At 44.3% G+C, this 144,179-nt stretch overlaps 1 protein-coding gene across 1 annotated transcript; it reads left to right on the top strand.

The window, feature by feature from the left end:
- The first annotated feature begins 37,965 nt into the window (after positions 1-37,965).
- On the top strand, positions 37,966-117,923 carry Foxo1 (forkhead box O1). The gene is made up of 3 exons (XM_052180536.1): positions 37,966-38,998; positions 112,944-114,295; positions 114,825-117,923. Exons 1-2 carry the CDS (start codon positions 38,387-38,389, stop codon positions 114,279-114,281), a joined length of 1,950 nt encoding a protein of 649 aa, XP_052036496.1. The 5' UTR covers positions 37,966-38,386; the 3' UTR covers positions 114,282-114,295; positions 114,825-117,923.
- The last annotated feature ends 26,256 nt before the right edge of the window (positions 117,924-144,179 follow it).

Genomic DNA, 144,179 nt, shown 5'->3' with positions numbered 1-144,179 from the left:
GCACAAAGCTGCTACCATCTTTGAATCAAGTAGCTTCTGCATTCGGGTGTTTCCTGAGTCTGTGCACCTGGCTTAGTATCCCCACACAATCATGTAGTGGGGTCTCCAAATCCGGGTCTGGTAACAGAGAGGCTGGGTTCAGGGCAGCACTTGTAGAAAATGGATACATGGGGTGGGGTGGGGGTAGCAGCAGGCTTTGGTAGTGAGACATGCATGCATTGCTCATCCATCGATCTGGGATTAGAGACCCCTTCAATGCCATGGAGAGTGGTAATGTAAAGTTCTTGCCCAGAGTCAATTTGTTCACATCCTTGACTAGCAAGGCTGTGCAGGTGATAGTTTTCAAGCAAGGAAGCCATCTAGAAGGCACAGGGTCTAATTTCTTTGATCGGTATGCCATTGGGAGATTCCAGGGGCCTAACCTTTGAGTGACCTATACCTTTACCTTTATCTTTACCTTTATCTATATATAGCTGGAAGGGCTTGGTGATGTCAGGTAGCCCCAGTGCAGGAGCCCTTAATCAGGTCTGTTTGAGTCCATTGAAAGTGCTTTTCTGGACATCCATCCATTGGGAGGACTCCTTTTCTTTAGTGGCCTCATAGAGGGGCTTTGCCAGTTCTGCAAAATCGGGGATCCATAGATGGTAGAACCCTGCTGGCCCCAAGAATTCTCTGACCTCCCATCTTGTGATGAATGTGGAGATCTTCAAAATGATCTCTTTTGGGGCTTCCGATAGACACGGTTGGCTCCCTTTTAGGATGTACCCCAAGTATGTTACCTCTTGTTGGCAGATTTGTGCCTTCTTAGCTGATGTCCCATAGCTTATTTCCCCAGTGCCCTCAGTTCTCTGTTGACATTCTTCCATGGTCTCTGCTGCCACCAAGAGGTCAACCACATATTACAAGAGGATGACGTTGGGGTGTTTCTGTCTGTACTAACTTCATGTATAGTCTCCTCAAAGATGGTTAGATTCTTGTGGAAGTCTGGTCCATGTTACTTGTCCATTGAATCTTTTCTCTGGGTCATGCCATTCAAAGGCAAACAGAGGTTGGCTCTAGGGGGCTAAGGGCAGGCTAAAGAAAACAACTTTGAGGTCCAATATTGTATACCAACTCTTGGAAGGTTATGACAAATTCAGGAGGGTATATGGGTTTGGTACTGTGGGGTATATGTTCATAACTCTCCTGCTTACCACTCTGAGGTCCTGGACTAGTCTATAGTCACTGGAGTTGGGTATCTTGATGGGGAGGAGGGGCATATTTCATGGGGACTGGCAATGTACTAGTATGTCCAAGTCCCTGAGCCTTCTGATATGATACCTGCTTTGGCTTCTTGGGGGCATCGGATATTGTCTCATTCAGGCAGGAGTAGTCCCTGGTTTCAGTTCAATCCAAATGGCAGCCCTATGGGCTGCCAACCCCATTCCTCCTTCTACTCAAGGATTTGTTTGACCAAATTGAGATCTCATTTGGGAGAGAGCTTGGTCTTTGGTGCAATCTATATTTATCTTCTAGAGACAGGGTGGATATGTGTATGAGGAGCCCTCTGGGATCTGTGACAGAGGTCCTCTTTTGCTCAAAGGAGATCTGAGCTCCTATCTTGGTTAGCAAATCTTTCCCCAGGAAGGGGTAGAGGTAGTCTGGTATGATTATGGAGTGGTATATTGACCCGTTCTGAGATGCACTGTTCTTCGAGTAGTCCATACCATTGATGCCAGTAGCCCCATGTACCCATGACTTCTTTGAGGACAATTTGTGATGGGATTGGCTTAGGACTGAATGTTGTGCCTATGTCTATTAAGAAATTAATGGCTTTCCCCTCCACTTTAAGGGTTACTCTGGGTTCAAATAGGGGTTTGAACCCCGTCCTCTCAAGTCACTAAGTTCTTCCAACTAGAGAACCTACAAGGGCTCCCAGCCTTGGTCCCTCTTTGGAGATTTCTTGGGGGCAGTCCTTGACCCAGTGTCCCATCTGCTTACAGTTCTTTCGGAGCTTTGGCTTCCCCTCTTGTTGGAGCTGCTTGCCTTTTCTAGCCGGGAGATGGTGCAGTTGGCAGTGTTTCTCATCGTAGGGGGAACTGGCTGACATGACCAGAAGGGTTTTGGCCAAGTTTTGAGTGTGTTGCTCGCTGGCGGTGGTCACGGCTTGTAACTGTTTCTTCTCAAGTGTTTCTCTGTCACTGAATACTTTCTGACAACAATTCCTGCAAACTCTTATCCCCTGGCCTTTCTATTCTTTGCAATTTGCACCTGATATCAAGGGAGCCTGACTTACAAATGACTGCTGACATATTCTCGGATGCCTCTGGATTTAGGGGTGTGTAGGTGTGATCGACCTCTGTAATCCTTTTTAGGAAGGCTTCAGGTGATTCTGTCTTTTCCTGCTGCACATTATGTACCTTAGCCAAATTTGTGGGTCAGTGTGCCACCACCCTGATACTCCCGTTAGAGCCTGGTGGTTGATCCGAAGCCTCTCCTTACCTTCTGCAGGGTTAAAATTCCAGTCTAGTCTGGTCAAGGGACAGCCTACATCAAGCAGAGCTTGATTAGTAGTAGGAGTCCCATTTGCTCCCAGAAACGATTTCCAGGCCTGATTTAAAATCCTCTCTTGCTCCTCAGTAGTGAAGACGATCAGTAAGAGCAGTTGACAATCATCCCAGGTGGGCTGGGGGGTTAAAATGTCAGAATCTAATAGGTCAGCTAATATCTCTGAGCTGGCATCTCTGAGAACCTAGGGTTCTGGAGTTTCCAGTTGTATAGATCACTAGTGGCAAAGGACCAATGCTGTATTAGTTGGTTACCCTCATCGTCTTGGGGGCCTCAAGGTGAGAATGGTGGACTCGGCCTTGGGCAGTGGAGACAGCTGTCTTTGGGCTCTCCCTTGGGTATGAGGTGGGCTCACCAAGGAGGGTCCTTGAGCCCTTCCTGGGGCCTCAGGTTGAGGCCCTCAGTGATCCCTTAGTGCGGGTCAGTAAGGTGGGGGTGAGGAGAGGAAGGCCTCCTCAGTGCCATCCTTTAAGACAGGATAAAGATGGGCCATAGTGTTAGTTTCTGTTTTTCATTTCTCTCCATTTCAGCAGCAGCGGTTTGAGCCATTCTGGTGGGTCCTGGACCAGATCCTGCCAGGTGGTGATGTAGTCTAGATGTCCCAGTCATAGAAAGATGATGACCTTGATCCTAAAAAATCGTGGGCAGATGCCAAGTCCCCTCTAGGCGCCAGCCAACTGTTGAAGGTTGGCCATTCATTCCTGCCGTTAGCTTGTCCTGCTTAATATCTAAGCCTCGACTCTAGCCCTATATTAGAGTCCCTGAAATGGTCAAAGAACAAAGTTAAAGGTGTGGTCTTCTGGATCTGCCCCGTGGCATCAGTCACAAAAAAATAAGTTAGACAGAGAGCAAAAAGAAGGACAAAAGACAATAAGGCACTTAATCCTCCTGGGGATTGGAGGTAAAAACAAAGCGAGAAGAGGGCATGCTTTGGGGATGATCAGCTTCGTCTCTTCAAGTCTGGGGGGGGGGGGCGGAGGATCCAATTCCCTACATGCAGGTCTGGAATGTCTCCCAAGTCCTGTGGCGCAGGGTTGTCCAGTGTGCCTGCCTGAAGTGATCACAGCTTGTATTAAGGGTAGAGTGCTGAGACACTAAGACAGAGGATAAACATTCAGACATGTACTAGCTGGGTTTTCACTCAACAGTTCAGGGGTTCTAGGGTCAGGGCTTGGGGATCCTGGACAAGCCCCCGAATTTTATGTCCAGATCTGAGGGTCCCCAAAGACCACCGGAAGTCAAATCTGTAAGCTCGAGTTTGGACCCTCAGGCCTCTCTGACACAGCTAGGTAGCACAGAAGACCCCCAGCACCTAAGGTTCAGCCTTTTTATTGTGGTTAAAGCAGGGTGAGGGACTTATCAACTTGGCAGAACATGATTGGCTAACAGTGATTTCAGTTGACTTAAGCAATCTATTTATATCTATCTATAGCCTCTGGAACTTTAGAGAGTTTCCTGCTGGTGGCCTGTCTGGGGTAGTTCCTTCCTGGAACAGTATGTGGGTTTTCCAGTAATTTAAGAGTTTAACCTGTCGACATGGCCTAGTATATAAAATAGTGGCCTGTTTACAAGATGGAGTCTGTCTTGTCAAGTTGGGTCCCTTCAGTATGTGTTAACTGGCTGTGTCCCATGTTCTAGGGGGCCAGCCCACATGGTGTGCTGGCTAGAGTCCAGCTGTGGTTCTCCATCCTCTCAGGGTGTCCAGATGCTGCTGCACACTGAGTGGTCTGGAAAGATAAAGCAATGTCTGGAATGGGCAGGGTTCTGCGCAATCCCTGTCCGGCTGATGGGAGTGGGGGTGGGAAGCCTTCTTCGAATATCTTAGTATTATAGCTCTTTTAAGAGAAGGCCTTCTCTGATGGTCTTCTATGCAACAGCTCTCTTACACAGTCAACTTGTATGTATACCTTTATGAGGGGTGAGCTTCTATACACACACTCTATTCCAGGTGAACCAGGGGTGTATATAGACTTTGGAGAGTGGGAGGGAGTTTTCAGGGTAAATGAAAATCATTGGCTAGAGATTTAAAGTTCTGTGAATGCCTCATTTGTGTGGATTCCAGGAATCCCAGGTACTTGCTCTGTGGTTCTTATCTAGAAAAGAGGAAGGGGAAAAGAGGAAGAGGAAAAGAGGAAGTTGAACTTGTAGGTCTGTGGAGAACTACTTGACCTTTCCCAGGTAGAGAGTGTGGGGAGCCAGGATCCCCTGACAAGGTCAGAGAAGGGTGCAGCCTGCTGGTCATCTGAGTCCTCCTTTGGTGCCAAGCTCAGAGGATCTATCTGGTCATGGCAGTCTTTGACCTTAACTAGCAGTTTTCCCCCACAATAGCTCAGTGGTTAAGAACACTTGCTGTTCTTCCAGAGATTCTAAATTCAATTCCCAGTAAAACCACATGAGGACTCCCAAACATCTGTAATGGGATCTGATGCCCTCTTCTATCTGATACCCATTTCTGTCATGCAGACATATAATGCAAACAGAATACTCATATATGTAAATAAATCTTTAGGAAGAAGTACATTGGGGTTTGCAGAGGAGCATGCAGAGCGGCGAGCGTGGAGAGCTGCCACACCGACTAGCATGTAAACTAGTAAAAAATGGGGGGGAAATGCAATCTAAACCCTCCAGGAGCCTGGGAATTCCATAAGGAGAAATTCAGTGCTGGTCCTGCCATCCATAGTTATTCCATTTATTCCTGAGGAAGGAGGAGAGTAGATTATAGGGGTCAAATTCAACTCCCGGAAGCAATTTAGTGTGTGATAATTAAATAAGATTGTGCATATGGGAATGTAGAATCCTAATCAAATTCCAAGGATGCAACACATCTTGATAAATCCATTCAGTTATTTGAGGAGGATGCAAGAGATATACACAAAAGGAAAATAATAGGACTCAATAAAAATGTATGAAATAATCAAGAAAAATATATGTCATTAACCAGAGAGTGCAGAAAGGGACTCATCATTTGGCGAAAATTCTTAGAATTAGTTCCACCTATTGAATATGCACATTTCTTTATTTTGCTGCATATTGCTCATTCATAAGCCAAACTATAGCATGGCAAATGCTTTGTTACAGTTCAAAAGTTCAGTCACAACACACTAGAGTTGGTGTTAGTGGCACACAAGTATGCTTTATTTCCTAACTGTTCAGTGACATTGTCGGCACCTTTCATGGGAATGTTGAAACACTTACCACAAGATACCAATATGAGCCTAGCATCTCACTGTAGGAGTAGTTACAGAATTTAAAACTTAAGTGGAGAATATAGCTGAATTCCAGGTAGATTCTGGTGTGATTCAACAGTAGCAGAGGGGACAAGACAGTATGACGGGGGCTGTAGCAGAAAGACAAATGATCTTGCTTTGTATTGTTAGAAGAAACTCGTAGAGAGCAGATGTAAGCTACATTCAAAAAAACACATAACCAAGTTAGTTTTAGACTTACACTTAAAAAAACAAAAAAAATTATTTATTTTATGTATTTGAGAACACTTGCTCTCTTCAGATACACTAGAAGAGGGCATCAGATCCCATTACAGATGGTTGTGAGCCACCATGTGGTTGCTGGGAATTGAACTCAGAACCTCTGGAAGAACAGTCAGTGCTCTTAACCACTGAGCCACCTCTCCAGCCCTAAAGTTGCATTTTAAAAGAAAATCATCTAGTAAAAAGCAGTGGGATGCATTGATCCAGTGTGACGATGTTCAGATATGGTGAGCTGGAAACAGGTGCTCAAGTCAGGGGGGCTCGATTTGGTTCGTGATGTGCTACAGGGGGGCTAAATAAGATTGAGTGTGTAGTCAGGACACCCGGTATGTGAGGGACCCTCCCTATAACTCTTAGAATCTTTCACACATTGTATTGTTTTGGTTTTATTTTGTTTAGTCCTGCAAATGGTATCTGAGTTTAGTTCCCACTGGAAGTGTGGGTAAGCCAAACTCTAGACTATGCTTTATCTCATCAGTTAATAGAGCAACAATTTATGTACAAGAAACAGGACCTGTTTAAGGTATAAAGTCATAGGAGTTTGGAAAGCTCTATGTGCATATAAAACTCCCGCTACAAACAGCACACACGTGCTTCTTCATGCATATCTTCCTTCGTCCCTTTCTACTCCAGGCAGCCACGATGTGCCCACTTTTCTAGAGTGGCACTATTTACCGAGAATAAATCAGTAAAAGAACTAAGGAGGTGAAAACTGGTGTCTTCACACTGGAAATCTTGACTCCCAGTGGCCGCAGCTCCCTTGTACTGATCATCTGTGTCCTCGCTTGTACCCTGAGACAGATGCAAATAAAAGGGAGAGAAATGCTTGCCATGACAAAGAATAGCCTTAACTCTGGGCACTCATGTTCAGTCTGCCTCACCAAGTCACAACTGTCGAAACAGTGTTTGATCAGATGTAAAGAATACTGTAGTGACATTAATTATAGCATCTGTGAAACCCTTAATGAGAGGCCTAGCATGCAGTTGAGAAAAGGCATCAGAACTTCATAATTTATTATGAATCTTTTCACAGTTCAATTAATACAAACACTTTAATTCATTCACAGAACGTTCCTTTTATTAATATACACACCCCACAAACTTTTACTGCTGGAAAACTAGCCTACAAGTAAGGATGTATATTCCAATTTGTCCACACTGGTATCAGTAGCCACTGCTTACTGTCAGGCTCCATACCTGAAACTCCACAAGGGCAATCTATTGAGAATAAATAACATGTTTATGGTTGTCTTTCCCAAATGTACTGCACATAGACTGGTTTCTGTTGACCTGCATCATCAAACAGTTCTGAATGTTCAAATTTCAAAGTCTTGATCTTTTGTCTGAGAAGCCTATTTATCTTTTTATATAGCAGATATTATATATAACCTATAGAATCTATCTGTAGGTCTATCTGTTTGTCTATCTATTTACCTATAACACAAACACACACACACACACACACACACACACACACACACACACACACTAGAATGACTTTCATGCTATGGTCCAGCTAATCCAACAATGGCTACCTACATACAGAAGGTCCAGGAATCCAGCCAAATGATCTGTCTGTGGGGTTGGATATCTCAGCTGTCTTCAGTGTATGCCAGGATCTTGAAGAAGTAGGTTCTAATGCCAGTGACATGCTAGCAAGTCAGGAACAAGCAGGCAAAGAATAAAAGCTTCCTTCTTTTATGTTTTTATAGGCTCCCAGCAGAAGATGTGGGCCAGATTAGAAGTGGGTCTTCCTACCTCAAAAGACCTGGATTAAAGGTGTGTCTTCCCACTTCAGAGATATGAATTAGAAGTGGATTTTTCCATTTAAAATTAAGCAAAAATCCCTCAGAGGCGTAGCCTTCATTCTTGAGATCTAGTTAATTCCAGGTGTAGTCAAGTTGACAACCAAGGATAGCCATCACAATGACCTCAGCTCTTAGGGTGTGATCGGGAAGACCCTGCCACTCTCCGATTCAGAAATTCAAGGAGCAGCATGCCTAGATTTTACCTTTTTATGATTTTGTTTATAGTCTTTGCAAAGCAAGGATTAATAGCTGAGGTCCAGTAAGAGGAGTTTTTCACAATCCTGAGGTCTTTAGGGGTTAAGGTTCCTATCGTTTACAATACATTTCTTGAGAGAAAGAAGCAATTAATCCCAGTGGATAGAAAAGAAGAGAAATACCTTTTTGTGATGCAAGGCAGAAGAACAGAAACTAATCGAATGGTATAACATTCCTCATACCTAGAAGGTAAATTAGAGAAACGACTTGTGATGGCAGTGAAAGGAAATATAGTTAATGTTATGGTCTAACCCTCCCCAGAATAGCTGTAGCCATTTTGTTCCGTGCCTGCCAGCTTTTCCATATTGTTGCTGTAATATGCCTGCCAGTCACGGACACAGACAAGTCTCTAATTTAACTGTCCATCTCCTTAGATGTAGCTCCTTACCCTGGTGAACAGAGAAGACACAGCTGCCTCTGATGTGAAGTGTTGAGTAAATATTTTCTCATGTCAGGCATGGTGGTGCTGGCCTTTGATCCCATCACTTGGGAAGCAGGGGCAGGAGGATCTCTTTGAGTTTGAGACCAGCCGGATCTATATAGCAAGCTCCAGGCTAGCCAGGACTACATAAAGACCCTGCCTCAAATACATACTACATACATATATAAATATATATATTGTCTTAGTCAGGGTTTCTATTCCTGCACAAACATCATGACCAAGAAGCAAGTTGGGGAGGAAAGGGTTTATTCAGCTTATACTTCCACATTGCTGTTGATCACCAAAGGAGGTCAGCACTGGAATTAAAGCAGGTCAGGAAGCAGGAGCTGATGCAGAGGCCATGGAGGGATGTTCCTTACTGGCTTGCTCAGCCTGTTCTCTTATAGAACCAAGACTACCAGCCCAGGGATGGCACCACCCACAATGGGCCCTCCCACTTGATCACTAATTGAGAAAATACCTTACAGCTGGATCTCATGGAGGCATTTTCTCAACTGAAACTCCTTTCTCTGTGATAACTCCAGCCTGTGTCAAGTTAACACACAAAACCAGCCACACACACATACATATATATACACATATATGTACACACACAAATATATAATATATGCATACCAAGTATATTCTCATGTAAAATTAATTTTATTTTTATTAGTGTGTAAAGTCAGTTTTGTACTAGGAATTCTAATTCTGTTTTGACAGTCAACATTATGTTTTCTACTTGGTAGTTTGGTGTTATCTAATAAAATACTTGAAAAATATAAATTATAAATCTTGCTATAGCAAGATATAAGTTTTATGGATTCCTTGCTTTCCTTGTTTGATTTAGTTTCTGCCTCTTTTTCTTTCTTCCATAGGAGAATTATAGATTTGGATATTCCAACCCCTGGCTCCTATATCAGCTCAGTCAAACTCCATGTGTAGAAATATCTTTTCTGAGGGATGCAAACTGGTTATCTGAGATAAGAAAACATGGTTGCCAAAATAAGAATTACAGAAACCTTTCAAATATAAAAATTCACAAAAATAAAAGAATATCAAAGAGATTAAACATAATGAAATCTTTACCTAGATGCTATAAAGAAAAATTCAACCCCTTATTGAATTCTTTACCTAGATGCTACATAGAAAAATTTAACCTTTTGTTACTCTCTAAATTCTCATCTTGCCTTTGACTTTTGAGAATTGTTCTTGAGTTCACCCAGCTGTGTCCCTGTGTCCTACAATTCCCAGGGACTCCTTTACCTAACTTTGTATTTTTTTCTTTTTGTTCATCAAACTTAGCAACTTCAAATAGCCTTTCTGAGTCGACTGCTCCCCCCCCACCCCCTTTTTGAGTCTGCACTTGAAGAGCTATGTGAAAGTTTTCGTTCCAGTCACTGTGAGGTTTTGCTTTAGGGTTGAAAATGAACAATTCAAATTGAAATTCTTCCAGCACTCTTCATTTCATGACTTCTTAACTCCCTGCCATTCCTAGATACTATCAAATTGTTTTTTTTTTTTCTTGCTATTTTTCTGCACACAAGTGGTTCCCAGTACATCACTTTGCTTCTGTTCTGAGACAGGGCCTCCTGTAGCCCTTGAGGCTGATGGGAGACTTTTTGAGAAAGGCACCAACCAGGAATACCATACATGCTGTGGTGGCTTGAATATGCTTAGCCCAGGGAGTAACACTATAAGGGGGTGTGGCCTCATTGGAGTGGGTGTGGCCTTGCTAGAGGAAGTATGAGACCCTACTCCTAACCACATGGGATCTATTCAATCTCCTGTCTGCCTTTGGATCAAGATGTAGGACTTTGGCTCCTCCAGTCCACATCTGCCTGGCTGCTGCCATGCTCCTGCCTTGGACTGCACCTCTGAACCTGTAAGCCTCAATTAAATGTTGTCCTTTATAAAAGTTGCCTTGGTCATGGAATCTCTTCAAAGCAATGAAACCCTAACTAAGACACATGGTATCCTTAAAACACAGAGAAAAGCACATTATAAGATTAAACTAACTAGGGACTAGAGAGATGGCTCAGGGGTAAAGAAGACTTACTGCTCATTCAAGGGCACTCTGATTTGATTCCCAGCAACCACATGGTGACTTAATCTACAATTCCAGTCCCTAGGGATCTGATGTTGTCTTCTGGCCTCAGTGGGCACCAGGCGAACAGATGGTACACAGGCATACAACCCTGGCAAAACACTCATACACATGAATTTTAAAAAATTCTTTAAATTGACTAGACCAAAAGTATATATTTCTGTAGACCAGGCTATCCTTGAATTTACAGAGATCTACCTGCCTCTGCCTCCTGAATCCTGGAATTAAAGGCATGCACCACCATCACCTGGCTTTTTTTTTTTTTTTTTTTTTGGTTTTTTGGTTTTTTGGTTTTTTGGTTTTGGTTTTTTTGAGACAGGGTTTCTCTGTGTAGCCCTGGCTGTCCTGGAGCTCACTCTGTAGACCAGGCTGGCCTCGAACTCAGAAATCCACCTGCCTCTGCCTCCCAGAGTGCTGGGATTACAGGCGTGTGCTACCACTGCCCGGCCATCACCTGGCTTTTAAGTCTATATATCTTTATTTTTTAAGATTTTTTTTACTTATTATATGTAAGAACACTGTAGCTGTCTTCAGACACCCCAGCATCAGATCTCATTATGGATGGCTGTGAGCCACCATGTGGTTGCTGGGATTTGAGCTCAGGACCTTTGGAAGAGCAGTCAGTGCTCTAAACCACTGAGCCATTTCTCTAACCTATTTTTTTTTTTTAATTTTTAATTTTTGGTTTTTCAAGACAGGGTTTCTCATTTTAATTTTGTTGTTGTTGTTGTTGTTTGTTGTTTGTTTTGGTTTAGGTCTATATGTCTTAACAAACATCTGTACATTTGGAATAATTCTTCTTTTTGTTTAAGAGTCCTCTAATTATTTTGAGTCTGTTGACATAGCAAGTTGGAAATTGCTTATATCTATTTTTCTATCCACCAACTTTAGGGACTTCAGTTAAAGGATCAATGCATTTATTTTTGCTATAAGGAGTATGTAACAATATGAATAATAAATTTGTGCTCGTTATATACTCTAAATTCCAATTTTGAAAAACAAAATCATGACCCATTGCTTTTTAAAAGAAATTATACTAAAGACAAGTTTTGATACCTCATTGCAGTACAGGTTCTTGGGCTTTCATAATCATTACTGTTCTCTTCCAAGAATGGGGGGTACACACACATACATACACACTCACACACACATACACATGCACACATATACTCACACATACACGCTCACACATACACACACACACTCACATATACATGCATACATATACTCACACATACACACTTACAACATACAACACACATACATACACACACACACTCATACATCACAAGTCTACACAAATTTATAATTACTATATGGGATGTGTTTTGTGGTTTTTTTTTTAAATATTGTAACTTATTTTTTAAAGAGTGATTGATTGATTGATTGATTGATGTGTGGGTATTTTGCCTGAATATATGTATGTGTATTTCCTGTATGCCTGGTGACTGAGGAGGCCAGAAGAGTGTCAAATCTCCTGGAAATAGAGTTATGAATGGTTATGAGACCCCATGTGGATGCTGCGAATCGAACTTTAGTCCCCTGGAAGAATGACAAGTGCTCTTAAACACTGAGTCATATCTTTTTTTTTTAAGATTTTTTTAAATTTTACTTATATGAGTACACTGTCACTGTCTTCAGACACATCAGAAAAGGGCATCAGATCCCATTACAGATGGTTGTGAGCCACCCTATGGTTGCTGGGAATTGAACTCAGGACCTCTGGAAGAGCAGTCAGTGCTTTTAAACACTGAGCCATATCTTTAGTATTCTAAGCCTCTAAAGATGTATTCTAAGTGTTTAAAAAAAAAACTTGGATGCACTGGCTGGATTTGTATGTCAACTTGACACAGGCTGGAGTTATCACAGAGAAAGGAGCTTCAGTTGGGGAAGTGCCTCCATGAGATCCAGCTGTAAGGCATTTTCTCAATTAGTGATCAAGGAGGGTGGGCCCCTTGTGGGTGGTGCCATCTCTGGGCTGGTAGTTCTGGCTTCTGTAAGAAAGCAAGCTGAGCAAGCCAGGGGAAGCAAGCCAGTCAGTAACATCCCTCCATGGCCTCTGCATCAGCTCCTGCTTCCTGACCTGATTGAGTTCCAGTCCTGACTTCCTTTAGTGATGAACTGCAATGTGGAAATGTAAGCTCAATAAACCCTTTCCTCCCCAACTTGCTTCTTGGTCATGGTGTTTGTGCCGGGCTAGAAACCCCGACTGAGACACTCAGACTTACGGCGACCTTGCTCGTCTCACGCACAGCCCTCTCCTGATTTGCTAACATGAGCTGGGATCACGCCGACCTTAAACAAGCAGCTTTCTTTATTTCTCATGCCACGATCATCATAAAGAGATTTCATAGTAGTGTTTGAAAAGAACCGTGGGAAAGTTCCGGCCCTGGTTGTCACATGAGTTGACAGTGACAAGAGACTTCTTTTTGAAGTCTCCAGAAGCTGGTAAAGACACTCAGCATCAAGATACCTCAAAACAGAAGCAGGGACAGTTTCCCTCCAGTGTCCAAGGTCTTTCTTTGATCGCTCTAGCCATAGGTTCCAACCGGCTCCTAGCGCTATTCCACTTTTGAAGCGCTCATTCTTTGTAAAGTATTAGGTTTCTCAGATATTTTCTTACCGTACCCAAGAGCAAATGAAGACATCATCTTCCATGTCTGCCACAGTCTTTATGTAATTATATCAGAAACAAAGACTCACCCAAACTTCCAGAAGAGAAAAGGAAAGAACAGGTCCAGCTGCACTGCGCCTCCATTAGAGGTAGTTCTAGAAGCATATGTAAGCATTTCATAATCTGCTGCGCTCGCCTCCTCCACTACCAGCATCGTGTCCCGTTTTAAACTTGGGATGAGCTTGACCTAATTAGTGGTAGCAAGTCCCTGCTGGACACTTCGTACCTGTTGGGCAGACATATCCAGGATAGGTGTGGTGGGTGGTTGTTTTGAGTTTGGTCAGGCAGTGTCTGACTTTGCAGCCCAGGCTGTGTCTAATAGTCACTGTGTATCCCAGGCTTGCCTCATTTATAGCAACAGTCCTCCTCCTCCCTCTGTCCCACAAGGCCACTGAGATTAAAGGCGTGTGCCACCACAGCCAGCAAATAGGATGGTTTGTACAGTGCTGGGGATTGAACCCAGGGCCTCATGAATGGAAGACAAGCATTGTAACAATAAAGCTCTATCCTCAGGCCCAGGTTAGTATTTCAGAATCCAGACCATGATGCCCTGTCATTCTCCGGTGTTCTTTGGGCTTAAATCCATAAGTTATGGCCCCAGATTCTAACCAGCAAGCCTTGAATTGTGATGCTCTTTGACCTATCCAGTACCATAAAGATAGGGACAAAAAGGCAGGTGTGGTGGCACATGCCTGTGATCCCAGGAGCCAGATGCTGGAGGACCACAGAAACTTCCAGACCAGTCTGGCAGACATAATTAATCCAGGCCAGCTGTTCTGGGTTTCAATTGCTGTAAAGACACACCACGATGCTAACAGCTTTTATAGAGGAAAGCAGTTAATTGGGGCTGGCTAACAGTTCAGGGGTTTAGTCATGGTAGGAAGCATGGTGACATGCACCCAGACTTGCACTAAGAGTTCTGCTATAGACAAAATATAGTTCTATCTATAGACAGAGGCCTTGTCTTAGGAAAACAAAATAAATTGATGAGAAATCAAACCAAAGATAGATAGATAGATATCAATAATAAATAGATGATAGGTAAATAGATTATAAGCAGATGATGGATGGATAGATAGGTCAATAGATTGATCAACAATAAATACATGATAGGCAAGCAGATAAAGGAATGATAGATAAGAGGTGAGAGATGGGTAGGTAAATGGTTAAGTAGACAGATAGATGATAGACAGATCTGTGCCTCAATCTCTATAATGAATGAAGCGAGAGCAAGTGTCACACAGGAGGATCAGGAGACCCTGTCTTCAGTGTCACATCCTGCCTGGCCTGATTCCTTCTGTGTGGGATTCCAACTGGCTGGGCTCAATCACCTTACCGAAGCTGGTCCTTGCTTCATAGCTGCCTATGTGCACTGATCCAGACAAAGGCTGCACATGTGCATAGCCAGACAAAGGCTACAGAATGTGTCTTCACTGCTGGATTTCTGCCCTCCATCGTGCTTCTTCTGGAGTTCTGTGTCGTATTGAATGACTCTCTAGAAAGTCCAGGCCAGTCCTCTTCCTTAGCTGTTTTGAGTGGGATTTGGATTTTTTTTTTTTTTTTGGTAATGTTTTTTTTTTTAATTCGATATAATTTATTTACATTTCAAATGATTTCCCCTTTTCTAGCCCCCCCCCCACTCCCCGAAAGCCCCCTTCTCTTCCCCTGTCCTCCCTCCCACCCTTTCCCAGTTCCCCGTTCTGGTTTTGCCAAATACTGTTTCGCTGAGTCTTTCCAGAACTAGGGACCATGATTTGGATTTTATATGTGATGCCGATTCATTTTTCTTTTAGCATTGTGTGTGAGTGTGTGTGTGTCTGCACATGCATGTGTGTGTGAAATTGCCCTTGGTTGGGGATTGAACCTGAGGACTCCTACTTCATTACTATGATTTGCACTTTAAGGACCTTGGTTATAACAAATATTTATAGTGGTAAGTTCCAGGCCAACCAGGACTACATAGTAAGATGCCCTCTGTCACACAAACCCCCAAACACATATATATACACACTAAATGCCTAAGATTTTTTTAAATGAATCAGAAATAAATGACTAATTGAAGCCCCCCCCCCCAAAAAAAAAACCAAATTGAAGTTAGAACAGCTAAAATTAAGATTTAACAGAACACGCTGGCACAGGCCACAGTTTGGGCCTTTCAAGTATGTGTCTTACTTTAATAATCACTTCTCATTTAACAGATTTTTAAAGCAAAGGAATGGATTGTAGCCACCCGCGGCTACATTTGAACTGGCTACCAGGTTCCCGGGAAGGAAAGCTGGGGATAGAAACGGGGTAACTGGAGAAACTTGGAGCCAAGACGAATTTCCTGTTCAAGGCTCAAAGTTTAATGGAGGTCTCCAAATATATAGGCGGGGAAGACCTTCCCCCTCAAAGGCTGGAAACAGGTCTGCAGAACTGGTTCTGCTTGCTCCGTAGGAGGCTGGCGGCAGGTGGCGGCTAGTGTCTCTCAGAAAGCAGCAGGTCCTTGAAGATCAATGGGCTTCACCTTGGTCTGAGCGCTCCACCCTAGGTGGAGGGGATTATGGCTAGCACAGGATAGCACAGAATTTCTGATCGAAGACTGGGGGTGGGGGTGGGGGACTTCTCGTTGGTCACCGTCAAGTTCCTGCCAGGTGGCATAGCACCCCGATACAGCTCTCTACAAAGGATGACAGTGATTAAATTTTATCATAAATGGACTTCAAACACCTCTCAATGGATTTGAAAAGTAAAATCGGGTGAAGGGGAAAGGGGTGCGTGGAAGACTAACCCCGGAGTGGAAGCCAGCTTTGAAAGTCCTTGAGGAGCAGACAGAGGAGCACCAGAGGCCAAGTGACTGCCCTGGGCAGCTGCGCGGAGAGGAGGCTGGGCATACCTCGTGTGAGCAGATCTCAGCCCTCAAATCTGCAAAGGCTCCAAGGGAGCCGATTTCAACCAGCACGTTTCTTCAAAAGTTTATTTCATTTTTAATTATGCAGATGTGTGTGGGCCTAGGTGTACAGCTTGTGAACCTGTGACTACAGATGCCCTTAAGGGCACAGAAGAGGTTCTTGGACCCCAGAGAACCATTGTTTCAGGTAGTTGTGAGTCCCCTGACAAAGCTACAGGGGCCAGAAGTCCGCGAGTGTTCTTAACTACTGAGTTATTTCCCTCTCTCCCACTTGGCACATTTTTATTTTTTTACACAAATCCAGATGTTTAGTTTCCTCTACTTTTTGGTACTAAAACAGGCATACCAGTCTGTGACTGAACTGTAAGCTACTGAGCCCCTGGGTTTCCTGAGGTTCTGGGCCCTGTGATCTCTCTTTTCAGACATGCTGTCCTCGGCTGCAGAATGTTGCTTCCAAGTTTGCTTACCTTTTTTCCCTTTCCCTGGCTGAGACTAGACAAAGCACTCTAGACTGTACAGACTAGCTGTCGCGACTAGCTGTGCATTTTGCCCAAATATTATAGAAAAAAAGTTGTTGCTTTGTGAAAATTGATGTTGCCCCCCTATTTCGCCAGCTCAAGTGGAACTTACTTTATTAGGGACAAAGTGCCCCACCCCCACGCCAGGATTCAACCTAGGGCCTAGTTTGGTCTAGGCAAGCAGGTAACACGACGCTGGGTCTATTGCCTGTAATTCATCTCTTACACCCCTGCCCATCACTTGCACCTTTACCTGCGTTTCTACTCTCCTCAGACACCCTTCCAACCACCAGCCTCGTGGCTACCTGTATTTGTCCGCTCTCTTTATAAGAAATTGGGACTATACTCTGATTCTTGTTCACCAATCAACAGTATTACAGTGGCCTTGGAAACTGAAGGCAGGGCTTTTGTTAAAACATGGGTTCATGAGATGGCTCAATGAAGGTCCTGAGTTCAAATCCCAGCAACCACATGATGGCTCACAACCATCCATAATGGGATCTGATGCCCTCTTCTGGTGTGTCTGAAGACAGCGACAGTGTACTTACATATAAAAATAAAGAAATCGCCAGGCGGTGGTGGCGCACGCCTGTAATCCCAGTACTCTGGGAGGCAGAGGCAGGCAGATTTCTGAGTTCAAGGACAGCCTGGTCTACAGAGTGAGTTCCAGGACAGCCAGGGCTACACAGAGAAACCCTGTCTCAAAAAAACCAAATCCAAAAAAATAAACAAACAAACAAAACAAAAATAAAGAAATCTTTGGACAGGAGCGAAGGGGGCTGGATTGAGCAGAGGTCCTGAGTTCAAGTCCCAGCAACCACATGATGGCTCACAACCATTTGTACAGCTACAGTGTCCTCATATACATAAAATAAGTCTAAAAAAAAAAAAGAAAAAAGAAAGAAAAAAACCCATGGATTCCACTGAACATGGTATCGATCCACATCCTCAGCACATGCGCAGTGCATTCTGGGTCACTTGAGAGTCTGTCTCAGAAGCAAACAAACAAACAAACAAAAACTCTAGGCAAGACTGGGTGCTAAGGTTAAAATGTCCCTTGATAATGAGGAAGTGTACTGTGCCCAAGCGTCTGTTGCTCTTCAAAGAGTATGCAATGTAATTAGTTTTTTTTTTTTACCAACTAGTTAATCAATTAATTAATTTAATTTCTGTTTTTTTAAGACTGGGTCTCACTCTGCATCCCTGGTTGGCCCTGTGTCCAACAAGATGGTCTTCAGTTTACAGGGGTTGCCTATCTGTGATTCCCAAGTTATAAATGTGCCCCACTATGCCTGATTTAAAATAAAGCAGACAGCCGGGCAGTGGTGGCGCACGCCTTTAATGCCAGCACTTGGGAGGCAGAGGCAGGTGAAGGTCTGATTCAAGGCCAGCCTGGTCTACAGAGTGAGTTCTAGGACGGGACTACAGAGAAAAAGAGAAATCAGTAGGAGGAGAAGGAGGAGGAGAAGAAATGAAACAGATCTTTTTAATTTTAAAAACATTGTTCTATAAAATGTATAAGCTCTTTAAAAGATACTATCTCAGTGCCAGTAGAGGATGATAAAACACTTCTTTTCAATGTTACAAAAAATTTAAGCAAAATTTCTTTCTCTTTCTTCTCTTTCTCTCTCCTTCCCTCTGTCTGTCCTTTTTCTTTTTGCCAAATAGGGCACTGAGAGGGAAAGAAATAAAACTAACAACAGTGCCAGGGGGTACACAACTTTAGTGCCAGGATTTGGTAGGCAGAGGCAGGTAGATGGATCTCTGAATTTGTAGCCCAGGCTACATAGTGTACGTAGTGAGTTCCAGGCCAGCCCAGGCTACATAGTGAGACTCTATCTCCAAACAAGCAACCCACAAAGCAAAACAAACAAACAAACAAACAAACAAAACCGTCCACAGAGTCCAGGTGGTCTTCCAAGTTCAAACAAAGGACAAGCTATTTATCACTGGCTACACATTTTGAAATCCGTAAGAAATCTGGGTTAAGCCAGGCAGTGGTGGCGCACATCTGTAATCCCAGCACTCTGGGAGGCAGAGGCAGGCGGATTTCTGAGTTCTGAGTTCGAAGCCAGCCTGGTCTACAAAGTGAGTTCCAGGACAGCCAGGGCTATACAGAGAAACCCTGTCTCAAAAAAACCAAATCCAAAAAAAGAAAACCCCAAAAAAAGAAAGAAAGAAAGAAAAATAAATAAATAAACAAACAAATAAATAAATCTGGGTTGAAATAGATCCCAGAGAGGTTGGGGCTTGGGAGAGAAGCGCTTAGTAGGTCCACTTGTGGTGTGGGCATGAGTCAGATGTGGACAGACCGAAAATAGAGACTCTGCTCATTAACTGCAGGTCCGACCAACCCCATGAGGTAGTGGACATTTGCTCCTTCAAAAGATGACTATTTGGAGCTTAGACTGAGAACTTGCTTGGTAAAGTGCTACATAAACATGAGGACCTGAATTGGGGTCCCCAGTACCTTGTAAAAAAACTATCAAAATCATAGGTCTCCTAGAACCAGTTAAGTCCCAGGTCACACTGGCCAGGCGGGCCAAGCTGTGAGAGGCAGGCTCAGTGAGGAGACTCACTCAAAACACAAGGCAATGAGAAATACAAGAAGATCCTTGACACACACAGGCAATGCAACCCACACACTGATGCACAGACACTACACACACACACACACACAAATATTGCAGGATAGTGTCTGAGCGCTTGCTAGTAATCATGAAGTCCTGGATTCAGTCCTTACCTACCGCTGCTGCTGCAGCTCCCGCGGTAAAATAAATAAATAAATAAATGAATGAATGAATGAATGAATGAAAAAAACTTGCATACTTAACATGCAGGAGAGTCTAAGTCACATCCCCAGTACCACAAACAAACCAACAAAAAGGTAAAACAAAACCAAAAACAGCAACAACAACAACAAAAACAAAACAAAAAACAATTAAAAAAAAAAAAAAAACCCTCTTTGTTTACAGGCCAAAGGACAAGAAATCGCAAATAAGCTTTGGAAACCACTAGATGGCAGCCAAGCCCATCTGAGCTGCCTGGTCTGGCATCGTAGTGTCTTACTACTAACGTCGAGGTGGTGGTGGTGGGGTCTGACTCGTCAGGTGTGGCTTTGGGGTGCCGTACTGCAAACGTCGCGGAGGGAGGTCGGAGACTGCAGTGTGGGGGACTGAATGTGGGGAGCAGAGTCTGGGGTTTGGAGGGCCTGCAGTTTACTTGCTGTGGTGGGTTGGATCTGTTTGTTCAGAGGGATCCCCCTCCCGTGTAGGGCGGCTGCTTCTCAAAGGGCAGGACGGTTTCCCCCGGGACAGAGGTGCTGCAAGGACTGGGAAGGCTGTGGGAGGGAGCGGGGCTGCAGGAGGGCCGCGCCTTGAGGTACTGCAACTTAAGGGTGAGGCCTAAGAATTGCCTCTCCGGAGAACTTTTCTATCATTTAAATGAACTTCAGACTTAAGATAAAAGACCAGTAAGCAGGCTTGCTAAATCTGGGGCTAATCCTCTTGGCAAGCTTCTGTTACCCCATTATCTGTGATGATCCCTGCTGCACGTACCTATTATCTTGGTAGTTACTCTCTAAGTGAACTTCCAGGTGGGCGGGGGGGGGGGGGGGGGAGGAGAATTTGATGGTGAATTTAAGCCTCTTGGCTGCAGGTCTAGAACGTTGCTGAACTGCCAAGTGTCTGGCGGGCGTGTGAGCGGTCTAAGAATTAGGAGGTGTCCTGGATTGGTAGCTGTAAGCAAAGATGCCACGGTGTTTGGAGTCCAGCTCTGAGTTGTGAACATGGCCTTGTTGATAGGTTGTTTCTCTACCGGTTAAATGAGCCAAAATCAGGCCAGATTCAAATATATTAAAGGCCGGTTTATTGGGAAGCTGCGCTTGGGTGAGTTTATTGGCCCCAAGGACGGAGGGAAGGTGCCATGGGGGTGGGGGGGTGGGGTGGAGGATGGGGGGTGGGGTGGGGAGGCACCGGAGCAGAGAGCGAAGGAGAAGGAGGGAGAGACCAAAATGTCAGGATTATATATGTTAGAGCCTCTGGGGGAAGGGCAGCCCAACCCTGGGGCTGTAAAGTTCAGGGTTAGGAGCAGGATATGCCAGATAGGGACTGAGGGATGCTGGGAAAACCTTGACAATGGTCTACTCTCAAGTAAAATATGCACCTCAGCCCCTTGTCCCTGTCCAAAGCCAAATACCTGTGAGAAGTTACACAATCTATGTGTTCATAATTCTCTTTCTGTCTCTCTGTCTCTGTTCTGTCTCTGTCTTTCTCTCAAATAATTTTAATTGTTTAGTCTCTCCCTGAGCCTAGAGCTGAACAGTTGGCTAGCCTGTGTAGTGAGCAAATCCCCGGGACCTTCTGTCTCTGGCATATGCGGCCATGACCAGTTTTTACATGGGACTGGGGATTTGAACTCAGGTCTTCATGCATAGTGAGCACTTTACCATTGAGCTATCTCTCTGTCTGTCTATCTTTTAAAATTTATCTTGCTTTGCATTGCGGCTCACACATTTAATTCCAATAATCAGCAGGCTTAGGCAGTATGTTTGAAGACAACATGAGCTACAAAGGAGACCCTGTCTTAAAATCAAACCCAACCAAACTCCTTAGCTTTATTTTATGTGTTTTTTATTTATTTTGTGAATCTGGGGGTTTTATGTGGCCCTATGCATCCTGGCCAAGGGCTCTCTACCACTCAGTGACAGCTTCAACCCCTTACATTTTTTCCCAGTAAAATAGCCCCTGCACTTAAGAAGCATACCGAGTTTCATGAAGATACGATGTGTTTGTATAGGAAACAGTTCTGATACATCGTAAGTGCTGGATAAAAACGTTCCTCTATGACAGGGACCCTGATACTGAATAGCCTAGGTCTTAGGACAAAGACTTAGAAACTTTGACAAATGAACACTTTATTTGCTTAGCTGCCTCTCGAGATTAGGATCCTTTAGTCCTTAAACCAAATGTGAAAAGTCCATCCAAACCTTCTAAAAAGTAGCAGGCGATTTAATGGCCGCTGTATTATTAGCTCTGCTACAATAACAACTTGTCACAGATTAGGTGGTTTAAACAAACAAAATGAACTTTCTCATAGTGTTTGGGCGCAGACCTAAAGTGAACTTGCCCGAGGTTTGGTTTCTCAGGGGGGTGGAGGGGGCCCTGCCCCTCACCTGGACTTGAGGTGGGCCCTGCGTCCACCCTGACCTTTCATCTTTGCAAATGTAATCTATGTTTACACTTCCTCTTGTAGAGACGAGTTGCACTTGGGGCCACCCAAATGATCTCATTTTGACTTACCTCCTTCAGGTCCTCTCGTTTCCATCACCGAGGTATTTGTGGCGGGTGGAGGTGGGAAGCAGGCCTTCAGCGAGGACGCCTGAGAGGGAACAACTGATTCTTCAGACAGTCAGGTTCCCCAAGCCGACAAAGCAACCGATAAAGACAAATCAAAGCAAACACTCAAAACAACCTGCATAGGTTGCATCAGCCGAAGGATGGAAGGGGCTTCTGTTTCCTTCTTCCTGCAGAGCTGGGGATGGGAGCACGGACCTTGGGGAAGCTCTAGGGGAACTGCGGTCCTCGAGCTGGCATGGATACCATGTGATGGGAGAAGCACCGGAGCACTGCTGGACATTAGTGCACTGTCCTGACATCACAAGAACCTGCGCAGACCACGGTCCACCTGGCTTTAAATTCAATGCATCATGATCTATTATTATTGTTGTTGTTTATTATTATTATTATTTTACAATTTCTTTAGCTTCTCTTTCATGCGTCTTTCCCCAGATTCTGAGGGTCAAAAGGAGCTTTCTGTGCCACTTGAATGATTTCTGTGTCACGATGTGTGTATGTGTGTGTGTGTGTGTGTATGTGTGATTTCTTGTGTGCAGTAGCACTTCTGCATGTGGTGATCGAGGCTGAAAGGTTGAAATCAGTTGTCTTTCAGCTGCTGTTCTTTTTGTTTCTGGGCACGGTGGTGCCCACCGTTAGTCCCTGCACTCAGGAGGCAGAGGAAGGTGGAGCTCTGTAAGTTTGAGACCAGCCTGGTCTACACTAGGAGAGTGTAATGGTTTGTATATGCTTGGCCCAGGGGGTGGCACTATTTGGTGTGGCCTTGTTGGAGTAGGTGTGTCACTGTGGGTGTGGACTTTAAGACCCTCATCCTGCCTGGGAGCCAGTATTCTGCTAGCAGCCTTCAGATGAAGATGTAGAACTCTCAGCTCTTCCTGCACCGTGCCTGCCTGGATGCTGCCATGCTCCCACCTTGATGGTAATGGACTGAACCTCTGAACCTGTGAGCCAGCCCCAGTTAAATGTTGTCCTTATAAGAGTTGCCTTGGTCATGGCGTCTGTTCCCAGCGGTAAAGCCTAACCAAGCCAGAGAGCGAGGACTTTCTAGAGAGGCCCTAACTCCAAATATAAAAGTAAATATATTTTATTGTTGTTATTGTTGCAGGGGCTGGGTGTGAGAAGAGGGCAGAGGACAACTCTCTGTGCTGAGTTCTGAGGACTGAACTTGGGTCTTCTTGGTTTGGGAATACAATTTCATACGAGAAACTCTTCCCAGTCCTGCATACAAATTTGGGATGCCAATATTGGGGGTCCCTGCATTCTCGTTCTGCCTTTCATGAGAGATAGGGGTTTGCTTGAATAAATGGCCCGCCAAGCATGTAAATGATTAAATGTGTGATGGACAAGTTTGTCCTAGAGTGTTGTTTATTTGATTGATTGATTGATTGATTGATTGGTTGGTTGGTTGGTGTTTTTGTTTTGTCTGGTCCTCCACAAAAGGACTCCTATTGACTGATCGAAATTCTGCTGGGTTTTCCGGATGCTGCCAGTAGGTGGCACCCTCTGCACGACATTGCTAACTTTTTTTTTTTTCTTGCTAGCTTGACAAGTGGGCTTCGCTCCGGGCTCCGCAGCGGGGAGTCCACCCCAGACGAAGCTCAAGGTCCCTAGGATCTGCGCTTGCCTTGGGCTACCCCCATCCTGCCAGCGGAGTCCAGTCAGAGGAAACACCACACCCTCTGGGTGGGGGAGGTGGGCAGCGATTTAGAGAAAGGACATCGCCCTTTCCTGATCTCTGTTCCGCTTTCTACTTCAGATCTGTGTAAGTGGAAGATCCAGACCACCATCCCTCCCCTTTTCGACCCTGATAAGTCCCTCCTTAAATCTGTCTCTCACACCCATTGCTCTACAGGGGATGTTGGCCAGCAGTTCTGACTCTGCTTACTTTGGCGGATAGGGGATTTAGTAGAACAGAGGCAAGGAAGGGTTTTTGGCCTCAGCCACCAGTACGGTACGGATGCTGGACGCTACTGTCTTTTGAAGCAGCTCTCCTGTCCAAACACCCCAACTGGGACCCCAGCGTGCACACAGGTTCTCGGGCTCTGGACACTTCTCACCTGGACCTTTTAACTGGAATTCGGGTTGCAGCTCAAAAACCCATTGATTTGTGTACGACTTCTGAGGTTTTAGGGCCCGGAAGAGTCTCCTAGAGCGGCTCTAAAGCGATTACAAAAAAAAAAAAAAAAAAAAAAAAAGGCCTTAAAATTTTATACCTCATGCCGGCCAGCGGTAGCACACACCTTTAATCCTAGCACTTGGGAGGCAGAGACAGGCGGATTTCTGAGTTCGAGGCCAGCCTGGTCTACAGAATAAGTTCCAGGACAGCCAGGGCTACACAGAGAAACCTTGTCTTGAAAAACCAAAATAAATAAATAAATAAATAAATAAATAAATAAATAAATAAAAATAATAAAAATAAAAAATAAAAACAACAATAATAATAATTGTATACCTCTTTTGATCCCCTCTGGCTTCAGGAAATACTAGGATATTAAATTCGACTTTGTCACTCAATCACCTCCAGACATCTACAAAAACAAACAAACAAAAAAGTTAGAAGGATTTACAGGAGCGCTTACCTCTCCAGGTACAATGGCCAAGACACTTAAAAGGCAAAGCCACGAGTATGCTGGCTGCTGTCCAGTCAGCTCACTCTGAGCTCCCATCCAAGTGAGAGATCCTAAAAACAAAGAAATCAATCCAGTTACCAAAAAAAAAATTAATTAGTTAATTAATTAATTAATTTAAAAAAGATGCCAGTACAAGGAGCCACAGGCTCAGTTACAGACCATAACCTCACAGCTAAAAGAAGAGTTTACCTGAGCCACAGATATGTGACTGACCCAGTCAGGCGCCACCACTGCCTTGACTCCTCAAAACACTAAAATTTCCTTTGCACCTGCTACCAACTCAGCTTAACGCCCCCCCCCCCCCCGTCTGAGGTACATTTTCTAGCTCTCCCAGACACCACACCCAAACAAATCCAGATCCAGGGGTCCTGCCCCAGGACCTGCACCCACAGTTTCCGAAGGTATGGATTGAGACAAATCCAACAGGCTGGCCAGAGTACTACCCACCAGCTGTGGTGTGTGTCTTGGCTACAGCCGTGCCCAGAAGGGTTCAGCAATATCCCATAAGGCAAAGGACTAAAAATTGCCCCTCATAGCCAGAGGCTGTTAGAAGCTGACTTCCTCACCCCATGCCAGTTGGCTTGGATTATGCCTTCGCATAGTTCAAATCTGTACGCTTTGCTTAGTCTCCTCCTGACAGACACCCAGAGCTGTACAGACTGACAGACAACCTGGATGCTCTCTTGAGTATGCTCTCTTCCCCATCCCCCTGGCACCAGTGAGGCACCAGTGAGGCCGGTCATATTTGCCTTTGAATAGGCTGATCCAGTGTCCAATGACACTAGACAGCCAGCTAACCTGGACATGACTTAACACCCCCAAGACTCTTTAGGAAGACATTATAAAAAAGACTTAGCAGGACTCAGGGTGTCACATCCTGGCTCCTTTCTACTCTGGCATCACCGCCGCTGGTGCTGCTACCACCGCCGCCGCCACCTATTTGAAGCACACAGAGGGCTTGCTCTAGCTGCTCCCATTGGGATCTTGTCTCCATGAAGAAGGCTCAGCTCTGCCAAATGGAGGTCTCTGCTAGGATATCGGCTATCTGGTAGGATACTGGTTCACACATGGGAGGAAACTCTCAATGGTACCCAAAAGGAAGCCGTCCTCAGGATCCCCATTCCCAAGTAGCAGGTAGAAAATTTTCTGGGCTTGTGGAACATTGTAAGCTCTGGACTCCTGGGTCTGTCACAATAGCCCAGCCCCATTATTCTGTCATGTAAGGGCAGGAGACGACAGAAACGGGAACAAGCTTTCCAGAAACTGAAGTAGACTCCAACCAGAGCCTCAGTTTTGGCCTTACCAGATGCCATGTCCGCCATGGTTTATAAGAAGAGAGGCCTATTGACTACAGAGACAAACACTGAGATGTGGGGCATGGTTTTGTGTACTGTGTCTGCAGATGCTGACCAAGCATTGGCCCTGAGCAGATTTGCTGGGGATTCCCCAGGGAGGGTTCCCTCGGGAGAATGGATAGAGCCGGAACAGCCAGGACCAAGACTAAGATGGCAGGTCACAGGGGGCACATGGCCAGGTAGCAGGCAGCAGAGTTGGGTTAGAATAGACGTGAATCCCAAGATAGTACAAGAAGACTTTTTAATAAATATAAGGTCTCTATGCCTTTATTTGGAAGCTAGAACAGGTGTAGAAAAGCCAGAATTACGTTTACACTAAAACTAAAACAAAACTGTTAGCCAGGCATGCTAATCTCAGCACTCAGGAAGCAGGGGCAGACAGATATCTGAGTTCAAGGCTGGCCTGGTCTACACTGGGAGTAAGTCTCCGCTCACGTCTGTGGATACCTTCTCAAGATGGATGAGAGACTTCACTTTCATGTGCAGGGGCACCGTTCTGGCAGTGATCAAAGCTCCTGTCCACGAGGTTATTCCCAGACTGGGCTGCTCCATCAACTGATGGTCAGGTAACGAACTTGTCTTCAATTCATCTGTAGCTCAAATGGCCAGCAAGGCCTTAGGTGTAACCTGGAAGCGCCACTGAGTCCCCTAACCTCAGAGTCCCAGACAGCTCACACAAAAACTAGACTATTAAGTCCATCCTCTCTAAATGAATTCTTAAACCCAGTAAAAATAGGCCTAGTCCTTTACCGGTGGCCCTTCCTAGAACGAGATAAACCTCTTGAGACAGGATACACCCCTGTGAGATCATGTTTGAAAGGCTGCCCACCCCGGTTGCTTTGTTTAAGAGAACCTATTGGTGATGAGCTTAATAACCAATTCTTTTAAAGTTTCCCCAGCCTCTCCAAAAGGCCCAGACTGCAGGCCATTTTAGGGCTCAGGAGCCCGTCTGTGTCCTTCCTCAGTTCCCTGTAGTTTATTCTAACCCGGGACCAAGTGCTCATCAGAAAGATTGATTGACACATGTCAGGAAACGACCTCACCCTGTCCTCCTGGAGACGCCAAGTGTAATGGAGGTTGATGGAAGATCCTGGATTCATCCTCCCATGCCAAGGCTGTTCCAGACCGTCTCACTTGAACCAGACTCAGGCTGAGACTCTCTCAAACAGGACTCCTGTTTGACCTTATACATAGGTATATATATGTATATGTATATGTATATGTATATGTATATGTATATGTATATATATACATATATATGTGTATATGTATATATATGTATATGCATATGTATACGTATATACACACGCACATATACACATACACATACATTACATATACACATACATATATATACACATATATACATACACACATACATACATATATATACTACATACACAGACATATATATGTACACATACACACACATACACACACACATATATATATATCACCTATCACCTCCGATCTGCCTCTTGGGATCTTAGTCTCATTGTTACTCATAACTCAGAAACTTATGTCGCTCACACAGGAACCTGGTTTGCCTGTACCGCTGGGCCAACCGGCTGTATGACCTCACATGTCTATAATAATCAGGGGAGAAAGAACTGCAGGTGTCCACCATCTGCATCTGCCTGCTAACTTGCCTGTTGTGGGCCCATTTCTCCTCTGATTAGGGCGGGAGAACCCAAGGCAGTAGTCCTTGTCACCTCCATTCCTACCATCACTGGGATGAGGAAGGGGCGGCCCTCCTGTACCCCCAGTGGAGCAGCCAAAGGGGAGGTAAGAGGTGGCCCCCTGTGGTCCCGAATGAACATACACTCGGGGAGCACAACCATACATAAAACTGGCTTATTATATGCTTATTATTGTTATTGCTGTTAATATTGTTGTCATCATTATTATTTATTATTATTACTATTATTATTATTATCATTATCAGCTTCTGCTCTCACATGACACTAATGAAAGACAACCACATCATCCCTGAAGGTTGTTTAATGAAATCTATGACCATAAATTTCTAATCCCACTCCATTGCCAAGGTGAGGTTTTTGTTTTTTTTAAACATACTTTAAAGTTACACCTGATATTTATGCTCGCTGGGCATAGAGGGAGGACCCACTCTGGTTTCCTTTGTGGCCACATTTGAAACAGAGAGGAACGACAAGAATTTTGTTTTGTTTTCCTGTGAATCTTTTTTTTTTAATATTTTTATTTTCTATATTCTTTGTTTACATTCCAAATGATTTCCCCTTTCCCGGATCCCCCCTCCCCATATGTCCCATAAACCTTCTTCTCTCCATCCCTTCTCCAATCACCTCCCTCCTTTTTCTCTGTCCTTATATTCCCTTCCCATGCTAGATCAATCCTTTCCAGGATCAGTACCTTCTCCATACTTCTTCATGGGAGTCATTTGTTATGCAATTTGTGCCTTGGGTATTCAGGGCTTCTGGGCTAATTAATATCCACTTATCAGAGATTGCATTCCATGTGCATTCTTTTGTGATTGGGTTACCTCACTTAGGATGATATTTTCCAGATCAAACCATTTGCCTAAAAATTTTGTGAATTCATTGTTTCTAATTGCTGAGTAGTATTCCATTGTGTAAATATACCACATTCTCTGTATCCATTCTTCCTTTGAGGGGCATCTGGGTTCTTTCCAGTTTCTGGCTATTATAAATAAGGCTGCTGAACATAATGGAGCATGTGTCTTTATTGCATGTCGGGGAATCCTTCGGGTATATGCCCAGGAGAGGTATAGCAGGGTCCTCAGGAAGTGTCATGTCCAGTTTTCTGAGGAACCTCCAGACTGATTTCCACAGTGGTTGTACCATCTTACAGCCCCACCAGCAGTGGAGGAGTGTTTCTCTTTCTCCACATCCTCGCTGTCTCCTGAGTTTTTGACCTTAGCCATTCTGACTGGTGTAAGGTGAAATCTTAGGGTTGTTTTGATCTGCATTTCCCTAATGACTAATGATGTTGAGCACTTCTTAAGGTGCCTCTCGGCCATCCGAATTTCTTCAGGTAAAAATTCTTTGTTAAGATCTGTACCCCATTGTTTTATAGGGCTATTTGGTTCCCTGGGGTCTAACTTCTTGAGTTCTTCGTATATATTGGATATTAGCCCTCTATCAGATGTGGGGTTGGTGAATATCCTTTCCCAATTTGATGGTTGCCGTTTTGTCCTTTTAACAGTGTCCTTTGCCTTACAGAAACTTTGTAATTTTATGAGGTCCCATTTGTCAATTCTTGATCTTAAAGCATCCGTTCATGCTAAAAGTATTGGAAAGAACAGGAATTCAAGGCCCATACCTAAACATCGTTAAAGCAATATACAGCAAACCGGTAGCCAACATCAAACTAAATGGAGAGAAACTTGAAGCAATCCCACTAAAATCAGGGACTAGACAAGGCTGTCCTCTCTCTCCATATCTTTTCAACATAGTACTTGAAGTTCTAGCTAGAGCAATTAGACAACATAAGGAGGTCAAGGGGATACAAATTGGAAAGGAAGAAGTCAAATTATCACTATTTGCAGATGACATGATAGTCTACCTAAATGACCCGAAAACCCCCACCAGAGAACTCCTACAGCTGATAAACAACTTCAGCAAAGTGGCTGGTTATAAAATCAACTCAAGCAAATCAGTTGCCTTCCTATACTCAAAGGATAAGCAGGCTGAGAAAGAAGTTGGGGAAATGACACCCTTCAAAATAGCCACAAACAATATAAAGTATCTTGGTGTGACTCTAACCAAACAAGTGAAAGATCTATATGACAAGAACTTCAGGTCTCTGAAGAAGGAAATCGAAGAAGACCTCAGAAAATGGAAAAATCTGCCATGCTCCTGGATTGGCAGGATTAATATAGTTAAAATGGCCATCTTGCCAAAAGCGATCTACAGATTCAATGCAATCCTCATCAAAATCCCAACTCAGTTCTTCACAGAGTTAGAAAAAGCAATTCTCAAATTCATCTGGAATAACAAGAAACCCAGGATAGCTAAAACTATTCTCAACAACAAAAGAAATTCTGGGGGAATCAGTATCCCTGACTTCAAGCAATACTACAGAGCAATAGTGTTAAAAACTGCATGGTATTGGCACAGTGACAGACAAGTGGACCAATGGAATAGAATCGAAGATCCAGAAATGAATCCACAACCTATGGTCACTTGATCTTCGACAAAGGAGCCAAAAACATCCAGTGGAAAAAAGATAGCCTTTTCAACAAATGGTGCTGGATCAATTGGAGGTCAGCATGCAGAAGAATGCGAATTGATCCATTCTTATCTCCATGTACTAAACTTCACTCCAAGTGGATCAAGGACCTCCATGTAAAACCACACACACTGAAACTAATAGAAAAGAAACTGGGGAAGACCCTTGAGGACATGGGCACAGGGGAAAAGTTCCTGAACAGATCACCAATAGCTTATGCTTTAAGATCAAGAATTGACAAATGGGACCTCATAAAAGTTTTCCTGTGAATCTTGTCGGGTGCCTCAAGATGGCGGACCTGGCTTTGACCCCATCAGCGTGTCGGCAGGGTTAGAGTCAATAGAGTAAGACCCGGTAGGATAAACTTTCATGGGTCCTAACTTCTAGAACTCAGGAGAAAGGAGGTGTTTTCTATTAAAAAAAATGCAGTAATGGTCACTCTCTAGTGCTTATGAAACTCAATGTGATTCAGGATTTTACAAAAAGCCAGGAAGGACCTCAGACAAGCCCGCCAGTCCCAATTGCTGACTACTGAAGCCACCTGAATAGCCAAGTACTGATGACTGGGCAGGCTCTACTCCATTTATGCATACAAATGCAAAAATAATCATTATTGTTGCTAATTGCATCGTGTCTAGGTATCCTCAACGTAAACTGAACTAGTTTTTTTTAAATTATTTTAGCATACGGTATTGTTGCTTGCATGAATGTGTGGACCATATACATGCAGTGCTCTCAATGACCAGAAGGTGGCAGTGGATCCCCTGGAACTGGAGTTGCCCGTGGCCGATTATCGTGTACTTATTTTATTTTATTTATTTATTTATTTATTTATTTATTTATGGCAGGGGTACTGGGTTTGATCAGTAAAAGAACATAAATTTATAATACCATCCCATCCCCAAAGTAAGTTTTTCTTTCAAAATTCCTATGATGTTTCTGCTCACTAGACAGTAGAGGTGGGACTCCGCTATACTTAGGCAGATATGGGATCTGAACCCAGGTCTCCTGGAAGAACAGAGCAGCAAGTGCTGTTAACGACCGAGCCATCTTTCCATCTCTCCAGCTGCTGAACTGGTTTGTAAGCAGAGCAGATGGCCAATAGTGACCCAAAAGGAAAAAGTTACAAACGTAGAAAGTGAACTTTGAGCTTGGATTCCAGCCAGGTTTGAAGACAGTTAGACCAGCTTTTAAGATAACCCTGCAAGTAAATCTGTACCTGAGCTTTCTTGTCTGTAAAGATAAGGTGTGTTAGCCCTCACTTTACCGGGTAATTTGGATGATTGATTAAAAATAGAGCTGTAAGCTAAGTGTAGTGGTGCACACCTTTAGTCCCAGCACTCCAGAGGAAGGGGCAGACAGATCTCTATGAATTCTAGGCCAGCCGAGGCTGCTAGTGAGACCCTTTCTCAAAACAAAAACCACAAAAGATAGCTGTAAAATGTCTGTGAGGTGTGTAGCTACTGTTTAAAGTATAGTCTTTATTGAAACAGATTCAAATATGGTTTTTAGATGTATATAGATACTTTCCCCCCTTTGTTGTTTGTGTGTGTGTGTGTGTGTATAACACCAGTGTGCTAAGCTTCATATCTAGATGACAGTTTAAGATTTAAAATTTGGAGCTAGAAGATTTAGAAACAAGACATGCATGCATACATACACATACACTCTTTATTTAGTCTTTGGAGAAGTGCTATTGATCTGAATCCAGGCCCTTCTGAGTGGCGTCCTCAGCCACATCATGTGATAGCTTTTCTTGTTTCCAGTGATGCACAAATCAGAAAAACAGAAAGAAGACATCTATATTGATTGGTTTTGAATCAACTGGAAACAAGCTACAATTGTCAGAGAGGAAGGAGCCCCCATGAGATCCAGCTGTGGGGCATTTTCTCAACTAGTGCTCAAAGGGGGCAGGGCCAACCCTTGGCTGGCGGTCCAGGGTTCTGTAAGAGAGCAGGCTGAGCAAGCCAGTAAGCAGCGCCCTCCATGGCCTCGGCATCAGTCCCGCCTCCAGGCTTCTGTCCTGTGTGAGTTCCCTTCCTGTCCTGCCTCCCTTTGATGATGAATAGTGTATGGAAGTGTAAGCCCCAGAAACCCTCTCCTCCCCAGCTTGCTTTTTCGGTCTTGGTGTTTTCAGCCCAGCAATAGAAACCCTAATGAAGTCAGCCTCAGTGGAACTTCGGTTTTGTATTACAAAGTTTTTCCAAGTTTGAATCTTGTAGTGCTCAAATGTGCGACATAACTCAAATATCCTATTTTGAGTTTGTTGTTGAAACACAAGATTATTTAAAGTACATATGGCATCCTTTTTTTTTTTTTTTGGAGACAAATTAGTTTCTTTCCAGGTACTCTTTCTGTCATCTGCTAATTAGAAATTTCATTTTTAAATGTTAAACCTAAGTGCAGAGTGAATCCTGTATTCCCTGCATCCTCAGGAGGTGGAGGTGGAGAAGGACCAAGAGTTCAAGGCCATCCTCAGCTACTCCAACAGTTAGAGGCCAGCCTGGACTACATGACCCTGCCTCAAAAACCAAAAATAGAACATGTTAAGCCTTAGAAGATAGAACATTCCCATGTTTTTTAAAGGCTGTATTTACTGCAAAACAGAAACATGATATCCTGAAAGGGGTGTGTGTGTGTGTGTGTGTGTGTGTGTGTGTCTGTCTGTCTGTCTGCCTGCCTGCCTGTTTATTGAGTCAGTCAGATATGTAATAATCTCTTCCTCTCTCTAAAAGTATTTAAATGTACATGGGTGTTGCCTGTGGCACATTCGTGCCTAGTCCCTGCAGGGGCCAGAAGGGGGCGTCCAATCCCCTGAAACTAGACTTTCGCATAGTCAAGGGCCACCGTGAGGTCCAGTGCCAGAGCGCTCAGTTCTCTTAACCTCTGAACCATTCCTCTGGCCCATGAAACTTGATAATCTCTTGTCTCCTGTTTTCACATCATCTCTGACACTGGTAATCTGTACATTATAGAAAAACGCATGCACTCTTAACCACACAGCCGTTACCTCCATTCATTCATTCATTCATTCATTCATTGAATTCAACAAACCACAAGCAGTATGGTTAGTTACCAGAAAATGCGAGCAGGAGGCTCAGTAGTAACATGCCTAGTGAGTTAAGGTTCCTGCCACAACCCTGGGGAACTGACCGTGATCTCCAGGGTCCACAAGCTGGAATGAGACAATGGAATCAAGAAAGCTATCCTCTGACCGCCACACACTTCCTAGCGCATGCGTGTGGATGGACAGACAGATGCGCGTATGTGTCTGTACACACACACACACACACACAAACACGCACGCGCGTAAAAAAGCTAGTAGCCTCTTCTTTCTTTGTTACTATCCTGGACTCAGCCATTTGTTAGTCATCACGTTTGAACCCCTTGCCTGGATTGAATGCTATAGAAACAGGATGCTTAGATTAGAAAAACAAGAAAACGACCTGATATCATAAAACAGCAGTTGATTCCTTACTTTGTAACTTGAACGTTCACAAACACTAGCTCTCCAACTAAAATGCCTCGTTAAAACTTCCTCTCTGCCAAAAATGTACGGCCATCTGTGTTCTACATGGTGGCATTCTCTTATTTAATACACATGTCCTGCTTTTGGGAGAAGCATGGGAAAAGCTTTAATATGACAAGAAACAGAAATAAAATAGTGAAAACACATTGTGTTTCAAAATGAATGCAAGGTTGAGACTTACGACACTTCATTCTTTATTAATTTTATGGCCATACCGAGTCCTTGATGACAAACACACACACACACACACACACACACACACACACACACACACACACACAATTGAAATGCTAATGTCCATGAAGTTTGGAGCTCAGAATTGGCTTATTTTAAAAAAATAATCGAAGGACCTGTTATTTAAAACAGGTTAAGTTTCATCAGATGGTCTCAAAACCTCTAGGCACTAAAAGTGGTAACCCCCAGTAGCAGAATGGAAAGCAACGTTTTGGCCTGAACAAGGGAAAATCTTTTTGTACGCAGCCCTACTAACTTCACAAAACTTAAGCCAAGCATTTTATTTCTCAGTGTCCCTATCTCTAAACCGATAGTAAGCACCCTCAGGTGACCGGAGAGCTTTCTCAAATGTTCCTTGTCTTATCACCAGCATTGTGGGATATCCCTTCCAAGTTTTTTATTTCATTGCAGTGCTAGGGATTAAAGCCAAGGTGTCATGCAGGAGTCACTAAGCACACACCACTGAGCTATAATCACAGCTCAGTAATTGCATGTTATCTATCCACTTCTTTTTTTAAAGATTTATTTATTATATGTAAGTACACTGTAGCTGTCTTCAGACACTCCAGAAGAGGGCATCAGATCTTGTTAGGATGGTTGTGAGCCACCATGGTTGCTGGGACTTGAACTTGGGACCTTCGGAAGAGTAGTCAGTGCTCTTAATCACTGAGCCATCTCAGCAGTCCGTCTATCCACTTCTTATTTCCACGTTTCCCCTCACAGTACTAAGGATTAAACCTCAGGCCTCAGATGGCAACCTCTACCTTGAGGCTACACTCCAGCCCTCCTTTTATTTTGAGACAGTGTCTTAAGTCTTATTCCAACTGGACTTAAACTCATTCTATCGCCCAGGAAACCTAAAAGTTGAGATTCTCCTGGTTCAGTTCCATGAATTTCTGGAACTTCAGGCTTCGAGTTCCAGCTATAACGTGTTTGTTTTTGAGACAAGGTCTCACTAAACAGCCTTAGTTGGAACTCACTGTGTTAAACAGTCTGGCCTGGAACTCACAGAGCTCTGCTTGCCTCTGCCTCCCTGAGGGCTGGGTTTAATGGCTGTGCCACCACTACACCTGTCCTGTTTACACTTTCCGCTAAAACACCTTTTATTGTAATAGTATCTCTCTAACTTTCTCTAACTTTTCCCCCCACTCTGCTTTCTTAATCCTCTCTCTCTCTCTCTCTCTCTCTCTCTCTTTAGGAGGGGGGGTAAGGTCTCAGGTAGCCCAGGTTAGTTTGGGATGTACCCTAAACTCCTGATCTTCCTGCCTCCACATCTGAAGTGCCGGGGTTACTGGTGTGTGCTGTCTTACGTGTTTCTGCTCCAAGCCTGGGCACCATGCGTGCTTAGCAGGCCCGCTACCATCTGGCTAAGTCACTAGCCCTGCTTCCTTAACCTCGTAAGTGAGGACGTCACTCATCTTGGTGGAATTTACGTGACTAGAATTACCATGATGGACGGTTATCAGGAAGAACACACACACACACTGCTATGACGACAATGAACAATGTGCTGGTATTAGAGGATGTTCATACTTTTTGGGGGGGGGCAGGTGCATTGATAATATTGATGGGAAGCTGAAGCCCTCACCCTGGCACTGCTCTCTGAAGTGTGACGTTTTATTATTCATCAATTAAAGGAGGCCAAAGATAACCTCCAAACTTACTTTCAACTGTAAGGTTTTTATAAGGCTACTAGAAAAGAAAGTTTAACTTGACATAACTTTTTTTATCGAAGGCAGTTTCTTTCAAAACCCCCAAAGCACATCATGCCTGCTTTCCCAGGGACCCCTACCTTTGCACACTCCTCCGTCCTTGTTAAGGATGTGAAATGACAGCTACAACGCAAGGTTATTCTTCACAGAATAGTTTGTACCAGGCAAAGACAGGAAACCAGTGTGGTGCATAGCAATGCCCTGTGCTTCAGCAAACTGACTTCTCCACACAGCCATGAACCATCGCCAATATCAACCTTTTAAGAGGCAGTTTTTATAAACCCCTTTGTATCAGGGACATTGATGTGTGTGTGTGTGTGTGTGTGTGTGTGTGTGTGTGTCTGGCTCTTTTCTTTTTTGGTCTTGGCTTTGAGTTTAGGGCCCCACACCTGTTAAACCTTTGCTGTACCACTAGCCTATACTATGACATTTAAAGAAACAATTGGGAACAGTGGCCTTAGAGAATTTGAAAATTTGGGGAAAGCTTTAGGAAAATTCCTTTAACCAAATGCTCTCATCAGAACAGTCCCTGAGAAACCGGAATAGAAAGGAGGCGAAGGCCAAATTCACAGCTGGATTTCATCGCCAAGAATGGTCCACCAGTGCCCCGCCCATCTGCAGGGTGCGGCTGTCTGACTGACTGTGGGCCCACCTAGGGCAGAGGGTTGTTCTTTGTGGTCCCCTTTAAGCTGACCTAGTTACTCAAGTCCCCCAATGGCTGTCAGAGAAGACCTCACCAGCCAAAATTTGTAGTCAAGGTGAAGAGACAGTCAACCAAAATGTCCTCAGCACCTCTGGTTCAGGATCTCCACTCAACTCTTTTATCACTAGGCAGCCTTTTGGGAAAAGGGATCATGAATAGGGAAATAGGGGCCTGGAGTACAGAAGACGCTGGAGGCAGTGTGGAAGGAGTAAGAAGACTGATTTTTCTTTTGGAGCTTCATTTTACATAGAAAAACTCCACGTAAGAAAGAAGAGTGACATACAACAGCAACAAAAAATTTGGAGCTGTCTCTTTTTGGACCTATTTAAAACCCTAATATGCATCTTCAATTCTAAGGCGTCCTAGTCATTAAAAGAAAATGCCACCCATATTTCTTTTTAAAAGAGAAAGCAAATCAGAAAATCAAGCGAGGAAACATTTTCTTCTACTCTGTAAGGCAAAAAGGATCATTGTCGTTCCACCTCTGGCTCTGCTTAATTTATATTAGATACCCGGGTCGGGGAGCCCACACTGGGAGCTTAAAGAACTGAGGGGAGGAGCTGCGACCCAACACTTGGGGCTTATCTCCTCTGGCGACTTCAACACCTCTTCGCTTAAATAAAAAAGAAATAAGCAGGCCGTTAAACCTAATTAGGGGTAATAAAGTGACAAAGATGTCTCTAAACACTTTCCTCTGATCCTTTTGCCACCATTCCGGTCCTCAGGAAAAAGTGAGATTCTCGTGGCAGGAAAGCGGTTCCCATAGAAGATTTCGAATCTGAGGCGCTACTGGATCTAGGTGCTTGTGCAACAGTCTTGTCTTCTCCCCGCACCGCACCTCTTTTGGATTCAGGATGACCGGAGGCGGGGGGCTCGGTCGAGCCGCGGAGGCTCAGCTTGCAGGTGTGCACAGGTTGGGAGGAAAGGCGGGGATCGGGAGTCGCAGAAGCGACCGATCTTCACCACAGGATCTTCGCTCCAGGGGCGGCAGGGGCAGATGCCAGCTTAAGAAAACATTCCTTCAAAACAAACCCCACCGACTTCCCGAGAGCTCCGCGAAGACGCGTGGGCGGAGCGGGCTGAGTGGAATCCACGAGGCGCCCCACCGCCCACGTCGTGTCCGGGAGCGCGCAGCGGCCCCGCGCCATCCCCGGAGTCCGGGTCTGGGCTCTGCCTGGAGTACTCGATTGCACTCCGTAGTAAACAAAAGTATGGTCGCCGCCTCCACGCGGGTTTGCCTCCTAGCAATCCGAACACTGAGACGCCAGAGACTCAGAAGCACTTGAGAATTACAGAAAATAATAACGGAGATTGAAAAAAAACAGTGTGTGAGAAAGAAAAACACCCCACTGCCCCCCACCAACCTACTGCCGCCTCCCGGGGGAAAGCAGTTCCCGCCCAGGCACGCGTTCATTGGCTGCCTAGGCGGAGACTTAGCGCGTCCATTGGTCGCACAGCCTGTCAATCAGGGGCGGGGCGGCGCGCGCGCCGCCGCGGGCGGGGAGCTGCTGCAGATCCCGTAAGACGGGAGGCTGCGGAGTCGCTGCAGTCCCCGCCGCCGCCACATTCAACAGGCAGCAGCGCCGCTGTCGCGCGGCCGCGGGGAGCTAGAGCGGCCCGCGGCGTCCTCCCGTCTGCTTTAGCGTCCGCGGCCCTGTCAGCAAAGCAGGAACGTGGTGCCCGAGCTGCCGGGCTCCGCGGCCTGGTCCGTGCACCGTCCAAGGCACGAACTCGGAGGATCCTAGCCACCGGTGACCCAGCGAAGTTAAGTTCTGGGCGCGTCCGTCCGCTGCGCCGCGCCTGGTTCCCGGCGTGCGTCCGCCGTCTCCGCGGCCCCCAATCTCGTAGCGACAGTCGGGTCGCCCGCTCCGCGCCCCCGGTGGCCGCGTCTCCCGGTACTCTCTGCTGGTGGGGGAGGGGCAGGGGGCACCATGGCCGAAGCGCCCCAGGTGGTGGAGACCGACCCGGACTTCGAGCCGCTGCCGCGGCAGCGCTCCTGCACCTGGCCGCTGCCCAGGCCGGAGTTTAACCAGTCCAACTCGACCACCTCCAGCCCGGCGCCGTCGGGCGGCACGGCCGCCAACCCCGACGCCACGGCGAGCCTGGCCTCGGCGTCCGCTGTCAGTACTGACTTTATGAGCAACCTGAGCCTGCTGGAGGAGAGTGAGGACTTCGCACGGGCGCCGGGCTGCGTGGCCGTGGCGGCCGCAGCTGCCGCCGGCAGGGGCCTGTGCGGGGACTTCCAGGGCCCCGAGGCGGGCTGCGTGCACCCTGCGCCGCCGCAGCCCCCACCGACCGGGCCGCTGTCGCAGCCCCCACCGGTGCCTCCCGCCGCCGCGGGGCCACTCGCGGGACAGCCGCGCAAGACCAGTTCGTCGCGCCGCAACGCGTGGGGCAACCTGTCGTACGCCGACCTCATCACCAAGGCCATCGAGAGCTCTGCCGAGAAGAGGCTCACCCTGTCGCAGATCTACGAGTGGATGGTGAAGAGCGTGCCCTACTTCAAGGATAAGGGCGACAGCAACAGCTCGGCGGGCTGGAAGGTGAACGGCCTCCGGGCGGCCCTGGGTTGGGGTGCTGGGGGGAATGTGTTGGGGCTTGCGGAGGGTCGGCGGTGTGGGTGTTCGGGGCCCGGAAATGATGGGCGCACGGAGAGAGCGGGCGAGAAATGGCAGGTGTGGCGGGGGCTTCCCCGGGACCTGGAGCCAAATTTGGACCAGGTGCAGGCGAGGGAGTTCTAGAGGGACCCGGGGAGCGCTTGTTTGGGAACTTGAGTGACATGCCAGAGCGGGCGTGAAAGTTAGCTAGTTGTTGGAGCGAGGGGTTCCCTTCGAAGGGCTCTCCACTTGACACTCCGGACCTGCGAGGGGGTCGGGCGACTCCTCCGCCACACGGGCACCCACTCTCCCGACCCTTGGTCGCCAAGGTCTCCTCGGACCCCACAGCAGAGGTGACGGAGAGCACTGGAGACATCCCCCCTCCCACGCACACGCACGCGCGGGGCTCCCGCAGCTGGTGGGATAGTTAAACGCGCAGCTGGCTGAGCGTTGTGCCGGCCAGCAGTTGCCGAAGGTTGCCGAGGCCGGGGCAGATATGGTTTTATCCAAAGTGGCCTGAGCAGGTGGTCGAGCGTCCCCACTCACTGGGTACAGTCTCTATCGCGCGCAAGTGGGTGGCCAAGGCTTTTAGGCTCTGGGCAATCTAAAGTTCAAGTGTGACCCTTGGCCGGGGCGGGAGCAGGCGAGGAGGGAGGGACCCGGCGTACAGGAAGCTAGAACCTTTAAAGGGCCAGTGCCTCCAGGCTGGGAGGCCACACTTTTGCACCCAGAGAAAGGCTTCCGCCGTTGGGCTGGCGTGGGGAGGTCTGCTTTTAATTGAAAACCAAGAAGGTGCTAAGTGTGGCCAGATTATGCATGAGCGTTGGGGAGTGATTTCTCTTACCGTAAAGCATGGAGCTGTCTACCAGGGCTAGGCTGGGAGCCCTGAAGGGAGTATTTGGTGGAAGTCTTACGTGCTCACTTGGGGAATTACCAAAGACCTTTTGCCTCCAACAAGGAGGATTGGAGACTTAGGTGTCTTAAGGTACTTGTTTACCTTTCCGCAGGGAGAGACAGGTGACTCAGTGTGGACTGTGGCATCCCTACCACTGGAGGTTGGGGTGGTATAAGGGCTATGGCTTTTTGGGAGGAGAGAATCTTACCTAGAAGCCCCTCCAGCTGTGGACACCCTGGCTGCCAGTATCTCAGAGTCACAGGTGGAACATATATATCTTAAGATTATCCAGATTTTTCCCCTCCTGGTTTTTGGTTGTACAGCAGAACAGAGATTAGCCTTTACTGCATGATTGTCATAGCAGGGCGGTTTCACATACTCTGTCATCCCTGTGGTTAAAGTATCTAAAAGGTCAACTTACTCACCTCATACGAAAGTTCTTGTAGAGGGAGCCAGGGGTTGTTTTATTTTTCCCACAGTGTGTTTTAAAGATATATACAAGATATATATAAAGATATATTACCCTTACGTGCAATATTACCAAGTGTTCCAAAAGCAAAATACCTATTTTTCATATTCTAATTCACAAAATAGTTACTGTCTTTAAAATCCAATTTTACCTAACATTTGACGTTTCCGTACTTGACTGCGTGGCTTGTTCAAGGAGCTTCAACTGTTACATAAAGCATTTGCCGTTGAAAAAGAACCAAAAAACCAAAAAACTCTCAACCCTTGGGCACCCACAGTACAGTGTGTACTTAACACTCTCGTGTTCTTGGAAAGGGACACGGCCTATCTGAGTTTATGGGAGTGCCTTGCTTTAAGGATAAAGGATGCTTTGGGGGTATTTTTGGTTTTGTCTTTGAGACGGCATTGTGAAGATGACTTTTAAAATTAGTTCTTAGAAAAATAGGTTATGTCACAATATCTTTTTAGTTACTTTACTCCATTCTTCTGATTTCTTATTAATATGAGTTTAATGATTTATGTAATAAAATTTTCTCGTTGGCACCAAGAACCTAGACGCACAGGCGTTGGAGAGGTGAAGACCCAGCCACTGCAGCCTGAGTAGCTAGTGAGCTTTGGAGTAGGGAGCAGGTCACTGTGCTTTCAAAGGATGGATGCTTGACCATGAGAAGTTGGTCGGTGTGGTGTGAGCAAAATAGCAAGTGTGTTTTCAGTTTGAGTAAAGGGGTATTTTAAGAAGAAACATGAACGGTTGTAACTCATAACTAGTCTTCTGGTTAACGTTTCATAAGAATGAGTTCTGATACTTGTTAAAACTAAGTTTCACTCTCAGATCTGAGAACTCATAAAAGGAAGAAACTGTATTATGACTTACACTTGAAATCCTACAATGCAAATCAACCAGAGCTTAACTGTTTGAGTATGTATTAAGGTGTGACAGCTTTGGGATAGGCTATATTTCCTGTGATCAGCTATTTTATTGAGAATTATTAATTAAACTGTGTGAATCATTAATTTAGCTGTGTTTCATGGTGTACTTCCTAGGGCTTGCCTGAGAATATGAAAGTCTTTTGCAAAGGACATAGTAACTGGAAAGCTGTTAGTGTCCAAAATGTATTTTTAGAAAGTGAGATGTAGTTCAGTGGTGGCATCGTTTCTGACATGTAGGGCGCACTCCCTAACACTGTATAATCAACAGGGTGTGGCGGTACATGCCTTCAGTTGTAGCACAGAAATACAGGGAAATGATACATATTTGTATACACAGGTCAAACATTATGGAGAATAAATTAAAATTTTACAATTGGGCTTAATGAAACATATCTGATATTATGAAACTTGGGAATTGGAGGCCAGAGGATTGTAAATTAAGTGGCATTCCAAAGTTGTAATGTCCTGAGCCACTTAGGGCTGCATGACATAAGCTCTTGACACACAAAAAAAGAATGAACCAGGAAAAGACAAGAAAATGAAAGAAAAACAAAACCAAAACCTTTCAATGTTTAAAAAAGTGTTGAGCGTGTATGTACCTTTCCTGTTTTGGGGTGTGGTATCTAAGTAACATCTGTCTTAAACTGATGGTGCAAGCACACATCTGTCAACTGGTATGCACGTCTGTGTGTGTGGGGGGGAGGGGGGCTAGTGGGATGTCCTTCCTAGTCGCTGGGTGTCTTCCTGTGACAGATTTGGTCAGGTGAGCTCTAGGGATCTGCCTGCCTCTCATGCACACAGCTTTCTTATGCTGCATGGAACCAGAACACAGGCTCTCAAGCTTCTGAGGCAGACGCTGACTGACTGAGCTATCTCCCCCAGGCGCCTAATTTTAGTTTGGTTTTGGCTACAGTGGTCATAAGTAAGACTTAAAGTGGAACCTAACACTGGAAAACCCGGGATCTTTTAAACAGCCCAGTATTTGTAAATGATGAAACCTTCTTTCCACGACCTGTTTTTCTCACGCAGAAAACTTCCTAAAGCTTGGGAAGTAGCTTGCGAGCAGTCCTTCCTTCCTTCCTTCCTTCCTTCCTTCCTTCCTTCCTTCCTTCCTTCCTTCCTTCCTTCCTTCCTTCCTTCCTTCCTTCCTTCCAGTGGCGGTTTTGAGTTGACTCTCATTTATTGTTTTGACAGACTACCTGAAAGGATGTTTTAGGGCTGGGGTATAGTTGGTGGTGGCGTGCTTGCCTAGCTGGCATGCAGGAGGCCCTGGATTTTATTCCTGTGTGCCAAGTGCATGCTGGTGATCATGGCCTGTGGGAAGTGGAGGAAGAGTTTAAGGACATTCTTAGAAGACTATTTGACTGGAACATTTAGGATTTATTAAAGAGGGTTTTAGGTTTCTTTTTTTTCTTTCTTAATAAACTAGTTCAGCTACTTGTTAATTTTGGGAGAAATTTCTTTTTTTTTTTTAATCAATAAAATGGTAGTGCTAGTGTATTTTCTATATCTTTAAATTTGTCTTTAGTCTTCAATTCAGCTAATGTATAGCCACAGAAATCTGACAGGAGGATGACTGCTAAATTGCACACACTGACCATTGAACTAAGAGAGCCCTGAGGTGGGTCGGAGGACTTTATGGTATCTTTCCTACTTCTTGTTTATTATTTTTAAAATACTTACCTTACTGTAAGTGTGCCACCTGTGTGTATGCAGCCATGGAGGCCAGAAGAGGTGTTGGGTGCCCTGGAACTGGAGTTATAAATGGTGTGAGACAGGATGTAGGTACTGCTAAGCAAGCCTTGGTCCTCTCCAAAAGGAGTGAGTGGTCTTAATCTCTGAGCCACCTCTCCTGCCCTGTTTCTAGCATCTGTTGCTTTTTCTCTTCCTGGTCACAAATTGCCTTAAAACCATTTTTATATTCAGTCAAAACCCTCAGAACTACAATATGCTAACTACATAAGGACAGGAAGATGAAGAAAGAATGAGCTAAGTATATGTGTCTTACTTGCTAAATGCTAAAGCATTTTAGAAATTTGAGTCATGTATCTAACCCCACTAACAGGAACACCATAGACAGCAAGCCCATCCTCCCCACCCCCACTGAAAATAGACACCAAATCTGAAAAGTATAGGAACGTTATTGTTTTCACCTATGAACTTTTTCTCATGTTTACTGTTTTTTAATTGCATTTTGTATTGCTTAAGGATTTTTTCATACATGTATATATGGGTTTTGATAAATCATACCTACCTTTCCTTCCCTCCCTGTTTCCCCACTACTTTCACTCCTAGCTTCATGTGCTGTGGTGGTAAAGTCAGTGTCCTTCATGCTGTCTGTATGTGCCTGGGTGTAGTGGGCACCTTCCCCTAGAAGGCACTGGCGGCCGTCAATAGCTTCTCAGCTAAGAGTGGGGCTTTGAGTCCCTCCCACAGCCATGCTGGGGTTTGGGCTGGCTGACCTTGTGTTGGTCTTATGCATGCAGTCATAGCCACTGTGAGTTCATGTGTACAGTGGCTCTGTCATGCCCAGCAAATGACCATTTTGCCCTAGATGGCTACTGCCTGTCCGCTCTTCAGGGAAGAGATGTCTCATCTCTTCAGGGATGAGAAGCGACTATGGTGAGTGTGGAGATGAGAAAATCTATGGTTAATAAGATAACTTGGAGGACAGTTTATTAGTATGTTCATTTTGGCATGGTAATAATTCCAGATTCTTCCCTAGCAGCGGTGACCTAGGTAGCCGTGGGCTTGGCCTAGTAACTAGTACCAGGCATGAGTCCCATTTTGAGAAACAGGCTTTAAATCTAGTTAGAATGTAGTTGGCTGCTCCCATACTATTCATGCTACTGCTTGCCAGGTGGCCATTGTTTGAGCTTTCAGAAGTCACAGTAGGTATGAATGTATAAGACTGTTCTCTCCTAATGGCGTGCATAGAACCTTCCAGCATGATGAAGCTAGCCAGTAAGAATGAAGTGTCTGGTTTGATTTCTTCATATCCTGTGACCTAGATATGTAGTATCTTTAGCAATAGAGTCTTATTGTCAAGTTCTGGATGGTAATTAAAAGCATGGCAATAGCTGTCATCTCTTGTTTTAGGGGAAGGGGCATTTATGGAGCCCTGATGACCGACAATTTAACATGAGGTAGTTGGTACCTGGGACTGGGGTTTTTACCTGATAGCTTAGTATCTAGGGGAGGCATTGTGCCACCGTCTGCTGTTTTAGGAGGGTATCATTTAAATGTGCTTATATGTGTATATGTGTGTCTGTAGGAGACATCTGCAGTAGTAGGTTTCTGCACAGCTTTTTCAAATGTCTTTTGTGTTCGTCGTCCTTCCCCGTGCCCCCTCCTCTACCCTGCCCTCCTCCCATCTCCGTGTTCCTCTCACTTCCCTGTCTGCCTTCATACACCTGAGCCCCATTCCCTTCTCTGAAATCTAAATCCTCTGTGGCCCCTTGCTAATTTCCTGACTTCTGTAATTTCCAATTTAAACACACACATCTGAAGATTCACAGCTAGCCATCACATGTGCCCGTTATTTCCAGGTCCATCCATTTAGCTGTGAATTTCATAATTTAATTTTTCTTTGTAGCTGAATGTTTTTTATTGAATATTTGCATTGTTCATCGGGATGGCTGTTAAGGTCGTTGCATTTCCCGGGCATTGTGGATTAGCAGCAGTGAACATGGATGAACAGATGTCTCTAGTAGGATATAGACTGCTTGAGAGTAAGGCCAAAACTGGGATAGCAAAATGAGAGGTAGATCTGTTTCTGGCCTTTTGAGGAAACCACGCTTTGCCATAGTGGATGTCCCAGATTGCACTCAGTTTTTCTTTTTGTTAAGATAGTGTCTCACTGCGTATCCCAGACTGGTCTGGAACTGACTATTTAGACCAGGTTGGCTTCCAACTCAAAACTTCACCTGCTTCTGCCTCCCAAGTACCAGCATTAAAGCTGTATACCCTACCAACTAACTGCACTCTTGTCAATATTGCGCTCTTTTCAATATGCGTAATAAAATTTATATGTATATATTTTTATTTTGGTCATTCTGATTGGAATAAGATGAAATCTCAAAGTAGTTTTAATTTGCATTCCCTGATTGCTAAGGATGTCACACATTTTAAAAACTATTTCTCAGCCATCTGTATTCTTTTGAGAACTCTAGTTTCATGCTCCAATTTTTAATTGTATATGTGTGTGTGTGTTGATTTATTTGTTTTTTTTAGTTCTTTGTATATTCTAAATACTAACCTTATGTTAGTCTAGTAGTTGTTAAAAATGTTTTTTCCCATTTCCTCTTCTGGAATGTTGGTGTCCTTTATTGTAAAGAATGTTTTTAGTTCATGAAATGATGACTTTAATGCCTACAATCCTTTCCTGGGCCTATAGTTGAAACAATCTTACTTCCCCCTCTAACAGGTTCAGGGTATCTGGTCTTATTTTGAGGTCCTTGATCATCGGGAATTGAGTTTTGTTCAGGCGAAGGATCTGGTTTCATTCTTCTACATGTTGCTGTCCTATTTCACGAGCACCATTTGTTGAAGATACTGTCTTTTTTCCAATGTGTATTTTTGACCTTTTATCTAAAATCAGTTGGCTGTAGGAGCACTGTGTTCAACTGGCACACTTGTCTGCCTGTCTGCCTGTCTGTCTGTCTTTATGCCAGTACCATGCTGTTTATTACTATAGCTCTATAACTTAGAATCAGATGGTGAAACCTTCCATGTTTTTTATTATTGAGGATTGTTTTTTGCTCTCTTGGGTTCTTTGTGTTTCTTTACGAGTTTTGAGATGATTATTTCTCATCTTTTTGTTGAGTTTTGAGATTTTGATGGATTATATTGAATCAGTAGATTGTTTTGGGTGGAGTAGCCATTTTCTCATTAATTCTCCTAGTCTGTGAGTGGGAGTTTGTCATGAATCTCATTGTTATGACTGTTTAAATTATTTACTTCATCTTGGATTAACTTTGGCCCTATGCAGCCAGAGAATCATCCATTTCTTTATAAAGTGTCCCTTTTCACCTTTAATTGTATTAATTTTGGTCTTTTAGAATTTTGACTAGTTGGGCTAAAGATTTGTTAATCTTAATCTTTATTTATTTCTTCATATTGATTTTTAATTTCTATCATTAATTTCAACCTGATTGTTTTTCTGGCATGTCAAGTTACTATCTTGGGATCTCTGTCTCTTTTAAAGGCATTTTTAGTTCTGTCTTTGGGTATCATAGATTCTGGTATGATGAGTTTAGATTTTCATTCAATTCTTGAAATCTCAAAGGTTTTCCTAGATCAGCTGTCATTTAGTTTTCATAAGTTTGTATTATTTCTGCAGTTGCTTTTGCTGTTGAGTCCATTGAGGTCTCACAGACTGGCTATAGGATGTTACTTTTAGTTTCCCTGTGTTTAAGAGTTGCTTCATGTCCTGATATGTGACTGATTTTGAGGCAGCTCCGTGTCTGCAGAGAAGAGTGTGTCTTCACATTGGTTACATCTCTGCTGCCCTGCACGCCAGCATGGTACAAAATACGGTCACCTGGAAACAAGGAGCCGCAAGAAAATGCCTCTATCAGATTGGCTTGTAAGCCACTTGGTGGGACATTTTCTTGTTTAATGATTAATGTGGTGGGTCCTGCCCACTGTAGGTGCTGCTGCTGCGCTTGGCCCGTGGGTGCTCTGGCGTTGAAAGCAAGTGAGCGAGCCAGTAAGCAGCCTGCTTCATTGACTCCACTTCAGCTCTTCTCCGGGCTCTCTTCTGCAGCCCCTGCCTTCTCTTCCCTCAGTTGGCTCCATGTGTTGGGCTTTGCCAGTCCTTTATCAGAGATAGAAAGAAACTAAGGCAGGTTTGTGTCTGACTGCACTGGCGGAGGGTAAAGCTGTCAGGCAGGGAGGAATGGCCACCCTAGGGAGAACAGTGCTGCAGGAGCGAGCAGGAAGGCGGCTGATGGCTTCATCAACAGACAGAGAAAACAGAAGGGGAGGGGGTAAGGCATGCCTGCTAATGTCCTTCCTCCAGAAAGACAGCCCTGTCTCCTTCAGGTACCATCACCTCCACAAACCACCAGCTGAGGAACTGTTGTGAAGAGACCTGCGACCAAGGAGAGACAGACAAATAGACAGACAGAGGCTAGACTAGCCCTGGCGTGGGCTTTTGAAACCTCAAAGCCCACCTCCATTGACCCAGTCCTTCCAATAAGGCCACACCTACTCTAGCAAATACTTCTAAACCTTCCAAAGAGTTTTACTCCCTGGTGAAATATATGTGCTTGGGAGCCATTTTTGTTAACCCACCACAGGGACTGGGTGTTTCAATTCAGAGACATTTCTTACCCAGAAACCACAATTATTTATTAGTGCTTGGGTGGGGTGTTCTGTAAATGCCAGTTAGGTCCATTTGATATGTGATGTTATTTAATGTCTCTGTTTAGTTTTTGTCTAAATGACCTTTTTGCTTGTTTGTTTGTTTGGTGAGATTATTTTATTTATGTGTATGGGTATTTTTGGTTCTGTTTGCTTGGAATGCCCTTTTTCATCCTTTGAATTTAAGTTGGTGTTGAGGTGTGTTTCTTGGAGGCAGCAAAAAAGTATAAGGCCCATTTTCTAATCCAGTCTTACAGTCTGTATCTTTTGTTAGAGAATTGGGACAATTAATATGAATAGTTATCAATTCCTGTCATTTCGATGGTCTTGTGCTGCATTCTCAGACCTCTTAAGTGTCTTGGCATTGTCTATTCCTTGTTAGTGCTTGGGTGTGTTTGTCCTCTTTAGACCCAAGTACCCTCTGTGGAGCTGGCTTTAGTGTTTACAGAGTCCTTCAGTTCACTTTATCATGGAAAATTTTAATTTTCCTTCAGTTTTAAAAGATAGTTTCGCTGAGTATAACATTCTAGGCTGACAGGATCTTCTTCGGAACTTGGCCTTCTGGTGCCCAGGTGTTACCCTGATGGACCAGTGTCATGTGACTTGACCTGGCTGTCTCTCCTACAGCGTGCTCTGTCCTTTCCTCCTCTTGTGTCTTCAGTGTTTTCAGTGATGTCAGGGAGTTTCTTTTCTGGTCCTGTCCATTGGTGCTCTGTACCAGCACGAACATCTCATTCTTTAGAGTTGGGACATCTTCTCCTGTGGTTTTATTGGCACTATTTTCTGTGCCTGTAATTTGAAGGTTAGGCAGTTTCCCATGTTCTCTCTGTAGCTTACAGACTGTTTGCACGTTCCTCACAGACTGACTGAGTGAGCCCGTCGCTTTCCTTCGTTGGCTGCTCTGTCTTCCACTGACACGTTTTGTTCATGACTCTTTCACTCACAGGTTTACTTAGCTTAATGTTTGGTTTTGGTTTCAGCTTAAATTCAGTGTGGGCCTTGAGGTGCAGCTGTGTTTCCCTGTCTTCAGTTGCCTTCCCTTTCTCACTCATCTTTTCTAGGTTGTCTTGGATGACACACTGGTCTTTGAGTGGTTTGGACATAGTTATAATCATTTCTTAAATTCTTCTGAAGTTCTTCTAGGCGGTTCATCCATTACTACAGATTCGTAATTTTTGGAGAAGATATGTTAAAGATGATTGGTTTTGTTGTTTGTTTGTTTTTTTGGTTTTGGCTTTGGTTGTGGTTTTTTGAGACAGAGTTTCTCTGTGTAGCCCTGGGTGTTCTGGACCACAGGGTGGCCTTCAACTGAAGACATCTGCCTGCCTCTGCCTCCTGAGTGCTGGGATTAAACACCTGTGCCTGACCAATGTTTGTTCTTTAGAAAAAAAGAGACATTTCTTCTTTCTCCTCTTACTCCCCCTCTCTTCCCTTCTTCCCTCACACTTCTCCACTTTTTATTTTATTTTTTATTCTTTTAGATTGGGCCTTATGTAGGCCACACTGTCCTCAAAGTCAGTACATAGCTGAGAATGGCGCCCTTGTTTTCCGACATCAGCCTCCCAAGGCTGAGTCTGACAGGTGCGCTGCTGTACTTGGGTGGAGAAGAGAGGTTCTTAGTTGAAGTTAGCAACCTCAAAATAAGTTAATAGCAGTTGTGTGGGATTTACAATCCTGAATGAGTTAATAAGATGCCTTATAATTTAAATGTGAGCTGTCATTGCATTAGTGATAAGTTAGATGTCTTTGACACCTTTCTCATTATAGTGCATTATTTTATCCATTGGCCTGAGTATAGAAATGAGATGTTTCAGTTGATACTAAAGCTCTTAGATGTGGTTAGGCCAAACCTCAAATCAATACCAGATGACCCAAAATGATGCCAGCTGACTACATTAAATATGTTCAGAATACCAGAGGAAGTCTGACTAGTTTGTAATTACCATTGTGTTTGCTTATACTGAGCAAGCACTTTACCGCCGAGCTATATCTTCCCTTCTCTCCCCTCCCCTCTTCTCTTTTTTGAAACAGGGTCTCCAGTGTGTGGCCCAGGCTGACAGTGAACTTAAGACCCTCTTTAGCTTCCCCAGTAGCTGGTGTTACATATAGCAGTGTGCCATCAGGACTGTCCACAGTAAAACTGGGCTGTGGCATCTCAGAAGGCATACATACAGATTATTAAAACAAAGCAACCATTTTAGAGACAATGAAGCTGCTTTAGCAGTGTGTTTACACCAGTATTGGGGGATACGGTTTGTTTGAAGGATACTCTGCTGGGGAGTGGGAGACAGACCCCAACCAAAGAACTCGCTCCTGGGAGGTTTTATGTGTATGTTACCTTCTCCATAGAGAAAGCAGCTTTTAGAGCACAGTAGTTGAGTGCACTTGCATGATGGTTTATTATACCAGGCTAAGCGGGCAATCAACTGATTGAAAATTTTGAATCAGTATTTGTTTTTAGATCCAGTGCAGTTACGAATTTCAACCTGTTCCCATACTCTACTCTAATCCTTCACTCTAAGTAGAGCGATACCTCAAGTATCTTTGACCTTTAAGTTGTGTCTGTTTGATTGTAATCTGCAGTGGGAAAAGTATAGGGTATTATGTGCCTCAGGGAGGGGAGGGAGGTCCTCTTGTAGATCTGGGGAGGAGTACATTTCTACCAAGATCCCTGCACTTCTGACATGTTGAGGTGAGTTCTTTAATTGCTGGGATAAAGCCACACCTACCTTTGTAGAGAGTGGTACCGCTGGTGTCCCATCTACAACAAAATCCCCAGGAGACTTGCTGCTGTGCACAGGAAGCCACCTCAGCCACCTGTGGAAACTCTTGAGGTTGCCCCTTCTTTGTCAGTGATTTAGTTCAGCTACTGTAGTTCTCTGAGGATGAAGACTCTGCCTTGATGAGACATTTGTCTATTACAGTGTGTCTGTCATTCTGTGTGGCATCAGACCCTGAGTCTAAGGACGTAGCCAGGACCTTAGCAGCCCAGCTCTTCTGAGCTCAGTGAGGCTGTGGCGAGGAGAGAGGAGGGGTCTGCTTCCAGGTGTCTCCTGGGAATAAAGAGAGTTCTCGACTACACAGGTTTTCCCAATTGCTGTTCCTCACAAAACTGGAAAACAGGTACTGGTTTTGTGAATTACTACTTAGATCAGAAACTTATTAAATATTCAGTTGGAGGAAAAAATGTTTTTTTTTTTGTTTATAACCATGTTTCTCCCCATCTTTACGCTGTTCAAGTACTTATTTCACTTTGTGAGGTGCCTTCATTATTGAGTTTCCCAGTTAATACTTCAAAACATAACTAAGTGTGCCAGATATCTGATCTCATACAACAGGCTCCTGGTGTAGCTGCTGTAGAAGAGCCATCGTTGAAGTAAAGTTCTAGTCTCAAGCTGGGAGGGGCCTAAGGAGAGAAGATGAGGGAAGGGAAAGTGGTTTAAGTTATGTGGGAAATATTGATTGTCTTTTCAGTGGCCCCACATTCCAAGGAGTTAGCAGAGGCATGGAGAGAGCCTTTCCTCTTTATTAGCTTCCTTTCAGGGTCCCCCACCCCTTTTGGTTGTTTGTTTTAATATTTATTTATTTTATGTATGGATACTCTGTTGCTATCTTCAGACACACCAGAAGAGGGCATCAAATCCCATTACGGATGGTTGTGAGCCACCACGTGGTTGCTGGGAATTGAACTCAGGACCTCTGAAGAGCAGTCAGTGCTCTCAACCCCTGAGCCAGTGGCCTCTTCCTTCCTTTTTATATCTATTTTTTGTTTAAACATTTTAAAGCCGCACGCCCCACACCTTTTAAGTTTTATGTGTGAGTATATTACTGCATGTGTCCAGTGCCTTCAGAGGCCAGGGGAGGGCATGGATGTCCTGGGACTGGAGTTCCAGGTAGCTCTAAGCTACCATGTGTGCTGGGAATTTAACTGAGGTCGTCTGCAAGAGCAGCTGGTGCTCTTAACTGCTGAACCTCTCTCCTCTCTCTCTTCCCTTTTTAAATCTGGAAAACTATTGTCTTCCTCCTCAGTGCTTCTGAACCAGAAGTCTGCTGTGCAAGTGGACAAGGGGAAAGCCTTCTTGCCCAGTGAGAAATCTTCACACACATAAAGGGGCTTTGCAAGGTGGCAAAAGCAGGAGTTAGAAGACACTGCATTCTGCATCTGAGGAGCACTGCATCGAGATCTCTAATTTGGGGAGAGAAGTTACAGAATCACTCAATTTTCAACATTGCAAATATTGTGTCCTTGAAAGCTTTTGAAAACAAAACCCTGTAAACATTTGTAAAAGTGTCGGATACTTAAGATAGTTTGGTTGCTTGGAGTCAAGATCAAAGAATATGGTTTAACTAGAGATCTTATTTATTTTTTTTTTTGGCAGATTCTTGAGTTAGGAATGGTCAAAATTTGGAGTTTACTATCTCATGACCCACTATCTCTGCATAGAGACTGCAGAGAAGTGTGTGTGTGTGTGTGTGTGTGTGTCTGTCTGTCTGTCTGTCTGTGTGCGCGCGCAGGCACTGCGGCTTTACCAGATGATGTAGCTTTATGGCTCCTGGAACAGGCTGTCACAGAAGTGAGAGTGCAGTGCCTGTTGGCCTCAGTCCTCTTACAACTCCAAGACAAGTTACTACACTTACCCGCCTGGATTTCTCCAGGGCTAATTCCCAGGGGCGGGGCTAGGATGCCAAGGAGAGAGCTGCTGGCACAGCTCACAAACCACCTATCCACTGAGGTGGCTGCGGACTGGGCGGCTAGCTGCTTGTCTCTAAATCTAATAGAAAATATTACTTCCTGAATAGGTAAATAAAGTATCTACATATCATAAAATCTACTTGCAATGAATAAAAAACGCCCCCCGCCTCGTGTACCATCTTAAAGCTCCTCCCTCATAATGTGTGGTTGAGTAGGTCTCCTTCAGTCAGCGAATTTAAATTTAATTTTCTCCTTGATGGGCCATTATGGTATTTGCATGCATCAAATGTGAAAGATCCTATATTTCTGTATTTTATTCTCCCTCCCTCCCTCCCTCCCTCCCTCCCTCCCTCCCCCCCCCCCCCCCCCCCCGTGTGTGTGTGTGTGTGTGTGTGTGTGTGTGTGTGTGTGTGTGTGTGTGTGTAGCGTCAGGGCAGTGCAGCCTTTTCATTTGTTTTGACAAGGTTGCTCACGGCAGCGCTTCAGCAGTGCTTTGTCTCAGTGATCCAGGATGCTGTCCTAAGGTGCTTTCTATTTTGTGTCCATTTTGAGCCGGGGTCTCTGCAGTTCTGGTAGGCCCGCTGCTTGCTGCTCATAGCCACCCTAGCTGGGATTACAGGCTTGGAACACCCCTCCCGGCGGTGACTGGTCATGAGTGCACCCCTAGTATTGCAAATGAGGCTACCTCTACTTCCCGTCGTCATGTCAAGAATAAATGTAAGTCAGTCCTGATGAGATTACTCATCTAGTAAAAATGAATTGAGTGGGAATGTAGCTCATTAGTCAGAGGTTACTTGGGAGGCTCTGGGTTGATTCCCTAGGGTTCTACTTGGTGATTGTGTGCCTGGTGAGCTCTGAAAAGCTTACTTTGGTAGGGAATTGACGACCTTACCTTTGCTGTGGCCTCAAGCAAGCTGCAGTTACCTGTCTGTGAAAGGTTTTTAGAGCTTATGTTGAAAAACCCACTGTACCCAAGCAGAATGCCTCGTTAGATGGTATTGAGCAAATGAACTTGAGTAATCCTAGGACAGCATATTGAACTAGGTTACAAAAACCTAATTAATCTTCCAGTTTTTCGTTAGCTTAAAGCTTTTGGATTTACAGTTTCACATCCATTTATAAATACATTGGTAGTATTTTGACGAAATACAGGGCGTAGCATTTGTTGTGCTGCTTGGGAGTCTAACATTTCTTCAATTTCAGTGCCAGGGGAATATATACTTTGACTTTTCAACCAGAGATGGAGAAAGCCAGGGATGAGGGGCATAAATGTGGATTGCATAAGGAAGGCGTGGTGACATTACTGGGTGTGGTGAATTGGCATACATTACAGAAGTTTGAGACAAGAAAAATACTTGGCCAAGTGCAGAATAAACTTCTGAAATTGTATTTGGTTTTATTTTCTTTGATTTGGAATGATATTTTTAACTGGTTAGACTTTTGAAGTTCTTGAACTGTTTTGCATTCATTTCTATATACACATATACATGTATATGGCTGTAAGAACTGATTTGTCTTTTTGCCGATAGTTTTACCAGGTCTGCCTATTATCAGCGGTGAAAGGGCTGAGAAAGGGATCTTTTGCTGCTACACCACAGAATTACGTCTGCTTCCTAATTTAATCAGAAGCTCCATAAATACTCTTTTAAAACTGTCTTAAAATGCAAATATCCAGAAGTGGAGACAAATTGTTAAGCCAGAGTTCTACAATTACTGTCTTTAAAAAAAAATCACAAAGCCAACTCTCTCTTAAAGTGCTTTGAGCAGAAGGTGTGGTTCTTGTGCGTTCACCACACCGTGTGCATCAGTGGGCTGCTTTCTGCTCATTTCTCCCTCAGACTGGTACTCCAGGTCAAACCTGGTGAGCACGCAGGCCAGGCGAGCCCATCTGTTTTGCTTTTAACTGCTTGCTCAGGGTGGAATGCCTGTCTGCAGCCAGCCTCTGGGCTTTGGGGTAGAATCTGGGTGGGTTTGTAGTAAAAGGAGTTTTTTCCACTTTGCTGGCTCGGAGGTTTTTGAATTTCACGTTGCAGGTTGCTAGTGTGAGTTTATACATGCTATAACACCCCTGTCATATCATTAATACAAGTAGTTGGTGAGCCCGTTGCAAGTAAAAGATTCAGTTTGACTGACTGACTGGGCATTCATTCTGTGTCAGTGCCGCTTGTTTCCTAGTTCCTAGGGTTTGGGGCCAGGGCTTTTAAGCTTACTCAGCTTTGTAATACAAACTGTGATGTCATGGAGTCAGCTTTAACAGATTGTTCTGTTGTGTTTGAGATAGGATTTCTCTGTGTAGTCCTGGCTGTCCTATAACTTGCTCTGTAGACCAGGCTGGCCTCAAACTCACAGAGATCCACCTGCCTCTGCCTCCTGAGGTTTTTATTTTATTTTTTTAAAGACATGGGCTCATGTAGATCATCTTAGCCTCAAATTTTCTGTGTAGCCAAGCTTGACCATGAATTCCTGCCTCTACCTTGAAGGTGCTAGGATAACAAGCGTGACTTACCAGGATGGCTGGAATAGACCTTTACTTTATCAATAGGTCTCATTGGCTATCTTGGAAATCAGTTAGGTATCCCAGGCTAGTCTGGACTCTGGGAGACCCTCCAGCATAGTGGCTTATTGCTGATGTGAGCCGTCGTACTCAGCTTGAACAGGATTTATTTTACTTTTTTTTTTTTTTAACGATTTAGTTGTGTGGTTTTTTTTTTTTTTTTGTGCATGCATACTTTGTCTTGCACCATGTGTGTCTAGTGCCACAGAGGCCAGAAGAGACATTGGATCCCCTGAGATTGTTGTAGACTGTTGTTAGCCTTGGTCCTGACACCTGTACCTGGGTCCTCTGAACAGCAAGAGCTGTAAACCACCAAGCCATCTCTCCATCTCCTGGTTTATTTTGTGTGTGTTCTTTTCATTCATTTTTGAGCAGATTTTTAATCATTTGATGCAGTATATCTTTTGCTTGGTTCACCACTTGGAGAATTTTGAGAATAACCTATCTCTACACTGTATTAACAAGAAAACCAATGAAAACAAACACCATGGAAGACATTTTCTTCAGTGGTGTAGGGTCTGGTAAGTTGCCTGTATGCTACTAAATGAGCCCCAACTCTGTTCATGAAAGGAAGAGGGGGTGAGTTGAAGGAAGGAGTGTTTCTTTTTTTTGTTTGTTTGTTTTTCGAGACAGGGTTTCTCTGTGCAGCCCTGGCTGTCCTGGAACTGTAGACCAGGCTGATCTCGAACTCAGAAATCCGCCTGCCTCTGTTTCCCAAGTGCTGGGATTAAAAATGTGTGCCACCACCGCCCGACTGAAAGGAATGTAGGTAATAGGTATGCGAATGTGATCAAGACATATAAATAAGCAGATGAAATTGCCAAGCCCCCCCCCCACACACACACAATGGGTATTATTACTACATTGGCTTCTCTATGGACTACCCCTTCTACACATCTGTTTTGGAATAGGAAGCTACACTGAGTTTGCTTGGCTGATTCTGTTAAGTGTAGTGAGACAGTCTGAGTTTTCTCTCAGCTACCAGTCCCACAAGTTCCTTTGAGAACAGTTGATTATTTTTGTCCAAATGTTGGGCCCCAGACAGATTTTTCTTTTCAATACAAAGTGAAATACAGAGAACACTTAGAGATGGGTTGTGTTGTCTGCCTCCACATTTGGAAGTTTCTAGTTTTAACTTCTGGGCTATAAAATTATGAGGCCAAGGACTAGGGAAACTTACTACGTTAGCAAAAGGAGGCAAAATGTGCAGGGAGTTTGTTTTCCCGTGCTTGAATGTCATGGGAGATAGTACTGCCTTTGTTTGGGGTGAATAAGTCCATAGATAATTTATATGCTGAGAAGATGAAGGTCTGGCTGAAGCTAGGCTGGCTGTGTAGATGGGATGGCCAGTAACTAGAGGTCTGCGCCTGAAACCACGCAAGGCTCACCCTGAGCTGCGTGTCTGTGACCTGGGGGATCATGCGGGACACGTGCGCATCTTTCCCCTTACTCACCCACCTTCTGGTGTATATGTGTTCTTACACTTAGAATCCTCCTGCCTCTGTCTCTTGAATGCTGGGTCACAAGCATTTGCCACCCTGCTTGACCCATGCACGACTTTCTTGCTTGAGGTTTCCTCTAGTTCCATGGGGAGCCTGCTCTCTCCTGCTGCCTTTTGTCAGCCTGTGTGTGGTTCATGGCAAGGCCTTATATTTCTGTTTGAGGCAGCCATCTTCACTCCACCTGGGAGCTTTGATGCTTGGGGTGTATATTTCAGACTACTGCCTTCTCCTGCCTTTTCCTGTTTACAGTTTTGAGCAGTGATAATTGGCTAGCCAGTGTCAGCATCTCCAAAGCATGCTTGGACCAGAGGTGCTGGGGTGTTTGGACCAGAGGTGCTGGGGTGTTCCAAAACCCATGTTAGGGTCACTTCGGAACTACCAGAATTCACTCTAGCATTTGCTTTTTATAATACTCTCAAGAGTTTCCCTCGGAGCTGTAATTTTGTGGTAAATATTGCAAGTCTTAGTCTGTTTCTGGATTTATGTTTTAATAGTCTCTTAGCAGCAGCAGCAGTGTCCTCATCTGTAAAGTGGGTTAATACTGAGAAATACTGTAGGACAAGTTGAAATATTCTAAGAGGCTGCGTAGCTATAGTATGCATTTTAGCATTAGCCAAAATAGTTGGGCTTAGAGTTCAAAGGAACTGGCTTCCTGATTTTATAGAACATTTTCAAATTCAAACAATCAGAACCAAAAGAATAACCCAAACTACACAGATATACCCTCTCAATTCTGTACAAGTGAGGTTAAGGGTACTATTGTACCCCTGAGAGTTTTGTTGTTGCTATTTGTTGGTTTGTTTTTTACTCAGGATCTTACTGTGTGGACCAGCCTGGTTTGGAACTCAGCTATGTAGTCCAGGCTGTCTTGACCTCACGGGTGTAACTGTCTCTGCCTCCTGTTGGATTTTATGTTTTAGAGGAACTTTTGTTGGGTTGAGGAATACCTGAAAGTATTAAAAAAATATTATTTATGTGCTTATAGTCCTGCCTTCTTGAGGCGGAGGCAGGAGGATCACTTGAGACCAACCTGGACAGTGTGTTGAGATCTTGTCTCAACAAGTGGGTGGAGTTAGGGGATAGAGATGTATGTAGTTCATAGAGGAGAGCTTGCCTAGCATGTGGAAGGCCCTAGGTTCAGTCTTCAGTGAGCAAGACAGACCATGTAAACTGACTGTAGTGGTATGAAGTACTGTGGACACTTGGGTGCTATATCAGAAAGGAAAATTATCTTTGGGATCTTAGAGAAAAGAATAGGACTTAATTTAAAAAGAAAGATTCTAAGATAAGGTAAAATTAAAGTATAGATGCTCAGTTAACAACACTGGTACTAACAGTCCTCTGTAACCTAGACTGGCCTTGGATTTTGATTATTGTCCTGTCTTAGCCTTCCCAGTAGCCGTTATCCCAGGCCTGGGCATTGGGAGTTGGGCCTGACAATAGAAGTTTGGTGGATTCTCCAGCTAAATGACCAGAGTTTGTTGTTTTGTTGTTTGTCTTTTGCTTGCTTGCTTGCCTTTTTTTTTTTTTTTCCTTATTGGTGCTAAAGATTGAGTACAGGGCTTGATGCTTGGTGTGTAGATACTGTGGCCCTGAGCTATATTCCAAGCCATTAACTAGATGCTAAAAGTTGAAAAGGTACTTTGATATAGCAAGCTTTGGATTACTGACTTTTCTTTGAGGAGAACTATTCACGTTCATTTGTGGTGATGATGATTAAGTCATGGTTCAAGATCACTCACTGTTTCTACACCTGATGGATACTGTCCTAAGGCAGAGCAGAGTATTTCCCTCAGGGATGGGCTTATTCCTGCTGATACTGTAGGATTGGCAGATGAATAACAAACATTATATTAGCCCATCAAAATGAAAGAATTTTGTTCTTGGAATGAACTTAACTTTAGGAAGACCATCCCTTCTAAGGGTTAGGGACAATACAGCTGTCATCCATAGCTAGCATTTTACTGGTGTTGGCTTCCCTTACCATTTGAGTACTGCTTTCTTCTTTATCCATTGGCACTGTCTCCTTTTGTATGGAAACCAGGGTCAAGATATTCTAAGTGACTTGCTGCTTGGCTGGTCCTGGGTGGGGCTCAGGGTTGGGAGGTTCCAAAGTCACCTTGTATTAGAATAAGGTGTGGTCTGTATACTGGGAAAGAGTCTCCCTAGCTGAAAAAGTTTCTTGGTTTTGCTTTGGAAACTCTGGGTTGGGGGATGGGTGGGTGGGTTGTGTGGTTCAGGCGGTGACTGCTTAGATGTGTCCCAGTCTGGGCTGGGTTTGTTCTGGACCTTGTTTCTGCACCTCACCCAAGCACCCATTCTCCTGAATTGGCTTCTGAAATTCAGGACTCAGTAGTTCATTCTTTTGCGGCATCCTACACAGCATTGCTTAAATGAAATGACTGTACCTTACCTTTTATGTTTTGTTTTGTGAAGTTTGTTGAATTTGTTTTGAGACAGGGATTCTTGTGGCTGTCCTGGGACTCCTCAGGCTGGACTCCAACTCACAGAGATCCACCTGCCTCTGCCTCTGCCTCTGCCTCTGAGCACCAGGACTAAAAGTGTGTGGCCCCATCTCTGAGCAAGTTGTTTTGTTTTGTTGAGACAGGGATTCCTTATATAACCCTGACTGACCTGGTAAACCAGGCTGGCCTTGAACTCACAGAGAGCCACCTGCTCCTGTCTCCTGAGTGTTGGGATTAAATGTGTATACCATTGTAGGCTTCGCTACCTTTTCTTGAGCTAATGATTAATAGAAGCACACAATTTGTACCTTTGGCATACATATTTCTAGAAGGTTACTGATGAGGTTTTAATTTAAAGTAGTAGGATTTCTGTTTATTTAATTACAAGAGCTCTGTTTACAGAAGTCCTGTGATGTTTAGAACCTTAAGCATTGTCACATCTGGCAAAATTGATAAGTTTAAGCTTGAACCAGTTAACATTCAACTCTTGGTGTCTGTCTAAAATGAGAATACTTCTAGGATCGCAGAAGGTTATGGTGTGGGCTTCCCACGGAAGACAGAGGCTTCTGTTGCTCTTGTCATTATTTTAATTGTAGATTTTTCAAATAGAAGGGGAAATGAAAAACAAAACCTCTTTAGGTATGTCTACATTTTCAGTCTCAGGAGAGTGGGTGAGGAGTTCTCAATTAGGTTTTGTGTTCCTCTACCTGGTACACTAGTCTTTTGTTTGTACTAATGTCTTGTGAGGATGCTGTTTGGTATTGGCATCCAATGACAGGGACCACAGATACTGCAGAGTTCCACACTGCACAGAGCTAGCCTCCCACAGTTAGGAGTTATCTAGCCTGAAAAGGTAGAGGTTGAGAAACGCTGCACCAGGCAAAATAGCTAATTTTCTTAAGTAAAATCTGTTCTTTGGGGCAGAAGAGAGGGCAGGAGAGTTGGCTTAGCAGGGAAAGATGCTTGCCACCAAGCCCAAATAGGACTTGAGGTTTGATCCAGAAAGGTCCCTGGAAGAAGGGAAAAACTGTCTCCTGCAGTTTTGTTCTCTGACCTTCAGCACCTAAAATTAGAGGGGTAAGTAGGACCCTAGTTCTTAAACTCTATACAGGGCCATGAAGGGTTAGTTAGACTGTCACAGAATGTCAGAGAGCTGTAATCTCTGCCATCCCCACTTTCTGAATCTTCCATTTATTAAAGTTTTTTTAAAAACTGTCCAAACTCCTGTTTTGGATTTGTTTGAGGTGCCTAATTCCTTCCCTAGCCCTCAAGCCCCAAATAAGAAACAGTAGAATGGAAATGTTTAAACAAATGTATTAGTTTCTAAGCTGGTTTTTCTTCTTCTTCTTCTTTTTTTTAAAATCACCTTTTTTTTGTTTGTTTGTTTTTTGAGACAGGGTTTCTCTGTGTAGTCCTGGCTGTCCTGGACCTCACTCTGTAGACCAGGCTGGCCTCGAACTGGAAATTCGAGTGCCTCTGCCTCCCACGTGCTGGGATCAAAGGCATGCGCCACCACCGCCTAGCCTTTAAAATATATTCTTGTTATATTTACCCCTTTCCCACTTTTTCAAAGTGTGCTTTCTCTCTCTCTCTCTCTCTCTCTCTCTCTCTCTCTCTCTCTCTCTCTCTCTAGTTAAAAATCTGCATATCTCCCTGTGCTTACTGTTTGAGACAGTCTGAGTATCTTGTACCTTCTCTCTGGCTTGGGATTTGGCATCATCCTGCCTCAGCCTTTTAATACTGAGATTATAGCATGAGCAATTGGACCTGATTTTTAAGAATTTTCTCAAAATCCAGAGTAAAGTGTGCAGACAAAATCATCGGTAGGTAGCTGGTAGACTAGTGGTGGTAAAATATGAGCTGTCACTTAGAAGTGCCACAGTCTGGGGCTTCTAGAACTGCAGTCTCTTTGTAATATCTACTTATATATAAGTAGGTGTTTCAGTTTTGATTGTTTTCAAAGTTCTCCCTATAAAGCTGACATGGTCAGTTTGGGATTTTGCAAGTCACAATGAATGGGTCATTGTAGCACTTAGCAGGCGTGTTACTCAGGCAATCCAGAGGTATCGCTTCTCTCAGTTAAAAGTGGAAACAACCAGCAGGTTTTGGTTAGAATTGAATAAAATGCTAGCCGGGCATGGTGGCACACGCCTGTAATCCCAGCACGTGGGAGGCAGAGGCAGGTGGATTTCTGAGTTGGAGGCCAGCCTGGTCTACAGAGTGAGTTCCAGGACAGCCAGGACCACACAGAAAAACCCTGTCTCAAAAAACAAACAACAACAACAAAAGAATAACATGCTAAGTGTGTTCTGTAGTATGTAGGACATTCTTACTTTTAAGTTTAAGATGAAAGTTTGTAAGTGGAAGCTATTTTTATTACTGTTTTAACAGTGTGGGGGGGATGGGGGTTGAATTGGTTAATGTTTGATAGGAAGGCTTAGGTTGAGGGTGAAACCCCAGTTGAAGCGACTGTTTTAGAATTGTACACTGGGACCGATAAGAGCTTTGCTCTTCAGTTTTGAATCCAGGTGCTCTCAGCTTGTGCTTGAAATTCGTCTTTTAAACCGTTATAAGTTTGATTAACTCAATTGTGTGTGTCTGTCTATCCACATCTGTGTGCATGTGCAGTCCACAGTGCTTGCGTGGAGTCAGGACTGCTTGGAGGAGTCGGTTCTCTCCAACCAGGTAACTACTGGGGGCTGCACTAAGGCTTGATAGTGAGGGTCTACCTGCCAAGCCCTCTGCTCCTTGTGCTTCTGTGTCCTCACGAGCTGGGCTACTGACGAGGGATGCTTGTGTGGCCTCCGAGTGCCAGAACATCGTTTGTACTGCCCGGCTTCCCAGGCCAGCCAGTGTGCTGGGGCTGTGTGTACGCCCTTTCCTTCTCATAGCAGACTTGTGCCACCATCACCTACGAGGTTAGGAAAGGGAGCGAGCACTACAGCCAACCAGGACCCTGCCCAAGGTCGCGTAGCCTTGTTGGCAGAGATTAGCTGGAGCCCCTGCTTCTCCTGTGGTCTGGGGCGTGCATCTGTGGATACCCAGGAAAGGGAGGGGCAGCAGTGACTGTGTGCTGCTCATGTGGCCACAAGGCTCTCAGTGAGGGAGTCCCTGAAACATCACTCCGGGCAGGCTGTGCTCAGAGCCCTTCTCGGAAGTGACCAGCTGACCCAGTTGTAGAAGGCAGTGAGTGATTAGAGGTAAGATGTTTAGATTAAAGGATTGCTTAGACCATAACATTCTCCAGATTTTTTTCTGTAAAATACTGTGCCAGGATTTCTGTGAAGAGTTTTCACTATTGTCACAGCAGACAGAGTATTTGTCACAGTTTCAGTAGTGTTTGACAGTCAGATTTTGAGCTGAGCACCGGGATTGCAAGCTTGAGCCATCCTGTGTTTTCTGAAAGATTTCCTACACAGTGTACATCATGCCTCTCCCTCTCCTCTGTTCAGTTACAAGTTGCGTCTCTCACTAGACACATTCAGTTAGTTTCCTGTTCCGTGAGGCTGCCATCGAGGCTGCCTTCGTGGTTCTACAAAGCTGCTGATATGTAGTAGCCTACAGACACATTTTATCTTCAGTTAACATTGGTATCTTTTTGTAGGGAGAACCAAGGAGTCCGAATTGGAAGCAGTATTTTTCTAAAATTGTTTGCTTAGTGTCCTTGTTTGCTTTTTTACTTGCTATCATGAAATAGCAGAACACTCCCTCTTACACTGGTTAAAGGTGACACACACCGTTAATCTCCAAGACAGAGGCAGGGAGACCTCTGTGAATTCTAGACTGGCTTGGTTTACATAGTGAGTTCCAGGCCGGCCAGGATGACATAGTGAGGCCCCGTTTACCAACAGTAACCTTGACACAGCACTTACTGGAGAAATGGTTGGTTTGCCTCATGGTTCCATAGAGGCAGGGCAATCAGAGCAGGAGCTTAGGGATTGGGTAACGCTGCATCTGCAGGTATGCAGAGAGGAGGGGTGCTGCAGAGAGAAGGGGTGCTCCCCTGCTGCTCAGCTCCCTCTGCACTGGCGTCATGCAGGGTCTCAGCCTTGGAACGGTACTGACTACTCAAGTCCAATTGCAGTTAGCACAGATGGCCACAGTGATGTGAAGTGAGGTCTGTGATGGATCTATGCCTGCTGAGAGCATCGGATCCCCTGGATTTGGAGTTTGAGGGTGCTAGTGAGCTGCCTGCTAGGTGCTGGGAACTCCAGTCCTCTGAAAGTCAGTTAGAATAATGCCCATGCTCCCCACGGAAGGCGTTCAATGGCTTAAGAATCATAAAGGGTATGAGTTGGGTGGAGAGGCTTAGGCTTTAGAAAATGTTGAATTGACATTGAATTCATAGAGGGAGTGTGGTGTGTGTGTGTGTGTGTGTGTGTGTGTGTGTGTTGGTTTATTGAGACCAAAGCTACCCTTGCTTTTACCTTTAAAATGGCATACTTGTTTTTCCTTCAGCTTCTTGGGTTTATATTTTTTTTAGTTTATTGAATGTGGCACTGTTCATTCGTTAATGTCTTTGTGAAATTTGATATTAGTTTTGTAGCAAGCCATTATTACCTGGCTTTTACATGATTCTGTACACAGACACCAGTTAAATTCCTGAGCTCTGTGTAACAGATGCCTTGACCAAAGCAAGTCTTTCTGGTGTCACTAGAAACGTCCTAAAGTGAGGGGACTTTTATCTTGGACAACTTGACTAGAAAACTGAAACTTCCTTAAGATTTACTGTAAATTCACATAGCTATGCAGCCTTGATGTCTAGAATTGTCACATACCTGTAATGTAGGCAGAGAGTTTAGCTGTTGTTAAATCTTCGATTCTGAATAGCTTGTAAGACTAGTGGACTCCTCACAACTCATCTCCAGCACTTCATAGTAAGTGCTTTATTTATTTATTATAGTAGTTCTTTGCCCTTTGTTGGTTTGAAATGGGGTCTGGCTCTTAGCTCAAGCAGGCCTGGAACCTGAGCCGGTTCTGCCCTGACTCCTAAGTGTACAGGTTACAGTCCTGTGCTGCAGGGCCTGACTTGTTTTCTTTAGAAAATGTAATATACACAAAAATTACGCTACCAGCCATTTTTGAGTTGTACTGTTCACTAGGGTTAAGTCATATCATTTTGAGACTCTCAGTACCATTTATTTTCAGAACTCTTTTTTACCTTGTTTTCCTGAGCTTTGTACCCATTAGACACTAAATCCCCAGTTTTTTCTTCCCAGCTTTACCAACTACCTTTGTGGGTTTTGTTGGTAAATTGACTCCTGGTGCTTCTTCTGGGGCATGCTGATCGTGTTTAACCATTTGAGAGTCACCAAAGAGCTGTTGCAAAGTGGCCCTGCCATCTTACAGCTTTGCCCTCGTCCCTCCCTACGCTAGGTGGGATTTTAATAGCAGTAGAAAGAGTGGTTTCTACACTGTCAGAAACCATACTTAGCATTAATTTTCCCCTAAAAATATTTTAAATTCGCATTACCTTATGTAAAATTACCACAAAATCATAACACTGTTTTCCTGTTCGTGGTAATTAGTGTTTTGGGCTGTATTTAAACCAATAGAAATTTGAGTATTATAAAAAAGCTCTGTTTGAACTCTGAGTTTTCTGTGAGTCACGTACAGATGTTGTGCCTCTGTTCTCTGCTGTGAGTAGTCTGAAATCATGGGTAGTCGCTGAACAGTACTTAGAATTTGCAGGTAAAGAACTGGTGTTGGCTATTACAGCATACCATCTTAATTTTATTGGGATAGAGATACCTTGGATTAAGAGGTTTTGTATGATACACATTCGGTACTTAATCACTAATAATTTCTTTGCATGTCAGATTAGTTCCGTATCAAGAATTAATAACCATATCCCTTAAAGTGTACTAAGGGAGCCAGCTGACCTAGTCCTGAGATGTGGTTTGTTTTTCCTTCAGCTGCTTAGGTTTATATTTTAGTTTATTGAATGTGGCACTGTTCATTTGGTAATGTCTTTGTGGGGTTTGTCATTAGTTATGTAGCAAGCCATTATTACCTGTCTGTTACATAATTCTGTGGACAGACACGAGTTAAATTGCTAAGCAGTTTACAGCATAAGGGCTGTAAGTTCCTATGACCTAAAAGGTGTTCTTGATCAGTGTAGTCAAAGACCACAGCACTGTTTTCTATTCCTGTTGTTCTTCATCCTGGTCTAACTGTATTTTTAAATAAAGTCTTTGTACAAGGAAGACTTCTGAATAAAGGTGAAATTAGATTAATTCATTTATACTTGTTTATTTTTGGCAATGAGGCTGACTTGTATTCTACCAAGCTGCATATACCCCAAGCCTAGGAGATTTGGTTTGAATTAGTGGTAATCTTTACTAAAAGAAATTTCAGTTAGTAATTTGTCTGCACAGATGTGATTTCAGTGGTCATGTGATAAGGTGATTGGTACAGGCTTACATCTTAGAGTCATACCCTTGATTTAGGGACTCTCTCCAGTAGTTGCTTCTTCCGTAACCAGCAGAGCATCCTGCAGGTAGATTGAGTAGTTAAGTTAAAAATCAAGTTCAAGTCTTTTGCTCTCCCTGCTGTTCAGTGAAATGACAGTCTTCTCCATGTTCATCTTTATTGGGTGTTACTTAATCAACCACTAAACAACATAGTTGTCAGCCTTTAGGAGCTGGAGTGAAGGTGAGCGGGAAGGAGTGGTCAAGCGGTGTGTGTGGCTTACTCTTAAACCTTGGAGATACTTTGAAAGGCTACCTGCGGCAGCGTGTTATGTAGGGGTTGTCTTGCCTCTGAAGATGTGAGGCCTGACATGTGGGCTACCCTTTTTGTTGTTTGTAAACTTAGCTATGAGCTCCAGAGCCTCCCCTCCAGAGGATGCAACGTGTGTTAGATTCCATTTGTTATAGTTACTTATCGGATAGGGAGTTAGGCTTGGATTTCAAAGGAAATCCTCAGTTTAAACAGAAATACCTGGTTTCTACTTAATTATTGCCCCCTGCCCTGATTAAATACCCTTCATTGGTGTTTCTGTTACATCTTAATCAAATCCAGATCCTGATACACACACGGTGCTGGTAAACAAACCCTGCCCCCCACAGGTTCAAACTGAGAAGAGACATAAAACATGAGGAATGTGGATGCCCACACCTTTCAGCCCCTAAAGGTGTGTGCCATTGGTACAAGGCCTCCTAGGAGCCTCCAGTCAGGGTCTTCATGGCTACAGTGGTTAAACCAGTCTCTGACTCAGACTCTGAATCAGGTGGCCGCCTGGTCTGAACACTGAGCCCACAGAATGGCTTTTCACACAGGTGGTTCTAACAGGCACCTATGGGTGGTAGGTGCCCTTCTGCTTCCTTCTTACTGTGCAGTGTTGTCCTCGTTGTGTGGTATTGTCACTTGACACCCCCACCCCGGGGGTTATATTTGTGTTTGTGTGTTCTCTCTCTCCTTTCAGATCCTGCCCTCTCCAACTTGTGGCTCCCTTTCACAAGCAGAAGTTAGGAGAAGAGGGGGACCAGTGTCTTCAGGCTTGTGGCTGCTATTAATTTTCTAGCAACTGCAGACAGGTTGCCTCCTTCATGACACGTTTGAGCTCTGAAACAGCTTTAGTAACTGTTTACCCCTCTGAGTCACTAGGGATGGATTATTTCCTTACATGCCGTAGTATGTTTGAGTTGTAAAGCATCTAAAAATACCTGCTCAATAACTTGTGAAGCAGGATGGTGTGGGGATAGACCGTATGTGTTTGCATGTCAGGGGAGATGGGGTAAAGCCCAAGTAAATGTGTGTCAAAATGAAATTAAGTATGGGCGTGCCGGTTCACCATAGCCTGACCACTCCCCACGGCACCGACTAGTTACCTGTATCTGCCCGTCTCATCGACCTGTCCCGGCTGCAGTGTAGACCCTCGTCCTGTTTATTGTTTGGGCACTTGGATCTCCTTCCAAGGCTCCTTCTGCTGCTGTGCCTCCTCCTGCCGCGCTGCCCCAGAGCCGAGGCGCTCTTCCTCTTCCTGCGTCCGCCTTGTCGGCTCCATCTGTAGTAAGTGCAGCTGCCCAGTGTGGCCCTCAGATGGACAGCACCGCTCCTGCTTCTCCTGGTGCCTGGACCCCCACCCCACCCCACCCCACCCCTGTGAATTCTGTTCTCTGTACTTCTTGAGCTTCTTTTCCCATCTTTTCATTAGACTTTGCATTGTTTCATCTTTAAGATTCATTTCCTCCACAGAACTCAATAGAGATACCATCTGTGGTTCTCATTTTTTTCCTTAACTGCTTAGGGTTTTTTTTTTTTTCCGTCTTTTGGTACTAGGAGTTAAAACCTTGGTCTTGTATGTGGTTAGCAGCAGTCTGTCACTGAGTTATACCTCCAAACCCATTTATCATTATATATCTTGTTTTTTCTTTGTGATTCCTGTAAGTAGCAGTGCTTCTGTTCCTTTCCGTTTGTTTGTTTTGTTTTTATTGAGTGTGCAGTATTGGCTGAATTTACTTGTTTGAGGGAGTTACAGGCAAATATTTCAAATAACTAAAAGCACTCACTAATCTTTTCCAAAGGAAGAGTAGGCACATATCTAGGTAATTGTCAGGAAATTCCATGATCTTATCTTGCTATATGTTGCCTAACAGTGGGATAGGTTATGAGAAATGGATGTTGATTTTTGTCATTGGAGAACCAGTTGACACTGCTGTGATGTCACAAGGCAATCACAGTGAGCCACTGTTCCGAGTGCGCCATCATTCACTGCAGCTGCGCTGGGCAGCACCTGACTGCATACACACCCCTTTGAAGTCTCATCCTGTCCACCAGTGCTCACTGTGCCTCCCGATGGACCAAAGGGATGCTGTGCTCCAGCCCTTCTCTAGGGCCTCACTGACTGACTGACTGACTGACTGACTGACTGCGGTGGTTTTTCTCCCTGCATATCCTCATGCTCACCTGTCAGACCAGGCTCCCCCTGACGTGGGCTTTCCTGTCTGCCTGGAACACGTTTCTGCCTTTCCTTTTAACCCTTCGGCACGTGCCTCACCACTTCAGTGCAGTCTTCCCAACATTTGTGCTCCGTATTGCCATCCATTGGGGGGGTTGTTGTTACTTTTAATTTTTATAGTAAGTGGGACCTTGCCATAGTAGAGTTTCCACAAGGACAAGCATCTTCTCTGCTCTATATATTCCTTTACTTGAGACGTGGTGGGTACTGGACAAGTACTGTCACAGAAACTCAGTGTCATACTCTGTTGAGTCCTACTTCACTGGGGTCACTAGAAATGGTCAGGAGAACATTGGCTTATTTAGTTGCCACATTAGAGAATGTTTTCTGGCACATTGAAGACACTTCTTCACATTGTCTAGATAGGCCTCCCAGCTGTGGTTCTCAAGCTAAGAGGGGGAGAAGCTGTTGGAAGGCAGCAGGGATGGCGTGGGGAGGGCTGGAGGTCTGCTGTGCAGCTCTCTGGACTCTTCCGTGTGTTGACAGAGGCTGAGGCTGTTGGAAGGCTGTCCAGCGGACGTGAGAGGTGCTGGGCTGTCCTTCCTCTGTAGGCTCAGCCAGGGCTCACTGACCACTCGCTCAGGAGTTTGTAATCACTGTCATAACCACACGACATCATATGAAGATGTGATGCCCCTTTTGTTTTACCTTGTCTGTTTATAAAATGAAATGGGTATTCATGTGAAAATTCATGGCTTTCATAATTCCAGTGACCTTGAGTTGTATAGGTCACTTCCTCCAGGTAGGTAATGCTGTCGTAAGAATTATGTGTCCTCCATCCTGTGACAGGATCATATTTTGAAGTTCTGTGAGGTCCTGTGCTCTGCCTTGTTCTTGCCTTTTCCAAGTTGACTGGACTCAAGGTTAGACATACCCTAGTGGGCAGATGGGTTTAACCTTCAAATTCAAGCTCCTTGAAGAGGTGAAGAAAGTGAGAACCAATCATAAAAGATAATTTAGCTTCTTAGTGTCTCAGTTGGGTGGGTTTGTATAGAACTACAGGTCCCAAGCTGTCCCATCGGGTTTCTTTGGCGGTCCTGTCTGTATTGAGATTTATTCTTCCTTCTAAAAGAGAAGCTACTGAGATCAGGGACTGAAATTGCTAGAAAATACTATTGGGAACTTCGGTTGCAAGGTAGAGAACTGGTAACTGCCAATGTGGCCCTTCCTTCACCCCCCAAATTTTATTTTCTCTTTAGAGGGGTCAATTTACTTTCTCTTATGCCACTTAAAGCATTTCATGGGATCCTAGAAAAATGTCACCCACCTCCAGGGTCCAGGTTTAAATCTTAGGGAAGCTGCCCCGGGCTCTGATGGAAGATCATGCAGCTGAGAAGGCCGCCAGTGAGATGCTCAGTGTGCGCCTGGTCACTCGGTGGCCTGACTTGTTTCCTCTTTGAGTACCTGTCTTCAACAAGGCCCTAATGCCCCAGAGCTACGCTAGTCAAGTAATGGGAGGCTGCAATTCAGATTCAGTGTCTGTACCTTCTGTGCCACCCACGCACATAGCATGTCCTTAATCAGAGCGTCCGAGGGGATGTGGACGGGAAGCTGACGCCGTCTGTCCGCGCTGCCGTCTATGGAGCCAAGTTGCTGTTGCTGTGGGAACTGCAACTCTGATGTTTGAGAGAGACTTGGTGTGATTGAAGTCTGTGGTAACTCTTCACTCTTCTTCCTTTCTTTCCTTTTCTTTCAACGTCAAACAGAATAAATTGATTTAGAGAGACTGTTTGCAGAACCATCCTTGGGAGGAGGCCTCTTACAAACCACACACCTGTGTCATCCATATCCTTATCTAAAGAAGGGAACACTGAGAGGCCAGACTGCTTTGCAGTTTCCTTCTTTAGAACTCTGATTTCTCCTTCCAGTTCTGCTCTCCAGAGCACATGCTACCATAGAAAGAAGACAGCTTCCCTTTGCTGCAGTGCTGGCTCGACGGCAGGACTGGCAGAGAAGTAGTCCCTGCCCAGCCGGTGACGTCTCTAGATTCCACCACTCAAGCCCTGTGATCATGCCACAGCCTTTTAAAAATTGTGTCTGAAGTGAAGTTGTGTCTTGATGACAGAAATAAGGGGACAAGAGAGGTAGGCTTTGGGTCATTTGCTCTTTACAAAGTTGGGTAAGTGAGAAGCAGTGGAGACTGTGTTGCTTGACTTAATTGGCCACAGAAACTGTAGTGCCACTCTTCTTCCAAGGATGTCTTAAACTGACATGCGTGTGTGCATGTGTGCCAATGGATAGTAACACAGACAGGGCGGGGGATAGGGAGAAGGGGTATTTCTTTGGTTTTCTTCATTTAGGCTGAAAGCCTGGTGTCACCCTAAAGACTTCATGAAGAACTTGGTACAGTTTTCCCTCGTAGGTTGCACATACCAATATTCCTTTAGTATTTTTGTGTGTTCTGTGCTTTATGGCTGTTGCTTGTAGGACCCCAGATTTCTTTCAACAATCATACTTTTTATCTGGAAGATTCAGGTCCTCTGACCTCTGAAGAGTGACAGCTAACATAAAAAGAGTACTAAAAACATTGTGACTGCCTGTTCTAGCAGACCTCTAAGACCTGATGCTGCCGTCCATCAAGTCTGTGAACCTGCAGGGTGCAGAAAGTGCACCCCGATGCTGCCGTCCACCAAGCCTGTGAACCTGCAGGGTACAGAAAGTGCACCCCGATGCTGCCGTCCACCAAGCCTGTGAACTTGTAGGGTACAGAAAGTGCACCCCGATGCTGCCGTCCACCAAGCCTGTGAACCTGCAGGGTGCTGCAAGCGCAGCTCCTGGCTCCTGCTTTTCTCCATCACTTTCCCATTGCACACAAGACTCAGTAAGAAGAGCATTTTCTGCTTCATAAACTCTGACCTCACTCACCTCAGCACATCTGCTGTTTGCCATGTCACAGGTTCTTTCCCGTTAGCTCCTTCATGTCAGAGGTATACAGAAGGAGAGGAAGGTGAGTGGGTGGAAAGCCCTAGGTCACTTGGTAGAAGGGTAAGACAATCATGGCTCAATTCACTGTAATAATTAATAAAGCAATAGATTTGTCCTTATACACATTGTACACTGAGAGCCCTTCATATAAATCGAAATTTATTAATCATATTAAAATACGTTACATACCAAAAGTTGGCTATAGGGATATATTAGATTCTTCAATTAAATGATCTAAGCATTGTAGTAGCACCCTTCATGCTTTGAGTAAGAAATAAGTTTCTATTCTGAAATGTATCATAAATGTTTTCAAGAACCCACACTTACTGTCTTCAGATACACTACTGCTCAATTACCTTGGTTATTGTAATCCACAAGTCTTACACTACATTCGCAGAAAAGATGCCATTGAATGAGCTTTTTGGGGGATGGGGTTCAGCCTGTCTGACTCTAAAACCTCCTGCCTTAGTTTCCATGTTGCTGACCGTGTGTACCATCAAGCTCTGGAAGCATTTGTTTTTGACAAGATGTTTTCTCTTAACGTTAGGCTGAGAGATTACAGTAGTGAACATTTTGGTCTCTATAGTGTCTGTGCTATGTGAAAAATACAGGCATAGACCCAGAGACCGTAATGGGCGTGGGAAGGCCCACTGCTGTTTTAGCCAGGGTTATCATTGGATGGCCACTTATGTGAGCAGCACTTCATCTGGATGAAGTGATGCACTTAGCATCACAGGCTGCTGATTGGTCATAAACTTAGCTTTCTGGTATTTCTGTATTTTTCCTTTGAGGTGTTATTGAACTATTGTCTTATAGCCCATATTGAAAACATGCTGTTCCTTTTTTTTTTAAGTGGATTATTGCTATAGAGCTTTGTTAATAAAATTTTAAAATGTGAGGCAGAATAACACAGTTATTTTTTTCAATTTTCCTGTGAAAACAGCCTCACAAGTGAACCACAATGAACAATGATGTAGTTCCTCCATCGTGATGGAGAATAAGCCATTATTATTTCTGCTCTGACTCACAGTGAACTTGCTGACACTGAGATGTTTTAAAATTGTAATCATAAGGAACAGGTTAGGGCAGAAACTTAGATGTTAGGCCCAGGATTACCTGCTTATTAGAGTGTTTTACAACTTGGATGGTTCAGGCTTTCCGGTATAGTGTCCCTAAGCCTTTCACGCTAAACACCCATTGCACAATTAGTGCTTGCAGTTTTAGATGGTGCCAAATAGGCCAATGCCTCATCATAATTACCATTTTTTGAATTTCATTGTTACAGAGTGTGCTCGAGAAAACATACACACACACACACACACTTACTCTCTTCTCTCTTTCCCCAGTACACTCAACTTTGTCCCATAAACTTCAGATGTCCAGTTGATAAGGATAGGCTCCTCACAGTGGGGGTGTGGGAGATGAATGTGGTATAAATACTATATGGGATTGCAGGGAACACTGACAGTGCTTAAGGATGCTTACTAAAGTGGCCGCATGGCAGAGGCTTTTCCTATTGATGTCATATAATCAGAGTCTGTGGAAGGTGATGAGTGAACCTACTGTAAACTGTGTGGTGAGAAACGTGCTGGGGATTGAGTTTAGGCCTGATGGGGTGAGGTAGATGTTCTGTTAGCCAACAGTTCTAGTTAGTATTTTGAATTTAGAAATTTTTTTATTGCATTTATGATGTGTATGTATACATGTGTGTGCGTGTATATGTACATGAATGCCACAGCTTGTGTGGAAGTCTGAAGACAGCTTGCTAAATTTGGTTTTCACCTTGCAATATGTGACTTCCAGAGATGAAGGAAACTTGGGTCACCTGATTGGCTATTAAATACATTTACCCACAAGTCATCTTACCAGCCCAGCAATCACCTTGACAGCAGCTATCACCTGGAAGCATCGAGGTTTTGTTGCTTTTTAAATAGATCTGCTTATCTTTGTTTTGAGTGCCTGATGGTTCTGCTTGCGTGTATTCCAGTGCACCTTGTGCATGTGCGCCTGGTACCTGTGGAGACTGTTGAGTTATAGGTGGCAGTGAACCTAGAGACTGAACCTGGCTCCTCTGCAAGAACAAGTGCTCTGAACTGCTGTGCCATCTCGCAGAAATAAGTTATTTAATTGTAGCTGTCACAGGTACCACTAGTATTTGCTACCTTTCAAAAGGTTTTGGGAAAAAAAAGATCAAATGATACTTTTGTTTATTCTGTATATCTCCCCTGGATGATTTTACTACTACTACTAACTGCTGCTGCTGCTGCTGCTGCTCTTCACCATGTTCTTCCAGTGGGATCCAGGTTAAAAAGTAGTCTATAGCCTCGAGGGACTGCTTTATCCTATGAAATTTTACATTAGATTAAATATATGCAAATCATTAAGATAGTTATCCAATTGGTCCTGTGGTTCTTAACCACAAAGATTGTGTTTTCTTGGCCAAATTCTAGTTAGTCTGTGTCTGGAGGGGAGAAATGAGACTCATTTTCCTTGGAAAACGACGACCAAGCATAAGACAGACACCAGGGCCACGGAAATGGCCGTTTCCCCAACCCCTTTAAACTTGTTATTGACTCTTTATGAGTCTTATATAGTGCACCCCAAGTTTCTGTTCCTTTGTATCTGCCCTCCGCCTTTGCAACTTTACTCTCAAAAGAGTAAAGACATGAAAATTAAAAACAAAACATGGAAAAGTCTCGATGTAGAAGCTGTAGTGTCATGTGTGTCCTACAGTGTATACCCTCTGCCCACACGTCTTTACATGGAGATGTTCATTGGGGTGTCATTGGTCTGCCTTCAGCTACACTGGCGATACCCGGTTCTTGCTGGGACTCCTCTTGGAGAAGCTGCTGTTGCCCTCTGTCGTGGAGATCCTGCAGCTCCAGATCTGCAGGGCCCAGGCCTCCTCTCTTACAGGTTCCATGGGATCCAGTGGGTGCTGTCTGCCTCCCTGGGTGCATCTGCTCAGGTCCCCACATGAGCCCACAGAAGACACGAGTGGCACACACGTGAAGGAGGAAGCCGTTGCTTGCCAAGTCTAGCCTGGCCTAAGACACCCTCCATCCTCAGGGTCTCCTTCCCCTGAAAGCAGCAGATCTTTAAAATCTGTTGTCGATGGTGCTTTGTGACACTTGATGTGTGACATTTACCCATGACTTTATTGCATAATGTGTTTGTCATCCAAAGGTACTTTTATTTCAAGTCTGCCAAGCCTCCGAACTTAGAAATGATTCTGATAATTAAATATAAGTGGTTTGGATAGCATTGAGCTATATACCAGTCAAAACTGAGACTTTGCATTTGCATTAGCTGTTACTGTTTAATGTTACACCACTATAGAAGTTCTTTAAAATAGCAAAAATATATTTGAACATTTATTCCACCTGGGGGTTTTAAAGCAGCCTTTTAAAAAATAAATCATTGTTACCTACAGTGAAAGACACATACTCCCTCCCACCACTCAGCAGGATCCATCACATCAGATGAAATTGTCTTTTAACAACTGATCGTGACAAATCTTCATGCTTTGCAGAGAGGAGGAGGAATTTGGTGAGGTGATTCTGAATAGAAAATTTTGCCCCACCCTCTTACATAATACTTTATGAACTAGGGGATTACTTAGAGGCAAGACTTTAATTTGGAGACCTATTCTAATAAAATGAAATAGAATAAGAGATGCCTCATTAACACTGAGCTGACATCCTGAGCAACAACACGAGATAACACAAGTGCTTTTGGTCTGAGGATGCAGCCAGCTGACATAGCAGCAGGGAGCCAGCCACATCTCCCTCCCTCCCCCCCCTCTCTCTCTGTCTCTCTCTGTCTCTCTCTGTCTCTGTCTCTCTCTCTCTCAAGAACTATTTATTTTATGTACATGAGTACACTGTAGCTGTCTTCGGACATACCAGAAGGTGTCAGGTCTCATTACAGATGGGTTGTGATCCACCATGTGGGTGCTGGGAATTGAACTCAGGACCTCTGGAAGAGCAGTCAGTGCTCTTAACCACTGAGCCAGCTCTTCAGCCCAAGCCACATCTTCTTCATAGCACGAAACTTGTATATGTCTGAGTTTGCCTGGACAGACCACTTTGTGGTTTGTCTTTGAGGTCAAGACTGGAAAAGTAAGTGACTTTTAGATAGGTTTTCATGAGAGTGTCAGATGTGTAAAAACAGGGGCTTGGCTTTACAATCTTGTTTTGGGTTTTTTGTTTGTTTATTTGTTTGTTTTGTATTTTAGAAAAGATTTATTTATTGGGGTTGTACAAAAGCTTGGTAAAGGCCCAAAGTCAACAGAAATGACTTTAGTAGTCAAATGCGAGAGGGCAGCTGACCAGAATAAGAACATTGAATGTAAGGACATCTATTACTTTTGTGTTCTGCTCTAAATAGTATAGAATATTGGATGTGGGGGGAGAGGAGATTGAGACAGGATTCATGATGGAGGCCTTAGACTCATGTGTGACCTATGGTAATCTATAGATCCAAAGTCTTTTTGCCTCGGTTTCCAGGCGCTAGAGGTTAAGGTGTGCATCACCATGCACAGTGTGGACCATGCACAGCATAGGTAATAAATAGCTCTAGAGGTTAAGGTGTGTGTCACCATGCACAGTGTGGACCATGCACAGCATAGGTAATAGCTCTAGAGGTTAAGGTGTGTGTCACCATGCACAGTGTGGACCATGCACAGCATAGGTAATATCTCTTGGCTGCTATATTGGGCTAGAGAAGAGGCTCTCAGCTGGGGAAGCCTATTGTTCATTTATAACATCTATTATAGACTCTGCCTGTGGACAGTTTACACACATGCAGAAGACACAAGTGAAATATCCAAATAGGGACTTTGGGCGCACTCTCTGGTGTCCACGATGAACAGCTGAGGTGGACAGCTGTCTGGTTTTGGGTGTTAGAATGTACTTGTGGCCCAAGGATTGAAACACCGACTTACATAAGACCTTTGACTCTTTGGTGTGTTGTATCACCGGCAGTCTTTTGCTGACATCCAAGACACAGTTCTATCTCGAAGGCAGACATGAAAATAAGGTCATACCACCTGTGCCAGTGGCCCGAAGAAGACAAAGAAAGCCATGCTGGAGATTGTCATGAGTGTGATTGTGTCTTGATTGAAGAGTGGGTAGAAATAGGCTGGATGGCATGGCGAGCCTTCTGTGAAATTAGGATGGCGCAATACATTTGGAGAAGCCCAAGCATAGTCTGAAGGGAGGACGGGTGAGTTGGGGCTGGCAGGGAAGGCAGGGGTCAGCTAGAGCTGTCTGAATTTCACCTGTATCTCAGGAGTGTGATCAGCTGTGAGGTGCGGGCCATGCTTATGGGTAGGTAGGTCAGCTGCCCTGGGCAGACACCTGGCAAACAGCATCTAATGTGAGCATCTCACAGCTCTCAGCCGTGCCTTTTTCCTTGTCCTTCCGTAAAAGAGAATGCAGCGTGTTGTCACATAGCAGTCCCCTTTCATAAGCTATCAAGCCGTTACACTACTTCTGAAATGTGGGTTTCTGTAATCCTGTTCCAGGGTCATGGCCCCAGGCAAGTGTGGAGGTAGTGTGTCAGGATTGAAGCACCACAGGAAGAACCCTGAGTATGGAAAATTGTCAGCTTGGCCACTAGCGTAATAGATGCTTTGAGGTCTTAATATTTTCTATTTGGTTAATTTTAGTTAATATTTAGAGAATTGTTTTGACTGTAGTTTGGCTAAATGAACGTGCCTTTAGTGACTCCCTATATCACTGTGTTAGAACAGTTTCCCTTTTGTGCCACATTTGCAGATATATTATCGTGTGTCCTTGATTTATTTTCTAGATTATAAGGTTGGCTCTAAACTACCTTTAAGTAGTTGTCAACTGATACCAAGAATCATTTAAACGTTTTATTTTACATGTTTGTATGTCTGAATGTGTGGTATCTATGTTCATGTGTGTTTTTAAGTGTACACATGTGGTGTGTGTACATGTGTGTTTGCGTGGGGAAGCCAGTGCAGGATACCAGATCTGTTCTACACTCTTCTGAGTGTTTCTCACTAACCGTGACCAATAGCCCCAAACACCCTTCTCTCCACTGCCTACAGAACTTGCTTCTGATTGCTCTCACTCAGCCTTTACATGGATGCTGGGATTTGGGCTACTGATTGTGTAGCAAACTGTGGTTAGCTGCAGCATACCATGGTGGGGTGTGTGCAAGGACAAAAGCAGGACCATGTTAAAGATGAACACAGCATCATAATAGCAACCTAGCAAATAGCAACAGTCTAATGGGAAGAATTGAGATATGCAGTGGGTGGAGTCCGGCTGTTGAAGATGGGGCTGATCTTCTCCCCAATGGCATTAGAAAGCAGGGAACTGCTGAGAAGGGAGCTTGCTGTGTTGAGAGATGACTCTGATACTGTGTAGCAAGTGTAAGGTACTGACTGAGGGACTGCAGCACCTAGCACTGTCAGGGCATCTGCATTTCTTTGATAATGCGCATCTCTGCTGACTTAAAATGAAGACCAGTTGAGAGCTGAGGACTCATATTTTATATCCATGTGTGTACATGTGTAAATTTAGGTTTTACTGTTCTGGGCATCACACTCAGGACTTTGTGCATGCCAATAGCCAAGTAGTCTATCACTTTTGTTTGCTTGGGTTTTTTTGGTTTTTTTGTTTGTTTGTTTTTTAAGACAGATTGCCTTGTAGCCCAGTCCAGCCTTGAACTCTGAGACATCCTAATCCCTTATGTTGAGAGCTGGAGTTACAGGGGCAAGGCACCATCTTTTTGTTTGTTTGTTCGGTGTTTGTTGACTTTTGTAATTCCAACCCTAACCCCACTCCCCCAGCATTTTAAAGGCTTTTTCGGTTCTAATTTTGTGTAACTAAAAAGGCCTTTTCCTAACTTTAGCATAATTACTTTTCCTGAGAATGCGTGTCCTTTTACTGAGAACTATACATTGTAGTTTACATTGTGTTGATGTCATTTGCAGCCCAGGTCTCCTTGCTGGGATGCAGTGCCCTGCACATCTGGCCAGCCCTTGCCTGTAGAAAGTTAGTGTAGATTTTTAAAGTTTTTTAGAATTTTCTTTTGTTTTATATGTATGAGGATTTTTGCTTACGTGTATATATGTGTCCTGCATGTGAGGTGTCCCCAGAAGCTGGGGACTTCTGGATCCCCTGGAAATGGAGTCACTGTTGTGAGCCACTGTGTGGGTGCTGGGAATAGAACCCCTGTGTTGTCTGCTGCTGTACCTCATAGGCCAGGCCGGGCTTGAGCTCACTGCCCCCTTCCAAGTTCCCAGCCACTGATTCAGCTTTAAATGTGATTAATAAAGAGTAAATAAGGAAAACTTCCATTTCCTACTTTTGTTTGATTGAATAAATAAGTACTAGTTTTTAAGTTCTAAGGACAAAGACTCCACGTTTCTATGGAATTTAACAAATGTGGTTATTCATAGCAAAATCTGCATTCCAGAGGCTGATTTCCAAAAGAAATAGTATAGGTCAGATGAGAGAACCAGCTGAATTTTCGAAAGAGGAAGCTGATGTCTAGCTGTTTTGTCCTCTGTAACATTAAATAAATACACTTAGTTTTATCTGGAAGAAAACAGTGTCTCAGCCTGGCAGCAGGTGGCTTGCTCTTGTGCATACAATTATTGGGATAACAGTATTTACAAATTAAAGAATAAAGAGATAAACAGTTTTATTTTTCCTGTTGCAACATTTTCAAAGAGTTACGCCTCCATGAGAGGCAGGCTGTGGTGAGTAGCAGTGCTCTAGTGTCTGTGGTAGACATAAGTATCTCTCTGCCTTTCTCTTCTGCTCACCTGCTATCTTGCCTGACACTGATATCATGCTTGGTTTGAGGCATCTTACAACAATTTTGATATAGATGGGGAGATAAACTTGCTTCTATAACCATATGCAGTCCAGACTGTATATTCCAAATGTAAGTGGAATTGTAAACTTACCTAATAGCAAGCTAACTGTGAGATAATTGGAAGTTACACGTGGTCATATGTATACATTAATGAACATTTACATATTCTGTGTTTGCCAAAGGGTTTGTATGAACAAGTAAAATTGATGACTCTACACTTTTTATTATTTTGTTTTGTTGAGACAGAGTCTCATTTTGTAGCTCTGGCTGCTTCTAGACTAGATTGGCCTTAAAACATTTACTAAGATCCACCAGTGAGTTCTGTCTCAGAGTGCTGGGCTAAATGCATACACCACTCATGCACATTGAATGAATAATTTTAGTGTTTCTGTCTCCGAGTTTTGAATTTTAGTGCTTCTGTCTCAGAGTTTTTATTGCTGTGATGAAACACCATGACCAAAAACAACGCGGGGCTCAGGGTAGGGAGACAGTATTTTATTTTATACTTTTTCACATCATCAAAGGTAGTCTGGGCAGGAGCTGATGCAGCGGCGGCCGTGGAGAATGCCGTGTTGACTTGCTCCTGGGGCTTACACAGCTTGCTTTCTCATAGCACCCCCCCCCCCCCACAGCTGTGGAGGTGCCATCAATTAAGAGGCCCTGCAAGCTGGCCCACCAGCCAGTACCATTCAAGCAGTCTCCTAAAGCTCTGGCTCCCTAGATGACCCTGGCTTGAAGCCTGGCAGAGCTTCTTAGGTAGTGAGTGTTGGATTTTTGTTTTATTTTTAAAGAGAAATTGCAACAATTGTTTCTATCACAGTCAGTACAAACTACATTTTTAAAACTGGAGGCAAGAGAGGTGGCTCAGCAGCTAAGAAGACCGGAGTTGAGTTCCCAGCACCTGCAAGACACCTGACAGCCCTCTGAAGCTCCAGCTCCAGGGCGCCTGATAGACACGCAGCTAGATCACACACATGCATGGTGTCTTTGGGCCTCTCTGCTTGCCCTGCCTGGTCTGTTCCCTCGCCCTAAGCTTAGTCAACCGCCAGATTCCTTGGAGTGCCTCTTGGGGAACAACTGAGGTCCAGTGCTCAGGATCAGCTCCGCCTTTCTTGTTGTTGTTTGTTTCTGTGTGTAGCCCTGGTGTGAATCCACCTGCCATTGCATGTGAGTGCTAGGATTAAAGGCATGGACCACCGCAACTTTATATAATTAATAATAATAATAATAATTATTATTATTATTATAATGATACAGTATCTGTATGTTATTTGGATTTGGAGAAGTGGCTCAGCAGTTAGGTTTGATTCCCAGTGCCCGCATCGGGTCTCACAAGCCTCTGTAGCTCCAGATCCAGGAACTCTAACCCCTCTTCCCACCTCCATGCACATGAGCAGTGAAAGTAGTGCAGGCAGGCAAAACACACATACACAAAATAATTGTATTTTATTTAAAAATTTTTTTAAAATTCCAATTTAAAAGAACATTATTGCTGAATGCCTTAACTAACCTATTTTATTTGAGAATCATTCTTATGGCGCAATGATGAAATTTTATCTTAAATACGCACTAAAAGAGATCTAGAATACAAATAAAGGGATAGTCATCATGGACCAAGAGCACTGAGGGATAACTGCCAGGGCCACAGATTAAGACTGATGAAATGCTCCTGCCAGGTTGAAGTCACCTTGCAGTGACCTAACTGTTACTGAGGCAGCAAGTAGATACGTTTGCTATTTGTCTTCAGGTCCATCTTTTTTTTTTTTTTTTTTTTTTTTTTTGAGACAGGGTTTCTCTGTGTAGCCCTGGCTGCCCTGGAACTCACTCTTAGACCAGGCTAACCTTGAACTCAGAAATCCGCCTGCCTGCCTCTGCCTCCCAGAGTGCTGCGATTACAGGCGTGCGCCACCACCACCCGGCTAGGTCCATCTTTAGTAGCAGCTGTAGAGCTTCGTTTGTCCAGCAGACACGTGCTAAGTGTCTGGGGTCTTCTTCACAAGTGCCAGATAATTAGGATATGCCGGTGTCCTGCTCTAGGTCTCTGCATGATCCTGGAAAAGCCTTGAATGGTCTAAAGTGACTAGCATGGTGTGTTGGGGGTGCAAATCAGCTGCTAGACAGAACAGAACTCACCATAGCAGAATGCAATGGAAACATTTTTTTCTAATGTAAATGATCCAGCATAGAAAACATGAACATCATAAAAGCTGCATTTGCTCATGAAGGCGTTTCTCTCTGTTCTAGTTAGAAGCGACATTTATGTTGCCTATGAAGTGGGACTCTCTTTGAACTTGACTATGTTAAATATATATCTTCCACCCTCCACATTTAATGTCTTATGCCTTAAGTTGGGCATAATTCCTCCAAAATGATACTGGAGAGAAACAAAAAAGGAAAGGTGAGCTTTTACAGATTTCCTTTTAGAGCTTTTCTTTACCTCATGTATGCTTTCTTTTTGAAAAATTCTTATAAGCAAACAGTGAGCTTGGTTAGTGGTGTGTGTGTGTGTGACTGATTTAAAAGCCAAAGTCCCCTGTTTGTTAGTTGTTTCTATCCCAGTCTTGTGTTCAGATTTGCCTTTAGAACATATAAGGGAAAGAAAGTGTAACCTTTAGAATTTAAGTGTAAATTGGTTGGTGAATTTGGAGACTCAGTTTTTAGGTTCAAAATGTGAATTAATTCCTTTCATAGATTTTGCTGTGTATTTTCACCCAAGGCATGGTGGGTAGTACAAAGCTATGCATATGTAGGGAAACTATTGATGTCCACCCTAATCTTACATCATACCAGCAAGCCTTGACCTCCTAGGTCCTGGGGTTACGCGTGTGCTGCCCTGCTTGTCTAGGACTGAAGAGCTTAATACATTTTCCCCCCAAAACCCCTGTTACCCTGAGTGTGTTAATCAAGGCCTCCATCACTAAACTAAGCCTGCATATATGAAAAGTCTTTCAGTTACTGTTGTATATTTTTACATGATAATAGTAAACAGTAAAGCAAAAATATTGATCAGCTTGGGAATGCATGTTAGAGAAAGTACCAATGTGTTTAATGTAATAAGTAGATCAAAAGGCTGGATTTGTTCAGATTTGTTTGATGCTTGGACAAGTTTGACTTTAAATTTGTATGTGTAATTCAAATTTGAAACAGAATAGAGCATTTTAACTTCAATGTTTTAGGAGTGTTTTCTCTTTTTTATATATTACTATTTAAAAGTAACTGCTTAATGTGCTAACACTTGCAAATTTGATTTTGATGTACAGAAATAAGTTCAACCAATGAATATGTACAATACCTTGGCAAGTGATTTGAGCATATTAATCCTAGTTGTTGTTTTTTTTTTTTAAATAGATTTTATTTTTATATGTATGAGTGTTTTGCCTGCATGAATGTATACGTGCTGTGTGAATGCATGCCTGGGGCCCACAGAGAGCAGAAGATGGTGTCGTGTTCCATTGAACTGGAGTTAGGACCCAATCCTCTGCAGTAATGGAGCAATCTTAGTTTTTGAGAGAGAGAGAGAGAGAGAGAGAGAGAGAGAGAGAGAGAGAGAGAGAGAGAGAGAGAGAGAGTGTGTGTGTGTGTGTGCGCGCATGCATTTGGGCCAGCCATGGCACATGTGTGGAGGTCTAGGAGACTGAAGAACTTTGTTGAACTCATTCTCTCCTTTAATGTTTCAAGTGGGTTCTGAGGATCAAACCCTGGTGGCCAGAGCTGACCAGCAGGTATCTTTACTTGTTGAGCCGTCTTGCCTGTTCCTCAAGCAGACTGTTAGAGAAGAGGGCTGGGGATACAGTGCCGTGGGTAGAGTGCTTGCCTGGCATTCGTGAAGGCCTGCCTGGTTTTAGTTCCCAGCATGGCATAAGCTGTGAGAGTCAGCTTGGTGACATGCCTATAATCCCAGTGTTTCGGAGGTGGAGACTATAGGATTTTAAATTCAAGGTTATTCTAGGTTGTATAGGAAGGTCAAGACAAGCCTGAACTGCAACAGAAATTGTGTTCTCCTACCTGCAGAAGAGGGGTACTTTAGGACCCGGTTGCCTTAGAATTAAATTCTTTCGTTGTCTTGTTTTACCTTTTCAGAGAAGCACTCTTCCTCTTGAGTTCTCAATGTCTTCTGGCCAGCCTTAATGAGCGGGGAAGTCAGTGCAGTGTGGAGAAGAGGGCAGGCAGTGCAGAGAAGGGCGTGGCCTCACACGCAGCAGTCTTAGTCCCTACCTGGACTCATGGCACCTATTTACTTACTCAGTTTTGTGACAAGGGTCTCATTGTGTAGCCCAGGCTGGACTGGACTTTGTGACCATTGTCCCTTAGCCTCCCGAGTGCTGGGACTACAAGCATGAATCACCAACTCGGCCCCTTTCCACCTTTTGATTTATAGAGGATTTCTTGGTGAGGAGCAGTGTTCATTGGTTGAAATCATCTTAAGATACACAAGGAAGAAATCTAAATGAAAAATTTGTTAAATGAAGTTGGGTCAGAAATTTGAACGCCCAATTTAGTAGAGTGCTTTAAATCTCACTGGTGATTCGCAAATTAGGTTAGAGCTGACATACCAAGATTATGTTAGGACTAAATTAGAGTTTGGAAGCCCCGTTAACTCTTTGAGCGTACTGGGGTACTATTTAGCCTTCCCACAGTAATTTACTAAGTTTAGCATACGGAAACTGTGACTTTCAAGTGATACCATAAAGGAGCTGAAGACTGAGCAAGGTGCCGAGGCCTTGTGCTTCAGGGAGGCTGCCACTGCAGTCCCCGCCCGAGTCGGGCTCGAGAACCGGTGTTGTTGGACTGAGCCTCTTATGCAGAGCGAGCTGCTGCTCCTCACACTGAAGCGGACCTGTTGTTGTCCTTGTCCCACCGCGTCCCTGCCCTGGTGCGTGCTCTCATTTTATCATGGTAGTGCATTGTTGTCAGCAGTCAGGCCGCCGCCACCTTGACATCCACACGCGGTCTTTGGAGGCCATCACTGTCACTGTCTCCACAGCTCCTCCTCAGCTTTTTTCTGGTTTCTCAGTTCAGCAGAGACTAAATGACTAGCTCCTTGTTGCTTAAAACGTCCCACCACTGTCCCCCACATAATGTGAATGGTATTCACTACTTTTTTAAAATGGGTTTCAGTGTTAAGAGCCTGGGAGGAACTACCTGTACCCCAGGGTTCCTTCTCACACCTGATCATGCCAATCTTCCTGTCCTTGCTGCTGCCGGGAGCTTTGCTTTCTTTCCCTTGGTCACTTGTCTGTTCAAACGTCTTAACAGTGAGGAGCTGCCTGAAAATGAAGTCCAAGACATTTACCCCTGAAAGGTTAGCTTTTCCCAAGTTTGCCTTCCTACCTGCTTCTAGCAATTCTCCTACCTTGGAGCTGCCCTCCACACTAGATATTTTATTTAACTCTCTTCTTCCATGCAATCATACTGCTCTTTTAGAACTACTCAGAAAAAGAAGCCAGGCCCCAGAAGGCACATGGCCCATAACTCTGAAAAAGAAAAACCTATGCTAGCACTGGCTAGCTGAGGAAGACGGGCTCCCGAGGAGCAAGAATAAAATAATAGGGTTTTAAGAATGAGCGGTGTGTGTAGTAGCTTCAGAGGTCAAACGTTCAGGTTCAACTACTTATGCATACTTGCATTCTTGTGTGTTGTATAAATTAAACCTCAATAAAAATTGGTTTTGTGCTCATCATCTAAAATGCTGTGGTGAGGTTTAATGTGTTATGTGCGAACAGTGTTGGACGCAGTGTCGGGCTGGCTGTAGCGGATACACACCCGGTCTCTTGAAAGACAGAAATAGTGCTCGTCACTTGGAGATGCACAGATGACCTAGATGGACTCTGCTTGTGGTTAGGGTTTGCAGGCTTGCAGTGCTGGGACAGCATTCAAGGCGTGACTTCATCAGAAACCTTGTTCCCAGCCAGGAGGGGTCCGTGTCTTCTCATTGCTACTCATTGGAGGTTTATTGCTGTTAGTGCATTTGCTTTTATTTGTGATTATGGTGTATTTATTTATGGTGATGGTTGTTCTCCAGTAGAAATGATGGGTGTGTGACTTGATAAATTAAGCAGTTACCTCTTTATCTGTTCGCATATATCTTACAAAGAACTTTGCTTATTTTTCAAGTATTTAAGGGCCTGAGAGATTGTCAGCAGGTAAAGTTGTTGCTGAACAAGCCTTGTGACCTAAGTTTGGTCCCCAGAAACTGCGTGACATGGAAGAAGAGAAGCAGTTCCACAAAAGCCGTCCTCTCTCCTCCCTCCATGTGTGGTGGCATGCACAGCTAGACATACACACACAAACTCTCTCTCTCTCTCTCTCTCTCACACACACACACACTCGTGCACACGTGTAATCATTATAGAAAATAAGTACTGAAGGCAAGCTTTAGATATCTTTTGCAGAGTTTTTGTTTTGTTTTGTTTTTTAAGTTAATAGAGAAGGAGTTTGTGGCTGGGTGGTGGTGGTACACTGCTTTACTCCCAGCACTTGGGAGGCAGAGTCAGGGGGAGCTTTGACTTAAGGATAGCCAGGCCTACACAGAGGAACCCTGCCTGGGCGTGGAGGTGGGGCCAGGATGCTAAGGCATTCTCTTGGCTACAGACACACCCTCACTTGCCCAGCTGTGGGAAGCATCCTTGAAAAGAGGACTTACAGGGGATCATAATACAGCTTAATGCAGGAATGTGCTGGGCATGTAGTATGCATTACAGTCATGCGATAGATAGCAACATGACTGTTTAGGGGTTTTTAATTAGCATAGGAAAATCATTTTATCGGAACTCTTAAAATTACCCTAACTGTTATTTAAATAATAAAATACCTTTTTAGATGGCTCATAAACATCTAGACTAGCTCCAAGGTCTTCCCTAAGCCGCTAGTCCTAGTGCTGTCCTTGAAGTAGTACAGAGTTAGGAGTGAAAGCTTTAGAGATGTGCATGTAAAGAGCAGACTGGGGCCTGAACTTAGAAAAACGACCACAGTCAACATGACCATGACTGTAAATGGTCCATTCAAGAAAGTATTAGCACTTAAGTTCTGTGAGTATTCTGTGCTGATTTCCTCTCTGTAACAGCAGATGAGACTAGTTGGTTTTGCTAGAGTGTTGTTTGTGTGTTTGAGACAGGGTCTCACTGTGAAACCCTGGCTGGTTTGGAACTTACTGTGTAGACCAGGCCAGCCGTGAACTCACCAACATTCACTTGCCTCAGCCTCCAGAGTACTGGGACTAACTAAATACGTGAGCCACCATGCCTGATGATGTCATTAGTTTTGTTCCCTCTTCCGAATAATATTATCAATGGAAAGGGTTGTTAGTTTAATCAGAATGATTATGAAAAGAAATATAGAAATCAGTATTGTTTGTGAACACTTCCAAAGACCCACAACGTCATACCCGTTTGATACTGTACCCCAGACACAGCTTGACAAAATCATCACCTCCAAGCTAAAGTGAGCCAGGTTTACAGCCGCGTGCCTGCCCTCTGCAGCCGGACTTCCATCTGTCCCCAGGTGCAGCCTCCTGATTCTTCCCTGTAGTCCTGATTCTCTGGAGGACAGTGTTGAAATTGTCTTCAACCTCTGTCTGCCAGCTTGCGAGTTGAAACAGGAAAACTCACTACAAATTGCAACCTAGAAGCTGACTCCAAGGTTGGGAGAGAGAGCATTGGGACTGGATCCCTCACTTCTGCCAGCCTTAACCAGCCGAGCAGGAAGAAGAGGGCCCTGCCCACTGGCTCTGGGCACATAACTACTAAAGTGCCAGACTGCTCGCTACCTTTCTTAGTGAAGATTGATAGCACACCTCTATTGACTCCGAAAGGGCTCTTAGCTGGGGATGGCGTTCATGCCATGGAGAGGAGCTTTCACACTATCTAGAAAAGGGCCCCATAGCTGTGCACAAGGTTTACTCAGCAAGAGCTTGTACCTGCTGACAATCTGGCCCTTAAAATGCAGGTCTGTGACCTCCTATTAGCTCAGAATTGCCATTTACACTCAGATAGAGGCCTTGTAGAGGCCATGGTCAAGGCGTCCAGGTAGTTGACCGGCTCTTATTTTTAGGTTCTGACCTTTTGTGAATGTACCTCAAACTAAGGAAAACAAGCCCCAGGAGACTTACATATCAGACAAGTGTGTGTAGGGGATTACATAGAGGGTTCTGATAACAGAGATCATCATGTTTCTGTCACACACACACACACACACACACACCCCACTGGGAAGAGCTCAGAGAATGAGGGAGAGGTCCCAAGACTGCATGGTGGGGTTGAATGGCTTTCTCCTCGGTGATGACAGTCCTGACTGTGTCACAGGGTACTATGGACATTGTTATAAAGGGAAAGGTTGGATATGAAAACATTAACAAAATGTGACTATTTGTAACCCATGTTCTTCAACTCATAACTTCTTCCTTCAGTGATGGAAACATTTGTCTCAGTAAACCCTTTCTCTGCTAAGTTCCTTTTGTCACAGAACCAGATGAAAAAACCAAGGAGTCTCTTACAAGACATCTCGCTTCGTGCCTCCTTTCCCTGTGTTTATGAGGCTGAGTGGAGTTGATTGAACTCTTTCAATTTTAGTGAAATTAGGAAGTCATAAGTCAGTTGTAGGTGGCTTGCCTCTAGTCAGCTTTGATAAAGTGTTGTGGTGACAGGGTGCCTTGAAATGCATCCCAGAGTGTAAATTATCCCAGAGGAAATAAAGCCCGATTGTTTGCTGTATTTTAGTAGATTTTACTGGAACCCCGAGGGTTCTTTAGTTCATGTTGGGACAAATAACAAAGAGGGAGAGCTCTGTTTGCCCTTCATTCCTGGGAATGTGCAGAGCCAGCTCATGGGTTCAGGTGAGCTTGTGCACGGTGTAGCAAGAAGTGTACGGTGCCATAGTTCTTCAGTATTTGAGTACCGAGCAGCAGTGTTTGGGGGAAATTGTGAGCTGATGCTTGAGACGGTTGAAGGCAGACTGTTTTCAGTTCCGTATTGGATAGGTAACTCAAAGCCCAGCCTTGAGCCGTAGGCAGGCTGTCTGTCTGTCTGTCTGCTTGCTTGCTTGCTTGCTTGCTTGCTTGCTTTTTGAGACAGGGTCTCATGTGTTACTCTCACTGTCTGAAACTCGCAACATAGACCAGGCTGGCCTCACACTCAGAGATCCTCCTGCCTCTGCCTCTAGGATCAAAGATATGCTATGCCACACCCAGCTTGCATAATTGGTATTTAATTTTTGTTTAAAGTGTATTACACTTCGCTTATTTACTGTTTGTATGTTTGGATGTACATGGTCCAGCACATGCATAGATGATAGAGTACAGTTTGCAAGAGTCCGTTCTCTCTGTTCACTATAAGGGTCCCAGGGTCAAATTCAGGTCGTCAGGTTCAGAGGCCAAATGCCCTGACTGGTCTATTTCCCAAGCTTGAACCTTATACAGTTACCAAATTACCTAATGTTTATAGAGAGAGGATAGATGGATGAATGGATGGATGGATGGATGGATGGATGGATGGATGGATATTGAGGGGAGGGGATGTGAGTGTATGTATGAAAGAGTGAGCTATCTCGCAGGCCTGAACTTTACCCAGTTAACTCAGAGTGTGTGAGTGTGGAGGTCAGGGCACACAGGGCCAGCCTACCTCCTTCCACCTAGTTTTGGAGCAGGGCTTTCTTGCTTCACTGCTGCCCACCACTGTAAGCTATCTGACCAGTGGATTTCTTTCTGGTTCTGCTTCTGCCTCTGTAGTGCTGGGGTAACAGAAGCTAACATCTGCTACATCTGGCACTGAGTTTTTAGAAGTGTTCCAAAAGTCACTCCGACTCCTAGATATATACAATACTTGTACTAACCCTCTCCCTTGTCCCCAAAATTCATAGCATAATAATGAAGTTTGTACAAATAATCATTAAACTCACCTGTGAAACAACTGTATATAGAGCTTAATAATATAAGGCTTAGCCTGAGTTCAAGTTGATGATGGCTGTGGTCTGTGTTCGTGCTGGGGGCCATGTTGGTGTCATGGTCTGTGTGCAGCTATGTGAGTCCATGATCTGTGCCACCACTGGCTGTTAATGGGTGTGGACCTTCTTTCACAGCGGTATCAATGACTGAAGACTCATAATTGAGAATAAGAGACATGGAGGCGTCTATGATGCATCCCCCAGCCCCCAGTTGTTTAACGTGGAATAGCTCTTAGTGTGCGTCTGTCCCGTGCCTATCGGGCTTCCACAGAGAGCAAACCTGTGCTGGCAGATTGAGTCAGGCCTCAGAATTCTCAGAACCAATGTGTTAGCATTGGTTCATCTCTGGCATTTCAGGATTCTGGTTGTGAGCTCTCTTGTTCTCTGGAACTGTCACTTGTTGGGTAGCTAGAGTCTGCTCTGAAGAACACAAGGGCGCGTTCTTCACCCCTCTTTCCTCTCTTTTGGTTGAGTTACTAAGAAAGGGCCTTCCCTTTATTATTTCTTTATTAATACATTTATTAATTTAAATTAAATTTATTATTAATTTTGTAATTCCTATGATTGTAGCATTTAAAGGGTCTCAGTTGAATAGTAGAATCACTGAGTAGCCAAAAGGCTCCAGCAGGCTGGAGAAGGCCACCTGGTTCTTAGCTGCTCTGCCTGCTTCCTGTCCTACACCTGGTGCCTCTTTCTAAGGTTGGCTTGTAAAAAAGGAAATTTAAGGCAGCCTCTCTCCTGCCTACACTTGACAGGTGACAGGCTCTGGCATCCTTGACTTAAATCTGGGAGGAACTGCATTTTGGGAAATGATCATTTTGGGGGGAAAACATGTTTCCGGTACAGTGGCCTCCTGGAATCTTCATGTAAGAAGTAGCCATGAGTTTCAGCAGCAGGTGATACTGTTTTTAGGACACAGTGTAGGTTCCTCCAAGTCTTGTTTGCTTTGCTTGTCTTAGATACAAGATCCTACTCAATCCACTTCATTGTTATATAAGATTGGGCTTAATTGGTCATCAGAGTGGGACTGGCCGTCACTGTTGGCCGTCACATAGTAGAAAGCATCTTACTACATTTTGTGGGACTCAGAGGACCAGTGCCCCTTCCACTATGTGGGCTCTGGGGGTTGATCCGAGGTTAGGCCTCACAGCAAGTGCCCTTACCTACTGAGCCAGAGATGAGGGCATCTTAGGAGTATATTTAAGACTCGTTTCAGAGGTGTTATTGGAGGAGTAGGTAGGAATCTTAAATGGTAGCGAGAGAGGGAAAGGGCTGTCATTCTGATATGTAAGACTTGCAGTAAGACTTTTTTTTTCTTAATTGTACTCTTGACAAGAGTGAGGCTTTTGTAACCCCTCTATGCTATTTCCTTCCTAACATCTTTGTTTCTGAGCGGCCTCAAACATTTTGGTTTGGGCGCTGTCTAGTCATGCCTCATGGACTGGCCCCGGAGATCTGTGCGCTCCTCTGTGCTGCCCACCCAGAGCTGGCCGAGCCCCTGCAAGCTGCCGGCCCCGCTGCACACACGTCAACGCGCATTTCCTGTCTCTCAGCTCAAGCAAGGCTGCAGTGACGCTTTGAGACTGCACTGAAAGACTTGGTAATCTGTTCTGATTTATTTAGGAGGTAGCAGAATTCATTATTTGACTTATGTTACTGGTTAATTACCCAAACTGGAGCATGTTTCCTCTTTCCAAATTGAGTGTTGAGAGAATAACAAAGACCAAATATTTTACAACAAAGATCTTTGAGTTTGACTCTGAAATAGATCTTTACTTTGCAGTACTTCTGGTTTTAGAGACACTTACTACTGTGTACTGTCTATTTTTAGCAAACCTTGAATTCTAAGTAAATAAAAAATTAACTAAATTGGTTCTTAAATACAGACTGTACTTTTTTTAGTTTCCCATGTCCTAATTGGAAAAGAAGGTCTTACTTGGGATAGAAATGCAAATTTTGTGCCAACCTCTTCTCTGAAATTGGCAAGTGTTGTATTGAGTTGTTTATGAGAATAGATAAAAATGTTTGACATTTCTTTTAATGCACATTCTTGCTGTCATTTTTTAAATTGACATAAAAGTTGTACACATTTAAGAGGCACCAGGTAAATGTTTCCATATACTTGTGTAATGTTCAAATCAGGGGGAAATATCTGGCCCCTCAAATATTCTTTTTGAAAACATTCAGGGTCTTTAAGAAGCTTTTGTTGAAATACTCTGCATGTTATCCTCATGTTTTGTCAGCCTGCCACCCAGACTATTTCTCCCTCCAGCTGTAAGTTAATCCCCTTGACTAAGCCCCCCTGACCGCCAGGAGCACTGCTCATTCAGCACCTGTTGAAACCAACATTTTTATATTGCATGTACTGGTGGGGCTGCACATCTGTCTTGACGTGATATAATGTGCCTCAGGTCTGTCAAAGTTTACATGGTAAGACTGTCCTCTGTATGGCTGAGCACTGTTCCGTGACATGTCTGCCTCCTGTCTCTACGGTCATCAGTTACCGCCACTCCTGTGGACAGTAGATACCAGTGGTGCTTTGAGACCATTTGTGTTTTCTGTGTTTGTTACTGAAGTGTAGTGACAGACCTTGTTTTTTACCAAGAAAAGTCACATACGTGCCCACTTAAGATTTATTTAAGGCTTGGCCTGATTAAACCTGGCCTTGGGGATTAATAGATGAAATGAATAGAGAAATTTTATTGTGTTCTAGTCTCTTTAAATGGTTTCATCTTTTTGTTTTGTTTTTTTTTATTATTAAAAAAATTTCAGTTCAATAAATACAGTTTGGCCATGCTTTCCTCCCCCACATCCTCCCCCCCCCAGAGAACTGTATTTATGTTCTCCTCCTCACTCTCAAAAACAAACAAACTCCAAAACTGGAACAAACCAACAAGATAAAAAAAAAAATGCCAAAACGATAAAAAGTCTTTCTAAAATACCTGGTCTGCTTTGCGTTAGCCAAACCACCCCTGGACTCTTGGCCTGCTGTGTGGTTGATGTGCCTGGGACACCTCATTGGAGAGAACAGAGTTGTCCCTTTGCCAGCAGATAGAGGGGGGGTCGCGTAGAACCGCCCATGTCCCCTCCCCACGCTCAGTACTAAGACTCCATCTGGCTTGAACTCGCTCGTGCTGCACAGTCTCAAAGTTCATGTGTACATCAGGTCTGTTACATCTGGAAGACAGAGCTTCCTTAGAGTCCTCCATCGCCCCCACCTCCTTCTTCCCTGCAGCTTCCTGGACCTGGAGGGGAGGACTTTGATGAGGACACCCCATTAGGGCTGAATGCCCCGGCTGGGCGCAATGATGCACACCTTTAATGCCAGCAGAGCTCTTGAGTTCAAGTTCATGCTCTACCTACAGAGCAAGCTGCAGGACAGCCAGGGCTACCCTGGGAGACCCTGTCTCTGCAGGACAGCCAGGGCTACCCTGGGAGACCCTGTCTCTGCAGGACAGCCAGGGCTACCCTGGGAGACCCTGTCTTGAAGTGTTGGAAAGTAAGTCTCTCAGTCTCTGCAGATTGTTCACGTGCGCTCTTATGTGCAAGAGTATAGCAGTAGGAGGTTTTTTGTTTTTTGGGTTTTTTTTTGTTTTTTTTAAAGCAAAATAATAGTAGCTGTTCCTCTTAGATCTATTACTAGTTTCATCTTATGGTCATCTGTTAGCTTAAAATAAATTCCCTTGAATACAAAGTTGTAAAGATGTGTTTCAGTTTAAAAAAAAAAAAAAAGGAAAAAAAAAAGGAAAAAAAAATCCTGGTCTTGATTCAGTGTTAGATGTTCTGGTTGGGCAGTTTTGAAGGAGTGTAGCCATTTTTCTTTTCTCCACTTGATGGACAAGAATTGTTTCCTGCTTGTTTCACTTGAAGTATTCTCTGGGCAGGATTTGGGTACTGGCAAGGAAGCAAGGCTTGCTGGTGACGGTAGACAGGTCTGCTTTATAGCGCCTCTGGCCTTGGTGACCTGTTTGAGGGACACCCAGTCATTTGGACAAGGTGGATAATGAGTTCTTCTATGTTTTTCTACATGTAGCTTCTATAGATTAAATGGTTGTATTCCATTGGCTGAACCTTCTGTTAATTGTTCAATGTGTAATAGTCCCAGATCTCACTGATAAGTACTCTGTGTCCAATAGTGTAACAGTTATCTGTCTAGAAAAAGCTACTTCTTGGTTCTCATTCAGATGGGATGCCCCATGGCTTGCCCTGGGAAGTCAACCTGAAGCCTCTCTCACAGAGGCTGGAACCCATTTCATTTACACGAATTCAGTTTTAGAGACGGGGAAAGAATACTTCAACTGCTGAAGACGGCACTTTAATTGGATAGATTTGTAATAAGTGTCTCTGTAAGGCAAGATTTTTGTTCCATTTGCCTTTCCGGAACATTTGCTAGAAATTGCAAAGGAACGGAAGGGAGAGCTTTCCATCTCAGTAGACAGAGTAAGAACCAGTGCAGAAACGCTACGGGAGAGCAAAGTGGCCCCCGCTCTGTGGAAAGGCGGCTCTGTCTGCAGCCTTGGGAGGAGAGCCTTCAGCCATGCTTGTGATCTCTATGGCTAATGTTCATACCTGCCCTGTTCTCCATGCTAGAGTCCCTCCCCCCCACCCCAACCCCCACCCCCAAACAAGAGTTTTTAATTGACTCTTCAGTTCAGGGTAATCCAACTTTGAGTAGAGATAAGTGAAATTTGGGGTTTGCTTGTTCATCTATTTATCCCTCCCTCCCTCCTTCCCTCCGTCCGTCCATCCCTCCCTCCGTCTGTCCGTCCATCCGTCCCTCCCTCCCTCCCATATTTGTGTTTGAAAGCAAAAGATTAAGTTCTTCTAGTAAATTTGGATAATTAGAACTTTTGCTTGTCATTTTTGTGTCTTCTGTGAATAAGCTCCCCCCTGCCTTTCAATGCCTACCTTTAACTATGGTCTCCACTGTTTCTTTGTTTGGAGCTCTCCTAGGCTGAGGTCGGGCAGGTACACACACTTTCTGAAAAGCAGGTGGTAGAAGAAAAGTGTGGAATAATAAGCCCTTCTGACAGGATCCATCAGTTAACGTTGGTGCTGTGGGTGGAGTTATTCTTAGAACCCCAGTTTGAAGATGGTTGTGCAAAAACCCATCTGTACTGCTGGTTGCCAACATTTCTGGTACAAATATTGTCATTTGCTCTTGAGGCAATCTGCTATTTCAGTCCTAGATTCAGTTTTATAATATGCTGAGCAAAATAGCAGAGGAAAAAAAATACTTTAAGTGGTAGTGTAATCTTCAGTTTAAAACTCGCAGCCGTGTTTCCAGTACAGGATTGTTCATTGTCTCTCCTTAACTCAGCTGTAAGCATAATCTGCATTCACTTATTCATGCTTGCCTGAGGCCTGACTCCGTTGTCCTGACTGCAAGTCAGCTCTGTGCCTACTGAGAGGAATGGTGGGTGGCAGCACTTGTGCCGACACAGAATGTTTACAGGGACTTCTTTTAAGATGCACGCTGTAAAGGTATAACACGCCAAGCTCCTTTGGCTGAAAACATGAATGCACTCAGAAACTAGTGGGCATGCGAGTCAACTTTACACATAATAAAATAGGAAAGCAGGCCACTTCATAAAGAAAATAGGTTTAGCTGACAATTTGGGAGGCTGAAAGCTCACAGAGCATGTCACAAGTCTGGTGGTGACAGGCACTCCTTGTCTGCCTCCCATCGTGTTGCATAAGCCTCCAGGAGTCAGTTGTGGGTTTTCTGGGCCTGTGATCTGAGTCCTGCTCTCAGACGCCCTGCTCTGAGCACCATAGTCTGTGGCTTGCCCTTAGTCGGGGCTAAGCATGAGTGTGAACATGGCTGAGCTGTGTCCATAGCACTTGGTTACAAAACCTGTCAAATGGGACACTGTGCCACTGTTCTCCACTGGCGCCCTTCACTGTCCCTGCCTTAGAGTCAGAACTGTCGTGGAAGCACCAAACACCCCGGCAGAGCGTTGCATCGGGCCTTGTAGAGGAGGTGTGGGGCCGCTAGAAACAAAGGCCGGCATCAGCTAGTCTACATTTGTTAGACCTTTGTCACAAAGCTGTTCAGGGACGCAGACCCTGTAGTCTGGCTTTTGCATATTCTTCCCAGCCTGTGCACAGTGAGGGTCTGTCTGTCTGTCTGTCTGTCTGTCTGTCTGTCTGACAGTGTGACATGTGCATACATAAGGCAGTGCCTTACAGACGAGCGTCATGCTTACCCCGCAACGTGAAAGACGCTCGATCTGCTTTCATTCATGTAAAAAATATTGCTGGCCCCGAGTCTCTAAGTAGGTTTTTATGACTTTATGGATTCTGATCTAGAGTTTTAGCCTGCAGCAGCCCACATTTTTCCACAACTTTCAAGTCTTGGCCACAACCCTGAAGTCAGGAGAGAGGTAAATGCATCCATATATGGAAGATTCATCTCGGGATAGAAATGGGAAGGGAGTTCACAGGCTACTTAAAGACACATTGAAGGATTTAGGTAGTTAAATCAATAGTCTCTCTTAGTTGGTCTCAAATGTGGAACTAGTTAAAATTACACAATAAATCAGGCAGCTCTGAAAAATTTTTAAGTCCTCAGTGACAGACTAGACATGGCAGCTTGATACTTAAATGTATTTGGCTGTTGAAGGTAGGAAGCTATGGTTAGGTGACTTGCCTGACCCTGAGGGGCTCCACGGCTAGTTGTCTGCAGAAGCTTCAATCTCATGAGAGTTAATTCCAGTTTTCATTTCCTCAAATATGAATCCCACCCTTAACTTGATGATAGTGCTTGATTTAAAAAGCAAAACCAAACAAAAAAAAAAACAACAAAATATACTCCTTAATCTTCTCCTGCTGTTGTCTAAGTGTGAACTGGTGTGGCTCCGGGCGGCTCGCTGTCCCACACAGGCAAGGCCGTAATTTTTGCTGGTTGGCATAAGGAACTGTAATCTTTTCAAACTCTATTGTGAAGTTAGTTCAGTGGGTTAAAAGGAAATACTGCATATTAAAAGGGAAAGCGGGGGAAGAAAATTCCAGGAAATTGAAAGGTGAGGTTGGCATTCCACATTCATTAATGTTGCTTCTGGTGTTCTTTATGAAAAACAGTGATGACTTCAGAATTAATTGGCTTCCATCCGTAGCCTCGTGATTGTATTTCAAGGATATCCTTTCTTAAACATCTAGTAAGTGGCCTTTTACTGTTTGATACTGACTAGTAAATAGTACTGCTGACCTCATGTTTCTCAGAGCTGATAGCCATGTAGTCTCTCTCCGTAGGAATAGTCTAGAGTTTGACTTTCTTCCCGTTGAAGCACAGTCCTGTGGAGTAGCATGGTCGAGGTGAGAAGAGTCTTGGACACGAAGCTAGACTAAACATTAGCAAACCTGGCGGACACTTAGTCCAGCTTCCAGGCCGATTGAATTCTAGTATCAGAATGTTTCTAAAGCTCTCTGACCATTCACTTTGAAGCTGAGGAAAAGGAAATTTACTTTGTTTTGCTGGGTAATTGGGTTCGGAATAGTAGGAGGAGAAACTCTTGTGTTGGAGGAGTGGGTACGGGTCTGTCTTAGCACACCCTGGGTGGGGCCCTGTGCCATGTGGCACTTAGGTTTGGGTTACTGACCATGTTGGTGAGGCTGAGCAGTTTGAAGACAGAAGTAGAGCTCCCAGCTCAGAGGTGTGTAGGTGTTAGGCTTTTGCAAAAGTGAGCTTTGTGGCCTTACAACCCTGGGGAGCACGCCTGAGGCTTACACAGTGCTGCTCCCCAGCTGTGGGAGATGGCTTCCCCGGTATAGGAGCAGCCAGAGTTCCGCCTTTGGGCTCTGTGAAAGACACCCCAAAGGGCTCGTACTCTTTTATAATTAGCACTACATTTGCTCCACGTTCTGACAAATACCACTGGTCTTCCTCTACAGAGGTGGCCGCCAAGTGCAGAGCAGAGGTCCTAGGGTTCCGATCTGAAGCCTGGGTCATGGCTGAGCGGAAGGATGTGGGCCCTGCAATCCTGTGGAAAACTGCCCGCCTCTTAACTCACAAAGGTGTTATTTAATACAAATCTCATTCAGTAATTCAATTTTTCCTTCTTTCTTTTTCTTTCTTTCATTCATTCATTTGTTCGCTCTTTCGTTCGTTCTTTTGTTCATTCTTTCGTTCGTTCGTTCTTTCGTTCTTTCCTTCCTCCCTTCTTCCTCCCTCCCTCCCTCTCTTTCCTTTGCTTGCTTCCTTCCTCCCTTCCTCCCTTCCTCCTTCCCTCCCTCTTTCCCTCCCTCCTTCTGTTTCTCTCTTTCTGTCTGTCTGTCTTTAAAAAAGCATATTTTTGAACTTTGTCCAGGTCCCATATTCAACACTAAAAGCAGTAAGTCACCCCTGCAGCTTGCAAACCTTTCCAAATTGCCATGGAGAGGGAGCTTTAAAAGTGGAAAAATGCACAAAGTAGGTGGGGAGTTTTTGTTGGCATTTTTAGTAAAGAGCATTGGCATTTGTGGGAAAACTATTAGTTGAATAGTCCAGTATTATTTATGATATTAATTGCAGTTCATAAGAAACATTGTTTCTGCTTAGAGTGAGTGCAGTTGCTTCTCTTTAATCCAAACAGGTGACAGTTACAATATGTAGCATCAAACAGGAAGCAGATGGGGGCTAATTTAAGTTCTGTTGATGATAAAGGGTGACTGACCAAGAAGCAGCTGGTTTCCCAGTTTGAACACAAATTCACAATATTGTATAAGAGAAGCCCCTGCCTTCTCAGCCAGTCATCCACCATCCTTTCCTCCCCCTGTGACTTCCCACACCAGACTGACATCCCTCCATCTCAGTTAAATGCTTTAGCATAAGCACTTACAGAGGCAGGGGGTGGGGGTGGGGGTGGGGGTGGGGGTGTTGGTCTGTTTTTCTGTTAAAGACACTGATGTTAACTTAGGTTTTTTAGTTTCTGGTGTTTGGGGACGGGCCTGTCTGTGGGAGTTCCTTCACAGTCAGTAGTCTGACATGTTTGCACTAACCAGGCTATCTTTGTCCTTCACAGATCAATAGGCACCACTCTCTGATTTCTGCCATCAAGGCCCAGAATACTCAGGCTTCTTGGGTACCTAGGTCAGGGGTGTTCTTTGTAAGAGATTCAGGCACTTCTGAGGCTTTCAGCTTGAGGCTCTCCAGCTTTGGCCATACTTAATCTTATAAATGCCTTTGAAACAGTTGCATCTATTGCAGTTAATACTTCTTATGGGCAGTTAAGATAAGCAAGAAAGCAAAACACAGGATTTAAAAAAGATAGTCAAAGTCATGACTACAAAGAAGATAAGGTCAGGGTTAAAGCCCTTAAAAACACTTTTATTAGTAGTATGTGTTAATTATACATATAATGTGTTCTATTACATTATTTTATACATGTACATAATGTATTTTTATTATAATCTCTGTCTTGATTACCATCATTCTGTTAGATCTTTTTTTTTTTTCTAAAATAAGTGCCACTCAGTATTGGTTTTGTAATATAGTAGGTCAGGGAGAGCAGCCAGAGAACCGTGACATCTGTGTGTTTGTGCTTGCACACACTACAGTTATTAACCCGTCCGACCTCCGTGCCTACAAAGTAAAAAGCTGTAAATTATATAGTGGAGTTTGTTTAATTTTCTTTGCTTTGTATATAAATTAGCACAAAACAATTTATTAGAAGTTTATTTTAAAAATAAATAAATCTCGTTTAAGTTTATACCTCAAGTAGGCTTCCTTAATGGATTCTCTTCACCACAAAAGGAGCCATTATTTCTGAAGCACACATTAAAGAATACTAGATCATGGTGGACTGCTTCACCAGGGAAGTACTAGAGGAGGGAGAGATCTCTCTTGATGGCTAAAAGAAAAAGTGTTCTCTGGGAAACTGGAGAGTCCAGAGGATGCATGAAGATGCTCACTGCTAGGAGATGTTTGTCAGTGACAGCCCCTGCCTCTGTCATGTCACGCCAGAGAGGGATTTAAGTACAACACACTGATGTTCTCAGTCTGCACAGAACCAGCATTCTAGGGGTGTTTATCAGGTGTGCTAGGTCAGAATGTGTGGCAGGCGTTGGCACTTGAGGAGGCCCTTGGGATAGCTGCACTCAGACCAGGTGGGCCTTGTGCCCTTAGCACAGTGTATGACAAAGCACCTTCCGGCATGACATCCTCACTGTGCTGCCTTCTAAGAAATACTTAGCATTCAGCTTTACTTCAGACTATTGTCTTGTCATTTGATGGGGGGCTTCCGGAATGGTCGGGTGTGGAGTCAGTTCTTTCCATCTGCATTTACATCTTGAAGCAAGTTTCCTCGACCAGACAGAAATGAAACGGTAGTATCTCAGAACTGATTGACCAGCAGTCTTCCCTCCCTGTTCCAGGACCAGCATCCTTCTCATCCAAGGGAAGTTGTTCCAGGCACAAGTGTGTCATCAGGAGGTAGAAATCCTTTGCTTGTTATGTTGTGAGTCAGGTTCGCACACTATAAGCCAGAATGGACTAACCTCCCGGAAGCCCTCTGCTGAGGCCCCCAGCACTGGTACCCCACATCCAACTAGAAACTGAAATGGCCAAGTGAGTGGGTGTTCCTTCTCTTGGCATGTACTCAACTGTCTTCATGAGTGGACCTAAAGTTTCAGAATATTTGAGCTATTTATCAGTGTCTCTTTGTTGGATAGTAACTGACTTGAGCACAGTGCTCAGCTGCTTTGTGGGAAGGACAGGAATGAAGTCAGAGGACAAAGCTGCACTTGGTGAAACAAAGAAGGCAGGTGAAGACCTCTGCTGAGGAAGGTTCCTGCCACTGTCACCTGCTTTTACAGCTGAATTAAATGATAAGGAACTGAGGAGGAAGACCATCTCCATCAAGACCCACACTGGTCTAGGCCAGCCATGGGTCTGTCTTGCTCTTAGATTCTTTTCAGGAACCTACCAGAGTCTTGACTAAGATGTGAGTAATTTGTTATCAGTATGTCTGCGTTGTGATAAGTAAGTCATTGTTACATTGTAAGGCATTATTTCCCTTAATTTCCTTTAAGCTGATCAGAAACACCTGAAAGATTTGGGCATTGCTAGATAGTAACCTCAAGAAACAAAACAAACCATCACAATATAAGAATTGAGTTTGTGTGCCAGAGGTTGAGAACGAAGAATAAAATGTTTGAAAAGAGCAGACTTCATGGAGGGAGGTTTTAAAGTTTGTTTTCAACAAATAGTGCCCACTCCAGCATCTTACCATTTTAACTGTGAGAGTAGGTGAGGGAGAACGGAGCCAATCTCATAAATCAGGAGCCAAAAGATGGAGGCTAATTGAACATAAACCCACACCTTTTTAGTTTGGAAATGGATGTGCCTGTGCCTGGACCCTGGTCTCTCCACACAGGCTACACCAGCATTCTTAAGCCAAAGATGCTTTTCAAGTTGGAGACAGCAATCTGTTCTTTTTCATTACTGAGGTGAGGGGGGGTTGTTTGTGGATAGGCAGAGGAGGGCAGAACAATTTTCGGGCATTGATTGTCTCCTTTCACAATGTATAGGATCCAGGGATCAAATTCAGGTCAGTAGGCTTGCAGACTCCTTGCCCACTGAGCCATCACACCCAGCAGTTCTGTGGAGAACTAACTATCCCACTCCTGAGATCTGCGTGTCATAGCAGGTCAGCAGCAAGGAAAAGCAGACTCTTGCCATGCCTTAAAGGTCCCCTGCCTTTGCAGTACTCATCTATCACACAGACAGACCACATCACCGGCTCCAGAGATTTTACTAACATACAGACATTTACATATATTTTAATTTGGTCGATGAAAAATAACTGGTTGCTTTCCAGGGAGACCTCTGTCTAACTTTTGTAGGGATGAAGGTGGTCTCAGTGAAGGAAGCTTGTCATTGGGTTTTGGTCATTTACGATCCTGACTAATATAACATTGGTTGCAGGGTTTAAATAAGTTACTTTTCTTGGTAATAAAAATAACAGAAAGTGGAGATGAGCATGGTGGTGCCAACTGGTCATTCTAAGTCTTAGGAGATAGAAGCAGATTCAGGAATTCCAAGGCCAGGTTGGTCTCAAAAAGTTAAACAAACAAACTAAATAAATACATAAACACGTCTTGACACAGTCTCTTAGTATACTTGGCGTTGCTAGCATTTTTATTTTCATGTTTATGGTGTGCTTTGGGTTTCCCAAACCTGCTCAGAGGATCTCCGACACGCCTATAGCACATGCAGCTTGAGAATAGTACCTAGCTCAGCCTCACAAATACTGAGCTAACGGGTGCAGACTAATGTTTTAAAGTATATTGCCAAACAAAGAGTGTATATGGGGCAGAGGGGTAGAGTGAATGAATTTTAAGAATTCAGAGTATTCTTGACGATGTCTTAGAAAAGATGTTTAAAAATTACACTGTGTGCTAGATGTTAGCCACAGTGGAAATTATTCTGTTTAATTCAGAACAGTAGCACTGAACAGTGTGGTGTGAAATAGAAAGGAAAACTTTTTTTAAAGAGTAACTACTAGCTGTCAGATTGTGCGGAGCTTCGTGATTTGCCTCTGGCTAGATTCATCCTAAGGAATGGTTCGTCTGATCCTTTGGTCATTCTCCCTTTGCAAGTTATTCTGTAACAGGCTGGCCACAAACTCAGAGATCCACCTGCCTTTTGTCTTCCAAGTGCTAGGTTCAAAGACATGCACCATCCAGGGGAGGGGAAGGCGGAGGGAAGGGGAGAGAGGGTGAAGAAAAGGAAAAAAATCAAAATTAAGGAGAATCATAAGAAATATAACTAAACAAAAAGTACATGCAAGGAAAAAAACAATGTAGGGTCGGCCTTGTGCTGGCCAGCCACTCCTGTGCATGGGGCCTGCCCTGGAGTGTAGTTGACACACACAGTGACATTCCATAATCTTGTACTCATAATTCATGATTATAATACTCACTTTTTCAAAGACAACACATTTCAAGCCACAACGTTAAAGTCAATGATCAACTATAAGAAAAACTGCAGTGGTGAGGCTCCTGGGTGGACAGAGGAGGCCCTTGGCCACCTCCTCTCACTCTCCCTATCTCAGCCTAAGGAGTTTATAGCCCTGGTCTGGGCCTGCGCCAGGCACAATGTACCTGATGTCTTGCTGGCCCTCGGGAAACACCTTCCGACCTCCTCTGAGGTCGGTCTGCCTGGCCTGAGAACAGCTTGGGGCTCCATGCCCAAGTTTCATTTTCAGAGGTAGAAAGACTGCTTACAGCATGACTGTTCACTGTAGGACAGAAACTAAGTCTTACTGCTGGGAGGCATGGCCTTTGGGTGGGCACAGGAGAGTTAAAGGGAGTCACGTGACTTGTCAGCCTACGGGCACCTTAGTGGAAATGGCACTGTGGAAACAGTTGATTGCTTATAGTGGTGTTAAGGGAGCAACAGCTCCAGGGAGAGGAGACTATTGCCCCAAAGGCCCACTGGCCTTAAAGTCAGTGGGAAACTGCAGGCATCCCTGGCTTGGGCACATGGTGGGGTGGGGGCGGGGGGTGTCTTTTCCTTGGGACAGTTCTGGACCCAAATAGTCAAAACTTTAGGAATTTTGAATGAAGGTAGTCCCCAGCAGTGCTGACTTAGCAAGCATGAGGCATTCATAGTTGTCAGAATGGCGGCACCAAGGGCAGGGTTCTCTGTAATCCTCCAGGAGAACGGTCCGCACAGAGAGGTCACGGCTAATATACACTTGGGACTTACTGTGCTTGTTTTAATGGATATTATGGTATTAGGGTCCCAAAACAGGAAGGAAGGAAGGAAGGAAGGAAGGAAGGAAGGAAGGAAGGAAGGAAGGAAGGAAGGAAGGAAGGAAGGAAGGAAGGAAGGAAGGAAGGAAGGGACAAATAGCAGTTGCCCCGTTCTTAGTAAGTAGACTGTGTATCTAAAGCATTAATTCTTCCTCAGAGTCTTCCAGATAGCAGCATGTTGAGGATAAAATTCTAGGCAGGACATTCTGTCGAGGAAGTTATTGTTTTAATCTGCAAAAGCTTCATTGTTCTTACCTCTGAATTTGTATCAATCGAGTATAACTTTGAAAATAATTGGGAGCACACATACTTCTGGCATATACACTGGAGCAGCGTAGATGGATCCATAGCTATAATTCTGACAAGGTTTATTTAGTCATTTAAACTTCCTAAAAACCTTAAAATTGATCTAAGCCTTTCTGCTGTGCTTGCTTTTATACCCAATTCAGGTTATTGGAGGAAAAGAGATCCTAATGTGCTACTTGGTTTAGATTTTTATTTTGTTTTTGTTTTTTAATTCTTGTAGCCAAATAGATAGGTAGTTAATTACGCTTTAATGCTTTGTGTTTATACAACCATTTTAGATTAGGAGAAAAAATGGTATGGCCTGTAAAATAGACAAAGATTTTCATTAGGAAACAGCAGAATCACTTTAGCTGCAAATGAGATTCCTCTTAATATCCTTCTGCGGTGGGGCCCTGTGTGTTTAAAAGAGCTATTTGCCAAGAGCAACAAAAAAGGTTTGCATTGTGAATAACACGTAAGTGGCACTTGAGGCTGGAGAGATTGCTCAGTGGTTGGGGGCACTCGCTGCTCTGACAGGACCTGGGTCCAGTTCCTAGCACACATGCCTCCCACCTAGGTCCACCTTCTTCTGGCCTCTGTGGGCACCAGGAATAGACATCTACACAGATGTGCTACAGGCAAGACACCCACATACATAAACAATTTTAACAGACATGTTGGGAAGGATGAGTAGGGCAGTTATGGTTGACTGCTGTGGACTTAGCAATACTTGGTCTCTGCCTCCCTGAGGGTTAAGGGCTCTGGGGGACACCTGCATGGTGGAGGAAGTAGAATCAATCCCAGGAGTCCAAGCTTCCTTTTGAAACAGTTGTAAACCTGTAGGTCACTTTAAACATACTAAAAATGGCAAGCTAGGGAGGACCAATATTTTAGCTCTATCTATGGGGGCCTTATTAACTGGGACTAACACTGTATAAGGTTGGCCTTGTTGGACTTGGAGGCATTTAGGTCAGACAGAGCCTATAGAATATCCAGCAGTTCATCCTCCAGGTTAACAGAGATTATAGAAGGACAGTGAGTACCTGGTGGTTGGACTAGAGGGAAAGGTTCATCTATTGGAGCTGTTTGTTTCAACTTGCCTTGACTTTGGGAGTACTTCATTTCTTTTTCTCTGTGAGTGTGGTGTATCCCTATCAAGGCCTGTTTGTGGCAGTCAAGAGGACAAGCTTGGATGTTAGCCCTTGTTTGTGACAGGGTCTCCTTTTGTGTTCTGCTGTACTTGATCCGGCAAGCAGGTCCGTAAGCCCGGGGGACTCCATCTTCTGTAGAACATTAGGTTTGCATGTGCAACTGTGTTTGGGTGTGTGTGGGTTCTGGGGATTCAAACTCATGTCCCTGTGATGTACACTAGGCACTTACCCACAGAGTCATCTTCCCAAGCCAGCGGTCCATTCCTGGGTGTGTGCAAAGCCCATCAGTGGCGTCCATTTCACATACCAATGTGGAAAGTTTTGTTCTTTGACAAAACTAGTTTCCTCTGTTAAAAGATTTTCCTATGCCACATAGCTAAGCTTTATGGTGAAGGGAAACACCACTTATTACAATTTACTACCTTCTGAGAAGTAAAAACTTGGCAGTATTGATATCATTTAGCACATTTTTGAAAAATCCCACCCTGAGCACTTTTCCTCAAATACTAAATGAGCTATTAGTCTGGATTGTTGGTTGACTAAAGAGCTGGTAAGCCATGGGCGTCTTTATTTTCTGTCTCAGGGCTTTCTTCTTCCTGCTTTTTAAGGTTCTGGCATCTTTGTTTTCCATCTTTGTTTTTTAATAGCACAGACCCCACTCATTTGTGATTTCCCCTCACCAAACATGCTTGTCCTGCAGTTCTTTGTATGTTTGTGAACGCCCGTTCCTTTATGTTCTCAGGGGCTCTTAAGGTATGCTTTTCAAAATTAAATGGTCAGGGTATTAGAATATATGACCTTTGCCAGGACTTACACAGCTTGAGTCCCAGAACCCTGCCTATGGGCCACAAGGGAGTGAGGAAAGGACATATGCGGGGACATACATGGACACACACACAAGCGGCGGCTCTGGATCACGTGGAGTTCTCTAATTTTACCATTACCAGACAGCCTGAAACTTCAGTGTGTGGGTTAGGCATAGCACGGGGGAGGGTTGACTAGTCTGGGTAGGAGGCAGCTCTCAGGCTGTAACCACCCCCTTGACAACACACACAATCTCAGTCTCTCAACCTCAGTCTCTCTCTCAGTCTCTCTCTCTCTCTCTCAGCCACAGTTGCTCGTCTTTGCACACACTGATAAGTTTTGGTTCATAAAGATTCTTTCTTAGACTTCCAAGAAATTCTTTGCCATTTCTCTCCTGCCTGGCCGCATGGGTAATGGCTGCACCAATTTCCCATGGGCCAGCTGGTCTTGGGGTCCTTGACAGGCAGTGCCGGTGTCAGTGTTCATTTGCTCAGGATTCCACTAACTCAGGGCCTCCTCAGCTCCCGTCATCTCCTTTCCTATCTCTTATGAATCTTCACACTTAGTTGAGGGCAGGTTCACCTCAGTCTCCACACTAAAGATGGTAAGGAGGAACATAACAGCCACTGCATACCAACAAAAACAATGTTCTACAGAGATGTTAAAGGGATTGAGATCCCAAAGCTCATCAAGTATTGCTTTTTGTAGTATCAGCAAGAGAAAAGGTGGTGAGCCTTTGTGATTTAGTACAAGTGCACCATGTGTTTGCGACCATTGTTGAGTCCACCCAGGAGATGCCGACCCAAATCAGTTCCCAACTCTAGTTTTACTAGAAGGAACTCTTGTCACACGTGCGTATTGCTAATCCATGTGATGTATTAAATCATGCTTAATTTGCAGGGCTGTAGCCTACTCTGAATAAATTGATTGAAGCCCATTGGAACTCCAGGTGATTCGAATAGTGCCCCTCAAAGGGAATCGTTAAGTAGGTGTGAAAGGGTTGTATCCAAGCTGCTGGGTTAAAAAGCTCTGGTCTGCGATGCAGTGAGTCCAGTGAGCTTTCTCCATGGCCAGCTTTACCTTATGACTACGCTTATCCACCGTCTGAGAAAAGAACTGCTGAGTTAGTCCCCAATCCACGTCTCTTCAGACCTGGAATCAGGCTCTTTTCTGGACCCAAGTGACTGTTAAACTTTCAGGGAAGCACGGGAGGTGGGCGAGGGTGTTTTCTGGCACATCTTTCCAATTGCACATTAGGTCTCACTCACCTGTAGAGGCTGTCTTCTGTACAGTTTAAATCTTTTAATGTAGTATGATCTTGTTTAGAGAATTCTTCTAGAGAAAGGCTTTGCTATTCCTCTGGAGCCTGACCCATATGGGTAATGAATGACTTTGCCAGTTTCCAAGGGGCTAATTGGTCTTGTAGTCCTCAATGGGTCATACCCAAATCAAAATACACATCTTTACACAGGACTTTAATCAGGCAGGGTTTGAAACTCTACTCCAATCAGACCTGTACCGAATGGAGTTTTAAGAAGCCATGAGTTAGCCAGGCAATGGTGGCACACACCTTTGATCCCAGCACTTGGGAGGCAGAGGCAGGCAGATTTCTGAGTTCGAGGCCAGCCTGGTCTACAAAGTGAGTTCCAGGACAGCCAGAGCTACACAGGGAAACCCTGTCTCGAAAAAAACCAAAACAAAAAACCAAAAAAAAGAAGCCATGAGTTGCATCCACAGCTGTAGTGCCCCTAGAGCAATGCTGATGGTCAGTATTTGAGAAAGAGCGTCATTTTCATAGGTGCTACCTCAGCTACCATGTCTTCCTGCTCCTGAAGCAAGCAATCCTGTGGACATTCTGACATAGGCTGCCAAAGACAAAGATACCAAAAATACACTAAACACTCCCAGAATTAAATCTATAATCTAAGGGGAAGAAAAACCCAAGGATCGCAGTTCAGCTGTGAGGACGTGGAAACAAGCGCGAGGAAGCCTGCTAAACAGGAAGTTTGTGATGAATGACTTAATCGAGTTGGAACCATTCATGATGGCTTAAAAATTCCTGTTTTTATATTCCTTACTTCCTATAACAGAGTAGCCGGTTTTATTTCCTTCAGTTTGTGTCAAGTGATACCCAGGCCCTTCCATGCATACATACCCGACTCTACCCTTTGTAATCCTCTGATAGCCATTGGCAGGTGTTAAGAGCCAATACTCGATGAGACCCTGGCTGGCACATCCCAGGACCACCGCCTTTGGTTCTGCCTCATCAGGCATCTCCCAGATCCCTGAGCAGCCTCTGGGTGGCTTCCCGTGCTCCCAGGGGTCCCCTCACCTCTTGTTTTTGCTGCTATTTACATGACAACTGAATCTCCCCCATCCTGTGTTCAGTGGAAGATTACGTTAGAGGAATGTTCTTTACTCTGGAATGACTTGAATAAAATGAAGCACTTTGGAGCAAAATGTGAATCCACAGCAGTTTGGTAACTACTGTTACATGTCAGACAGCCTAGAAAGAGGGTCGTGTCTTAGAGTGTAGACCAGATGAATGGCTGTGTATTAGAGCTTTTAGGACAGCTTTGGGATCACCAGAGAAGTGTTGAGACCTTAGCACAGATGGATTATGGTTTAGCTGGTATTCAGGTGAGAATAGGGCTCTGAAATGAAACCATGGAAACCTTTATGGAAAAAGGCATGGATTAACTGTCCATAGCAAGTCTTCTGTCACAACATGTTTTTGAGTCAGATTTTATGCACACTATTAACAATTTATGTCTCTAAACACACACAAACTGTTGAGTAAATATCACACGATTTCCTTCTCACAAGCACACTGGACACTAGTCATTTTAGGTCAAACCGGAACTCTGCTGAATAGTGGGATTTGCTACTTTGGGTCTTTAGCGTGTTTTCACATGGAAGTGTAAAAAGGAAGCACCAGGAGGGGATGGGGAATGGTATTTGCTGGGTGTCTAACAGCTGTGCGTGGTTAGCAAGGTCAGAAATGAGGGAAATGCTTTGGGAAAAGCTAGTTTGTCTAGCATGTTTTAAAGAATTTCCAAATTTTCCTCAAGTTGGAGTGTTTCAGTCATATGTCCCAGCCTCTGAACATGAGCTGCTTTGTGTTGGTTGTGGACACTGTGCAGTCAAGTGACGCTCCCCAGTGGACGACGGTCTCCGGGGACCATTCGTTTTCCTTGTGAGTCCTCCTGGCCTCTTTTCATGGGCTTTCCCTGGATAGTCACACCTGAAACTCAGTGAGTTGCTGTGGTTCTGTCATACAGAACCCACTGGGAAGCCAGTCATGTTGTGTAAGTTTAGTAGCCATTAATGCAAACTATGGGTTTTGTAAAGTAGTAGGTGGAATTATTTCTTCTCCCCCAGTGTATACTCCCGTAACTCCATGTGATTCTTGATACAAGTGAATACAAAGAGGTAGTTTCTGTCAGCTTGCAGCAGTGTCGTAGGCAATCACAAAGCCTTCTTTCTGCTTTAGTTTCCCACTTTCTAAAGTGAGGCCAGTGACTGCCTGTAGACTCCCCTGTAGGGTAAAAAGATGTGGCCACAATGGTACACTGGAAAGGAAGAGCTATAAGGGACAAAGGCCAGGACTTCATGAGCAAGGAGCATTCAGCATAAATTGCTGCCTGGTGGTTATTACTGTTCGAAAAGAAAGACCAAGGGTGCACTTAAAATACAAAAGTAGAAAGAAATACAAAATGTAAAAAGACCCAGGCCAGCAGTTCATGGCCTTCGAACAGCTGAGAAACTAGCTCAAGTGTGGCTCAGGTCAGACCCCAGGGTTCCGAGAGCCAGGGGCCTGGCAATCAGGATGGAGAGAGATGTCTAGGAAGCACCAGATTCACCAGGTGACAGGAACTGAAACTAGTAAGCAGTGGGCAGGGTGGTTTTTTCAACAGACTTCGGGGATGGTGAGAGGCACGAGGAGTCTATGCTTACCTGACTTTCAACCAGTTCCTCACCCCTGATTCTTGATGGAGATTGCAGCATTCCTAGAAGTCTACTGTGATGGATAAGTGGTTTCCAATGTTTTGTTTTGTTTTTAAATCTCATGCCTTTTTTTGATAGGGCTTCAAGTTGTTTGTGCAGTTCAGATATATTGTGTGTGTTCTATAGAACATTGTTGGACATAGATTTATTTTTGTAAGATTTAAAACTAAAGAGTAAATGCAGATTTGTAGATTCTATACTTCAGTGACTGCCTGGTGACTGCTTTTGACTGGGAGGATAAAAACATCTTGGTTGAGAGGACAAGGAACAAATGTCTCTGTCCTGTGTCTTCAGGGCTCACCTCCTTCCTCCTAGTGCCTGGCATTTCCCACCCTGGGACTATACAGTAGATCTCAGTCAACTGACCCAGTGGAGACACCCAGCTCCGCTCTGGCTCAGCAGGGACTGTAGAAAACTGACTGTGATGTTTGAACTTGGTCCTGAGGCAGTGCGCGTGTAGAAGCCTCAGACCCTTCCTTGACACCAGTTGCTGTTTTCTGTAAATAACACAAGTTGGAACACTAGGATCTGGTTATCTTATATGTGTATATTATATACATGTACAAAACATTATTCTAAGATGCTGGTGTCCTGGTAGTGTTTTGCTATTTTTTGTAAATAACACGAATGCCTTGTACTAGTTGGAACACTGGAATCTGGTTAGTTTATATCTATATATTATATATGTGTACAAAACATATTATTCTAAGATGCTGATGTCCTGGTAGTGTTATTAACGTCATTCGTATTGATGGAGACAGACCTTTTTACATGTGCTGCCTTGTTGAGTATGTTGGACTGTCCTTAAGATAGAAGCTGAGAAGCCGGGCGGTGGTGGTGCACGCCTGTAATCCCAGCACTCTGGGAGGCAGAGGCAGGCGGATTTCTGAGTTTGAGGCCAGCCTGGTCTGCAGAGTGAGCTCCAGGACAGCCAGGACTATACAGAGAAACCCTGTCTCGAAAAAACCAAATCCAAAAAAAAAAAAAAAAAGAGGCTAAGGAGGAAGTTGGCGGCTCCTAGACAGCTCTGTGAGGGTCATCCATCCGCTTGTCAAACGACTCCTTACTTAGACCCTTTCTTTCACAAAACCTCTGGAGGGTGCCTGTGGCTACTTCCTTTTCTGCTTTCTGTCCCATGAACCGTTCTGGTTTGGAACATGAATGGATGCCAGAGGTGTACACTAAGACATCACATCTTCCCTGTAATGGTTTTGGGGTGTCAGTCAACAAAGTTTTATTGAACTCATCCATGTAGAGCATTTTTTAGAGGCTTTGAGGTTAGAAACTTAAGTTTGATCTTGTGGTTAAGGACCTTGGAGTCTGGTCTATAGGAGCGTAGAGTAGACTCCTCAGGAGCAGAACTCCCGTGTCAGACAGGCTTCTTTAGAATGTGGTCACCGTGTTCGGCCATTCAGGTAGTATCAGGGATGTGTCTGAGGCTTCGCGGGGCCCAGAGAGCCAGCAGGGACGTGGGTGGTGCGGAGGAGACGGCTGCCTTGGCTTTCTCTACTGGAGTCAGAGAACAGGGTGTGGGTAAGTGTGCAGCACCAGGTGTGTTTCCTCACGGAGCGCTTGCTGGGAGAGAATGTCCAGAGTACAGTAGCTCAGAGGGCTGTCAGCTGCAGGCAGCTCCCGGCAGAGAGTTGTAGACATAGCACCTCAAGCCTGCTCCTCTTTAGTGTACCACTGACTGCATGAAAAACAGGAATTTATGTAACAAGCCCTGCACAGCAAATGTTTTCCTGTTGTGGGGGTGGGTGGGTAATTGTTGGCAAAGTTAGTGCACGGCTCTATTACTCAGAGTGACCTGAAATGTCCTCAGAAAAATATGTAGTGTGATATTTTGATAAGTAAAAGATTGCTATGGCCAAAAAAAAAAAAAAAAAAAAAAAAAACATGAGCAGAAGAAGCCCAAGCATTTAGTAGACACTAAGCCTGATGTTAGTGAACTATTTTTAAAGTTTTTAGGAGTCTTTGTTATTCTGTCTTCTTCGGCCTGCTGAATCAGCCCCTCCCTCGTGTGTGCTTGCTGTGGTCTGGCAGGAGTGCCCTGGGCTTACAGAGCTGTGCCCCTTCCCCTGTGGGTTTCAGGCAGTCAGGAAGCTGACCTCTGGAAGGATCTCCTCCCCTGTGCTCTCTTTATTAGTAACTAAATGTGACAGGACAGGAGTCAGGCTTCCTCTTGGAGGTTTTATCAGAGCTTATCTGTGTGCCTATTGTGTTTAAAGAACACAATTGTCATGATGGAATATTGTACAAATGCCCAGACTCCCAGCATGTAGGTGGTTTTGGAGAACGTAGTTACGGGTCTGGCTGCTTTCCAGGCTGCACAGGCCGGCTGTGGCTTTAAGGAGGAATCGGCAGTCTTGATCACTGGTGTTGGTGGACACAGTAGCCATAGCTGTAGCTCTGGGGTGGGGGTGGGGACAAGGAATGAATTTGAAAATGCATGGGACCGAGATACATCATGGAAGAAATGTATTCCTTAACCTTTTGGGAGATGTTTGGGGTTCAAGACCTGCCCCTCATAGCATGCCTAGAGCTGAGATAGATCCTAAGTAGAAGAACAGAGTGAAGCCTCAGGAGAGACTACCACTGCCACATACCCACATACCTGCCTGGCATCCAACCAGAAAGCTCCTGTTGGGCCCTGTCTGAACTGCCCTCACCTCACCGTGCACCCTGGCAGGAGGACTCACACAGCCATTGTGTTGCAAGTCTCGCGTGGAATGCAGTGCTGAGTGCGTGTTGAAATATGGCTTCCTCAGCTCTCCGGGCTGTCTGACTTGTGTCTCCTTTTAGAAAGTGAGGTTGCCACGCCACTCGTTTTGTTTTCCATTTCTTGTTGAGAAAAGGCACGGATGGACTCGGGGTAGAGAAGTCTGACCCTGTATGTTGTTCTGGCCTGGTACAGTGAGTGGTTGGCACTTTGAGCACCTTCATTCCCCGTCAACAACATGAGGATGTGGGCATTGTGGCTGCCTCCTTGGGTGACCACAAATCTAGTTAGAGCCTTTTTGTGGTCCAAGAGGGGCAACTAAGCCTTGTACTAGGTTGGCAGAGAAGGCCAAAAAATGGAGAAGAAGCCAGGCGTATAGCTCTGCTCTGAGGACTGTGAGATGTCCAGAATACTGTCCCTGGACTTGGCGTTAGGTCCCTGCAGAGCCGCTGGGTGAGGACGTAGCAGCTGTGCTGGGGCAGAAAGCTTAGGACTCACATCCCAGATTGTGCCACAGCATCCCCAATGTCACAAAGCACACTGCAGTTCTGTGTCTTCATCTAAGGACGAAGAGACTGGCCTGTATTCTTCTGGGTATTTGTAATTTGCACACATTTGTGGTGACTTTGTTGTAATATCCTGTCTTCACATCCACTGAGTAGGAGCCTTCTTCACCCAGCTCCCCTCTGGTTGTCACTCCAGACGGCGTTCTCTCTGCTGTGTCTGTCCTGAAGTTAGTAGATTGACTAGAGCAGAGACATTCTCACATTTGAATGTTGCATTTTATTGCAAGTTAACTTTCTCAAGAACATAACTTTTCTTTATATTTATTTTTACTTGCCTGATACAAAGACTCTGGTATAAACGAATTTAGGTATTAACTTTTGGGGGGATCTGTCTGTCTGTCTACCCTACCTATCTACCTATTTATTTATTTATTTATTTATTTATTTTGGGGGTGAGTTGGGTAATTCAAACTAGCCTCAGACTCCCTCAAAGTCTTCCTGCCTTTTCCTCCCACGAGCTGAGAATGTTGTAGGTGGATATTGTGTGTTGCTTTGGATTTTTGTTCCTGAGTAGGGATAGATCCTGCTTCATCTCCCTTTCTGTTACCCTGTAGGTCCAGCGACAGAGGATGTCACTTTGTAGAAATGGTGTTTATTTCACCTGAAAAAAATTGTGAAGTGCTTTGTTTTTGAGTCAGGGTCAAAACTGTATAAAAGAAATATATGAAAATCAGTATATGTGTGTATGCAAGTATAAAACAGAATACAAAAAAATGAGCTTATTTAATTGAAAACTGAGTGTTTTTTTTTTAAAGATGCTATTTCTCCTACATCCATTTGAGATCTTTCATAGTGAGTTTATTCCTGCTGCTGAGAGCCAGTAAGGGGCTTCTGTGGCTGCCCAAGCTTGATCCTCAGAACCCAAGTAAAGGTCGAGGGTGAAAACAGACTCCAAAAGTTGCCCTCTGACCTCCACCCCCGTGCTGGGGCACATTTGCCCTCCACACACAGTATGAGTTGTTAGGCTGTTCTCATTGGACAGCCGCCATATGCACATGGCCGCGCTGGGCAGTCTGCTTCCCAAGGGGAGGTGCTGCACTTCTAACATTCTGTTCTGCTTTACAGAATTCAATTCGCCACAATCTGTCCCTACACAGCAAGTTTATTCGCGTTCAGAATGAAGGCACTGGAAAAAGTTCTTGGTGGATGCTCAATCCAGAGGGAGGCAAGAGTGGCAAGTCGCCCCGGAGAAGGGCTGCGTCCATGGACAACAACAGCAAATTTGCTAAGAGCCGAGGACGGGCTGCCAAGAAAAAGGCCTCTCTGCAGTCCGGGCAGGAGGGGCCTGGGGACAGCCCCGGGTCTCAGTTTGCTAAGTGGCCTGCCAGTCCTGGGTCCCACAGCAATGATGACTTTGATAACTGGAGTACGTTTCGTCCTCGAACCAGCTCCAATGCTAGTACCATCAGTGGGAGGCTTTCTCCCATCATGACAGAACAGGACGACCTGGGCGATGGGGATGTGCATTCCCTGGTGTACCCACCCTCCGCTGCCAAGATGGCATCCACCCTGCCCAGTCTGTCTGAGATCAGCAATCCAGAAAACATGGAGACCCTCCTGGACAATCTCAATCTCCTCTCATCCCCCACATCTTTAACTGTGTCCACCCAGTCCTCGCCTGGCGGCATGCTGCAACAGACACCTTGCTATTCGTTTGCACCGCCAAACACCAGTCTAAATTCACCCAGCCCGGACTACTCTAAGTACACGTACGGCCAGGCCAGCATGAGCCCCTTGCCCCAGATGCCTCTGCAGACACTTCAGGACGGCAAGGCCAGTTACGGAGGGCTGAGCCAGTATAACTGTGCCCCAGGACTCTTGAAAGAGTTGCTGACTTCTGACTCTCCTCCCCACAATGACATTATGTCACCAGCTGATCCTGGAGTGGCCCAACCCAACAGTCGGGTCCTGGGTCAGAATGTAATGATGGGCCCTAATTCAGTGATGCCAGCCTATGGTGGCCAGCCGTCTCATAACAAAATGATGAGCCCTGCTTCCCACACCCACCCTGGACATGCACCGCAAACGTCCTCCGTCAATGGCCGTGCCCTGCCCCATGTGGTGAACACCATGCCTCACACATCTGCCATGAACCGCTTGACCCCAGGGAAGACACCCTTACAAGTGCCTCTGTCCCACCCCATGCAGATGAGTGCCCTGGGCAGCTACTCTTCGGGGAGCAGCTGCAATGGCTACGGTAGGGTGGGTGCCCTTCACCAGGAGAAGCTCCCAAGTGACTTGGATGGCATGTTTATCGAGCGCTTGGACTGTGACATGGAGTCCATCATTCGGAATGACCTCATGGATGGAGATACCTTGGATTTTAACTTTGATAATGTGTTGCCCAACCAAAGCTTCCCACACAGTGTCAAGACTACAACACACAGCTGGGTGTCAGGCTAGGAGTGAGTGAGCAGGTAAGTATATTTGCTTCAGTATCAAAAGGCCTTTCGAAAAAGGGGCACAGTGTCTTCCATGTTTAGATGTTTAAAAAACCAAAAGCAACAATTAAAAAAAAAAACTTAATTAAAGACAGGGTCTTAAATAACCAGCATCCCTGCCACACCTGGCTCACACCGCTCCGCCCCAGAGCTGTTAGGCTTTATTCTACTGTCAGCCGATTGTGTGTGGCCAGGAAGCTCCTGTTACTAACCTTTATCAGTTTGCCTTTTGAGGTTAAAGTAGAGTGCGGATTCCTTTAGTTCTTTTCACCATTGGATAGCTCATCCTTTCCGCCAGCTCTCAGATGAACACATTTGATACAAATCAGATGCCAAAGGTCTTTTTTTTTTTCCTCCCATTTTTTTTTCAATAAAGAAAAAAAAAATTACCCATTGGATGATTGTGGAGCTGTTTGAGAAAGCTGTAGCTTCCCCCACCCCCACTTGATTAAGTACAATTGAATTGAAAATGACTCTGTTTTTATTGTGTGTGTTTTCCCCCTAGGCTACGTTTAACAGTCCTTCAGATTGTCTGACAGCGGAGCCGAGGAGCAGTCCAAAGATGCCCTTCACCCCTCCTTTTAGTTTTCTTGATTTAAAAAAAAAAATCCTTTTTTCCTTTCATCAGACTTGGCAACAGAAGTACTTTCCTGCACAGGATGTTTGCCCAGCGATCGCAGGTTATGTGCTCCTGTAGATAAGGACCGTGCCATTGGGAATCATTACAATGAAGTGCCAAACTCACTACACCATGTAATTGCAGAAAAGACTTTCAGATCCTGGAGTGCTTTCAAGTTTTGTATATACGCAGTAGATACAGAATTGTATTTGTGTGTGTGTGTTTTTTAATATCTACTTGGTCCAAGGAAAGTTTATACTCTTTTGTAATACTGTGATGGTCTTATGTCTTGATAAACTTGGCTCTGTACTACCTGTGTTCTGCTAACGTGATGAATCATGAACTAAGGTCTCCATTCTGCGCCTCTGCTGGATGGCTGAACCTGTTCATCTTGCCACAGAATTGGTATGAGAACCAAGTAGCCGGTGATCAATCTGCTGAATTATGGACGTGTCAAACGTGCGGCAGAAAAGATGGAGTGCTAGCTTTGTACAGGTCTTTTCTATTATTTTTGTTGTTGTTTATTTTGTTATTTGCAAATTTGTACAAACACCTTAAAATGGTTCTAATTTCCAGATAAATGACTTTTGATGTTATTGTTAGGACTCAACATTTTTTGGAGTAGATACTGAAGTGTAATGTTTTCTTAAAACTAGAGTCTACTTTGTTACATTGTCTGCTTATAAATTTGTGAAATCGGAGGTATTTGGGGGCTGCATTCATAATTTTCCTTTTGTATTTCTAACTGGATTAGTACTAATTTTATACGTACTCAACTGGTTTGTACACTTTGGGATGATACCTGATGATGTTTCTGACTAATCTTAAATCATTGTAATTAGTACTTGCATACTCAACGTTTCTGACCACTTGGGCAGGAAAGTGATGTATAGTTACAGACACTCTGTTTTGTATGTAGATTTATGTGTGTATTTTACAGAAATCTCACCTGCTTTATTGCCCTGTGAATCATGTACAGTGCATAGCACCAAGTCTTCAGATAGGTGCCCTGTGCTTACAGCCCCTCTTGGGAGGCCCTGCCAGATGCTGCCCCATGTCACACTGTCACAGGTCCCATGGGACGCCTCTGTCTGTGGCTCAGGAAAGGGGAACTTTATCTGAGGTGATATTCTTTGTCTAACTGGGGTTGCGCTCCTACTCCGAGCTCTCGGCTTTTGCCCAGGATGGAGATGGCGTTATAGCTGTGTCCTGAAGAATCATGTCACTTCTCAGTCCTCACCTCTGTTCTCTCTGGCTCTGAACAGTGTAAATCTAAGGAGGAAGTTTGCAAATAGGACTTCGGTGATTTGTGGAGTGCCTTGTGCTCTTAAGTACAGACAGTGGCAGGATTAGTTAAAAATTGAGACAGTAAACTTGAAAACCAGCCAACTAAAAATGTACATTTATTTTGAAATCCTTAGCTTAAGAATTTGAGAGGTTTTTGAACCTTGAGCAGACTAATGTGTCTCAAACATTTACGTTTTTATACGGTCTATTTACCTGAAATCCTACCAGACCAGGATAATTGGTTTTGCTTCCCATTCTGTCCATCGGCATTTCTGAGTCATATTGAATACCTGAGTCTCCCGCAGTCTGAGAAATAGATACCTAGCATCCCTTTCTGCCTTCTTGAGAAGGCCTGCTTTACATGCAGAAACCCAACTTGCACTTGGGTTTTTTTTAGTATGTTACTTATCTTTCCCTTTGTGTGTGTGCGCGTGTGTGCGCGCTCGTGGTAACAAGAATACAATGTCCCTTTTGTCACTGTTGGCCAGCTTTGTTGTAAGCTCCCCTCCATGACTGTCACTCTTTTAAATGTATTAAGTCACTGCTCCTCTGAGCACCTTTGTTTGGGCGCTCCAAAACAGGACTTGTTTTAGAAATAAATTCCTCTGAGCAAAGCCTCCTACAAATGGAGTAGAATTTACTGGTGTCAAAGAACTCAGGTCTCCCTCTCCTCCTCCACCTGCCGTTTCTTACCGTTTCTTACCATTGCAGAAAGAGCCTCTTCGTGTAGTGCTGCAGCCCCGCTCAGTGGTCACCTGCTGATGTCACGGAGGGACTTGGAGGTGTCCCTTCCTTCAGAAACTGAAAGTTTCAGCAGCAACCCCCATTTTTCTTGGTGTTAAGATCATAGTGTGAATCATGGGTAGTTATCTGGGGCACAGCGAAGTCCAGCAAAGACTTCTTATCTGTTTTGAAAACAAACATCAAACATGTGACCTCTGAGAGTCCTTTTCTGTGGGAATGTTCACTTTCTGGTATATTACTGTACATGATTGCTCTGTGAAGACTTCACCTATGCAGCCTTGTTTGATTTATTTCCTTTGGTTTGTACTGTTGTTAAGAGCATATTGTATTATAGAGCTATTTGGATATTTTAAATATAAAGATGTATTGTTTCCATAATAAAGATGTAAGGAATATATTTAGGTGATAGATGTACGACTTGGAAAGTTCTGCTTGGACAAACTGAGTCTAAGTTAATTAGCAAATATTATATCCTGGTGAGCAGTAAATCCTGGAACCTGACAGTAAGAGGATAAAGTCACTTAAAATGGAAGCAGTCCCCCACAGGGGTACAATTTGAACCTGTTCAACTGTTTAATTTATGGTGTCCCTTCACCCCCCCCCCCAAAAAAAAAAAACCTTGAAGTTCTTAGTTTTCAGCTCTCAAAAGTTACTGATTTTAAGTGAAAAGTTTTTCTGTGGTTTCAACTGGGGAGTAATTGTTCAGTATAGTGTGCATTGTGCTTTATGCAAACAAAACAGTCTGCCCCTGTGGCCAGGGATCGACAACCTTGTAAGTGCCATCAGGATAGAGTCCCACCCTCCACACACTTCCCCACTAGAGTTGAGTAACTGTGCAGAAGCCTTGTTCCTGTTCCAGTGCTATCTGAGAAGTGCCTGATGATGATTTACTTACACGTACAAGAACAATCCTTACTATAAATTGTATAAAGCCATAAATGTACATAAATCATCTTTAAGTGGCTTGGTGTGTTTCTTTCCTCACTGTTTAAAAGCTCCTGAGCAACCTTGCTTCTATTTTGCTCTCAAGCACCTGAGCTTAGACCGTCAACCCCAGGGTTAATGGCTTATTCAGCTCTGGCATTTCCTTTGGAAAAAAGAAGGAACCATCTCCATATGACCAAACCATAGCCCCTAATGTGAAGAAGTGCGATCTAAAATTAGCCAGTAGTCTAAAGAGCAAAGGTTCTCACTGTGTGTGAATAACAACCCCCTGAGGGGGTATCTAATGACCCATTCATAGAGACGGCATATCACATATCCTGACTATCATAGCATTGCGATTTGTTACAGAAAAGTTACAGTTAGGAATTAACAACAAAAATCACCACAACATGACAAACTGTATTTAAGGGTCTCAGCATTAGGAAAGTTGAGACCCGCTGGTCTAGACTCTGGCATGGTGGCATATGCCTTTGTTCTAACACTTAGTAGTCAGAGGTAGGTGGAGCTCTGAGTTAGAGGCCAGCCTGATCTAGATGGCATGTTTCAGGGTAGCCAGGACTTCATAGACAGACCTTATCTTAAGCAAACAGTCTAGACTTTGTCATTCTTGGGATATCTGGAACCCCTTTTAGGCCAGTAATTATAAGCATGAAACCTTGCTTAATACCAGACTGAAGACAAATCAGGGTGAGACAAAAGCAGGGTCATGATTAGTGTAAACACAAGGTGACGTGGCCAACAGAATGGCCTTCCCAGGCCAGAGGATCCCAGGTATAGATTTTGTTCAGAGGAGGATCTCAGTGGCTACAAAGCAGAGAGGTGTCTCTGTTTGCTCTCGCCAAAAGTTTCTCGAGAAATGAAGATTGTGTTAGAGTTCCAGCTTTTCAAAGAAGGTTCTGCTTGTTTCCTTCTACCAGACAAGCAGATGCGTTAACGTAACAAACGGAATTCTAGTGTTTTGTTTAGATAGCAAAAGGTCACTCATCTTGGGGTGGCTCCCCCCCCCCAATCTCTTACAACAGAACCTTTTCTTTGAAAATGTGGTATCCAAAAGCCCAGCATCTATAACCCCAAATCAAATGACAAACTAAACCCTGAGGCTCGTACACACAGTTTTGAAACCTTTGATGGGGTCCCAGTGTAGAACTCCTTCACTGGTTCATAGAAACAGAACTCAGAAACCTGCCAGTTCCGCTCCCTAAGTAGTCATTTCTTGATAGATGGCTGAAGATGCAGAACTTTGAACAGCATTTGGGTTCTGCTGTGGGCTAGATATGACCATAGAGACCGTCTATACATGTGTACTTAAGGTTGCATCTTAACTTGAGGTCCAGCTATTCTGCAGTCTTTGTCTTGGCTGCTGTTTCTCCATCGCTGAAACAACTTGTCAGTGGTGGAACCGGTTCCTCTTCCAGTGGTTGATGTAGTTGGATCAGATAGGAGAGCTGACCCCAAGAGCTGTACGAAGAACTAGTCTCTGAAGCACATATTGTCAAACACTAAACCTTATGTCATTTAGCAGTGCTTGGGGACAGGCTTGTGGACCTGTAACTGGGACGTGGCGACACCGTAGGAGGGTTGTATACACTGAGTCATGTAAGGGTAATATAAGGGTAACAACTGCAACCACTGGTCAGTGGTTTCCTTTTCCCCCTGAATAAAAGAAAAAGGGCTTTGACTTTGACGATAGTGTGCACACATGAGCTTAAGGTGCTCTAAGTTTACTGACTAGGAAATAGCTGAAGAAAAGAGGGAGAAGGTAATCAGGAAGCCAGGCGTTAAAGGGAGACACCAAAATAAAAGCTGTAGGCCCAAGGATCTGTTTAGCCCACGGTGTTGTGCTGTGTATCTAGAAGCAGCTCCGTGAGGTGGATCTTGCTGTGTAGCGCATGCTGCACTTGAGCCTCCTGACCGATGAGCTCACAGGTGTGTATGCCCCCGTGTCTGGTGAACGTTATATCAGCAGTGTCTATGTTGGTGCCTGAGGAAGTTCACACTGAGAAGACATTCAAACCGCCCCCAAATGTTCCTCATAAACTCATACCAAAGACCATTTCAGTCCATTAACATGTTCACATGCCCCAGAAATCATGAACGTACTGGACACTGTCGACTGAAGGAATGGATTCATGGCCTCCAGGAAGAAAGAACAACTTTGTAATAGGTCTGTTACCTTCTAGTATTTGAGAGAGATGTGACATAGCACAGGCTAGCTTAGAAGCCATGATTCTCCTGCTTCAGTTTCCTGGGTGTTGAGGTTACAGGCATGTCCCACTATACCAGCATTTACACTTCACGTATTTCCACAAGCTCCTGTCTTGAGACAGCAGCTTTCTGAATCCTCAAAAGTGTTTAGCATTACTCTGAAATTTTGTTGCTGAAATAAAGTGACAAGATTTTGGCTCAGCAGTTTGAGGAAATTCCTCTCTTCCTGGCAAGGGAAGTGTGGTGGGTAAGAATGGCTGATGGCGCTGGTGGTCCTCTCCTCTCTCCTCACATGTTCTGCATCTCCTGCCATGAGATGGCTCTGTCCAGGGCAGTCCTCCTCCTGCTACTCTAATGGTTCTCACGGACACAGCCCGAGGTTTGCGTCACTGAGCTTAGTTGATTGGATCTCCCCCCCCCCCCAGCCCTTGTTCGTGCCAGGCAAGAAGAACTCCATTCTAAATTACATTCAGGCCTATCCGAAGTGATTGGGAATGCAGTCACATTGATGCAGATTCACCATCACTGTGTAAATAGACGCCGTATCGGACTCTTAAGAGTTGCTGGAGTTTCTGTATTCTTGTTAATATGCTGAAATTTCTGCCTAAATGAGTTGACCTTAGAGGAGCCAGCTGTTCAGAGTACATATTTTACTGAACCATTTTAAAGCGGTTTTCTAACTGATGAATTGAGACGGGGGGGGGGGGGGGGGGGGGGGGCTCTATTTGCACCTCAGTCCTTGATGTCGGGGATATGCCACAGGTACCTGTTAACTCTGGAAACACATGGAGCCTCTGCTTTCAAAAATCGTGGTGCTTGGGTGGTGATTTCCTGCGGATAGGTTACCTGCCTCAGGTTTGATGTGAAGATTAATGGGTGAGGTAATGTCTTCCAGAGACTTCCTGTGTCAGGAAGACTGTGTAGTTGTTTTCTTAGCTTACATCATGGTAGACTTAGGGGGATGTGTTTCTTTAGGGGGCCCCTGGGATGCTCTGCATCTCCCCACATTATAAGTGGGAAAGCTTATTGCTTCATGTCTAGTATTTTCTATGTTCTCATTTGCTGCCTCCATCTTGAGTGAGGGATTGTGTAAACATTTTGGCAGACCCATCCACCAGGACAGTTTAGCAGTCTTGGGGCCTCTAGAAGTACCCATTAGGAAATTTAAACCTATTACATCCTAATTATGAAGTAGGGGCATTTACTTCCTCAAAGGCTCCTCACCGTGGGCCGGTACTGTGCTCGTTTTGAGAGCCACTTAGGCCTCCGTAGCCTCTTCCAAAACTTCTTCAATATGGTGGGGAACCAGAAGAGAGAAAGACTGGCCTGTGGGTCATTGTGGGCTGTTGGAATCTATGTACCTTCCCAAGAACAAATAGCTAGACTTTTGAAAGTTTTGCAAGCTAATTTTAAATACTCGAATTCTCCACAATTTAATTGTATCCATTCATCTGCAGTGCTGGCTGGGACAGGGCTAAGAGGAGTTTAGGGCCAGCTTGGGCTATAAATGTGGCCCTGCCTCCACCAACAAAACCCCAAATCATTCCTACAGAACTCGGTTGGATTGACAAGACTTTATGTTGATGAGTATTAGTTATTTGTAAGTTCTCTCTCAGTCTTTGGTGTTAGCGTCATGTAATAAGCACATGGATGGGGGCATGCCTGGTTCCACAGAGATAGATGATCATGAAGCCTTCACCTGCCCACCACTGACTGGGTATGGAAGACCAGTGGTTTGGGCGGCCTAGGTGTGGGAGAATGGGAATGAGGGCTGTGAACTGGAGGCAGAGGGCAGAGGGTATGGAGTTCCATTCCACAGGTTAGTGGTAAGGCCTGGAGACTGTGTGTCATTCATTGCCTCATTAGATCTCAGAACCAACCAAAGAGGTGGAGCGTGTCCTTCCGTGTACCAGAGCCTGTGGCTAGGGGAGAGACCTGTGTGAAATCGCAGAATGGCGCCTGGGGCAGGTCCACAGCGCAGTAGCTGGTTGATACAGGAATCACACAGGGCTTTGTGAAGGTGGAAAAGGAGCCTTTGAAATTGGGACATGCAGAAGGGCGGCAATCCAGTGGTTGAACCTGGTTGTCTGTAAATAGGGCTGGCACTGTCACTGCTTGCTGCAGGTACTGCATTCATTAATAACTGAGTTAACCCTCTTCATGGTGCCCTGCACTTAGCAAGGCCTCCCCTCCAAAATTAGAATTGCCCAAACATTCTGGTTTGCCCAAGACAGTCTGTTGTCTGTTGCTCACGATACAAACAAAAATCTCGTGTGTGAGCTGATCCTAGAATCCTCACCAACAGTGGGTGTGCAGACACTCCGTGTGGTGAAAATCCTGCTGTGTGTGTGTGTGTGTGTGTGTGTGTGTGTGTGTTTGTGTGTTTATCCTTCCACTATGCAGGCCTTGTGTGTGTGTGTGTGTGTGTGTGTGTGTGTGTGTGTGTTTATTCTTCCACTATGCGGGCCCTAGGGATCAAATTGTGACTGTCAAGCTTGGGAATAAGCACCTTAACACTCTGGGCCTTCTTAGCAATCCCGAGTTTGTATTTTTCTTTCTTTCTTTTTTTTTCCGAGACAGGGTTTCTCTGAGTAGCCCTGGCTGTCCTGGAACTCACTCTGTAGACCAGGCTGGCCTCGAACTCAGAAATCCGCCTGCCTCTGCCTCCCAAGTGCTGGGATTACAGGCATGCACCACCACCGCCTGGGCCCGAGTTTGTATTTTTCACAAGCCACCACGTAGCATTGTATCACAGCTGGTCAAAGTAGACTGCGACATCATGCTAAGCCTCTCCCACCTTCCCCTTGCATTGCCTCTTAGGATTCTGTCCTTTCCTTGTGCCAGAGGACTCTAAATCAGGAGTGCCCCGCCTCCCTCCACCCGTCAAGGTCTTGTCCTTAAAGGTTCCAAGCACCTCACGGTAGCTAAACAGATGAGGTGAATGAGTACAGGACTTCTCTTTTATTTTATTTTTTTAAATATAAGGCTGGAGCTGGGTTGGTTTAACCCTGAACATGTATCAAAGGCTGTTCAGAGGCAACCCAAGGCGTCCCACGGAGACCTCAGGCCAGGCCTGACGGACTCGCAGCGAGTCTGAGCAACAACTGCCAGTGCACTTGACCCTGGACACGGTCAGAGACATTTGTCTTTGGGGAACCAGTCTGTGTCTGCCAGCATCCCTACAAATTAAACACAGAACAAGAAACCAGGACTAATTTGACAAGTCTGGAGCTGTATGTAGTTCACTTCATTCCACCAAGGGAAGGAGAAAGACAAAAGACCAGACAGCCGAGGCGGCCATGCCTAGAAGGGATCTCTGCCTGTCTTACAGCCAACCACCGTCTTTGCCATACAGCTTTGCTTTAGCCTTGAGGACAGCCAGCCTTTCGCTGAGCTCCCATCTCTCAGATTGCTGTTAGTGATGTCTGGGCAGTGAATGCCAGCCGCTTCATCGGCTGCCTCTCAGGAGTCATTTCTACAAAAAACAAAAACAAACAAACAAACAAACAAAAAACAGAACAAGTTGTGCTGTCCCAGGCCCAGTCAGAACCTCTAAGTTAGAAACAGGCGGCCACCCTTAATTGACTTGTTTCCACAAGTCATAAGAGACATAAGCACTATCAATTAAAGCTTTAAATTTTCTTCTTTCACATTTCTTTCGTGTGAGTGAGTGTGTGTGTGTTTGTGTGTGTGTGTGTGTGTGTGTGCATGTATGTATGTGGGGCTGGTGTTCGTGCACACCATGAGTGTATCATCTTGGTACTTACCTGCTAAGTCATCAACTGGCTCCATTTGTAGTTTTTTTGCCCAAGGTTGTATTGAAATGTCCTCATACTTCTTTCCAACCGAGGGTAGATAAAAATATGTAGGTGTTTATGTTGATATTTTGAAAATATCTTGAGACATTGGGAAGTTCAAATTTTTTTTTTAATATCTTCAAATGAAGTATTGGGTAAAGGAATTGACTCCCCTTCACAAGTTTTGCCTTCTTCAGAACCGCACCATTTCCACACAGACACCTACTAGGAGATGATTGTGAAGCTGCGATGAAGTATACCCGGGGTGGAAATTGTCATTTTTTCTTATAAACACATCCAAAGACCTCAGGCGTTCTGAAAGATTTATGGATTAGACTTTAAATCAATATTTAAGTTTCTAGTGCCTTCTGACTCATTCTCCTACGAGCATAGATACTGTTTTCAAAGCCCAGGACAGAGCTGGCTAGAAGCACTCCGTATCCTGTTTTGGAGGAGGGTGTCGGGAGCGGTGGACAACAACCTGGGCAGTTGTCCTTGGCTTTTGTAAGGCAATCACATGATTACAAAATAGATGGCTAGCAAGAATTCTGCTAGTGCTCGGACACCCGGAGGGGTGGAGAGAGGAGGAGGAGGAAGAAGAAGTAAGAAAACGCCTCTCTTGGAGCCCTCAGCAGATAGTCCTGGAGCAATGACCCCCTGCATTTGTGAGTAACTAGGAGAAGACTGCGATGTTTCCAGGAGGCGTGTTCTCTCATATTGTGCAATGCTCTCAGAGTCTGTGTTATCTCACTTTATGCCACAGTTTCTCCAGATCTACCAATCTTCCTGATATTAGATCTTCTGAGTGTCAGGTAACTGGTATGAATTTCATGAACAAAAATTTAGTCTGGTCGGGACAATGATACTCCTTTGAAGAGTAGAAGTTTTAATGCTCTTCCACAGAAATTACCTCCGCCTGGGGTCCCAAGGTGCTGTTCTGACCTCCATGGGCAAGCACTCTGAGATAAGGCACTTGATTCTGCCCCCAGTGTTGAAACTTAGGGAAAGAACTGCAGCCTTGTTCAGGGAAACCCATTACTGTAGTTTTCAGAGGAGTGCCACAGAAATGAAATATTTTCAAGCAAGGCTGCCATTGGCCAGCAGAAATGTAAGCATTGGAATTGGGAGTTTCTCTTCAAAATATGCTGATGTTTTATATCTCTAGTACAGTTCTAAGACTTGAGGAAAAGCTGTAATTGTAAAACGTGAAGAGGGCCTGGCGAGACGGCTGAGGGGCTATAAAGCACTTGTACCAAAAGACTAATGACTTGAGTTAGATTTTCTAGAACCTACACAAAGGTAGAGAGATGCACAGAGTTGACCTCCACGTGCACAAGCACCTACACACACACAGCACATACATCACACATATACCCAATAACAAGGAATAAAAATTCTTAAGTGAATGGACTATTAGAAAGGGCTTTTTCTTCAAAAGGCTTTCTGGCTTTCGTAGCACTTTGCATTTGTAATACCTCCAGACTCTTTTACACACACACTTATCTTCCCTCTGAATCAAAAAGATTCAAACCAAACAACCTTGAAGCACAGACAGCGAAACCCTGTCCTTGGGGTGAAGGTGACTTTACTGGGGACCCTGAGGGACCTGGAAATGACAGAAGGTGATTCTAAACAGGTGAGCTGCCAGCTGTGGCCGTGAGGCTCAGAAGACATGGGCGGACTCATAAAACTGCAAACCCAAGGGTACCCCAAGACCTGTGGGATCACGGTGTTGGATGGGGCCATGAGAGGGCAGATATCTATATTATCCCAGATGATTTTCATGAATACTGAGGTTTTCAGATCCAGGTAGAAATTTTGTGGCTGTAATGTGTTTGGTTATCCACTCATATACCCATCTATACACCCACCCATTCATCCATCCATCCATTCACCCACCCACCCATCCATCCACCCATCCACCTGCCCATCCATCCACCCACCCACCCACCCACCCACCTACCCACCCACCCACCCACCCATCCACCCACCCACCCATCCACCCACTTATCCACCCATCCATCTATCCATGCATGCATGCACGCATGTATCCATCCATCCACCCATCCATCCATCCATCCATCCATCCATCCATCCATCCATCCATGCATGCATGCACGCATGTATCCATTCATCCACCCATCCATGCATGCATGCATGCATGCATCCATCCATCCATCAAGAATTAAATTGACTTACATAGTGCCTGCTTGGATCCCCTACCGTAGCACTGAGCTAAGTAGATCCATTCTGTATTCTTGTAGGGCTTGTGGGCATCCACTTCTTCTGGATATGTGGTTTAGTGTATGTCATGAAAGTGCAGTCAGTTAAAGGGAATTACTACTTGAACCAGGTGTGGTGGGAGCACACATACTTGTAATCCCTGCACTCAGGAAGGAGATTAAGCAGGAAGATAAGAGTTTGTGGCCAGCCTGGATTACAAAGATGTCTTTTTGGGGAGGGGGGGAGCACTTGGATTGAATAAGTATTGAGTTCTTCCCTGGGTGATGGACAGGTTAGCCTCCAGCTTGTTAGGGGCATCCTCAGCCAGGCCTGGCAAAGTGCCTGCTCTTGAAGATTCGCAGTCAGCCAGATATCACCACGGAGCTTCTGAAGGCGTCTGAGCCGAGAGCAGACCTCGCAGGCCCACCTGAGCCGCGTGGCTCTGTGGCTGAGCTAAACATCCAAATCTGAGGAGAGTGACGGGCCAGAATGTCAAGGAGTTGGTTTCTATCAGAAATGAAGCCACCCTTCTTCCTGGTGTGAACAAGGAAGCTTGTGAACAAGGAGAGCTTCTGGGGTGGGGGGATGTAGGCAGGGAGGAGCTTCGCCTGTGAAGCTCTCTGATTCCAGCTGCTGGTTGAGCCAGTGACTGAGACCCCTCCCTAACCCAGCCCAGTAAGGAGCTGTCCCAGAAATGCCAGGAGCTCCGTGATAATAACAGTTGACAGTTCATCTGGGCGCTGTGGCAGGCCAAGCCCCATTTCACACTAGGGAATATTCTCCATCGCTGGAAGTTAGTTACCTTGATGTTCTATTTTGGTTGGAAAGTGTGTCCCGTAGTAGGATATAAGTCAGTCTTTGTTGTAAAGCCGGAACCACAGCCAACTCGACCTGACCTTTTCTCATGACCCAGGGTCATCATTGGGAACACACGTGACTGAGCATTTTGGTGTCCAACCCTGACCTAGGAGCTGTTGAGGGAACCCTCCTGGACTCTGTTCTCTCAGTTTCCCACTCCTCTCTCCCTTCCTGTGCCCTTTCTTCCTCCCTATACTGGCTGGTTCTGTGTGTCAACCTGACAAAAGCTGGAGTTATCATAGAGAAAGGAGCCTCCCTTGAGGAAATGCCTCTGCGAGATCCAGCTGTAAGGCATTGTCTCAATTAGTGATGGATGGGGGAGGCCCATTGTGGGTGGATCCATCTCTGGGGAGCAAGCCAGTAAGGAGCATCCCTCCATGGCCTCTGCATCAGCTCCTGCTTCCTGACCTGCTTGAGTTCCAGTCCTGACTTCCGTTGGTGATGAACAGCAATGTGAAAGTGTAAGCTGAATAAATCCTTTCCTCCCCAACTTGGTTCTTGGTCCTGATGTCTGTGCAGGAATAGAAACCCTGACTAGGACCCTCCCCTCTGCTTTCTCCCTCTTCTGTTCCCCCTTCATCTCTTCCTCACTCCTTCCTCAGCCTCAGGTACTCATTATTATGGGAACCCTGCATGTGTGCTTTATTCCAGTGGTTAAGATAGATTAACTGTACATATTCATTTATTTCACCATGAGGTTTATTATGAAACGTGTCAAACCTAAGCAAAAATGAAGAGAATAGGAAGTATAATGAGAGGTTGTGGGCGTAGCTCAGTGGTAGAGCATTTGCTTACATTCTAGAGGACCTGGGCTCAATCCTCAAGGCCTGCCCCCTTTCGGTACACAAAGTATCATGTTGCACTCATCACAAAGGTTGAGTGATGGTGGGTTTGTAGCTAAACTTGTTTTCTATCTATTCACATTTAGCTCTAGATTATTTTGAAGAAAATATCATGTAATTTCCCCTATAAGTACGTACTCAAATGCATGAAGTATTTTACGATATATAATGAGAAAAGTGCGTCAAAGCGTTAAGAGTATGTTTACACACAAATTATATACAATCAAGTGTTCACAATAATAACCTCGAGTCGTTTGAACAACTGCAAATCAAGTTAGTTTATGTTTTCCCTGCCCATTCTCTCGGCCCCGTTCCTGCATCCCAGCCGTCATCCTCGGCCTTCCGGACTTGACCTGACTGCAAGACATCGAGGGGATGATGGGCACATAGACAGAAAAGCTGGGTTGGGTGACTTGGGCTTTCTCATGGAGAACTCTCAGCATCACGGAACCTCAGCGTGCTATTGTTATTATATTAATATATAATAATCTATTATATATTACTTGTATAGGTATGGAACAGGGAGGCAGGATTGTTGCGTACAGCATAACAAGGAGGTGGGGTCATTATAAATCGCTAAACAAAGAGGCAGTCTCTACAGAGAGCAGTCTTTAGGTCATAATACAAGATGGGGTGGAAGCTAAGATAGGGACTTTGCACACACTCTGGATATCTGGGCGTGGACCAGGGAAGGCTTGCCCGGCCCTCTGAGCTTCATACCCTGGGGCCAGGAGCTCTGCCTCTCTCTCTCTCTCTCTCTCTCTCTCTCTCTCTCTCTCTCTCTCTCTCTCTCTCTCTCTCTCTCTCTCTCAAGGATATGAAGCCCTGAAGCTGTGTCAATAACACACCTTCCCTCAGAACTTCCTCAGTTCCTGGATTCCCCGTCAAGCGGTTCCGTTTGCTGAGAGCCAAGCACTGATCCAACTTATTTCCCATTGGTATATTCTGTTTTATAAAGTGACTTTTAAATATTTTGCCTATTCTTTAAGGTTAAGTTGTCTTTCTATATTAATTTAAAAAAAAAATTTAAAACAGGTTTCTCGGTGTAGCCCTGACTGTCCTAGAACTCTCTCTATAGACCAGGCCGGCCTAGAACTCAGAGATCTGCCTGCCCTGCCTCTGCCTCTGGAGTGCTGAGACTAAAGGCTTGTACCACCACACCCATCCAAGGAGGTTTTCTTTTTAGAAGAGAATAGGTATTAGATGTTGAAATGTTTTTTATATATTATATATATTCATATGTATAATATTCACAATATATGTTATTTAGATATTATACATATTCAGATATATGCACATATTTTTTTTAAATATGCTACACCTTTTCTTGACAGTGTCTTTTTTGTTGTTGTTGTTTTGTTTTGTTTCATCTTGTTTTGTCGAGGTGGGGTCTCCCTGTGCAATCCTGGCTACCCTTGAACTGGTGATTGTCCTGCCTCAGCCTTCTGAATGCTGGAATTACAGGCTTGTGCTACAATGGCTGCCTCAGGCCCAACTCTTTCAAGAACAGCCTAAGGTATTCTGTGATGGAGATGGAGTGTGGAGTATCATCATCATTCCTCTCAGGTATGATCATCACAACAATTGATCACGGTTGTCCGTGAGAACTATTAAATAGTGGTATTCTAATGCAATCACTATTGATCACGGTTGTCCGTGAGAGCTATAAAATACTGGTGTTCTAATCCAACCACTTCCTCCAGCGTCATTCATGGAAACCATCCAGAAGCAGACTTCTCTGAAACAACAGTAGATCCCTGTGAGCTCACTGGGTCTTTAATAGCTTCGGGAATGCAGCTGTTCTCAGAGCTCCCGTTAGGTTCGTTTCATGTTTGTAGGTCTCTCTTCATCTTCCCCATGGCTGGCCTGTAGTGTGCACACCACCATGGCTTCTCCGGGTGCTAACGTGAACACTCCCTGAATCCACTCAGCAGATCCTAAGAGGTGGCCTTTGGAGCTATGGGTCCTTGTGGCTTTCGTCCCAAGGAAGTTGGTCTACCTTTGATCTTTAACTTCTTACATTTGAAATAATTTGTTTCTACCGTAAATACCTTTCTCTGTGCAAAATAATAGGAAGCCAGGATAAACACTCAAATAATAGGATGTTGATTATTCTTCCCATTAAAGTTGAAAGAGAAGGGCCATCGTTGGAGCATGAGTAATACCACGTCTGTCTCTTGGCTTACTGAGTCAAGCCTAAAGTTTAAGCACACCGTTTGCCCTCACAAAGGCACCATTTTCTCCTCCATAGAACAGGAGAGAAATAATACAGGGCCATGAGTTCGTGCCAAAAGACAGTATCTCCCTAGATAGACAAACTGAAGACAGCTCCGGGAGCTGATGGGAATCCTGACTGCTTCCAATGAACACGGAGAACACCACCCTGGAGAACACGCCCTGCCCGCCGAGAGTTCCCAGTGTACGTCCTTCCTGGCTTCGTGGCTTTTAAGAGGAAGTGATCTAAGTGACTAGATATGTGAGGGAAATTATTAGGCAGAATCCTTACAGTTGTCTTTAATTTAGAAGACAGTGTTGAGGACTTGAAGAGCCAATGAGCACCTGCCACCTAGCAAGCCCTTTGCAGGGACATGTGCTGTCATGCTCGTTCTAAGACAGAGCATTCATTCTCTTTTTCGACAGGGTGGGATGTGTGTCTGTGTGTTTCTTCTGTCATGCCTGTGTCCTTGGATTCTCTTCTACAAGTCTTGCTTAACCATCCAGCAGATTCCATGCTTTTTCATATTTATTCAGACATAACTGTATTTCCCTTCAGACTTCACAGAGGATTACCGCTGGCTTCCTGAGCATATTTCGATTTGTCGTAAACACTGCCCACCTCAGTTGTTCCAGCTGCAGATTTTGTTTAACGTGGAGTGCTTCTGTATCTCAGTTTATAAGACAGTTCCAACCTGGGCTTTTGCCTCATTTGAATTATGAATAAGCACTTTATTTTAAAATTATTTATTTATTTATTTTTATTTATTTAGTATCCATACATACCTCAGCATACTTGTGGATGTCAGAAGACAGCCTTGTGGGGTTGCTTCTCTCCCGCCTTTATTTAGATTCTGGGGATCGACCTCAGGTCTCTGGACTTACAGAGCAAACGTCTTTACCTACTCAGCCCTCCCTCCAGCCCAATTACCGTCTTTTTCTTGCACAAATATTCTGGTTTGAGATCACAGGCACCCTTATTACACACATCATGAAATATGTGTATAAGAACATCCAGGCATGAAAATGGTGGCGATGGGATCCCAGAACAACGAGGGTGCCGGCCCTCAGGTTGTATGGATGGCTTCCTGGATACTCCTAAATAAATAGATTACCTTTGTTATCTCATGGCTGTTCCTCTCTGAGCAAACAACACTGGGAATGATGCTCTGATCCTAATCCACACATGGCTTCAGATAACTAGCAGACGTTGTTTTTCAACCCGGAACCACACAGCAATACATTAGTGTATCAGCCTATGTGAGTTTCTACCCTTGCAGAAGGTGGCCAGATGTGAATAACCCATTAGAATATTCCAGAACCCTTTGACCCAGCCACAAGCAAAGCATACTAGGAGTCAACCCAAGCTAGGTGGCACACACTAGTGATCCTGGAATTTGGGAGGCTGAGGCAGGAGGACCTCAGGAAGCTGGAGGCACTCTTGGGCTACATGATAAAGTTCAGGTCTCAGAAGCATATTGCAACCTTGTTTCCAACACCAAAAGGTCTAGAAGCTGTCAAGTTGTCACCTTCTCCATGCGCACCAAACAACAAGCTGTACAGTCAGTTGGAACAGAGGATCAAGAAGGAAAAGTCCATGTGATTTAGGGAGCAAATAAAACAACCCCCACTAATACGAGTCACCTTAGCCTTGGTCAGAGATGTACCTGAACATAGCCAAATACCAAAGTATTTTTTCTCATAGGAACTCCAAAATCAGATGAGGAAAGACAGATGAAGAGTTTCCAATTTATCTTTTTAGGATAAAAATAAAAATTATTTGTGAATTATTCTGGTCAGCATTCATTTAAATGTTCTAGCAATTTAAGGGCCGATATAATTGGTTAGACATTTCAAAGTTTAAAATGTATATAATCATTAGCTATCATTTATGGGAATCGACTATACTGTGATGTAGTGTTAAGGGCAGTCCAACTGCAAGACTAGTGAAACGTGAATCATGCCTTCAAAAACTTCAAATCAAAAACTAGGAATGGCACAAAGTGGAAGGCCATGGGACCAATCCACAGTTCTACAAAAAGAAAAAGAAGAGAGAAATAAAAAGCTTCTAATTAAATTGAAGCCAACAAGGTAAACCTCAAATGGTCAGTAGAATAATCTGAGCCACTGCTGGTCCAGTACCTGTGAGGAGAAAGACCACTGACTCAAACCAAGGCCAAAGTAATCAAAGCAAGCTTTGTTGAAGTGCGCGGGCTGCCTTCCCCTAAGACAGGGTTCAGGAGAGCACCATTGGACATAGGGAACATAAGGGGGTTTCCGGTCAGGAGTAGAAGGTTCCCAAGTGGGAGATGTGGCAGGGAAATAATTGGGGTATGAAGGCAGAACATAGCAGAACAAGGTGTTCATGAAAACCTCCTGAACAGAGACATGGCTGCAAGGTGGTGGTGACAAGGAACAGGCAGTATAGGCAAGGTGTGGGGTAGGTTTTCCCAGTGATCAGTGTTACCATAATTCAGGTGGAGTCTTTCGTGGCCCCTGGTCATCTTTGGGAACCTTAGGGTTGTTGTTAGGAGCTGGCATTGTTGTCTATCATGTAGAGTTCTTCATTTTCCATTAAACATTTTACATGCCATACTCAATGGAGCTCTGAAATGTTTGAGGGCCATCTATTAAGTCTACATGATTTTAACATGACTCGTTTTTTTTTTTTTTTCTTTTGGTTTTTCAAGGCAGGGTTTCTCTGTATAGCCCTGGCTGTCCTGAAACTCACTCTGTAGACCAGGTTGGCCTCTAACTCAGAAATCTGCCTACCTCTGTCTCCCAAGTGCTAGGATTAAAGGCGTGCGCCACCACTGCCCAGCACTCCAGCCTTTTAAAGAAATGACTTTGTGTGTCCAAGGCCACATGGCAGCATCGGAGCCCAGTTCGCCACCACAGCAAGTCCCGGATACCCCAACACACTGGAAAATCAAGAGTTGGATTTAAAATCGTATTTCATGATGCTGATAGAGGGCTTCAAGAAAGACTTAAATAACTCCCTTAAAGAAATACAGAAGATCATGGGTCAACAGGCAGAAGCCCTTAAAGAAGAAACACAAAAACCCTTAAAGAATTACAGGAAAATACAATCAGGTGAAGGAACTGAACAAAACCATCCAGGATCTAAAAGTGGAAGTAGAAACAATAAAGAAATCACAAAGTGAGACATCTCTGGAGATAGAAAACCTTGGAAAGAATTCAGGAGTCATAGATGCAAGCATAAACAACAAAATACAAGAGATAGAAGAAAGAACCTCAGGTGCTGAAGATACCATAGAAAACATTGACTCAACAGTCAAAGAAAATGAAAAATGCATAAAGCTGGTAACTCAAAACATCCAGGGACTCCAGGACACAATGAGAAGACCATACCTAAGGATTATAGGAATAGACAAGAGTGAAGATTTCCAACTTAAAGGGCAGTAAATATCTTCAACAAAATTATAGAAGAAAACTGCCTTAACCTAGAGAAAGAGATGCCCATGAACATACAGGAAACCTTCAGAACTCCAAACAGACTGGACCAGGACCGAAACTCCTTCTGGCACATAATAATTAAAACACCAAATTCACTAAACAAAGTAAGAATATTAAAAGCTGTAAGGGAAAAAGGGCAAGTAACTTATAAAGGCATACCTATCAGAATTACACCAGACTTCTCACCAGAGACAACGAAAGCTAGAAGATCCTGGGCAGACCTCATACAGACCCTAAGAGAATACAAATGCCAGCCCAGGCTACTATACCCAGCAAAACTCTCAATCATCATAGATGGAGAAACCAAGATATTCCATGATAAAACCAAATTTACACAATATCTTCCCACAAATCCAGCCCTACAAAGAATAATAGATGGAAAATGCCATTACAAGGAGGGAAACTACACCCTAGAAAAAGCAAGAAAGTAATCTTCCAACAAACCCAGAAGAAGATACTCACACAAACATAAAAATAACATCGAAAATAACAGGAAGCAACAATCACTATTCCTTAATATCTCTTAACAACAATAGACTCAACTCCCCAATAAAAAGACATAGACTAACAGAAATATTTTCATGTAACTCTTCAATTTTATCAGAAAATGTTTGTAATTCCCCCTTTTAATTAATTTAATAATTTTTTATGTCTGCCACTTTATATGCATTATTTTTCATGATAATCTTCAATTTTAATGTCTTTCTATACATTTCCTCTATTTTATCAGAAATGTTTTCAATGTAAATCTTTGATTTTATCACAAATGTTTCTAATTCTACCTTTAATTAATTTAGAAAGAGTTTTTATATCTACCATTTTGTATGTAAAATTTTCCATGAAATAGTCAATTTTAACGTGTTTGTCTATATATTTCTTGAATTTTACCAGAAATATTTTCCATGTAAATCTTCAATTTTATCTGAAAATGTTTATAATTCCACCTTTAATCAATGTAGAATTATCTTTATGCCTATCATTTTATCTGTATAATTTCCATGATCTTTAATTTTAACATGTAACATTTAACATTGTATATATTTCTTCAATTTTATCAGAAATATTTTCCATATAAATCTTCAAGTTTATCAGGAAATGTTTATAATTCCACTTTCAATCAACTTAGGAATACTTTTATGCCTACCATTATTATACCTATATAAAAATTTGATAATCTTAAATTCTAAAAAACAAAAAACAACAACAACAAAAACCTAAAGCAACTTCAATTCTTGAGTTGGAGCTCTTTTACTATTAAAACTTTGAATCATAAATACAGTCCTCAGGCAGACTGGCAGCTTAACTTTCCTGGTCCTTCCTCTCCTAGCGGACCATTGCAGAACATCTCAGCTTCTGGCATGACTCAGTTTATCGAAGTAGCCAAAGTTAGCAAAGACAGGGATTCCAGACACACATTCCTAAGTCAGCCTCTGCCAGCCTGGATAGACCTTAGGTAAGGAAAGCCGTTCCACGGGCTCTTTGCCAGACTGCTGAGGTCATTGTCTTGCTGCATCCGAAGATAGGACTATCTCAGTTCCAAGCGTTCAGTGTTTGGTGTTTAAATAGTTATGGCCCTGACTTTCATCAACCGGTCATATACTGGGTGTTTGGAATTTTAGCGTAGCCTTGAGCCTTTCCATATAAAAAGCATGTCTTAGGTTGACATATTTTTAGTTAACAAGAACAGTTAGACAGAAGTAGAACTGCAGGAGTTAAAGAGCAAGATTAAACCGTTCGGCGACATTCCCAGAGTTAATGGACTTTGATGGATTGGGTCTTTGTTTTTATTTTGGCTGGTAGTGTTATCTATGCACTGTGTTTTATACACTGGATGGTATGATTTCCTATCTGTAAATTTCTAATTATTAACCCTATGTTACACATCTAAGTCAACTTTTTGTTTGCAGATTCTACAGATTTTTAACCATACCTAATAAACATATAAATCTTGAGGAACAGAAAGTCCACATAATAGTTGGAATAAATCTTGAGATAAGGTTTATATCTTAGCAAAAGTTTGAGGCAGTAAATGAAACCAATGGTCTAATTTTATTATTTTTTTTAGCTGCTCTGCCTGTTTTGTTTTGTTTTGTTTTTTGTTTTGTTTTTTTCTTTCTGCCACAGTGTCAAGTGTATCACCTGACACAGGACAGAAACTTTGCAACTCCGGAGCTAGCTTTTCAACACAACAGAACAGCACACAACAATCTTTCAACACGGTGACCAGAAAGCTCAGGGATGAGACGCTCTGGGCCTGGGTCAGGGTAACCACAGCAAGTGACGGCAACGGGTGTGGGCCTGGGTCAGAGGAGTGCATAAAGCCGGTGGGTGCTGGGGGCGTAGCGGAGGGTCCTAGTCAGGGTCTCTATTCCTGCACAAGACATCATGACCAAGAAGCAAGTTGGGGAGGAAAGGGTTTATTCAGCTTGCATTTCCACATTGCTGTTCATCACCAAAGGAAGTCAGGACTGGAACTCAAGCAGGTCAGGAAGCAGGAGCTGATGCAGAGGCCATGGAGGGATGTTACTTACTGGCTTGCTTAGCTTGCTTTCTTATAGAACCTAGGATCACCAGCCGAGGGATGACACCACCCTCCAAGGACCCTCCCCTTGATCACTAATTGAGAAAATGCCCCATAGCTGGATCTCATGGAGGCACTTCCTCAAGGGAGGCTCCTTTCTCTGTGACAACTCCTGTGTTTTTGTTGACAAAGCCTGTGTCAAGTTGACACACAGAAGCAGTCGGTACAAGGGGTGTCTTCAGTGCCCCAGCCCAGCAGTGTGGGTCTAATGGAATCTAGAGCTTGGTTCACCTCCCAAGTCTGCCTGAGTGGTACTTTGAATACATTTGGCCCAAGGAGTGGCACTATTAAGATGTGTGGCCAGCTGGTGGTGGGGCACACCTTTAATCCCAGCACTTGGGACCGCTGACTGTTAAGAGTGCCCTTGGGAACATGGGATGCTCAGCCAGGCTTCGATCTCTCCAGATGGAAATGTCATCTTGGGATCTTCCTCAGCTGGAGGATTTCTGAGTTTGAGGTCAGCCTGGTCTACAGAGTGAGTTCCAGGACAGCCAGGACTATACAGAGAAACCCTGTCTCAGAAAACAACAACAACAACAACAAAAGACGTGTGGCCTTCCTGGAGGGACTGTGTCACTGTGGGGTGGGCTTTGAGAACCTCCTCCTAGCTGCCTGGAAGACAGTTTTCTCTCCTGTTTGCCTTCAAATGAAGATGTAGACCTCTCAGCTCCTCCCGCACATGCCCACCAGGATGCTGCCATGCTCCCACCTTTGATGATTATATTAGTTGGGGTTTTACTGCTGTGAACAGACACCATGACCAATGCAAGTTTTATAAAAGACGATTACTCAGGGCTGGCTTACAGGTTCAGAGGTTCAGTCCGTTGTTATCAAGGCAGAAGCATGGCAGCATCCAGGCAGGCATGGTGCAGGAGGAGCTGAGGGTTCTATATCTTTATCCAAAGGAAGCCAGGAACAGACTGGGCATCCTCAGACATCTAAAGGAAGATCTCCAGCCCATCCCCACAGTGACACACTTCCTCCAACAAGGCCATACCTTCTATTAGTACCACTCCCTGGGAAGAGCACATACAAACCATCACAATGATAATGGATTGAACCTCTGCACTTGTATGCCAGCCTCAATGAAATAGTATCCTTTATAAGAGTTTCCTTGATCATGGTGTCTCTTCAGAGCAATGGAAACCCTAACTAAGACAGCCCGTAACTGGAGTTGATTAATGGGAACACTGAAAAAAATATACGAGACACGGAGACAGCAAAACATAAAACCAGTAGACAGAACACAGGCTAGAGGGCCTTTTGTGTAGCCTGGTGTGTGAGCATACCCATAATACCAGTACTTTGAAGGGTGGGGTAGGAGGACTGCTGTAAGGCCCAGGCAAGCTTGGGCTACCTAGTGAGTTTCAGGCCTAGGCTAGATAGGCTAAATAAATGACAAAATGGAGTCTTTTGTAGAAGTTGAAGCCACAGTGGTAGGGCAGACAGAAGACTCCCATACCATGGGGATACTTCCTTCTTGGACTTGGAAGGACCTCAGCTTCCTGCCCCATGTCTCTCTTGCTGAAGGATGAGTTCCTTTTCAACAAGAAACTATCTACTCAGTGAAGAATACTCCTGCTCAGACTCCCATTTCCTGGGAAAATGTTCATTGGCTCCACAGAGTCTCCATATAGGGTCTCCATATCCTGGTTGCTTGAACAAGCCCTCCGTGGTGACGCTGACTGTTAAGCATGCCCTTGGGGACATGGGATGCTCAGTCAGGCTCCGGTCTCTCCAGATGGAAATGCCACCCTGGGATCTTCCTCAGCTGTTGAAAAGCAACTCAGCTTGGGACTCGAATATTCCTCTGAATGCAGAATGCTTGATTCTTATGTCATGGCTAGACAACCCCCGCCGAGGAAGTTTGCTATCCCTTCTGAGCTGTGTGAGATCAGGGGAACTTCTGACTCATAGTAAGTGACTGTGGCCTTTTCTGCAGAAAATGATGACCCTGGGGACGAGATGGCTGTGATCTAGGTAAGTGTAGTCCTGTGGCTTAAAAGTATGACAAACTCAAGTGGGACTTTCTGTGCAATGGAAACCACAAAACATGGTTCTTGGGAGCAGTTCCATGCTGGTGGGGAGGACCCATGGCTCCGCTTCTGTTTAATCAGCCTGAAAACAACTACACTGTAGCTTAGCGCCCCCCCCCCCTGAGGATTTTTAGACATGGGTTAACACTGGATCTTGAGACTGGAACTTTGGCTTTGTGAATTTAAGCCATTGGTACATGTAGTTTGTAAAAAGAGACTCTATGCTTTCCGAATGTTTGGATCTCATAGCTTGACTCAGAGCAGACCTTGTTTTCATTAATTTTCCAAAGAAACAGACTTTAGGTGAATTGCCACATTGTTCTAGAAAGAGACCACTAGAAGTCAAAGAAATTCCCAGTCAGGAGCCTAAAGTAGTACTCAGTACCCCAGGCTGAGTCCATGGAAAGGTGACAGCTAAAATGGGGAGCACGCTAAATCCAGGTATACCTTCCTGTTTGAATCCACGGTCAGGGTTGATGAAATCAACTATTTAGGACTGGGTGAGGCCTAAATAGTTCTGTCCTGGTTTGCACGTGGTGGTCTCTGGGCCAGTCAACCTGTGTCCAAGCTGGTGCTGAAAGTTTACAGGAGTCGAATCTGGACCCACTGTTAGTGCTTGGCTTACTCACTCAAGAGTTATGTAACCCTGGGCAACTGCCTTCGCCAGTCGGAACTTTTCTTTCCTTGTTGACAAAGTGGGATAAGAATACCTTGTTTTTCAGATTGCCCTAGGGATGAAACAGCCCAGTGTCTGGAAACCCTGGCCGTCTGAGCCCAGTGTTAGGGAGTTCCCAAAACCATGCTGCCGAGCTCCTTCCTCCACCGAGCAGCCCTGCACGTCTGTTTCTAGGAGAGAAGATGGAGGATGTGAATGATCAGTGGTGACCTAGACAAAGACTTGACTTCTGTCTGACTGTCCCTTCCTTCCATGATGGCACTTCAGCTCTGAAGGGTGACAGGCCCAGCAGCATAGACTCAGCCAGAAGTTGCCACGGTCTTTTGAAGCTCTTTTAAACATCACTACCGTTTCAGCATCATCTGTGGAGACTTGTTTGCCAGACACGAACCCTACCAGGTCATCCACAACATAGTGTTCTGTTTTGAGTTTTTGCTAATGAATAAGGGCACAAGGTTCATTTCTAACTCATTCTCCTGAGAGTCTTGGGCATAGGAACAATCACAGCTTAGTTAACATCTTCTCTGACAGGCATGGTACGAAGGGGCTGGAGAGATGGCTCAGTGGTAAGAACACTGGCTACTCTTACAGAGGACATCCAGGCCATCTGTACCTTGAGTCTCAGAGCATCCCACACCCTCTTGTGACCTCTCCGGGCACCAGGTACATCTGTGGTGCACATATATATGTGCAGGCAAAGCACTCATGTATTAAATTTTAAAAAAAAACTGTTCTTTAACGTGTATTTCTTATTTTATCCCTATATCTACCCTATGGGGGAAAAATTCATTTAAAGATGTATTTATTTCTGCCAGACATGGTAGAACATGCCTTTTACTGCAGTAATCTGGAGACAGAGGTAAGACTCCAAAATAATATGTTATCTCTCATTTTTAAAATATATATTTAGCATGTGTATGTTAGTGTCTGCAAGTACATGTGTGCTTGGCCTTAAACTCTAAAACTTTAAATGAGTTAGGGTTTAAGTTTCTAGTACACCTAGGTACTAGAAATCAAACCTGTATCCTCCGCAAAAGTAGTCAGTGCTCTTAACCATTGAGCTATCTCAACAACCCTAAAAAAGCAGTTAATATAAAATACATGATCAATACATACTCTTACTTCAAATTCAAGACATTTGGCTTTGATTTAGTTTAATTGGTTTTATATTTTTAATTTCTTCCTCTACTTTGAGTCTTTTGTTTCTTTTCTAAAAATAAAAACCAATCTATCTGCCTGTCTGCCCGTCCATCTGTCCATCTGCCTGTCTTGTGTGTCTATTGTGTGTATTTGGAGGCAAGTTGTGCTAGGAGTCAGTTGTCTCTTTCCAGCTGTGGGTCCCAAGGCTTGGACCCAGGTGATTAAGTACCTTGGTGGTTAAGTACCTTGGTGGTTAAGTACCTTGGTGGTTAAGTACCTTGGTGGTTAAGTACCTTGGTGGTTAAGTACCTTGACTTGCTGAGCCAGCTTGCCAGCCCGAGTCTTCTTATTTTCAGTCACACCAGCATAACCACTTCTTTGTCTTATCAATGTACACAGGAGTCTTAGATCAGGTGAACCAGGGCGACCACAAGCAATATGCTTACTGAAGACAGGTTAAGCTTTTCAAAGTTTTACTAAAGAATTTACAATAATACTTTGGGTTTTAAACTTGCTTGAAATAGTCTGTGTGATTCCTCATCTAAGAAATAAAAATTTAGTTTTTTCTTCTTCATTTTATTTCCAATTTTTAGAAATTTCTTATATTTAACATATAAGCATAAGTTTCATTGAGGCATAACTTACTTATCATTACTCTTTAAGCATATAATTAAATACCTTTTTTTTGCCAATTAATGGAGTTTCATACCATTGCCAAGATCCTATTTTGAAAATTCTGTTACCCCTCAAAGAATTCAAGAATATCTTTTAAAAGAATCATTCCCCTTCCTTGTACCATGTTGAAATGTCCTTTATTTTTGTTAAAAATTGACTGACCAGAGCTAAGTATACAGCCTACTGATAGAGCATACAGTTGCCTAAAGAAAACTTCAGCATACCTTAATAGGAAATCTACGTCCTGCATACATGGTGGTGCCGGCTGTGGAACCCCAGTAGTCAACAATCTAGTGACTCAAAGGGAAAACATGGGGCTGGAGAGATGGCTCACTAAAGAGCACTGACTGGTTTTTCAGAGGTCCTGGGTTCAGTTCCCAGAACCCACGTAGCTGCTCACAGCTGTCTGTGTGTATAGTCTCAGGGGATCTGATGCTATCACCTGGAGCACAGATGTTCATACAGACAAAAATACCCATGTACACACATAAATCAATCTTCTCTAAGAAGCCTCTTGACTCTTAATTCTTTGTTTATATGCCTGCTTTAGTTATCCCACTGTCTTGGTCATTAGAATGTTATGGCAATTTCAAATTTGGCAAGGTTACTATTTTGAAACGCTGCTTGGGGTAAAAACATCAGTGAAGAGAACTAGAAGAGGAAGCAGGGCTGTGCTCGCTCCAGGGCGGGCCTGCTCTGTCCGCACCATCAGAGCTGTGCTCTGTCTCCATGGAGGGCCTGCTCCGTCCGCACCATCAGAGCTGCGCTCTGTCTCCATGGAGGGCCTGCTCCGTCCGCACCATCAGAGCTGCGCTCTGTCTCCATGGTGGGCCTGCTCAGTCTGCACCATCAGAGCTGCGCTCTGTCTCCATGGAGGGCCTGCTCCGTCCGCACCATCAGAGCTGCGCTCTGTCTCCATGGAGGGCCTGCTCCATCCTCACCATCAGAGCTGTGCTCTGTCTCCATGGAGGGCCTGCTCCGTCCGCACCATCAGAGCTGTGCTCTGTCTCCATGGAGGGCCTGCTCCGTCCTCATCATCAGGGTCTGCTCTGTACAAAGGATTTGGCTTATTACAGCTCATAAGTATTCCCACTTAATTTGTGGTTTAGAATTATCTACCTACATCGTCACGATCAATCTGCTAATTCGCTGTTTAGAGTTTTTGTGTCTATGTTCTTGAGAGATATTGCGTATAATTTTTGTTCCCTGTTTTGTTTTGTGACAGGGTCATACAAGGTAGCCCTGGCCTGGAACTTGCTCTGTAGACCAGGCTGACCTGGAACTCACAGAAATCCTCCTGTCTCTGCCTCCCTTTGTTTCTCTTCTTTTAAAGAAAAGAAAACAAACACTGTTGAAACTGGGAATACAGCCTCGAGTATGCTAACCTTACTTTCCACCCCAAGCCCACTCTCCAGGGTTCTTCTGATTTTATTTTTTTTAACGTTAGAGTCTTGCTAAGTTGTCTGATGCAGACGTGAACTGCTCTGTGGCAACAATCTCTCTTCAGCCTCCTAAGTATCTGCCATTACAGGGCAGTAACATGAGGCCAGGGTTTTAAGTTTCCCAGACTGGTTGCCAACTCATAATTCTCCTGCTTCAGCCCTCTGAATGCTAGGACTTGAGGCATGTACCAGTTTGCCTGGCCAGTTTTCCTCTCTTGGAATGTCTTTTATCTCCTTCCGGTACTAAAGTCATGCTGACCTCCTAGAGAAGACAGGGAGGTGAAGCCTTCCTTGCCATTTCTGGAAGAGAGGTTATATATAATTTATATCATTTTCTTATTAAATGTTTGGGAACTCACTAGGGAAATCATCTAGCCCGACACTTTCTTTTTATGGAAATATTAATTAATTATATATTCAGTTTCCTCTTTTCTTTTTCAAGACAGGGGTTCTCTGTGTAGCCCTGGCTGTCCTAGAACTCACTATATAGACCAGGCTAGCTTAGAGCTCAAAGTTCCTCCTGTCTCTGCCTCCCAAGTGGTGGGACTAAAGGTGTGTGCCACCAAACCCAGCTGAATTATAGTAGTTTGTGCCATTTAAACACTTGGATACTTTGATCTAAGTTATCCAATTTTCATCATATAATATTTTTATAATGTATGTTCATAATTTGTTTAATGCTAATAATGATAAGTGCTGGGATTATAGGCATGAACCAACATGGTCACAATTTTAAATATACTTCTAACTATTGTTTTAAGAGGTTATAAAGAATAGAATCCCTTGCAAGTTATATAATCCAATACTTTTGTTGACTATTAAATGATTATATATATTTAATGGAATCTAAATATTATATTAATTAGTAGATAATCATCTATTTAAAATTATGTAAATGGAATTTGCATTATTCATCATCTCATTCTCTTTATTTTTTTCAATTGACAAAAGCATGCATTTATGATGTACAGCATGGTGTTTTGAAGCAGCTGCACCTCAGAATGGGTCAGTTAAGCTGATTAGCGCATGTATGCTTGTCATGCCTATCATTGTAAGCGCCGAGGACACACACTGTTCCATTTCCTCCTTCAACTTGTGTTCCCATCTCACTCATCCCCCAGAGTCTTGATAATAAATTACTTTATACTTGAAAACATTAACATTTTCTTATAACACACCAAAAAAACCCAAAAGAGAATATCTAGTATTAGTAGTAAATAACTCTGTTATTAGAGACTTTCGATTTTATTGAAAGCAGAGTTATAACGGAAAAAGCATAAAAAGAGAATAATATTTAGTATTGGTCGTAAATAACTCTGTTAGAGACTTTCAATTTTATTGAGAGCAGGGTTATAAACTTCCGAAACTCCAGGGAGATATTTTGTCACTAGAACTTTCACACCTTCTCAGAATTAGCCACAACATTTCGCATGAGCCTTTCCTGGCACCCTGAGGGTTTTGCATGGATAGTACATTGTTATAAGGGTGAGAGCATTCCTACCTTAGAAAGATTTTATGAGCCTGGGAGCTGGGACACAATTTTGAAGATCTATCTAAATATGTGAGATGATTTATTTACCAAGAGAAAAGAACTATCTGAGCTCATAGCTACAATACAAACTCAGGTGGACCTGTCGCTCTGGACCTCAGGGGGGGCATGCTGGCTACAATGACAGGGAGTGGCCTCAGCGACCCAGGACCCTCTCACATGGTCATACTTCCTAAAATTGTGCCATGGAGGGTCCCGAGCTTTTAACACATGGGTCTTTGGGGATACGTATCTGATTATAATATGTGATGAAATTCTATTGAGACTTGAAAGAAATAAAGGTAGTTTGGGCCATATTGCAAGCTGAGGGAAGAGCACACCAAGGAGAAGGAACTGCGGGGCAAAGGTTTGAAGGCACAAGTAGGCATGGAACATTAGAAAAAAGCAAAGAGACCGATGGTGGAGAATAAGGGATATCATGGGGAGATGTGGGGTCGGAGAGGTCATCAGTAATGCACTGGGTCTTGGAATACAGGGTAAGAGTTTAGGATTGTTTCATGGGTAGATGGCAAGAATGACTTTGGATTGGAGGGTTTGACATTGAGGTATC

The sequence above is a fragment of the Apodemus sylvaticus genome, chromosome 4, assembly GCF_947179515.1.
Source record: "Apodemus sylvaticus chromosome 4, mApoSyl1.1, whole genome shotgun sequence".
Classification (NCBI taxonomy): Eukaryota; Metazoa; Chordata; class Mammalia; order Rodentia; family Muridae; genus Apodemus; species Apodemus sylvaticus.
The sequence above is the reverse complement of the archived record's forward strand: the minus strand, read 5'-3'. Positions and strand labels throughout refer to the sequence as shown.

Bases quoted from the DNA above. Each gene is read 5' to 3' on its own strand.
- Foxo1 (XM_052180536.1), top strand. From the start codon at position 38,387: ATGGCCGAAGCGCCCCAGGTGGTGGAGACCGACCCGGACTTCGAGCCG. The intron at 38,999-112,943 runs GTGAACGGCCTC...TCTGCTTTACAG, and splicing joins ACAGCTCGGCGGGCTGGAAG to AATTCAATTCGCCACAATCT.